The 142703-nt window shown below is 34.3% G+C and overlaps 7 protein-coding genes, 3 non-coding genes and 2 pseudogenes across 27 annotated transcripts; 9 read left to right on the top strand and 3 right to left on the bottom strand.

Annotated features, from left to right (window-relative positions):
• The first annotated feature begins 18041 nt into the window (after positions 1-18041).
• On the top strand, positions 18042-22433 carry LOC142606847 (uncharacterized). The gene is made up of 7 exons (XM_075778204.1): positions 18042-18440; positions 18576-18652; positions 18798-18932; positions 20622-20676; positions 20877-20964; positions 21768-21866; positions 21975-22433. Exons 1-7 carry the CDS (start codon positions 18109-18111, stop codon positions 22107-22109), a joined length of 921 nt encoding a protein of 306 aa, XP_075634319.1. The 5' UTR covers positions 18042-18108; the 3' UTR covers positions 22110-22433.
• Positions 22434-24732: 2299 nt separating this feature from the next.
• On the top strand, positions 24733-24821 carry LOC142608497 (small nucleolar RNA R12). Its single transcript, XR_012839526.1, has one exon. It is a non-coding gene; the product is annotated as a small nucleolar RNA R12 (small nucleolar RNA).
• Positions 24822-24950: 129 nt separating this feature from the next.
• Positions 24951-25034, top strand: LOC142608483 (small nucleolar RNA SNORD24). Its single transcript, XR_012839512.1, has one exon. It is a non-coding gene; the product is annotated as a small nucleolar RNA SNORD24 (small nucleolar RNA).
• A 510-nt stretch (positions 25035-25544) lies between these two features.
• On the top strand, positions 25545-25633 carry LOC142608498 (small nucleolar RNA R12). The gene has a single exon (XR_012839527.1). It is a non-coding gene; the product is annotated as a small nucleolar RNA R12 (small nucleolar RNA).
• Positions 25634-30063: 4430 nt separating this feature from the next.
• LOC142607353 (TATA-box-binding protein) lies at positions 30064-36681 on the top strand. The gene is made up of 10 exons (XM_075778804.1): positions 30064-30355; positions 31056-31164; positions 32133-32220; positions 32575-32646; positions 33127-33177; positions 33929-33973; positions 34106-34198; positions 34769-34870; positions 34969-35042; positions 36405-36681. Coding segments are annotated over exons 2-10 (603 nt in total). The 5' UTR covers positions 30064-30355; positions 31056-31087; the 3' UTR covers positions 36406-36681.
• Positions 36682-43917: 7236 nt separating this feature from the next.
• LOC142608367 (TMV resistance protein N-like) lies at positions 43918-83319 on the top strand. 14 transcript variants are annotated; one of them, XM_075780128.1, is made up of 7 exons: positions 43918-44819; positions 49975-51073; positions 51170-51478; positions 51564-52430; positions 52505-53184; positions 56926-57016; positions 57104-57150. In XM_075780128.1, exons 1-5 carry the CDS (start codon positions 44302-44304, stop codon positions 53174-53176), a joined length of 3465 nt encoding a protein of 1154 aa, XP_075636243.1. In that variant the 5' UTR covers positions 43918-44301; the 3' UTR covers positions 53177-53184; positions 56926-57016; positions 57104-57150. The 14 variants fall into 14 exon arrangements, 1 of the variants encoding a protein (XP_075636243.1); XR_012839470.1 differs by lacking the exons at positions 43918-44819; positions 49975-51073; positions 51170-51478; ... (2 more) ...; positions 56926-57016; positions 57104-57150 and adding exons at positions 78891-79213; positions 79437-79552; positions 79695-80030; ... (2 more) ...; positions 82154-82210; positions 82958-83319; XR_012839477.1 differs by lacking the exons at positions 43918-44819; positions 49975-51073; positions 51170-51478; ... (2 more) ...; positions 56926-57016; positions 57104-57150 and adding exons at positions 78892-79213; positions 79464-79507; positions 81336-81380; ... (2 more) ...; positions 82154-82210; positions 82958-83319.
• An 8035-nt stretch (positions 83320-91354) lies between these two features.
• On the bottom strand, positions 91355-92771 carry LOC142606444 (uncharacterized). The gene is made up of 4 exons (XM_075777793.1): positions 92732-92771; positions 92470-92649; positions 91989-92377; positions 91355-91906 (listed from the first exon to the last, which is right to left on the bottom strand). The coding sequence occupies exons 1-4, from the start codon at positions 92769-92771 to the stop codon at positions 91355-91357; spliced, it is 1161 nt and encodes a 386-aa protein (XP_075633908.1).
• Positions 92772-94699: 1928 nt separating this feature from the next.
• Positions 94700-96882, top strand: LOC142608242 (geraniol 8-hydroxylase-like). Its single transcript, XM_075779982.1, has 2 exons — positions 94700-95768; positions 95999-96882. Exons 1-2 carry the CDS (start codon positions 94878-94880, stop codon positions 96602-96604), a joined length of 1497 nt encoding a protein of 498 aa, XP_075636097.1. The 5' UTR covers positions 94700-94877; the 3' UTR covers positions 96605-96882.
• An 11881-nt stretch (positions 96883-108763) lies between these two features.
• On the top strand, positions 108764-111215 carry LOC142607871 (geraniol 8-hydroxylase-like; annotated as a pseudogene).
• A 7729-nt stretch (positions 111216-118944) lies between these two features.
• Positions 118945-121229, top strand: LOC142607107 (geraniol 8-hydroxylase-like; annotated as a pseudogene).
• Positions 121230-122762: 1533 nt separating this feature from the next.
• On the bottom strand, positions 122763-129036 carry LOC142607320 (2-oxoisovalerate dehydrogenase subunit beta 1, mitochondrial). The gene is made up of 13 exons (XM_075778765.1): positions 128642-129036; positions 127537-127648; positions 127122-127157; positions 126973-127032; positions 126840-126897; positions 126637-126734; positions 125528-125617; positions 125362-125430; positions 125173-125259; positions 124697-124792; positions 124539-124616; positions 123043-123129; positions 122763-122951 (listed from the first exon to the last, which is right to left on the bottom strand). Exons 1-13 carry the CDS (start codon positions 128812-128814, stop codon positions 122916-122918), a joined length of 1080 nt encoding a protein of 359 aa, XP_075634880.1. The 5' UTR covers positions 128815-129036; the 3' UTR covers positions 122763-122915.
• A 1712-nt stretch (positions 129037-130748) lies between these two features.
• LOC142607708 (YTH domain-containing protein ECT4-like) lies at positions 130749-135798 on the bottom strand. 5 transcript variants are annotated; one of them, XM_075779304.1, is made up of 10 exons: positions 135658-135798; positions 134901-134977; positions 134573-134699; positions 134288-134367; positions 133823-134117; positions 133572-133675; positions 132243-132818; positions 131942-132154; positions 131711-131857; positions 130749-131533 (listed from the first exon to the last, which is right to left on the bottom strand). In XM_075779304.1, exons 1-10 carry the CDS (start codon positions 135680-135682, stop codon positions 131291-131293), a joined length of 1887 nt encoding a protein of 628 aa, XP_075635419.1. In that variant the 5' UTR covers positions 135683-135798; the 3' UTR covers positions 130749-131290. The 5 variants fall into 5 exon arrangements, with proteins under 5 accessions (XP_075635419.1, XP_075635415.1, XP_075635416.1 ...); XM_075779300.1 differs by having other exon boundaries at positions 133572-134117; XM_075779301.1 differs by having other exon boundaries at positions 133572-134117; positions 134573-134693.
• Between the last annotated feature and the right edge of the window lie 6905 nt (positions 135799-142703).

Raw genomic sequence — 142703 nt, 5'->3', positions numbered from 1 at the left:
AAAATAGTTAGCTCTAGAAATACGTCTTGAATGTGACATGTTGTATTTTTTCGGGTGCCACAATTTGAGCCCTGCCTCGCTATCAATGGTAGGTTTTTGCATAACACAATTCTGGACCACTGGTGGGCATGTATGTGTCTTTTCACCCAAAGAGCGATGGGATAAGGATGCTACAGTGTAGTAGGTGCATGTACTTGGAGCGAAGGACGCCCCCCTATACTTAGGCTCCTGGGCAACCTGAATAATTAACAAAGTGATAATGACATTTTTCATTTCCTAAAGTTTGCGTATACCATTCAATTTGTCAAGAACAATAGTAATGGCACTAAAATATAAGTTTCCTCATGAATAATTTATGTATTAGTTTTGCTGACACATGATATTACAGCATACATTAGTAAATTATTTTTAAAAACTTTTTAGGAAAAAAAATGATTAACTTTTTTGACAACTTTTTCAATTTTTCATAAAAACTTCCTTAAAATAAATTATTAATATATTCTCTAAGAGTATACATTAACTAAACTATTTATGTATTAATAAAATAGTGTGGCTTGCCTCTAGTTGACTTGACACAATATTGATATACATGTCTAAAGATGATCATATATCGTTTTCATGTTTTGTTTAATGTATTAGAGTACCATGTTTTCATGTTTTGTTTAATGTAATAGAATACCATGGAAAAATATTTACTCTTTGTATAATTTTTTTTTTTATTGAGTTTCAACATATTACCTCCGTTTTCGATAATTGTGTTCTTTATCATTAGACCAAGATACTAATCAATTTTTGGTGTAAGTGAAAATTAAACCCATAAATCTTTTATTCAACTACTAGAAATTTACTTATTAAACTAGCTGGAACCCAAAATCTTTGTATAATTAATTATGAACAAATTATTCAGTTCTCCTAAAATACTATAAATGCGTAAACTCTCTCACCATGAATTTAAAAGCAAGATCTTGATTCATTGCTTGATCTAAAAATTGCTTCTAGCATTGGAACAATCGAACATAAATAATTCCATATAATATAATTATAATATTGGAAGAACTCTTGAGCGTCTCTTACGGAACAAAGCTTAAATATAAAATTCTTTTGGAAACGCATGCTTTACATTTGGTTTACTGTGTCTGTGATATTGTGGATTCTTTCTTCACTTGTCCCCTAATTAACTTACGATTCACGTTGCAGGCTCTGTTTTTTTCTTGACAGTTAAGATTGTTCTGGTATTCACTATTCACATTGAAATAGAAAATTGTCCCAAAAAGTGGGATATACCTTTGAGTTGGAGGAAATAAGAAATTATGACTAAGAAGTAAGAACCATGCGTGTCTCCGTACATATATAATAATAAACTAATTAAAGGCATATTATTGGTTAAAGTTGGACATATATATGGCATTTGATTCTCGTCTTTAACAAATGTATAATTAAAATGAAAATTTTGTACATAATAAACTTGCAAGTTGACGATTTAATTTCAAGATGTGCATATATCATATATTCTTTTATCTTCTACCGCAGCAAAGAAGCCACAGTTGGTGTCTAGCTGGGAGGTATTTTTTTAGATTGTGTTATGATGATCATGATGATGATAATAATAATAATAATTAATAGTTATAATAATATTAATAATTATTATTATTAGGGCTTGCTTCAAAGCCTCAACTCACTAACGAGAGATGATGGCCCAACAAATCCAAAACAATATATTTGTTAGAGAGTGGACTCTCAAGTATACGACTAGTGGATCAAGTATGGGCCTTAGTAGGTTAGTCTCGTGCTAAGAAGATAAGTAAACGCAATTTATGAAGAATAAAACTCCTCGGCCAAATCTGAGGAGGTGATGTTCTTATATTGACTCAAATTTATCTAAATACAAGATGTTCTTTTTTTTTTTTCTCTTCCAGATTGCCTCCCTTGTTTTCATGGAGTCCCTTCCTTTATATAGTCTTGTTCTTTTTAATCCCAGTCTTCCACTTATTGATCATATAGGCGATCCCTTAGATACTTGTTCCATCAGAAACCTCCTGGAAGCTTTTGTGAGTTGCTGTGACTAAGATATCACTGTTCAGGGGTCATCTTCACATAAATGCGGCTAGTTGGTTAAGTGCAGAACATTTAATGTGGTGATAGTAGCCTTCTTCTCAGATATTTCTTAGTTCACTATTGACTCATTTCTTTGAAACTTATCTTCTAAAGTATGGTTTCCTTGTGCACAGTATTTTTTGGGTGGCTGGGCTTTAGGCTTCCACTCTGTTGGCCAAGGAAGGGTGGCTTCTCAGACAACATCACCTGCTTGTTGTAACCAAACCTCTTCTTCGGCCCAATAATCTACTCACTTTTACTAATACTCCTTTGTCCTCGGGCTCTTTGACGTCCTCGGGTGTGGCCCACGGCCTAATATCTTTATCTGAGCTTTTTATCCCCACAATTATTATTATTATTATTACTGCTATATATATATATATATTTTTTTTTTTTTTTTGAGAAAAAATTACTACTATATGTAAGTTTCGGTTTATTTTCCTAAAATCTCTAATATAAGTATAAAGATATATAAGAAAATGTTTAGAAATGAAGTAATTAAGTTTAAGGTTTTTTATTTGTTTTAATCATAAAATTTCTAAAATATGTCGAAAAAGGTTAACAATAAAGGCGCCCTATCAATGCTCAAACCCACCAACCAAACATAAGGAACATATGCAAAAAAGGACAGCGAATTGAATTATGGGATTCTGATGATCATTACTTGGCTCAATTCTTTATGCTAGTAGCAACATCTTAGGCCAGCTTTCACACCCACCCACCCCCAAAAAAAAATTCAAATTTGACAAGTTGGGGGTGCTAAGCTAGCTAATTTAATTAAAATATTAAATTCTTAAACCCTTAACATAAACTATGGGCCCCCATTCCCAAATTCCTTCTCCTGTTGTCCTATATGTTTAATCACTTCCCTCAGACCAAAAGACTAAAAAATAATACACTTCTTATTCTTTTTTTAACATACAACAACTGCACTTTTATCCATTTTCAATAAAATAAGCACATATAGTTATATACCAATCCAAAGTCCAAACACATCTGTTAAGGACTTTCAATATTCACCCAAATCAAAGGTAAAAAAAAATTAAAAACAAAATGTGGTAGGTAGACAAGATCGGAAAACTAGACAAAATATGTCTTCATGCTCTCCAATGTGTCAAAAGTAGGCCAAGTTAGCTCAAATGTTTTTATCTCACTTTAAATATATATAAAAAATTATCTTATTAGGCTTGTTCCACTTGCTTGTGTCTATATATATATATATATATATATTTTTTTTTTCTTTTTAAATAACGGAATCTTATATTACTTTAGAAGCAAAAACAGAATAGATATATGACATATTACAGGTAGTAAAATATAGAATGGATCAGAAAAATTAGGGCAGAAGACTTTGATTCACTTCTCAATTTCAATTCAAATAAAAATCTTATGTCCCTATGTGTGTTCCATTCTATATTTCACTATTCACAATCTGTTGCACGTCATTTTTTCCCTAGCTCATAAAATAAATAAAATTTTAAAAGTGAGAAAACTATATACTTGATATATTGCAATTAGTGGAACATAAAATGAAACACTTTTAATAGGATAGTAGAATATTTGTAGTATCACTTGTATTACAATACACTTATCAATTTAAGCTAAAATCCTAAAACCAAAAAAAAAAAAAAATGCAAAACTTAGGTACAGTTTTTAGATCTTGTTTAGGTTTCCCTTTAAAAATTTTGCCGTGTGGATTTTTTCTCATGAAATAAAAATGTATTTTTTAATTAAGTAGCCACATATATGGCTGAATCTTAAGATATTGTACCTTAGTTTCATAAAAAAAATGTCAATTATTTGGCATGCACGCGAGCAAAACTAAATACTTAACTAATGTGATGCAAGGGCTTCTTCACCTTAAACATCAATGTGTCTCAATCACGCGGATTTGGATCCTTATAAGAAACTCATAAATCTGAAAAAAAAGAAAAGAAAAAAAAAAGAAGGTTGTTGTCTATGGTTTAAGTTTAACAATGAGTTCGGAGATTTCCCTAACTTTTTGAGCATCGTGCTATGTCTTTCTCTCTTGAAACCCTAGCTACGTACCTTGTGGCATTGGCCACTTTCTTTCTCAAAAGTTTCAACGCACCATGGGACGAAACTTCCATATTTTAATCTTCGAAATGTTAATTTCTTATCATCTATTACTCTTTTGCTTGACTACTTTGATTGAAGAATGTGCACATGGAGGAAGTGATCCAAGTTCTTAGTAGTTTAGCACTATTCACTACAACAAATTAGACTTTTTTCAAGGGTCAAAACCCCTAAAAAAAGTATTAAAAAACCTTGAAAGAAGTTATTTTAAGAGTCCAACCGACCCTTGATAACCTTTGAAACATATACCGTCGAAAAAGAAATTTTGAGAGCCTTCGTGCCCCTCAAAACAAGTGCTCTAATCTTATTTTGAGGGTCTAAAGACCCTTAAATAACCTTTTACCAAGGTTTAAAAGATTTATACTTACAACCCTTGATAAATAAGGTTATTTAAGGGGTCTCTTGACCCTCAAAATAAGATTTTATTTTATTTAAAAAAAAAAAAAACCACAATCATGCACTATATATATATATATATATATATATATATATATATATATATATATATATATATATATACATTCATGTTGAAACTACCATATTGAAAAAGCATAAATCATAGTAAAAGATAATAGAACAACGGGAAAAAAAGTTAGACATGGTAGCAAGTGGTGGTGAATTATCAGTTTAGCAAACACACAGGTCTAGAACTATCACTTATCAGTTTAGCAAAATAAAAAACAACACAAATCCCTCAATGATTGGAAAGTCCACTATGCAGCAACAATGGAGAACCACAAGAAATCATCACTGGGAACTGGGAACTGGGAACCTGAAAGGCAGATACAATATCATAAGTATGGCCTTGAAAATGAGACCCCTAAATTGTCCCTCATGCAAATTTTGTGGCATAATGCATGGTACAGCATATAAGTGCAGCAGGGAAGCCTTGATGATGCCAGGTCACTACATGCATATGCAAATCGATTCACAATCCTAAAGCATTTGGTAAAGTTGCTAAAAGCAGATATATTTGCGTACAACTCTATAAAGTAGGAAAACAATGAGAATTTAAAAAATACACCATGATTTTGAAACTCTTGTTCAACAAATTCCAGTTAAACAGGGACAACTTTATCAACATAGTCAGATAAAAAGTGGAGTAAAATCAGCCACATCTGCTTGTAGAAGATTATAAATGCATCTATGTCAATCTGAAAGTAAAAAGTCATCCCAAAAAACAAAATTGAAATGAAAAGCTATTCTCTTCAGCATTCTATCAACTACGTATGATTAGTTGAAAATACTCAGATATCTAATTAGCATCCTATAAGATTATTAAGAAAGCTTTAACGTGCAGGTAAAGCAGGAATCACATGTGACAAGGAGAACTCACGGTGCACAATTACTTTATCAGGGAGCTTCTTTACAAACTGCTCTCCCGCATATCTCCAATCTGAGGCACTGAAAACACCAAAAAAAAAAAAAGTTGTATTAGAGTATGTACAAGCAGAACTCTTTTGTGGAGCAACTATTATCTAACAGAACATAATGATCACTTATATGAAAATAAAATCTGAGATGGAAGATTGAGAAGGCCAGGAAAGACAAAAAGATCTCAGACTAAGGGCAGGTTAAGTACATTAATGTGTCAAAGATACTTATTAAACAAAGAAGACACAAAAGATGAGATATATGACACAATGACCTTGTAACAAGTAACTCGAGCAGTCACACATCTCTGTAAGATAAGATTGACTGCAAAATGGTCAGTCACACATCCCAAACAACACAAGGAAAGCTTCAAGCTTCAAGCTTCAAACTTCAAACTAATCAAAATCTTCTCTCGCCAAGTCTAGTGAGTAATACCGCACCATTTTATTTTAATTCATTTTTCACTGCCACATGTCTGTCTAATGCATTAATGAGACGTGTCAATTCTTTGGAATTTATCTTCCACAGAAATCATTAAATAAATCCACTAATTTAATGGTTTTTTTTTTTTTTCAAACAAAAATCTAATGGATTAATAAAAAAGGAAAATTCTCAAATTTGGCCTCTTTCTTTCTTTCTTTTTTTTTTTTTTTTTTTTTAATTATTAGATATCAAGTAATGGTACAAGAGATTCAGCAATATGAAAAAACAAAAATACTACAAGAACAGATATAAAACAGTAATGAACTATTAAGCCTACCCCCCCCCCCTCCCTCCCAATCAGCACTACCCAAACCTGGAGCCCAGCCCAGCCCAAATCCATAACTAACAATATCCATTTTATGATTCCACAATCCAAATTTATGATTTCAAGGAGCAGCAGAAATAATTTTGCAAAACAGAGAACTCTTCCTTCTTTTGGCTTGTTGGTTGCTTAGCATGCTAGCCAGAGAGATCATAACAACTACAAAAGTGAATGGCCAAGTTAATGAGTGGACTTTGGACCCAGCAGGCCTCTTGTTACGACGGCTTTTCGTCTGACTCACCAACAAATGTCAACTACTGAATAAAGGAAAGCAACAAATGTCAACTAATGTATAGTGGAAAGCTAGCCTGCCTATATGTATAAAAATGTCAACAAATGTCAACAAATGTCAATTTCTTTTTGTTTCTTCTTTGATCGAGCAGCACCTCCTATTTGTCTATAGTAAAACAAAGTAGCCCACTAACTGACGCTATTGGACCTTAATAGGATTAAGATTATCATAACCGAACCCCACCTGACAGAGCTAATGTGGCTTCCCATGAATCCCATATATCCTCCCCATCTCTGTCCCCTCTAAACATTTCTCTATGCATAACTATTGCTGTAACTTCTTTTGGCTTCCCCACACCAAACTCTTTGTTTATAGGTAAGATAAAGTTTCATTAGAAAAAAAGACTACTACATGGAAAAAGAACATGAGGTAGCCAAGAAAGTAGGTATCATAACTGCCACATGGTGTCAAAGTTTTTCATTGGTTCCAAAGCACTTTTGGTGTGAAATAAGTTATCATTGGTTCATTATAAGAACTGATTAGAATGAAAGAAACGAACTTGACTATTCCAATAAGCTATGCTGATCTGTACCATTTCATTAGAAATGCCATAGCCTTTTAGTTTGGACCAGATCTCACTATCAGATTTGAATTTATTGAATCAAATTCCATTAATAATTGGGTCTCAGTTTGGATGGAGAGATCCTACACAGATGCTTGCTTTTTTTTCTTATGCCCAATATATCATTTTAGCATTTTACAAATCCAATTCCACCAAAAGGGTATCGAAATGAAAAAAAAAAAATTACCTGAATTAGACACAGATTAAAAAACTCAGATTTGGCGTCCGATCGAGCTGAGAGTTGAGAAGAAGGTAACAATGGAAGACCTACAGAATTAGACAAATTGGAATCAAAAACAAAAAAAACAAAAACAAAACTAGAGCGCAAGAAACTAACAAATCAGCTCAGAAACAAAAACCCTAGTACAGATAAAAACCATAGTGGGAAGTCATCTGATTAGTTTACAAGTCTTTTTTCTTTGTCAAATGAGCTGTTTTGACTGCCAATTTCAAGAATAAGCATGAATTTCAAGTATTGCCCAATAGGACAAGAAGTGAGGGATCAGGAACCTCTCTATTTGATTTGAAATGGAGAGGATCCATTTCATGGTATAGATTTAATTTTTCATGCATCTAATGGTGTACATGCTGCCCATCATTCAAAATCAATTCCACCAAAAACGGAATGATAATTGGTTTTAAATGATATGGCACCACATTCACCAATAGATTATGAAAACGAAATCTTCACCTTAAAATGGACTATATCCATTTCAGAATAAAAATGGGAGGATCCTTTTCTAGGAGTGAGAATGTTAAACATGGCTCAACAAGACAAGAGTGCAGAAAGGTAAACAAGAGAACTAAGAAGGTAATACATGATACCTATAAAATAAAGAACAGGTAGACTTAATTTTATTTGACATGTAACAGGAATACAAATTTTCTTTAGAATAAAAACTTTACATTACACCAGAGACACCTTTGTCACTTGAAGTGAGTTCTCATGTGATTACCAATTGACAATTAAGTTAATGAGACAAGCTTGACAGAAAAATAAACATCAGCAGAGGCTAAATGAGCAGTATTCTACCTTACAAAGGTAATGCAGTAGTCGTCTTGTTGTTCCGGGCCTGTGTATCACTGAGTTTGAGGAGACTATCCAAACGAAATCCAATTGCAGAACCTAAATCAATAATGTCATAAAATTATTGCAAGAAGAAAGAAAGAGGTATTGGTACTTCAAAAAAATTTGTACCGCAAAGCTAAAGGCAAATTTTGATAGCTGGTGCATCTAGATAAAAGGTAATACACAGCATATAAGACAAATGTTAATGCACAAACACATACACATTAATTTAAAGCAGTTAGAAAGTCTTTAATAAAATAGATAATTCATTCCATATTTAAGCACCCAGTCATGAACTTGTTAGTTCAAGCACAAAGCAGTATATCTTGGAATGACCCAAATGGCATCCTTGAGCTTGCACTGATAAAAGCAGTATAGCAAGGTTCATCTCAGTATGCGTAGTTTGCCAAAAACACTGATAATTTAGCATAACTTCTTATTTCAAATATCAATTAAGCATGTGAAATAGCAAGGAATATGATATACTGCATTGCTAACCAAAAGCATGCTAAGAAATAATGCTAAAAATGCCAATTATACCAGGAAGTGAGAAAACTTATCTAAAGGCATTGACATGTTAATAATGATGAATTTCAGTGACAGACAGAATCAACATGACCCAGCCACAAGGGCTGAAGACTTCCTCAAATCTAAGATGCTTTTGAGAATTGCTGGCGCAGGTCAGTAGTGACCCCTAATATGAGGCTCAGGGGCAGTCAATTGTTTGTTTATGACCGCATGATTTATAACAACGTGAATAGTCATGCCATTGTTGCTTATTACTTTTTAGCCAACCTACTAGAAGATATTGATATTTTAAGCTCCTTTGATTTCACTATCTGTGGTAAGATTGGGAAAAGATTACTTACTGTTTATATTGAACTCACACTTGATTTCTTACACGTGGTGATCCCTATATACAGTTAGAAAAATTTTACATGCCAGACCTAGTGTGAGAGGGGTTTTTCAAGACTAATGTAGCCCAAACTATTAGACAATAAACAGAAAAAAGACAACCATAGGCCAAATGCTTATTCTTGAAATGAGCTGTTTTAAAGAGAGTAAAAAACCATAGTGGGAAGTCATCTGATTAGTTTACAAGTCTTTTTTCTTCTTGTCTTGGCTACTGCTGTATTTTGCCTATGAATAGTCAGAATGTTTAATTGGCTGACGAGCAGTTATTTTTGCATTGGTTTTCCACATTTGTGGTCTGGTATAGCCTTACCAATTAAGTGGATGTCAACTTGGCAGAAGTTTTATGTATGACAACTGACAATTATCATAGTGATAATTTTCTCCAGTTGGACTCCTACCACTCTAGACTCTGGCATTGAACATATGGGCAAAGTTGAAAAGGTAACTAGCTAATGTAGTACAAGAAAGGGATTTGAATTTTGAATCTAAGAATTTTTGTTTTTGTTTATGAAACAGAGAAACCCTGTGACCTAAAATTTACTTTCCCCACATTTATCTCAATTTTCTCTGTGTCCAAACAAGTTTTTACACAAGAAATCAAACCATACTTTGTAGAGAAAACATGAAAAACAATAAAATTATCATTTCCGTTTCCATTTTAATTTTCCCTAACTTTCTCACCAACCAAACACCAAAAAAGCCAAAACGTCTACCAAAATGTGTTTGCCAGAGAGTGAGAAACAGTTTCAATAAACAGAAATATACATTTTCCTTAAATTTTTCCAACAGTTTCTGACCTACCAAACACGAAATCACAAAGAACACATTCAAAACGAACAGAGAGAAAGAACTATACGCCATTATTTAAACAGATTACGCATTACACATCATCACACACAAAAATTTTTAGTGAGAAATGAAACCCTAGATCAATCGCATTACAAGTAAAACACGGATTGTTTGGAAATGAATTTCGAAAAGCAAAAGCGGCAGAGAGTGAGAAACAGTGCACAGTGTACAGTGAGTTTGCTGGAATATCATTACCTGATGGTGCTGCACAGCTTTCTATAGGGAAATCGATGATGAGCTCCGTTTTCTGAGAAATGTGAAACGAAATCATGGGGAAATTGATGAAAAAGTGTGGGTAAACCAAAAAAACAAAAAAATCAAAGACGAAATTAGGGTTTGTGATTCGTACCTAATCGGAGCTGAGAAACGGTGATCGTCGAGCAAAATCGATGGAGATGAACTCGGCAAAGAGATGAAGAGTCACAAAATGGAGATGAACTCGTACAAAATCGATGATCGTCGAGCTCTATGAGATCTCCATGATCGACGAGCTATGCTCTGAGAACTTAGCCATTGGAATATCTGCGATTTCTATGCTCTGAGAGCTAAGCTCTTTGTTTTGTTTATTTAATTTGTTTTAAATTTATATAATACGGGTATAGTTTTAAATTTAGTTGTGGGCTTTTTGCAAGGGTTGAAAATTTTGTTGTGGGCTTTTTTTAAGGGCTGAAAAATTTGTAATATTTTACCAAGGGTTGTTGGCTGAAAAAATTGGTGAGTTTTTTTTTTCCCATTTATTTCAAGGGTGCTTTAACTTATTTTGAGGGACCAAATAACATTTGAAATAAAGTTTAGTAATAAAGCTCTTTACATTTTTATTTATAGGTTGTATCGACAGATTTTAGTAAACCCTCGATAAAAAAGGGTTGAAATAACTACACTTTGTTGTAGTGATTTAACTAGTTTCTGTTTTTCTCTTCCATTTTCCATGTCGTGGTCCATTCTAACTTTGCTTTGTTTTTAACGTTGTTTTGTTTTTGATGTTTGTCTTTTAAGAAAAAGCGTCTGAGTTAGTATATACAAGTGGATAATCCTAAAAGATCGAAATAGTTCAGTTATTATTGATGAATATAAAAAGACCTACATGTGATAGTGATGCATGCGCGCGGTTATACGACTGGAATGTTTGGCTTTTTTTCTTTTTTGTCGTAGCTAGAAATTAAGTTCCAAGTTGGAGATTGAGATGGCAACAACTCTGACAATTAATATATAAATTTACAGTGTGGCTGTACATGTGGGACTACAATTATGTGGAGGTAATTTTACAGTACATAGTTAATTATTTGATTTTTTTTCTAAATAAAAAATGAGATTTTAAATGAGACCCATCAATTTCATATCACGTAACAATAAGGATAATATTATATATACCATGATAAATGTAATACCTTATTAATTATTTCATTATTATAGGTATAAACTGGGTAATTCTCTTGGAATTTATTATTTGGTAAAGATGGGTGCATGATTATAATGGTTAAGTGAATAAATTATCATTTTTTTATCAATTTAACTTATAATTGATCATGATAGAAGTTTGAATCAATCGTGTCTCTACCTTATATATATATATATATATATAACATTTCCTTAAAATTTTGGGGTGCATGCATGTCTGCATGACCCTAAGTCCCTAACTAGCTAGGCTCTGCCACTGTAGAGATGTATTACCAATCTACCGAATTAGTTGCAAATGTAAACAAGATAAAGAGACTTTTATAACAATTGTTTGATAACGCTATTTAAATTAAAAGATATATAATAGTGTCTAGCAAAAAAAAAAATGATATAGTGAAAACTCTATATATAGTATTAGTGGGCAAGCATGGTGATACGTGCCTAGATTTGTAACCGAAAAGATGGGGGGGGGGGGGGGGGGAATTGTTGTCCCTCGGTCCCACCCAGGTTTGAAAGAAATGTATATTATGAGATCCATGTGAATCATCAAAATTATTAATAAATAACGTTAATCACATGTTATTAATTCTTGATTTATTTTAATCGCATGCATGGGAAACTTATGAAAGTATTAGGTATGTATTGTAGCCAAATGATATATGGGTTACAGCTAGGAGTTTCGTTGGTTTGATAGAACTAATCAATCTCACCCCCTTTTTTTTTTATAATCAATCTCACCCCTGGGAAGAACTTGAATTTGAATTCAAGTACTTGTTTGAGAATAGCACAATTCTATTCCATATATATCGGCCGTTGTGTAGAATGGCACAATTCTATTCTACATATTACCCAAAAACAATATATCATGCAACTTTGTAAATGGTAAACAAATAAAAATAAAACATATATACGAAATAAAATCATAATATATTATGATATATTTTATAGATATATGTATGAGAGTGTGCATGCATGCGCATCTGTATTCGTTTTGAAATTTTGTGGACAAATAAAGGAATATATTATATATATGACTTGCAACAAGTAAGCTAGTGAAAGAAAGGAAAGAAAATACGTACATGTTCATTTGAAAGCAACTTATTGAGCTTTTTGTTGAAAAATATTTGTTAAAACTATATTAAAGTATATTTGTAACTTGAAAAAATAAGAAAACGCAAAAAAAAGTGAGGTTAAGTTGAAACTGATGCTAGGCACCCCTTACTAGTCTACTGCTAACTAATGATATGTGTGTGTGTGGGTTTTGGAATGATTAGGTATGTTGTATTGTTGTGGACGAAATACCCCATCTATTGAGGTACGCCACTCATAATATAAGTGCTTTTAAGGCACCTGAGGACCACAAGGGTACGATTCTTAAGCTCCTTCCAGGAAAATGCATGCATGCAATCTAACACAGTCTTCTCGATCGTGAAGAACATGGACCATCAATCATGGAGGCTAGGTAGGAGCAGGGAGTACTGTTTGTTTATGTAATATGTATTTATTTGTGAACTTGCTTATCGTGAGTAGTGACTGACAACTTGCATATCATTAGTGACTGACCGTGTTGACTGACAATTATTAGAGGTTACTTACTACCCTGAAGACCAAGAAAGCCTTCCATGCAACATCTAGGAAATTTCTTGACATAATCAACAATATATGAGCCATCACAAATCAAAATCAACATGTACATATAGCACGTGCACGGTAAGTCCATGAACATTGAAAATTTCACACACTCCCGTATAAAACTTGGCACCTCACATAGGCCCACTATGCAAACTGGAGAGAGAGAGAGAGAGAGAGAGAGAGAGAGATTCTACAAAATTTTTGGTGCCCGAAAGCTTATTGTTTATAGCATGGAAGTCTGGAAGGTGTTCCAATCTTACGAACTATTGAAGTTATTGTGTGTGACGATTGAATGATAAATAGAAGTATGAAAATAGAAATATATACAAGTGTACGTAATTCGGTTTGATTGCCTATATTTAATGTGTGAAAGCTCTTGACAACTTCATATTTCTATTAAGCTATTGTGTTACAACATATGAACTCAATGTACGGTTTATATACTAAACAATATTTGACTAACCCTAAACTATTCAATGACTAACCAAATGTTAAGTTGCTTATTCTACAAATACATAAACCTAAAATTGATTTGGACCATTGGGGTTATAATATGTCTAACACTAATAAAATCTCTCCATTTTTTTTAGATAGGTAGATAGTGGGGAGAGGTGGAGTTCGAACCACAAACATGGGACACAACAGATGAAACTATTATCACTCGGCTATTACTTAAACCCATAATAATTGTTGTTTTATAAAGATTTTGGAACAAATTTTTTCTATCTCAAGTAATGAAATTTTAAAAAATCGAGTATTTTAATAGAACCTAAACTAACTCACTTATACGTACAGCAACTATTAACCCTCATTACCCTAAATATAAAACATCATAATCAAATTCATGCACTTTTATCTAGCTTTTTGTTTGTTTTGAATAGTAAGGTAGATATTGATAAAAGTCGCAACTCGCAAGACATTTACATTAATGAGACAACATTACTACAGAATTAACTCAATGCTCACTACAAAAAACGGGGTCTAAAGCCGCGTTTCAAAAACGCGGCTATAGACCCCAAAAACGCGGCTATAGCCTATAGCCGCGTTTTCTAGAGCCGCGTTTGTAAACGCGGCCTAAGCAGCGCAGCAACAGCCCCTGTGGGTCTATAGCCGCGTTTTTACAACCGCGGCTAAAGATTGGACCTAAAGCCGCGTTGTTTAACCCCGGCTATAGTAACCTATAGCCGCGTTTTTTAAAAACGTGGCTATAGGTTTTTTTTTTTTTTTTTTTTTAAAAATTTCTAGGTGTTTTTTTTCTCCAAGAAATTCAAAATTCAAACCAAAAATAAAATTCAAAATTAAACGGAAACCCAGAAAATTCAAAATCAAATACAAACCCAAAAATTTCAAAATCAAACACAACATACTCACAATATAAACACACCCAAAAAATTCAAAATCAAACACAACATACTAACAATACAACCACAATTTGCTCCAAAATATAAGAACACAAACCCATGAATCTCCTCTCCTTCAACAAAGCCAACCCAAATCTAACACTAAAACCATTCAAGTACAAGCTCAGAAACACAAACCCATTTAAACATAAACACAATATCAGGGACACAATAGCACAAATTCAAAAATTTTAGCATTTTCTCCATTTTCTTACTAACTAAACATAAAATAACAAAAAAAAAAACTAGATCTATAGAAAAATCAGTGACTGAGATGAAGAAAAAAAGAAGAAGTAGCTGGAAACAAAGAAAAAAAAAACAAAAAAGAGTTGTGTTGGAGTGAAGAAGGAAAAAAAAATGTCGTGACTTGCAAAAGAAAGGAACAAAAAAAAAAAAAAAAAAAAAGATGTAGGAACTTCAAAGAAACAAAGAAAAAAAAAAAAAAAAGCTACGTTGGAAAAATGAAGGAAGAAAGAAAAAGGAAAAAAAAAAAAAAAAAGGAAGAAGAACCTGAAGAGTTAGTGAAGAAGGAAGAAAGAAAAGGAAAAAAAAAAACCTGAAGACTTAGTGAAGAAGGAAAAAAAAAAAAAAAAAAAAAAAAAAAAAAAAGGAAAGAGAGAACCTGAAGCTTAAGAGCGAAGAATGAAGAAAGAAACACAAAAAAAAAAAAAAGAAGAACTTATATTGAAAGTGGGGGTAGGTGAGGCTGTAAGTGGGAAAGGGGGCACGCGGGAAGTTTAATTTTTTTTTTTTTTTTGTGAGCCACGTTTCTGAAAACACAGCCAGAGGGGGACCTATAGCCGCGTTTTTGGAAAACGCGGCTATAGGCCCCCCTCTGCTGCGAACTACACGTCTTTATTTTAAGAAAATTTATTCGGCTGAGGGGGACCTATAGCCGCGTTTTTAAAAACGCGGCTATAGGTCCCCCTCTGGCTGCGTTTTCAAACGCAGCTCCAGGCCCCACTTTAAAAAAAAATTATTCGGCTGGAGCTGCGTTTGAAAACGCAGCTAGAGGGGGACCTATAGCCGCGTTTTCGAAAAACGCGGCTATAGATTATGTCTATAGCTGCGTTTCTTAAAAACGCGGCTATAGATCAGCTATGCCTTTTTTTTATAAACGCGGCCAAAAAACGCGGCTATAGCTCGCGTTTTTTGTAGTGGCTGTTTGTTTCATCAAAAAAAAAAAAAACCCCAATGCTGTTTGTTCAGGATTTACGATTTAGGTCGAAAAGTAACATCTAGAAGAAAAGCCCATGTGCGATGGTTTCTTATTTAATAAGCGTAAAACATACAGGGAGTAATATCAACACGGCCCTTCAATCAAACTTGGCCCAACCCAAGTTAAAATAATACGTATACAGCTTGAGCTTGCTTAACCCATTACAAGCAAAACCCTTCTAAAAGATATAATGCAAATGCAATTTGAATACTGATGGTACTGTACAAGGTAACCCAGGATTTGCAGGGGGAGGGAAGGGGAGTGGAGGGGGTGTCCTTGGGGATAGCCAAGGGAACTGGATTAATAGCTTTTTAATGCATATTGGTTTTGTCACAAATAATGCTGCAGAATTATAGGCAATTAGACATGGTTTATTAATTGCCTGGGAACTTGATTACAAATTTATAGACTTGTAAATTGATTCTGAAATTTTGATATGTTGGTTAACATCAAAAGGGATTATGGCTCCAAATATGGCTTCATTAATTTATAATTGCAGGGCCCTATTAAGCAGTGCATGGACTGTCCTACGTCACATCTTTCCTAAAGCTAATAGCATTGCAGATGGTCTGGCCATGAGAGGAGTAATGCAAAGAGGTAGCTTAGTGGAATATGTACAATGTCCTACTTTTGTAATTAATCCTTATATATGGGATCTTTTGGAAAAAAACACACTTAGTCTTAGAGAGTTTTCATTAATATCCTTGAACACTAGACTCTTTTCAAGGATGAATAATAGACCAATTTTTGAAACTACTACTTATTTAAATAAAATATCCCCTCCTTTTACCACACAAAAAAAAAAATGCAATTTAAAAAAAATGAATGCCTAAGTTCACAAATAAGACCTTGAAGTTATATTCTATATAAATTTATGTTATAGGAGGCAGTAAAATATAAATGTTTATTTCTTTTTATTTGGGAGGTGGTGGGGTTGGTTCTGACTTTTGATCAAATATTTGAGAGGAAAGAACCTCTTGGTTGGGCGTTCTCTGGGTAGATCTAAGCAGAATTGGAGCCCAAATTTGGGCTTAAAATTCTAAACAAACACACCCCGACCAAGCTGAAGACCTTAGCCCAATAACAAAGTTAGGGCCCAACCCTTTTCTTTTTAATATGGAATTCTGGATACTAAACAAGTAGAAAATTCATTGAAAAAAAAATTAAAAAAATGTAGAAACTTATAAAAAAATTATAACCGGAGGTAAACAAGAACCATGTAGCTCAATTGACACTGATATCCATGGTTCAAATTCCTCCTCCCATTATAACTATCATATTATCAATAAAAAAAATATATCATTTGGTCAGGGCCGACTCAATAGGTAATGCAATTGATGCGATAGTCTAAGGCCCCCAAATAAAAGAAGGCCCCAACTTGTAAAAAAAATTATATATATATAATATATTTATCCATTTATTTTAATTAAAAAAAATTTAAGTACTTTTATTGGTCAATTAAATGCATTAAAAAGGCCCAATTGTATCCTAAAATGAAGAAGATTAAAAAGGGAAAAAACAAAAATAGTCAAACTTCAGCTAACAATATTAAATTTAGGCTGGATATATAACACGTTTTCTGCACAGTTGTGCACTGCAAAGTAGCACAGTTGCACATTGCACACTGCACATGCTGCACAGCTCAGTGGCCCACAGTCATAGGACAACACATTTTCTTACTTTATCAATTATTATAAATTATCATATCAATTAATAATTTGATGTGTATCATATCAACTCATTTGTATTATAGTGACACTAATTTATTGAACCATATAATAAATTAATTTTTATTTGAAAAAGAAAAATTAAGTGGATTAGCTATATTAAAATTAAAATTAACAAAATCTTATTTAAGGTCTATTATGTCACAAGAAAGATTAAGTGGATTAGTTATATAATCAATTGAAAAAGAAATATTAGAGCAACTTAAAAACAAAAACTTAATTAGTAATTTTACATCTCAAAAAACAAGAAAAATAGGTTTTAAATAAAAAAAATTAATATATATATTTCATTTGATTAATATTTAAATATAAAAATGACCCCACCTAAAATTTTCGCCTAAAACTTTCGAAGTTGTTGAGCGGGCTAGCAAAGGTCATTAAGGTGATATTTCACCTTAGCATACACTTCTTGTAAGTGCTATTTAAAACAAAGTAGTAAAGTGTTTGTGTGTGTATATATATTTATATAAAATATTGTCTCAGCCGTAAAAATTACAAATTTAAAATAATAATAAAAATTACAACCTTGTTAAAAACTTGTTGGAACGACAACGTTTTGAATAAAATATCCCCTAAAGCTAAACCCCCTTAAAATCTCAAAGCAATAAAAGAAACACGAAAGAAGCATTATCCTCAAAACGCTCACAGTGAGTCTCACACTTAGCTCCAACAACAATGGAAGCAAGCTCCTTCATTTTCACCTATCCTTCTTCTTCTTCTCCTTCAATTTCAAAAACCCACTTCGAGTTCAGTTTCCCCTACCCTTCTTTCCCACTCTCTTCTCCTTTGCGAAGATACCCTTGTACCATTCACAAGAACACAGTCAAATTGTTGTGTACCCGAACCACTCTTCGCAATTCGGCTCTTACCATCGAAGAAGAACAAGCTCAAGCTCTAGAGAAATCCAAGGATGCTTCCTCCACCTCAACCTCTTACAGAGACATGTTGCCTAAGATTGACAAGAGTGGCAGGTTTTGCAGCCCAAGAGCCGCCAGAGAACTCGCTCTGTAAGATTCTTTTCTCATTTTGCTCTTTTTTTTATCATCTGTGTTTTCTTTCTTTTTTGTTTTTAAGGCTGACCCTTGTTTGTTTCTCGGGAAAGAAAGGAGGATGCTTGATGGTTTGATGTGGTTGAATGACAGGTCCATAGTTTATGCAGCCTGTTTAGAAGGTTCAGACCCAGTTCGGCTTTTCGAGAAGCGAATGAATGCACGACGAGGTATCATCTAATAAGACCAACTATTACTAAGCTTGCAATGTAAATTTTTTATTGTAGAGTTTGATTTTTGGACCAAGTGTATTGTGCTTTTGAGGGAAAAAGATGGGGGAAAATTGACTGGCTTTGTTTTATATACAATGTTCAGAACCTGGTTATGAATTTGATAAGGCCTCGTTATTGGAATACAATCACATGTGCTTCGGAGGGCCACCTGTTACGGTAGAGACAGTGGAAGAAGCAGACGAGCTTCTAAGCAATGATGAAAAGGAATCTGCAATTGGTAATCATGTCAAAGTTTCGTTTTGGTTTTTACCTTTTTAAGTTTTATGCAATTGCTAGAAAGAAGACTGCGTTTGAGAGCTAATTTAGTGAATTAGTAAGTTGCAAGTGTCATTCTCTAGTGCCATATAGCTTAGAATTTTTCAAAAAGCATGTAGTCGCTTTCAAATCATTAACGTTTAGAGGTTCTTTTCAGACTGCTATTTTAGAAATGTTCAAACCTCTTTATCTGTTTGGTTAATCTGCATCTATATTAAGCGATGGATGTGCTGGAATCAGTGTTGTCTCAATCAAGCAGTGCTTTCAAGTTCCAACTTCAAGGCAGATTAAATTGAAAGATTCAGGACAGTTGCTAGTAATTAGGATGTAGGATGCAATCTAGGCTTCTTTTATGTCTTTTGAATGTTTTCTGCCCTCCCCCCCTCACCCCTGGTTGTTCACTTTCTTTGTTTAATTTATAGCTATTTGTGTTTAGAATGTGTTTTCTGTCCGTTCTTGATTAAATAAATAGTTTTTAGAATGTTTTCTCTGCCCTCATCACCCCCAATTGTTCACTGTCTTTGTTTAATTTATAGCGATTTATGTGAAGAATGTGCTTCGTTATCGTTCTAGATTGAATAAATAATCTTTAGAATGTTTTCTCTGTTCCCTCCCCCCAACTCTTCACTATCTTTTTTAAATTTTAGCCATCTGCATTCAGGATGTGTTCAATTATCTTTGTAGATTGGCCGCCACCCAGGGTGCCTTAGTTGTTAGGGAGAGTGCCTAGACTAAATGTAAACCCAGAAGTCTTTGATTTGACTCCTAGCTGAGGCATGTAATGATTTACTTGATGCCTGCTCAGTGGGGGAGTGTAGGCGTCCAAGGTTTGCCCCTCAGGGGTGGTCCCACTTGCCCATACCTTGAGGGGGTTCCTTGATATAAATATATACACACACACACACACACACATCTTTGTATGTTGAAATAATAGTTTTTAGGATTCTTTCTCTTCCCCTCTCTCCAATTGTCTTTATCTTTATATAAATGTTAGCAATCTGTGTTCAGGATGTGTTTAGTTTTGTTTTCTAGATTGAAATTATAGTCTGTAGTTCCTCAGGACTTGCAAAGGTCATTTCTTAATTACCAAAAGTCAATCTCTTCAAGTTGGAAACAAGAGGTAACTATATACACACTTGTTTAGTTACCTACGTAGCCATGTCCCCAACATACTAAATATTTACATAAACATTACTGAGCACCTGTCCCCATGTTGCAAATCATTAAAATCAAAATTTAGATTATAGTTAGAACTAAGCTTAAACTTTGTTATTGTGGAGTGATGGTCTTCAGTCAATGTGAAATTGTGTTAGCTTGTTCGCTTGCTGTTATCAGACTAACTTCGTAGTGAATATGTCTTTTAAGTTACCAGGGCATGCACAGAAATTTTTTTATTTGTCAGGTCTCATGAAGTTTTATGTGCCCTCTATGTTGCTCTAGTTCCATGCTAGAATGACCTTTTCTGTTTATAGGAAAGATATGCTGCTTCAGTAGCTTTGTACTAGTTGAGAAAATGATAGCCTTGTATGTGCAATTATTATTAGCTCTCTGATTTAGTTGCAATTCTATTATATCCATTCATTTTTCAATTTCCCTTTTTCACTAACTTTTCAGTAGCATGAATTGTTTTGTTGTTTTATTTCTACCTCAGAAGCAGAAGTCCTTGCAGCTCCTCCAAAGTTGGTATACAGCAAATTGATTTTGCGGTAAACCCTCTGAGTTTATGGATTAGTTAATTATTACTTTATCTCTGTTGCTACATTTGTTACCTCCTGCAAGTGGAGCATGTCTTTATTTTTTTCTTTTTTTCTCCTTCATTTGTGCTAGTGCGTGCACATAGAGAGAGAGAGAGAGAGAGAGAGAGAGAGAGAGAGAGCGCTAACTATGTCTCCATGATTCATTGCAGATTTACTAGGAAAATTTTGGTTGCAGTCATGGAGAGATGGGACAGCCATGTGCTTGTCATTGACAAAGTTGCCCCTGCAAATTGGAAGGTTGAAGCAGTTATTGCATTTAAATATTAAATTCCTGGTTTCTTATTTTCTGCTAGCACAATTCTCATTGTTAACAATCGTTGGCACTTCTTGCTAGGTAGTATATATACTTAAATTTATTTGCAAAACATAGGCTGTAATGTATGCATTCATTTTCCAGTTCCTGTGCCCTGACCTTACCATGATAGATTTGTTTGCCTTTCTAGGATGCCACTCTCCATAATTAAGGTATGTGTGCTTATTTGGCATTTAGTGCAACCCTATGACTTGGACAGAGTAAAGATGTCTTCTTATTTTTTAAGCATTATTTTCTTAACTTAAATGATAATGTTCTTCTTCTTATTTTTAAAACACTATTATCTTTTTGATGTTTTTCCTGTTTTTGAAATTCTGAAATGGGCATATATACTGCATTGCTGATTTTATACTCTTCTTGGGAGGGCGTAGCCAAAAGAACTAGCAGCAAAATAGCTGAAGATATGGGTTTTTATAAATTTGAGTGTTTCTTTATGATGTGTCAAATCTAGCTGCACCCAAGAACTTATCTTCTATTTATTTTTTGTTCTATTCCATTTTCATTTGCAAATTCTTCTTTCCTGGAAATTTTGGCTATTTATGTAATGTTACCTTCCCATCTAGGTCTTATAATTTTTAACATCTCAAATTAGAGCATAGAGTCCCCCCTTCCCCCAATATATATATATGGCTGATCATCACAAAAGAGATTACATATTTGCCAATGTTTTAGTTTTTTCAAATTTACTAATGGAGATGTTTGCATCTTATTCGTTTATATACTGCAGAATGAGCCAGCAGGCAGAATCTTGGAGCTTTGCATTCTTCATTTGGCAATGTCTGAGATAACAGTGCTAGGGACACGGCACCAGATTGTCATTAACGAAGTAATGTCTTATTTTCCATTTCTTTTTAAGTTTGCTCATCTTTACTTTGCTGTCCGCCTTTACCATTTTACATTAATCTAATCATATACGGCATGGCTATTTTTGAAGGCTGTTGATCTTGCTAAACGGTTCTGTGATGGAGCAGCACCCCGTATCATCAATGGGTGTCTCAGGACTTTTGTGAAAGACCTTGAAGGAACTGGTGTAGCTCAAGCCTTAGATAAACAGAAAGTGACCCGTTAATGTCTGAATTTTAGTTATTTCAGTTACTGCTCCTTACTTTTGCATTGTTGAAACTTGAAACTCCCGTGACCATTAGCGGACCGAAGAATCTCATTCAGGATATGCTGATGCTGGGAAACCTCAAGGGAAAGTGATTTTTGTCTCTGTTCAGGTGGATTACTGCATTTTCAGGCTCAAAAGTTAAAATGGAAGTGATGGCTTAGTGGGCAATTTGTTAGTACCACTTTTGTATTTATAATTAAGAAAAAATTGAATATTATAATGTATATGATGATGTTGTAATTGAGATATTCAGATACTATAAAATGTTTTAAGTTTTGGCTATCTTCTGCTCATGTCACTCTTCCAAATTCTTGTAGTTGCTTGTTTCTGCATTAGTATTCCCCCTTCCCTCTTACCTCCTTTAGTATTGCTGGGTCTCTGTTATTAGTTAAGACACTTATTGAGGCTCTCTCAATTTGTGCAGTTTTGGATACTGCTATTGCTTTGTATTTCAATATTTTGTAACGCCTTTTTGTAATCTGTAATTTTATATAAATAAAACTGAGGGGCTTCTTCATTTTTTTTTTTTTTTTATCTTTTTGTTTTTAATTTTTTTTTTTTTAGTGCAGAAACATACTACTAAACGTGTGGAAATTTGTTTTAGAGAATTACTCTTGAAAAATACTGTTTTCACAACACCAGAATGCTATTTGAAACTGTCTGTTTGTTTTCAGTTTTAGAAAACAACTTCCAAAAACAATTTTAAAGATATTTTTAAAAAAAAACGTTTATCAACACGTGGGTATTTGTCATTTGAGGTTTTTTTTTGCAACTAAAACCCATTGTTTTAAATTTTTAATTAGGGGTGTGAATGAGTTGGTTGAGGTCATTTTTGAGATATCATAACAATTTTAAAAACCAACCCCACCTAATCATCATGAATCAAATTGGGTCTTCGGCCTGGAGTCGTTTTGTTAGGTTATACATTCAAATTGGGCTTTCACTACCCCCAAAAAAAAAAAAAAAAAAGGCTTTCATTGACCTATTTGAGCCCTTTCTCAAAGAAATAATTACAATTTATTGAAAATTATATTCTAATTTCATCAAAACTAAATTTCATCTCAAATAAATCAAGCTAGGTCTCAAAAAAAAAAAAAAACACTTTTAAAACTATCATAATAACATGGACTGGATTTGGTTGCTTTAGATTGAAGAGTTTATCAATTTAAAGTTTTAAACTCAATCCCAACTCAAATTTCATAGGATCCAAACCATCTCGTCTATCTACAAAAACCAATATTAGGCATTTGGAAGGTGGATCAAGTTTGATTTCCCCCCCCCCCTCCAAAAAAAAGTGAAAATGCACTTTTGGTCGCTACATTTTAGGCTGATTCTAGAGTTGCTACGTTTTAGGCTGCTTCTAGTTTTGGTCCCTACCTTTTAGACACACTTACCTTAGTCTTTGAAAACTAAAAATTATTTCCATTTTGGTCTCTACCATCAACCAATTAATAGAAAATTCATACATGGAAAACAAACGTGTCAAACCAATCCATTTAGATATTAATTAGCTAATCCTACATGTCCTAAATGAACCCCATGTGACCCTTAAGTGGCCCCCACATTAGCATCTCGCCACAAGGAGCCCCACATGACCCCCCACATGCTCCACTCATTAGTGTAATTCATTCTACTTCAATATTTTAGACACTTCCTTCTTTTTATATGCTAACAGGGAACACATGAACCACCTTGACCTATTAATAACAAATAGAAAGACACTAACAAACAGTCAAGCATTACAAATACGAAGTATATAAAAGTATAAGAAACAATAAAAAGGAGTGATCCCTAATGAATGAGTACAAACAGAAAGTTAGAGAGAGAGAGAGAGAGAGAGAGATATACATTTTAGAATAATGTCTTCTTCTTCAAATCACATTTTCAGACCCACCGGTCTTATACTTCAGCCCCCCAAAAAAAAGGTTGGGTTCTATAGCCCAATAGCAAGCAAGTCAGAAAAAAAAAAAAAAAAAAAAAAAAAAAAAAAAAAAGCCGAATAAGCCCGAAACATTAGGCCTACACTTCAGCCCAATATTACTTTTAGTCCACAACAACAACGCCGCTTCTCAACTCTCTAGGGTTTTCTAATACCTTCTCTCTCTCATATTCATCTATAAAAGCAGCTCACAGCTCTTTCATTCCTCACTTGTGCGGCGACCTCTTACGTTTTCATAAATCAAATCACAAAACTCCTTACTCCAAACTCTCAAATGACCTCAAAGGTTTCATTCTTGTTCTTCTGTATCTATTGATTTTGTGTGCTTTTGTTGATATGGGTCTAGTAGTGTTTGGTTACATGATGGTTGATTAGGCCTAATATTGCAATTCTGTGATCTGAAAACTTTATCATTGGGGTCATGGAATCTATCATTAGGCTATATTGAAGTTTTATGTTACTTGTATCTATTCCATACTTGTAATTCTGCCTTTAGCTCCGGGTTTCCTCTTCCTAGGATATTTTTCTCGGTGACAAGGCTGATACATTTTTTTCAAAAACTTTTCTATTATTTTGAAACATACCCATTAAGCTACTAGAATGATTTTGTGATTGTTATGTATTTTTTCTATGAATTAGAGATGTTGGATGATGAAAAGAATCATTCGGATTCCCAATGATATTTTCTTTGCCGAAATATGTGATATCCTAACCAGCTACTTCTGACAACATCTTATCATATTCTCTGTGATTTTTTTTTTCCTTCTATTATTTTAAAATCTGGGTTTTGTTTGGATTTTAAGATTTGCTTTTGTTTATTTATGTGTTTTTATTTCAAAGATTAGTGATAGGGTTATAGAGGCCGGTGATGTAAGGATTAATATTTGCTACTCTTGATGGGATTTCCCATTTGATGAATTTTATCCACCAAGATCTCTGAGGCCTCTTTTTCACTCTGATTTCAATTTCTTTGCTTCCTGGTTTGTTGTTCATTAGGCCTCTGAATGATGTTTTTAAGGTTGTATTTTCAGTCGTGTTTGATAGATTAGTCTGATTCTGTTAGGTTTGAATTGGTTTTTAATAATGGGCTTAAAGAATTTGTTTGCCTTCTGCTCTTTGGGTAGTTTCTACTTTGGTTGCAATCAAAGTTGTAATTTTACATTCAATCAAAATCAATATGAAATTTTCTTGTTTTCATTAGTGGTGGCCTATGATAGGAATCATTGATCGAATTTCTGACAATTTAGAATGATTTAAAGTAAATGATCTAATCATATTGAAAAGCTTGTTTAATAATAACATAATTGCTGAAACCCTCGGATGTTAAAATATTACCCATTAAGCTATATTTATAAAAAAGGCTGCTACATTTTTAAAAAGAAAAATTAATTTTCTCCCATTTAGCTATTTAATTGAATTGGTGATTGGTATATATTTTTTCTTTGAATTAGAGATGTTGGATGATGAAAAGAATCATTCGGATTCCCAATGATATTTTCTTTGCCGAAGTATGTGATATCCTAACCAGCTACTTCTGACAACATCCTAATGTTATTATTTTCTTCTTTCTGTGTTTTTTTTAAAATAAAAAAACTGGGTTTTGTCCGGATTTAAACAATTGCTTTTGTTTGCTTATTTTATTTAAAATTTAGATGATTTATAGGGTTATAGAGGCTGGTGATGTAAGGAATAATATTTGCTACAGGCCTCTGAATATTGTTTTTCAGGAATAATAGAACTTATATTGGAGAAGATTTGAGAACACCATAAATAATAGAACTTATATTGGAGAAGAACCTAAGCAGCTCTAAGGCATGGCAACTTCATATGAAACACTCGGATTAAAAACTAGCAGAGAAAGAAAGTTACAAACAAAAACTAGAAGAAACAAGCTCGTAGAGAAAGAAAATTACAAACAAAAACAAGTAAAAACTTAAACTTGTTAACTCAACTTATATTGTAGCATTACTCTTTCATTATTATGAGATATTTCTCTCTGAACATGTGGGACCTTACAATTGTTGTGAGAGGAACATCTTATAAGATGTTGTATCAATAAATAGATTTTAATTTACTAATGATAATGAAGAGTTTTAAAAGGTTTAATATACATGTGAGTCTAAAACCTACTTCAAACAAAATATACTTTCGATACAAGCATTTTTTTGGTTTTAGTTCGAGGCTACAATTGGCAATAGAAAGATTGAGTGTGTCTACTTACTAAACTATATTTAAGTGATATATACGCATGTATCTTTTGTTGGTTCTAGTCAAATTTTATCTCTTAAAAAATGTCAAGAAACTTGTAACCAACTTCTCCTGATTCTCAAAAAAAAAACTTCTCCTGATTCTCAAAAAATAATAGAAAATGAAATAACTTCTCTTAAGGGTTCAAAAATAGTACTACAGCCCTTTTCTTACTCATAAAAATTATAGGATTAACTATTTCAATATATATACATATATATATATATATATTTTTTTTTTGGTAAATAGTTTTTTTATTATAAAAAAAAAGCTAGGCTACAAGATTGTCAAATATTCAATATGATTCCACAAGAATTAGTTTCGTTTAAGTAACAGATTCTAGCCAATTGAAAGGATCCTCTGATCAATTCAGAGATCATTTCGATTCTATTAGTAATGAGGATTCGAAATATCACACATTGATCAATCAAAGTGAGATTTAACAACTAAAAGAAGGGGAGAGAAAGTAATCTTCTTGCTAATTAATTAATCAATTAAGGACAATGGATGAAATTTGGGGTTCCAGGCTTCAAGTCCACTCATTTGAGGTACGTTTGGCATGTTACAAACCAAAATGGAAGTAAATGAGTTATGCAAAAAAAAAAAAAAAAAAAAAACCACAGCTGTCCATACCTAACTCAAGGAAAGAATATAAGTTTTAGAAGCAATCGTTAAACTCGTCTTTTAATTTTTTTTACTTTTTTTATTTTAATTTTTTTAAAACTTAATAATTATAGTTAATTTAAAATTTTCTTAATCTTTTTACAATGGCTCCTATGTTTGGATGGAGAGAAATTGAGGAAGAGGAGAAGAGATTGGAGGAAAAGTTTGTAGGAACTAGGAATATAATGTGTTGTAATTAGTGCATAAGAAAAATTGTCTATTATAGATCCGTGTAAAACTAATATTACAAGTTGATGAAAATGTCATGATAAAAAATTGGTAAAAAATTTCTATTTATGATGACTATGCCCTCCTTTTATATGAGGGCATGCCCCTTGTGGATTTTGTACATAGAGTGCACCCTTTAGCCTTTTGGTAGATGTGTGCACTCAACTAATCAATCTGATGAATTTGAGCCAAGAAAACACGATACCTCGGGTTGGGTTGAGGTTTTTTTTTTTTTTTTAAATGAAACTTTTGGGTTAGCTTGGTTTTAGGCTCACAAAAAATTATATCCAAGTAACTTTAACCAAACCCATCTCAATAACTCGATTTGATTTTCCAAAAGTTGATGGTTGGATATATATATATATATATATATATATATATATATATATATATATATATATATATATATATATATATATGCTTGCGTTGACAAAATTTCCAATTCCAGTAACATAACCCAATCCATGCTATTAATTTAATAGGTAACAATTATATATTTTAACATTGTTAATTTAATGTTATAACAAAAACATTGTTAATTTAATTATTTTTGGATTTTAAGACTTAGTTTAGATTAACTAGTTTAAATTATTTTCATATTTTTTACTTAATTTGGGTGAAACTGTAATAAGTTTAAATAGTTGAATAAAAATCCAATTTTACAAGGTTTGGTTGGATGAAAAATACTCCAAACTTATCCCAACTTATGGAGAGACTTATTTACCGGGCCGGCCCTAGGCTTAGGCCATTTAGGCCATGGCCTAAGGCCCTCAAGAATGGGGGAGGTGATTTTTTTTTTTTTTGGTAATTGAGGAAAAAATAAAAAATGTGAGTTAGGTGTACTTTTTTTTTCCACTCTTGAGAAGCCCTAAAATATTAGAGTTATGCTAGTATATTACTCGGTTGCTTACATAGGTCCTAGAAATTGATGTGCGAGTAATTCAATACTCAATTAATTCTGTTGTTGAAATGCCACTTCATTGTCACATCAATTTGTAACTTTTTGTAGTCAAATTTGTAGTAAGTTTGTCATTTTCTTAACAATAAAATTAATAGAAATACAACCCAATCACCAATAAGTGAAAGAAAAATGCTGAAGCTAATACAAATTTTACGACAAAAAACTTACAAACTGATGTGACATGAATATAATCAGTGTCACTTAAACAATATAATAAATGAATGTTTGAATAACTTTTTTTTATTAGTGATATGTCAGTTTGTAAGAATTAATAATAAATTGAAATAATAAATATATAATAAAAAAACAAACTAAATATTATTTAAGTGAAATATAAAAAGGCCATTTTAAAATTTTCGCCTTAGGCCTCAAACTATCTTGAGCCGGCCCTGCTTATTTATATATTAATATGAGAGGAAAACATAAAACAACCAATTGAACTAAGTGCTCATTTGATAATTTATTTTTGAAATTGACTTTTTGAAAGGGACAAAGTCTTCATCTAATGCTTCAATGTATTGGATGAGACACGAAGTGAACACGTGATCGAGTTGTACTGAGAGTACTTGTTAGAGCACTAGCATTAGATATGTTAAATGCTAATTTTTTAATATTAAGCACATCAATCACCAAAAAACAAGCTGCGATAGAGGTCTCTAAATACCAAATTTTTTAAATATTTGTGACCATACCATTCTACTAGTAGAAGGGTACAAACCATAATGCTAAAACAAGTTACAATAAACGGTTGGTTGTTGCTTGTGTAGGGATGGCAATGGAGTGGGGTAGGGCCGAATGATGGAGTTTTCGTCCCCGCCCTGCATGAGAGGGAAAACTTTCTCACCTCATCCCCGCTTCTTGTGGCCCCGCAAAGCCCCATCCCACGTAAAACTCTAGTTTTTGTTAATTTTCCCTATAACTATTATAATTTTTTTAATGAAACCTATTTCATTAATAAAAATATATTTGAAATTACAACTAAATTTATCCCATTAAATCAAATCAATTTTTAGAAAATTGAATAATATATCCAAATGTTTAACAAGACAATCACAAAAAAATAAAAATCTCATAGTATAATACATAATAAAATAAAGGCAAAGAACCACATTAGGTATAATAAAATAAGTTAATATTAATATGTTTGCTTAAATAGTAGGATTTTATGATACGAGAAATTTGCAATTATAACCTTTAGCAACACGGGGCGGCTCTAAAATTTTACTCCATCCCTGCCCCACCACCTTTATGGGGCGGGAAAAACCCACACGAGACGAAGTAAGGAGAGGCGGGTTAAGCAGGGCGGGACAAAATTGTCATCCCTACCTAGAGTTTTATCTTGTATTTGTTAATAAAAGGGAGGTGTTCAAAAAAAAAAAGTTATTTTAATAAGTGGTGTGCTAAAGTAAGAAATGTGATATAGAGCGTATTGTAAATGTTATACTAAAATAAAAGGTAAATTGTAAATTACACTCCTAAAATTTATGGGTGTAATTTACAATTTACAATTTATCATAAAATAAATAAAGTAACGTTCTGGTGGCTAACATAGAATTATTTTTTTAAAAACAAACAAGCTTAAAAGAAAAAAACAAACAAGCTTAAAAGAAAAAAAAAAAACCAACTCGTAAGTGGGCCCATGTCATTGGGCCAAAAGAATTCAATCTAGAAGACTCACAAACTCTAGAAAGAACACCCCCCTAAAAAAACGTGTCAAACACCCATTGGAACTTCACCAACACACCCCAAAAAAACCAGTAACAATATCACCCCCACTCAAAATCCCAATAACACCCTCAACACAAGTTGACCACATCTCAATCCACGAGGACAATATCGAGACCTATAAATAAAACCCAAGAGTAGATCTCTCCAAGACCCCCCAACACATCCACAAAACGCAACCAGGGAAAGCTCTCTCTCATCTCTCTCTCTCACAAACACACACTCTCATCTCTCTCTCCTTATATCTTCCTCTCTTTTAAATCCCCAGAATTTCAAACTCTGTATATAAAAACAACTCTCCATTTAAACTCTTCCCGCTCCCTCCCAAATTTCCCAAGTTCCGTTAATTTCTTCTTCTTCTTCTTCTTTAGATCTGATTCTTCTGATTCTGATTTTTTCGATCATCAAACCCTAGCACAGACAACTTCAAATTGAGGAGAGGTCTGTGTTTCTTTTTATCAGATCCTGTCTAAACATGAACCAATCGAACTCCTTTTTTTTTTTTTTTCTTTGCTTTATTGTTTCTTCGCTCTTTTAGTCTTTAAAACCTTTAATTATTGTTTCTAATCTAAGGTTTTTTATTTGTAAATTTAACTGAATGAAAAACCCAGATGAACCCATGTTTTGGATTTTTGTTTTTTGGGTGAAATTTTTGTTGATCTTGGATACCCATGATGAAAAACCTAGCTGAACCCAAGTTTAGAGTACCCCCCACTACTTTTACTCTGTGTGTGTGTGTGTGTTTATTGGGTGCTTTACCTTCGCTTATTTTGATGGGATTAATGGTATAGAAAGAGAAGTTCTTTTGTTTTGTCTGAGCTGACAGAAATAAATCTTATAATTTTATGGATGATTGTTCAGTAATTTTATCGTGTGTATGTATTGGTTTCTTGAAAAGTTAGTGGATGTTGTTTCTGGGTTTGATTTAAAAATGGGTTCTTGGTGGTGAATGTTTTTGTGTAAATGTGTTGAATTCTGTTGGTTTGTAGATTTGGTTTCTGGGTTTGATTAAAAATGGGTTTTTGGTGGTGAATGATTTGTGTAAATGGGTGTTGAGTTTAGTTGGTTTTATGGAGTATGTTTCTGGGTTCGATTAGAGATGGGGTTTTGGTGGTGAATAATTATGTGTTGGTTCTAACAGAGTAAAAGAAGAATTTTTAAGAAAAGAAAGGAATGGCGGAACAGGGATTGGAAGGGAGCCAACCAGTTGATCTCAAGAAGCACCCTTCTGGGATTGTCCCTACCCTTCAGTGAGTTCCTTTTCTTTTTTGTCACAAATTCATTATGTACTATTCTGATATATATGCACCTGTTTGGTTGACTAAGCTTTATGTTAATCTCTAAAAGATAAGTATCCTGATATGGACGTGAGCCAATTGTTGTAAGACCAGGAAGAGGAAAATGCAGTGTATAATATGTTGTGAGGATCATAGGTTTTTATGATGCTGTAATGGCTAGTATGTGTTGGTACTTGGACATATGTCTGTCATTGCATTGTAATTGATATTTTTTTTTGTGTCTAACAATGGTAATGATGTGGGTTCTGATGTGGGTCACTTGCCGTACAATGTTAATGGCTGTATATTTGTTGTGATTGACATTTTGTATCCAGCAATATGAAATTACAGTTGTGCTCTGGCTACTGTGGGAATGAGTGTGAATGTGTTTAGATGTTTTGAATGTAAATGCTAGGGTTTGCCTAACTCTTAATTTGGTTCCTGCATTCACTATGATTATCTCTCCCTCCTGTCTCAAGAATGGATGTGTGATTAGAGCCTAACATTTTAACCCTTTTTTTTCTTTGATTTTGGTTGGTTTCTGAATAATTAGATACTTTATGATTCAAATAAGTTGAGCATGTACACACACACACACACAAAGACACAATTTCTTATACTTGGGTGGATTCTGGTTGCTTATTATTGATAGATTTTATTACTTTCTTACATTGATTTAATTATAAAATGAGCACTGAAGCCTTCAGTTATATATTGGTGGAAGAGTTGAATATTAGTTCTGCTTTCTGATGGATATGGATCTCTTGGTCAGATAGATTTGTGTCCCCATGATCTTCAGATTATATAAAATAAAAGATTAGTTTATTACTTTGGCTCTTCCTGTATGTGGCTCTGTTAATGAATGGGACATTGCAATAACTCACTTATGTTGTTTATTCCCAGAATTAGTAGCCTATAACATCTTAGTGTTGTCACTTCAGGAACATTGTGTCTACAGTAAATTTGGAATGCAAATTGGATCTTAAGTCCATTGCTCTTCAAGCTCGTAATGCAGAATACAATCCCAAGGTATGAGACGTTTGTGGGCATGGCTTTCTCTCTCTCCCTCTCTCTTTTTGGGGGGCGGGGGGCGTTATTAACCATAGTGCTGGGTGTTCCTTATCTATTTATCCTTTGTTGAATCCAGTTGATGATGGAATATATTTGCTTACTCTAAGAAAGCTTGGTTTAAGCCATTGATTTTCTAGGAATTCAATGACTCAGAAAAGCTATTTTCCTCCTTTCCCCCCCACCCCCTGTTTTCGTTTTTAATGGTTTTTGATTTGACAAAGATGGTTAAGCTTGTTTCTTGTTTCACTTAGAGTTGTGTTTTGGGTTTTATATCAATACCATTTAAATTTTACATTTGTTGTGTTCTTGCAGCGTTTTGCTGCCGTAATTATGAGGATAAGGGAACCAAAAACCACAGCCTTGATTTTTGCTTCTGGGAAGATGGTAAGTTTTGACAAAGCATTCGGTACCTTTCTAAGTGCAACAGTAGAAGTTCTCTTTATATGCTGTTTTATATGCCTTTAAAGTGCCATCTGGGTCTGTTTTTGTTGTTATCTCTCTCTCTCACAATCAAAAATCTCTATTCTTGAAGATTAACATGCATTGTTCGTTGATCTATGCTAGAGTGATAAGTGAAAAATGAGCCCATCTATGTGTCATTTACTTAGAAATTTGTGATAAGAGAAAAATTGTCTTTCAATTTGTGGATGGATGAGGCCAATAAGTGCTACCTGTTCCTCCTGTTGTTAAATGAATCCACTATTTTAGCTAATTTTTTTTTTTTTTTGGAATATTAAGTTGGTGCTTTCTATCTGAAAGCTTGCTATGTTGTTCTCTTTAAAATAGACATACATGATTTGGCATCTTTGCTGTTTTTTTTATTTCTAAGATTTTTTAATGATTATTTGAATACCAAATGTTTAGGTTTGCACTGGAGCTAAGAGTGAACAACAGTCGAAGTTGGCAGCACGGAAGGTAATGGATCAAAGTTACAATATAGTTTTGGTGGCCGATTTGGTTTGTATATACTGGAATGAAATATTTCAGTGTTGGTGCATTCTGGTGTACTGTTCTCGGATTATACTTTGTGTGCGTGTATATTCCCCGCATAACCTCATTCCAACATTAGGGCATACCAATTTTATCAAAATAACCTTGTCAGTATGAAAAGTTTTCAAAATGGAATAAGAATTGGTATCTGCACAAAACAGTAAAATTAGCTGAAGCAATTGGAATTGAAACGGGTCAACACCCCAAATCTTTGGCAAATGTTACCGTAGGGTTATGTGTACCAGTGTGGTAACCAGTACAATATATTCAGCTGAAATAGTACAGTATTCATAACTTTATAATGCATGCCTTTAAACCCTCAGGCAGCTGCATACTTCAGTTTTTAAACATAGGGCCATCTGGGAGATGCAGAGGAGTATCCAGAACCCTATAGCTTGTTGTTTGTAGTTTGGCTTTACTTCTCAGATATCTAGTCTCTTCAAACTAGCACTTAAATTCATGAAAATGTTGGCAGAGCTGAAAGGTGGAATTATACATGCCCATACGCTTTACAAGCAAACAGTTCCTTGTTTTACGAGAATGTGATTAAAAAAAGTTAATTGCATGCTCATCATGTTGTCACTAAAAGAGCTGCAAATTGTCTAGATCTTTAGGATTTAATACTGTTGTTTTAATATTGAATTTCCAAATCTGACATTGTATCTCTGCTTTTCAGTATGCTCGAATTATACAGAAGCTTGGTTTTCCAGCTAAATTCAAGGTAAAAATTAATTTCAGTGCAATCCTCTGTCATTTATGTATGTATATGTATTAAAACATGCTGACACATGCAGCTTTGGTATTTTACAAAGAATTACTATTTGTCTAATGTTGATACTTTTCACTGTTGTAGGATTTTAAGATTCAGAATATAGTTGGTTCATGTGATGTTAAATTCCCCATCAGGCTTGAAGGACTGGCATATTCCCATGGTGCCTTTTCTAGTGTAAGTGATGGCTGTGTGTCCACCTGTGTTAATTGTTCTTTCTGTTAAATATCAAGAGCCATTATTGGTATTTGTGTGTGATTTATCAGACTTTGGAATGTACTTACCAAAAAAATAGCCTGTGCAATGTTCTCCTTTTCCTTCCCTGATCATTGAAGTGGCCATGATTGGGGGATAGGTTGTCTTAAAAGGCCATTCTTGGAATTAAACACTTCCATGGAAACTACGACATGCATACCTGCATACACACAAGCTATGGAAAATGAAGTTATATGTAAATTGAGCCTTTCTGAAGTTAAAACTTGTTGCAAACATTATTGTCCGGACATCAAATAGCCAGTTGTAATACCAACTTGGCTGGAAACAGTAGAAAGCTTGTTTTGTAGTAATGATTCTATGAAATTGGTTGGTGTCTGCGACATTTGAAATTTATTTTAGAAGTATCCCATTTAAAAAAAAATACTCGCCAGTTTTGGTATCTTTTTGGTCTAGCAAAGTTTCAACCATGTTTTGGAACAATTTTAAAACTTTGAGAATTGAAATTGATTGTGTTCTCATTCTGGTGGTCAGTATGAGCCAGAGCTGTTCCCAGGGTTGATCTATCGCATGAAACAACCAAAGATTGTGCTGCTTATTTTTGTGTCAGGAAAAATCGTTCTTACAGGAGCTAAGGTGATATCACTAGACTCCTTTTTTTTGTTCTGCCCTCCCAGGTTTTATATGCTATTCTGGTTGGATCTGATCAGCATTGTTTCATTTCGAATCTTAAGGTGAGAGATGAGACCTATACAGCCTTTGAGAACATATACCCGGTGCTTACGGAGTTCAGGAAAAACCAGCAATGGTATGTTGCACAATTGTAATATTTTTGTTAAGATCCATGGTGCAGGGACCAGATTATTTATGCTAAATCCAACTCTTATTTACAGATTCCATGTTAAATCTTTCAGTAAGGGGTATTTATGTTCATAATACCCTTTAAAATCAGATTTATTAGGTTTTTGGGGAAAGGTTGGCTTCATAAGTTCTTGGGGAGCAGGTTTGAGTCCCTAATTTCATAACCCTTTTAAATCAGATTTGGTAGATTAAAATTTGGAAATTCTGACTGGTTGGGACTGTCATAGATTGTAGTAGTACAAGTATTTTTTTATTTCACATGAACTTCTAGACTATTAAATTGAGCACTGCAGATTTAAAGATAATTCTGGGTCCCATCATATTTTGAACTTGATTATTTCAAGGTGTTGAGGTTCCAATTAGAGTTTGTTTACTGTAAGGGTTGAAAGTAGTACACATATCACTAGGGTTGGTAAAAGAGTCAAGCGCACAGGTCTCTTGGCACCTAGGGCCCTAGGCACAAAGAGCAAGCGTGCACTTGATTGAAGTAAAGCGCACCGTTTTCAAATATAATATCTTATAACCTCTAATAGATATTCATGATATAGAATATAAATAAAATGAAAACTCAAGTTTTTATTTTATATTTTTATATTTTATATTTTACCTTTTAAGTAAGTGCAATTGTATAATGTTTGTAAGTTCAAATTTTACTTAGTTATTTCAATATCTTAAAATTTTAATATAGTAAGTTGAAAACAGTTATCAATGGACAATATGATCATACTTTAGTCATAGAAAGTTTAAACATAAAATTTTATATGATTCTCCTGTGCTTATAAAATACTTATACATGATAGTTATGATCAAATGATGTATATGGTTACATCAACATACATCTACAAGGCCAAGACCAAAAAGCATAAGAGAGAATAGTATATTAGCCTTGTTTGTATCATTTAGGGCGTGTCTAAGGCGCTCTTCTTGAAACGGTCTTTGCTTTGGCCAAGCAAAGCGCCTAGACTTTGGGGCTTCGAGCTTTAAGCTTCAAGACGCACTTGGTGTGCTTTTAACAAAACTGTATCACCTCTGGCCAGATAGGATTTGGGGGATTTGATGGGGAGATTGAGGATGTTAGGAGAGTCCTGTCCTTGGCTCCTCCCCCCTCTGTAGAGTACAATTGAGGATGTTGATTTTTTCTCAGGCCATGCTGACAATTTACCGAGTTTAATGCCCTTGATTTTACAGGGGCATCTTGTTGGCATTTTTTGGCTAGTGAGGAATGTTGTGGGAATGTTTTTTTTTTTGGAGGAATGTTTTACAGGTATACCAAGGTGAATTCAGATCATTTGTTTTGAATTTGATGCAGATTTTGTGGGAAGAGAAGCCAGATCTTGTTTGCAAAAGTTCGGAGATGGAATACCTGGCAATGTAGCTGCTGAGCCTGGATTGAACTGTAAATATAAAAGCAAATTGTGCATCGGTTCTCTGGTTTTTAAGTTAAAAAAGATGTGTTCAGTGTCTGCATTTGATTTTCTTGGCTCTGATGTAGTAGTGGGAGAAGAACCATATATTTTACAGAGTTGTTGACGAAAAAAAAACAGATGGGGAAAAAAGAGAATAAGAATTTTAAACTTTCTGTTGGACTTTTTGCTTTTGACTGTTTGGATAGAATGTAATTTTGTGAAACTTGAATCGACTCTATTGTGCTATGGTACTATCTGCTGGTGCATTTGGATGTTATAATTGTAGTGAGAAAAAGAAAAGAGCTTTTAAAAGGCTGTACATAAACAAATAAACGGAAAAATGTTAATCTATACGAACGTACTAGCACTGCAAACGTGGTACATTACTGAAGCGAATGTGATCACCAGCCCTTGATTGAATTAAGGTCTCAAGCAGATAATCGAGAGACAGTTTTATAGGTACGATAGAGTTTCAGCTGACATGAGATATATAATATATTAACTGTAGGTACTTGTGTGATTGAAAAAGAAAATAAAGACTCATTCAAAGTCAAAACTGGAAATGTACAGGGAATGAATATTGCAGGCACAGTCCTTTTGTCTTTTGCAAACCCTCATTGTTTGCAAGTAAGACAGTACAACCGTGTGAGTTGTGGCATATGGCATTTCAATTCAAACTGCATACCACTTGATCTCCTCTATTTGAGGAGAAATTATACTGTTCTTGCGGTGAATCACATCACTTGCCCCATATCGAGCTTTACTCTCACTATTTTAAGTTGGAAGGTTAAAAATTTGATGTCTCTAGCATTGAATCCAACGACAACACCCCGTTGAATTGGATTTGTAATGAATAAAATGCAGGAAGCGCAGCTTAACTCATATATATTATGGTTTTTTTGAAGGAAAATTTTAAAACACACTGTTAATTTAATCAAGGGGTTTTAAACTACAAGTATAATGTTTGGGGTGTTGTTTGGAAGATTGAAAAATTGTGGAGCTTCATCCTTTGTTGTATACTCTATTGGGTGTCTGCACACAAATTGGTCTTCCTTACCTCACTAGTATTGCCTAGTCTGTTTTCAGATTCAGTAGACTAGCTTGTGTCTGGAAAATGTGAACTTAAATTTCTACAGTTGCTATGGACTTAGTGACTCCAAAGGATGTATAATTTAATTTAATTCTTGTATTGAAAATTGAATCAAGTCTCTGTTAAGATGATCAAAGACCTTAACCCCACAAAAAGAAAAAAAAAAAGGTGATGGTAATGGTAGCCCTTCATGTTCCACTTGCCATAATTTCTGTATGCTTATATTGGGCAGTACCTGTTAGCGTTTCCATAACTACCTTCTTCCTCATCTAAAAAGGCAAAACAAAAAGAGAAAATGTCCTGTCTGGTGATGGCTTTAAGAAGTTATTTGGATCCAGAACTGCTACAGGTTTAAATTTCAATAGAAGCAAATTGTAATTGCTTTTCGCTGCAAAAAATTTAACTATCTGAAGATTGTACTGCTGTGCTTCTGTTATGTATCTGGTGTTAACAGAGGCTTATTCTGTTATTAGCTGTTTAGTGCCTTTTGGGGCCTTATGTAACACAGTTATCATTATTTTCTTTCCATCATTTAAAATACACACACACACATTAATGTATGCAATAATGTATTATGCCTTTACACATTTTCAAAACTTATTGTAACTTACTAATCATGATAGGTTCATCACTTTTTACTACCATGACTTTACATGTTTTTGAACTTAAATGTAACTTAAGAACTTATAATGAAAAAAATACATGTAATACAAACAGTTTCAATAGAGAAATCATTTATTTATAGTTTATACTCATCCGAAAAAAACTCATATGTCATCACTGTATTCATATTTGTAATTTTGTATGTTAATGTAGTATTCAAGGTCAGATTGAAGAATTTAGTTCCACGCATACTTAGAGAACCATATGTCATTTTCATAAACTTCAAGAGGTAAAGATAATAAACAGCTTTTTCAAAAAAAAGAAAAAGAAAAAAGAAAGATAATAAACAGGCACTTCGGTCCAATTTGGCCCATTTTGATCAATTTGGTTTAATTTCATTCAATTCGGTCCATTTTGGCCCACTTTAATCCATTTGCTTAACTTCGGTCCATCTTGGGTGACTATAAGTATAAACTAAAAATAAATAAAGCTATTATCTTTATCTCTTAAAGTTGAAGAAAATACTTCACTCTCATATTTTCTTCTGAAAAAAAGTGACTATGCTATCTCTCTCTCTAGATTTTTAATTCTTTCTTGCAACATTATTTTAGGTTGATGAATTTTTATGTTTTTTAATATCGTTACTTTGGGTTGATGTGTTTTGGTGTTGAATTATTGTGCCTTTTGAGTTTCCCACCACAAGTCCTCTCTCTTCCTCTTATAACTTTGGTTTGTTCTTTTTTTTGAGTTAATCATTCATTTGTTTGAAAGTGAGAATTTGAGTTTATACAAAATACAATCTATATGGCTATGTATTTAAATGTGCCTTTCAATCATTTGAGTAATATCAATTGTAATTATGTGATAAGTTTTGATTATCATTATAATTTCCTTCAGAGAATGAGAATTTTAAAACTAAAAATTTTAGTTCTACCAAAAGAAATTAAGAAAATATAATAACTTGAGGTGTGTGGGACAGAAGATTGCATATACCGAGGGTAGGACTATCCATGGGTTGGGTTTGTGCCTAACCCGAACTTGACCCAAAAACTTTGGGTAGGGAAAAAAGTAACCCGAAACCGACTTGGAAGACTTGTCAGATCGGCCAATTCGGGTCTTGTCGGGTATTGGGTTGTATTAGTTGGTTTTAGGTTTTGTTAACAAGGCTGATATTTGGCTGGATCCATCAAGATCTGGCATAGATTTCGTCAGATAACGACGAGATTTTGCTGAATCTTGAAGGATCTGGACTAGATCTCGTTGGATCTAGACGAATCTGAGAGAGAGAGAGAGAGAGGTTAGGGATGGTGTTATCGTGGAAGACCTTCGGTCAGTTCAGTTTTCGTTGGGTTTCGAAACCCAAAACTACCACTTGACCCGCACCTTTTGGACTTTGATGTCAGAGACCCATTGCCAATTGCGAGTTGCTCTGATTGGGTTGGTCTTGGTTCGAGCAACACTGGGTCGATTGGTTCTGGGAGTTATTGGTGGCTGTGGACAGCCTTAACCAAGGGAATTGTTAGATACTTAAAGAGGTTTGAATACTCTTATATATATATATATATATATATATATATATATATATATATATATAAGAAAATATAAATAATAACAAGAGTTAGAAGAATATGAACCACTTTACAAAATAATAATATCAATTAAAAATACCAAAAATGATAAAATTATATATTTGTAAAAAGAGATAGAAATTACTTTTATGAATTGTTTAATTTTTAGAGAAATGAATTATGTAGGATAAAATTTAGAGAATGAATAATATATTATGCCTTATTTCGAAATAATTGTATATTTTCACGAATCACACAAGTCTCTAACTACTTATCTCCATGATCATTGAGACCAACTCACATATTGGCACTGCATCTGCTCAATTGCCACACCAATGTCCTTTATAGTGGTCATGTGAAGAAAACCAACAAGTTGGTGATTTGAAACAGTTTCAAAGAAGGGGGAGAGAGGGACAACATATCATACATGACTCACAGTAAGAAGCAATCTGCCCATCTCAATAAATATTTAAGCCCTCCATTTTTTATATACTAGTTAATATCAATACTTTATAATTTCATTTGAAATTATTTTTATGTATATTTAAACATACATATTATATAATACTTATTTTGTTGTATAATATATATGTTTGCCCACAATATTGTTGAATGCTTTGAAACTTGATTTTTTTAATTCATATTTTATTTTTGAAAAGTTGCCGAATACTATAAGACTATTTTTTTTAAGTAATAAATAATATTTACTGTTACAAATAGACTATTAAAATCTACAATTAAGAATTAAATTATAAAATAATTTTATATCCTAAAATTACATAAATTTAAGCAACTTCCCAAACACTTCCTTAACCACTCATCCTTATTCACAACTAAATATGAAGATCCCAATCTCAAGCACCCAATTTATTATCTCAATGAGAAATTGCCTTTAGTTAGACTTCTGTATCCTTAAAAATTTTAGAAATATATAAAAAAAAAAACACCAAAAAAACTTTGAAATCATCATCAACTTTTATTTTTATCACTGTAGCTCATACCACACAAAATAGCAACAAAAAAAAAAAAAAACTACAAAAAAACCTATTAATTATGAGTTTTATAACAAAATAAAAAATAGCTAACTTCATCAATAATCAATTAGAAGGTTTATTTTTATTTTTCTTTATTTTTAAAAGAAAATATATTTACGACTTTTCCACACCAAAATCCCACTCATCCAAAGACTCAAAACCAATCACAACCTTTACAAAATTCACAACATCTGACATCAATATCAAACCTGTAAGCTTTCATCACTAAATAAAAAATGCAAGTCCGCTTTTTGGGTCATAGCCTACTCATATAGGTCAGGATAAAATGATACAACAATGTTGGAGTTATGTAGGTGTTGTTGAAAGGTTGAAGGTATATGACATTATTATTGGTTTGTGTGTATTTGAGATGAGATGTCATGAAAGGCTGTAGGCATGCATATATAAACGAGTAGAAGTGCAATGGGGTAAAAGGGTAAATGAAAATGCAAAGAGTTTTTTTGTGTAAGAGAAAAAAAATCTTGAAACATTGAACTAAAGGAAACAAATAATAATCTTGAAACATTGGATTAATGAAAACAGAGTAGTCTGGAAACATTGAAAAAAAGGAAATAAAAAGTCCCTATTTTAAAATTTATTTCTAATATGGCTTACGAGTATTTACTTCTTCTTTTTAAAGGGAGCACCACATAACAAAACATCATACTCTCCCGCATGAAATATCCGCTTGATATATATGAAGATATATATATATATATATATATATATTTTTTTTTTTTTTTTTCAAATCCTCTTAAGATATTTTGGTTTATAAATAGTGTCCTCATATAGCAAATAATTAACAAGGCTATTGTTATTGGGTGCTGGTCAACAACCATTAAGATTGAATTTTTAGTTAATAAAGTATTGTTGTTTTTTTTTTTTTTTAGAATACTAAGTATGGTTGCTTTAAGCATGACAAAACAACAATTGATAAAATTTTTGATGTTTAAATAAGAGATTTGAGTTTAATTTTCTTGCCTATGCCAAAAATTAATTTGTGTTTTGGTCTGATGATAAAGAACTATTATCAGAAGCGAATGCCATAAATTGAAACCCTCTTAAAAAAAAAGTGTGATAGACTCATGGAGCATTAAAAATCACTCATTTTACAACAGGACCTAAATACCCTTTTTTTTTAGTTATTTCCTTTTTTTCTTTTTCTCTTTTTTCCTTTACTAACATTTCCAACTTGTTTATGGACTTTACTTTTCCAGATGCACAAAACAACCACCCAAATGCCCCAAATTTCAAAACCAACCCAAATTGTCAAGCTTTTTCACATCCCAAATTCAACCCAGTCACCAAAACAACCCACAACCACAAAAACAGAGGAAGAAAAATTAGAAAAAAGTAAAGAGGGAAAGGGGATGCCAACAGGTACAAGTAGTGGCGGTGGCCCTGATGAGCACCACTACCAAATAGTATTTATCGTTTAGCTATAAGGGTAGGGCCAGTTGCTAGCTTACGTATAGGCACATGCGAAGACTTCCATACGATGCTTGCTGATGCATTTGGCTCCGGACAAAAACTAATGAGAAATATTATATACACTATTTTTTCAACATTTGTTTTTTAATTTGTAACATTATAGGACTAATCCACTAATTAAAAAAAAAAATAACTACCATGCACAAAACAATGTATTTACAATATTCTTCTTTTATTTCTACAGACTTTGCCTTCTTCTTTCTACAACTTTCCTTTTTATTTCTCCAGACTTTGCTTTCTTCTTTCTACAACTTTCGAAAGTTGTACTCAAATATTTCTCTAATAGAATAAAACATATTTTACATTAAAAGAAATTATATTTACATTGTCCTTGCAATTTCAATTTACATCATAGACACACAGAAAAAGCAAATGTTATATGAAAATGTATACAAAACTTACCACTTTTCTGTCTCTACAATGTAAACATATGAAGTCCTAAAAAAAGGTAGAATATGCTGAACTTGTAAAAACTTATCAACTCAACTGTCACAAAAAATGTTATGAACTTTTATGTGTATGTAGCATTAGTTTTTATTTTATTTTTTATTTTTGTGCTACATTCACTGTGTTAAGTTTTTACTAGTTCTTATTTGAACCCACTATTGAAATGACTTTTTTTCCTATCAATAACAGTTAGTAACAATCTGACACTTAGGATTTATTGTGAAAGTATTGTGAAAATATTTTAGAAGAATCATTTATTTTTGATTTGATAAAAAATTACTCATTATTTTATTTATTGAATAATATTTAGTCTTAGGGTCCGTTTGGATACAATTTATTTTGTTAAAAACTGAAAATACTGTAGCAAAATAATTTTTAAATATACAAATAGTATCATAAGACCTATTTTTAATATATTTTATTCTAAATAAAATGGTGGCGGGTCTCATGAATAGTAGGTACATTTGTTTCCTAAAAGCTGAACACGTGTATCAAAAAAGAAAAGAAAAAGAGGACGCAAAACGCACAGGAAAATAATTCCTATCCAAACATATACTTCATGCTATCAAAATGAAATAAGTCATAATCCCATTGGTTAAAATTTGGAAGACTTTTGACCGCCTCATTTGCCTAGAGCCGGCCCCAGACACTTGTTCCCATTAACAACCAATATATTATGTTTAATTTAAGTAGTTGTTGGAAGATACCTGTAGCTCTATTGTAAAATTTTTTTACAATTGGCACAATTTGGAAGTCGGGCTGGAACATCTTTTAAGACTGTGATGGTAAAATATATTTACATATGCAATATACAAGCTGGGCTGTGGATGCTTTTAGCCTCTTGTTTAAATTTCAGCAATGATACAACATTTTTCCACACGGGATTTTCTTCCAATGAGATTGTTGTTTGTATTTTAAAAAGGTATTGCTGCTTCCTACTCTGTTTCTCACTTCATTCATTGTCACGATGTTTCCTTATAGTGAAAGAGTGGACACCCACTTCAACTTTATTTACACACACTCTGCTATTGACTGGAAGATGGTCACTGACTGAGGCCACTTGCAAATATATATATATATATATATATATATATATATATATATATATATATATATATTTTGGCTGAACAGGCCGCGTGCAAATTGATTATGTAGAAAAAATAATTACCCTCTATCTCACTTTCTCTCCTTCGGTTGATTTTTTTTGTCTCTTTCCCTCTCTCTCTCTTCCTCTCTGCACACTGAATTTTCTTCCTCTCTCTTCCTATCAACCAAGATCTACTCCTTCACAGACGACCCAAGTCAACTGCAGAGAGAGAGCTCCGATCTGTGAGCTTCTATCTCAAGGAGAAAATTTGCTCTGATCTGTAAGTCTTGGTATCAATATCCTTCATGCACGTGATTGCAAGCAGACGATGCATAAATACAACAGTGCTCTGTGCTCAGTCTGTCAATAACAAACAGTCAAACACTCCATCCAGGTCCAGTGCTCTGCTTTCTTCTTCCCTAACCTTTCGTGCGTCAATTCTTTAAAACTAGTTGAATAGTTTTTTTTAATAGCAATTCTATGGGCACAGAAAACGCCTCCTCCTCCTCCTCCTCCTCATGTTTTCCTTCTTCTTCTTCTATTGTGCCTGGACGGAGGTATGAATATGGCGTCTTTCTCAGTTTTAGAGGCTCCGACACGCGCAAAAAATTTACAAGCCATCTATACGAAGCGTTGAAACGGAATGGCATAACCACATTTAGGGACGACGAAAGTCTCGAGAGAGGAGAATTCATCTCCCCAGAGCTCATGAGAGCAATTGAAGAATCGAGATTTGCTGTCGTTATTTTCTCTAAAAACTATGCTTCGTCGAGTTGGTGCTTGACTGAACTAGCAAAGATCGTCGAATGCATGGATAAGAAGAAGCTGACAGTTCTGCCTGTTTTCCACGGTGTGGATCCTAGTGATGCGCGCAAACTTAAAGGAACTTTTGCAGAAGCTTTTGCAAAACATCTCAGCGATAACATTAAGAACGTGCATACTTGGAGAGATGCTGTGACAAAAGTCGCTGGTATTTCTGGATGGGATTTACAGGATGAGTAAGATTTTTTTTTTTTTTTTGTATATCATTTTTTTCAGATATTATTTATAGTTGAAAATATCATTTTTATCTCTTTATTTTGGGTTTATTGTTAATTTAGTCCATATATTTTGAGAGCAGACAATTTAGATTTTGTTCAACTTGCACTCAATTTGATACCTAATGCCAAATCAAAGCTTTTCTTACATTTTTTTTTTCCCACTTTCTTGGCAACCAAACATCAAGACACAAATCAAATTTACTAATCTCTAACTCTGAAAAATACATATATCAACTCGGCAACTAAAAAAAACTCAGATTTGGACTTGACTATAACTTAAAAATAATAGGGATCAAATTGACTTTGAGTTGAAAAAAAAAAAGAATCAATTTGATTGCTATCAAAATGTTGGGACCAAATTGACAATGACCCCAAATATAGGGACCAAAATATAATTTATTTTGCCTATTTTTAACTACCATAAAAATTGAGAGATACATTATTAAGAAATACTATTGTGCTTCATTAAAAAAAAGTTTATGTGAAGTTGAAAAATCTCATGATTTTTTTATCATTATTTATAAACCTCATGAAATATAGTGTTTCTATTTTATGAAACTTGATCAGTTTGAGAAAATTTCCCATGTCTTTAATTTTTTGAGGTTGGAAATTTTGAATTACACGTGACAAGTTTAAATTTAAATTTTCTCGATTAGTAGGGGCATTGAAAATTATGGAACATAAGATTGAAAAAAAAGTGATTTGAGAAATATTTTTTGAGACACACAAAAGAGTAGATGATAAATTTCAACTATGTATATCCTCTTGAGAATTTAAAAAAAAAAAAAAAAATCTTGGCCAGAGTATGAAAAAAGTAGAATTATGGAAAAAATAGCATTTCTATTGTTAAGTGAGAACAATGATCTTATTTGAAGTTGGTATTCTTATTGTATGATGGAGATACAATAATACACAATTTCATTTGATATTATCTTTTTTGCCAAGGTACTCAAGTAGACACTTAAATTTGTGCCTGAAAAAAATTGATAATGTGTAGACATTCATATTATACAATTGTGGTATAATTATAATGATGCCAAGTTTTACAAAAGTACCGAGTCCCTTATTCTTGTGAAATTATGAACATTTTTTTTGTTCCTAAAAGTGGTTCCTAGTAATTAGAGACTATAGGTGTGTTCACGAAACTGCTCAAACCACACGACTAGACCCAAAACGAATAAAACTGTCCATCAAATGGAATAATTGCACCACACTACAAGTGGAAATTAACTGCATTGCACTAGACTATGCAATGCAACGTGCGTTTTATGATATATAATAAAACTGCACACAAGTGCATTGCATCGCACTGTACCTATATATATTTATTTATTTTATGTTTTATATATATATATATATATATATATATATATACATTAAAAGTTTAATATTAGTGGCCAACCTAGTGTTAGTGCATTCATATTTACGTTAAAAACGATTTCATTTTGATTAAATACAAAATTAAAAGTTTAAAACTTCATTAATTTCTCCTTCTCACACTCTCACCCTTCTCTCCCGATACCCTCTCACTCTTAGTAGGCATGACTAGTGTATATGGTACACTATTATGGATCTTATGGTTGTTGTTTGTTAAGCATTTTTGTGTTACAGGTTATATTTGTTTGACATGTATAATTGTTTGTGGTACTTTTTGTTTATTGTCAATTTGTCTTCTTTTTTTTTTTTTTTGTATTACTTTTATTGTCACACAATTTTTATATTTTTTTGACACTTATTGTCATATTGTCATGGTTATTAATCATAAACTAATAATTAACCATGATATCTTGAAAAATATACTAGCCTAAAACCGGCCAAACTGCACATTGTACATTGCACCGCACTGCACTTGTGACTGCAAAATTGAGGTGCGATGCAAACCGTGCGTTGATGGTTTTTGCCAAATTGCACAGCAAAATGCTGTGCTAAAAATGACCTAAAACTGCACCGAACACCCTTACTACTAACTAGATGCTAATAGATTTACATCTCTTGCCATATGTGTATGAATTGAGAAATGATGAAAAAATAATAAGTTTGCAAACAATCATCCTCAAAGGGCAACAGTGATTTAAAAAAAGTTGAGCATAAAAATAAAGTTGTTGGTACAAAAATTATCATTTTTTTGCAGTTGATAATACCATTATAATCTAGACCTTTTGTGTCAAGTTGTGTATGAGAATCTCTAGCTATAGCCATATGTCTAGATGAACATTAAGGAGGAAAAGAAGAATAAACTGCCTATAAGGACACCTTACATAGGATTGGAGATCCCAAGAACTAAGTTCGAAGGGAAAAACGAATCATAGAATAGTTTGAATAATATGCACTTAATTTAGTTTCAAGTACAAGTACTCTTTGTCACTCCTAATGGTGTAAGTGTTGTATCTTGTAACGCAATAAAGGACGAGTTTTTTCAATTAAAATGAAAAAACTCTTAATGTGATCTATAGCTCTTATGAATGAGATCTTAGAGTTACAAGAGTATCCTTGATAGATCTACTTAAGTGAGCACGGAAATGATGCTACTTCTTATGAGGATAGGGCCAATTCTCTAAGTTTCTGATGAAAGCTAGGATCAAGCACAAGGTTGTAATGTGTGGGCTTAGAAGCTCGTGGTAGAGTATTGAAATATTATGTGTGTGATGAAATGTCTTAATATCACTATTGACTTTGGAATAACATTGTTGGAGCACTAAGTGAGGTTTCAAATCTGACACTATCTTTATGCATATTATTCTATCTTGACCTAGAAAATTTGTATATGTATTTTACATATATTCTTATAAAAATAAGTGGGGGACTGTTGGAATATTTTTATAAAAACTATTATATAATCTGAATTAAATGGCCAACTAAGGGAAAAAAAAATAAGATCAGCTTTTTATTAATGGGCTTTTCGTTTTCTTTCCTATTCTTAAATTGAAATACAAATCATTCTCAAAAAAAAAAAAAAAATGAAATACAAATAGTAATCATATTCTTTTTTATATCAATTATGAGTTGAACGTTGGCATTAGTGACTTTAAAATCTTTACTTATCAAACATATTCTTGCCCAACTTTTTATGCTCTGTTTGGATTGAGGGGGAGTAAAGGGGAAGGAGGGGGAATGATTTAATTTACCGTGTTTGGACGTTTGTTTTACTACTGATTAATAGTTAATACTGATTATATCTTAGAATTCATATCCACAAATAACAAGTTCTAATGCTCTATACATGAATAACGTTACTAATATTTATATGAGGGCTTTTTACTGTTTTGATTTGTGAGGATAGTCAGAGGCAGAGCAATTTAAAAGAGGAAAAACGGGAAGTCATTTATAAACTCATTATAAAGGATTTTAAATGGAATAGATTCATTAGAATATTATAAGAGGATCTCATGCCCGGCCATAGGTGTTGAGAAGAGAGAAAAATATCAGTTTTTGTTATTGATTTTTCACGCAACATCAAATTGTTAAATTAATACTTGCTCAGTCAATGTTCTCTTCTTTTGAAATAATATTATTGTTGAGGGTTTCTTATCCTATAAGTGGCGTAAGTTTGTAAGGATACCTAGTAATTTAATTGTATCATGAGGCGGCACACATAATTGCCAGTCTACTAGACGGTGTGTATTGTTGCAAAAGAACGACCGTGTCTGTGTCTCAACTCCACAACCTTTTTTTTTTTTTTTTTGAGAATCCAGTCAAATACCTTTTATTAAAGCAGGCTAGGTAAATCTGCCTGAAGAATTTCAACAAGTTCTGGTGGTACAGTCTCTATCCAAACAGTCATTAGTGGTAGAAACTTTGCTTTACGAGCTAGAAAGTGAGCCAACTGATTACACTGTCGGCGTACAAAGGATACTCTAAAAGTTGAAAAGTAAGAGCTAAGAAATAAAATATCTTTTATTAGGCAACTCCACAACCTAAAATTCATGAAATTGACGATATTTTATTTTTCTTATTATAAGATATTATGATGTACACCAAATAAGTAATATCTTTTTTATTTGTTCTCTAATTAGTGAAATATCATTGTCTAAATAATTATTCTATAAATTATGAGATGTACTTTATGTGTGGGGCAAAAGGATCCTGGTGGGAATGTGGGCCTTTTGGGCCTTGTTAAGGAAGGCCGACCTGACCCTGGGGTTAGAGATTGTTGGTGCTATGGGTCGGCCTATACGCCGAGGATCCGAGGATCCAGCCGAGGATGGTTTTCCCCTCGGACTGACATCAAAGAACCTGAGACTTCATGGTAAAGGTTAGGGAATGACACGGTCAAGACCAATGGTTAAAGGGAGAGAACCCTTGAATGTCCTAGAAGCGCCGATGTTGGAAGAATATCAAAGGTAAAGGCTGCTACCTCCACATTAAAGACCCTGCACCTACCACCCTGGCCGCATTAATGAGGAAGTGACACTTAAACAGTGGAAGGGAAACTTCTAGTTACTGTTCAAAGGCACTAAGAAAAGAAATATCTAGGCTAAGGGAGGAATTGGGGGCAACACGTGGATAAAGTATTAAAAAGAGGAGTATTTAAGGAGGGACCTAGAACAGAAACGGGACGGAACTTTTTGTAACCTAAAAAGAACAAGGAAAAAGAGAGAGATATAATATAAGAACAGCTCTCGGCTTACGTCCGAGGAGGCCTATTTACATTACTCCTTTTTGTTTCCAAGTACTTGCAATCTTTAGTTTGTCATTTCATCCTCATACACTTCTAACCTGGGTTTCAAGCCCACACTCTACAAATTCATATTGTTTAAGGCTCATTGGGCCTGAGCCCATAACTGTTCTTGGGTCCAGGTGCAATTGTGCACTTACACTTTATATATTAATTTACGTTCTTAGTAACAACACTTTCTTTACTTGGCCACATGACAACTTTCTTTGTCCCCTGTAGAATTGGACTTTGGTTTTATTGTAGGAGTATTATTTTGAGAGAAGAATTGGACTTTGGTTGAAGAACATTGCATGTGTAGTTTGTGCCATGTATATATAATAGACTTTTAGAGTTCCCCTTTTGTTAATTAACAAAGCTAAGATTGTACTTTTGCTGAATGTTTTGTCCCTAAACTAGCTCTGCCTCATCAAAACTATTGTTCTGCTCTATTCTTTACAGGAGTGAATCAACGGTTATCAAAAAAATCATTCAAAGGATATCTCCTGAATTAGATCATGAGTTCTCAATTGATTTCGAGTGCCTTGTTGGAATGGACTCCCGTGTGAAGAAAATGTTGGATTTATGCACGTGTGAAGGGTTGGATTGTGTCCACTTTGTTGGGATTTGTGGGATGGGTGGAATTGGCAAAACAACTCTTGCCCGAGAAATTTATGATAGAATTTATAGTGGCTTTGAAGCTTGTAGCTTTCTTGAAAATGTTAGAGAAGTTACCAAAAGTAAAGGTTTAGTTTCTTTGCAAAAAAAACTTCTTTCTAAGATCTTCATAGGAGCTGAAATAAATATACATGATATGCATGAAGGAATTAATGTCATAGGCAATAGACTATGCAATAAAAAGGTTCTTATTGTTCTTGATGATGTGAACGAAGAAGAACAACTACTAGCATTAGCAGGCAATGGTGGTTGGTTTGGTCCAGGGAGTATAATCATTTTAACGAGTAGAGATAGACATTTGTTGAGAAGGCATGGAGTGAAACATATATATGAAGCTAAGGAGCTGAATATAGATGAAGCTTTGGAGCTTTTTAGTTGGAAGGCTTTTAGGAAACCTCATCTTGAAAAAAATTATGGGGATTTGTCTATGAAATTTGTGAGATATGCTAATGGCCTTCCTTTAGCTCTTAAGGTTTTAGGTTCTTCATTGTTTGGTAGACCACCTGATGCATGGAGAAGTGCTCGAGATAAACTAGAAGCAAAACCTAATAGAGGCATTATGGAAATACTTCAAATAAGTTTAGTTGGGCTAGATGATACACAGAGAGAATTGTTTTTAGATATTGCATGTTTCTTTAAAGGAGGGCACATATCTTGCGTAAGAGATACTTTACAAAGTTTAGGTCACTATTTTGACTACGATATTCATATTCTTATGGACAAATCTCTCATAACCATTGAAACAAATGGAACTTTGTGGATGCATGATTTGCTACAAGAAATGGGTCAAGACAAGGTTCGTTGTGAATCTCTTAAAGAGCCTGGTGGACGTAGTAGGTTATGGTGTTATAAGGATGTCCTGCATGTATTGAAAAATGACACTGTAAGTTTACAAGTCTAAACTTGAATTTAGAGAACTCTATATATTCTTTCAAATGCTTTTAATAATTTTTCTAATTTTATTGTTCTTGGTTAATAGGGAACAAAGCTTGTTGAAGGTATAGTCTTAAGGATGCCTGTGCATAAAAATGAATGCTTGAGTGCTGAAGCCTTCTTAAAGATGAAAAATTTGAGGTTTCTTAAAATTGGTTACGTGGAACCTCAAATAGGCCATAACAGAGGTCATGTCCAACTTCCACAAGGCCTCAATTATCTCTCTAATGAGTTACGCATAATAGATTGGAATGGATATCCTTCAAAATCCATGCCAACCAATTTCCAACCAATTAAACTAGTTGAATTGAGACTGCATTGCAGTGGCATCAAAAAATTATGGAAAGAAATTATGGTAAGATTTTCACTTATGCTAATTTGTATTTGCTTCCTTTTTATTAAGGCTTGAGTTTGTCTAATTATTTGTTGGTTTATAACAGATTTTAAATGAGTTAAAACTCATTGACTTGAGTGACTCTCAAAAGTTAATTGAGATCCCAAACCTTAGTAAAGCCCCAAATCTTGAGAAATTAATTCTTCAATGTTGTACAAGACTATGCAAGATTCATGCATCTGTTGGAGATCTCAAAAAGCTTATTCAATTGGATCTGAATGGTTGCAAAAACCTTTCAAGCCTTCCTATTGCAATTTGTAATTTGATGTCTCTAAAAACTCTCAATTTATCTGGTTGCTTAAGACTTGTGAATTTGCCAGAGAACCTTGGAAATGTTAAAGGCCTAGAGGAGCTAGATGTGAGTGGAACTGCTATAAGAAGGCTATCTTCGTCCATCATTCACTTAAAAAATCTCAAAAAACTATCTGTTGGTGGATGTGATTCTCTATTATCTAAACCATCCAATATGCTCCTCAAATTTCCTTTATTGCAAAGGAGTCTAGATCCCATGGGCATGCTAATGCGTACTTTATCAAGCTTATCCTCTTTGACAAATCTAAATCTAAGTTATTGCAATCTTCGAACAATCCCTGATGCTATTGGTTGCTATTTGCCGTCTTTAACTTATTTAAATCTAGGGGGAAATAATTTCGTTTGCCTTCCTAAAAGTATCATTCGATTATCTAATTTGAACACCCTTATTTTGAGTGGTTGCAAGGATCTACAATTACTACCAGAGCTTCCATTAAATCTTATTTATTTTGAGGCAGAAAGTTGTACCTCGCTAGAAATATTACCCTTAAGACCAGAAGATGTTTTTTGTCCCTATCTCTTTCTTATTAATTGCGTCAAATTGATTGACAATCAAGGTTTTGATGACATGTTCTCAACAATGTTGGCACGTTACATTCAGGTACCTCTCTCTCTCTCTTGCTCTCTCTCTCTCTCTCTCATGAAGTTCTAACCATCATGATTTGTGTGTTTCAGAGACCTGATTTAGATTACCAAAATTTTCTTATACCTGGAAGTGAAATTCCCAAATGGTTTAGCCATCAAAGCGAGAGGGATTCAATGAAATTGCATGGGTCTTCAGATTTTATGGGAATTGCTGTTTGTGTTGTTTTTGTAATTCGCCCCCATCTTTCACTTTGCCAACCTCCTTCGGAATTTTATAGACCTACACATTGGATTGATCTAATCTGTTATGTCAATGGATCTAAAATTTTAGATGACTTTGGCGTTAGTCTTTCCGAACAATTTGGTAAGATTGATTCATATCACCTTTGGATAAAATATTTTCCTTTCAAAAGGAAAAGGGACAAGGAATTGAGTCAGATTGATATTAGAATAAGCACAATGGGTCCAGGCTTGGAGGTGGCAAAATGTGGAGCCCATTTGGTATACGAGAAAGACATTGATGATCTTAAACAAAACATACCTGGGTCTAGCAGCTGCAGCATCACTCCTTTTGAGGATAATTTAGACGATTCAGCAAAAGATACCAAAATTAAGCAAAATTGTGATGATTTTGATGGAGATGGGGCAGGACCTAGTGGAGAAGGTACCTCTAATGAAGTAGATGACGCACAGCCAAAGCGGATTGGGAGTTTATGCACACAAGGACAGGGTGACTCTAATTGTGAGGGAAAGGAATCCTAGTGACAATGGTAAGATTGATGACTCTACAAGGTTGATAAGCCTTCTATCTTTGATCTTTTGTAAGTCACCATATTTCTCTCTCTTACGGATTGTGTTTGTTTGTAGCTGTATTTTTAATAATTTATTTATTTTTTTTTTAAATTCATTGGCTTTTGCTTGCATATGTTTTTCTTTTTAGTCAATGACGAGGGTCATATGAGTTTAAGTAATTAGGTTCGGATAATCTATGCCCATAATCATCTATTTTAAGAAATATTTTATGGGAAATTAAAAAAGCTAATTATATTTTTCATTTTTCCATAAAAAGTTTCCGAAAGTGATTTACTAATGTTTTCCCTAAGAAGTTTCCTAATGTAAGACATATGCTTGGTAAAACCCTAAGTAATTTGTGATTCCTATTTCTGCTAGTTGCCTTATATTGGGTACGAGGAAGTTTTGGGTTTTGTTGGAAAGAAAAAACTGTGTCACGCTCACATTGCTTGCTGACGGGAAACGAGGAAAGCATGTATTGCTGATTGTATGGTAGTCATTTTTGTTCAATTGTGTTGGAGGGTAAATTCGGCACTCTTGTTGCTCCTTTATCTATTTATTTATATTATTTACTACAAACTTTCCTTTCCAACTCTGATAAGTGATAACATATTATACTATACTGATTTTTCAAACATCTATTGTGAACCTATCTGCTCTGTTCCCCCTGTTCTGTTGGTTGTGGCCATTCTATTAGGAACCTTCTCACTGTAGCATCGTTGATGGATATCTGTTTATCCATATTGTCTAGAGGATAGCACTACTTTCCTGTACAAGTGACATTCCGTGAACATGATTAGCTAAGCTTTGTAATTGTCACGACTCAAATCTGTGTAACATGAATTTAGATACATGACTAACATATTAATTTTACATAACTTAATAAACATAATTAATTTCAAATTTAAATAAAACTCCAAATAAATAATGCTCTTAATAAACCTCTTTCAAAATCTAAAATCCACAATTTAGAATTAATCTCCAAAAACTGTAAAACCAAAAGCCAAATAAAAATAACTAAAAAAAATCCTTTAAGACTTCAAGCATTATTGATGTCGCCTAAAAACTCCCATGCTCTACCTTGCACCTTACGAAGTGATCCAAAGTTCTATTTTCTAACTAAACTTTAATCTAAAAATTGTAATTGATGGGGTGAGCCACAAATCTATTAAGCAATTATACACAATACACAATAAAATAGAGTCAAGAGAGCACAAGTATTTTGATTTCACAAACTCATTCAATGATATCAAATATAATTTTTCCAAAACATATAATGAACCACTTGATACATATGTAATCAAATCTTAAAATCATTCGAAAACACATGTAAATAATTTATCAGAGCACAGTGTCACATATACACACATATCACATATTCTCACATACAATCCTGTGAGCGGATACCAACATCTAACCCTTGTTGGTGAGGGATCAACACTTATTCTCACATACAAACCTTGTGAGTGGGCTTACACATATATTTGATCAATTCTAAACACACTTATTTTGAGTCACATATCACAAAAGTAAAGTTTATACAAAATAGAATAATTTTCTTAATATTAACAATTTTCCATATATAGAGGCATATCGAATATCACAATATTGAATTGAAACATAAATCAAAGGATGCTTGACTCTATTAAGGAATAAATAGGAACTGCGGGGTTTATATAAGTATTTTACAATTCTTGAGTAAATTTGAAAATTTAATTTGCTAAAGAAAACATTTTAAATACCATTTGGAAAATAGGAATATGACTTTAAAATCACTTGGATTTAAACAAGTTTAAAGAACAAGAATTTTTTTTTAAAGAAAACTTACATTAAAACTCAATTCTTTTTAGAAAATAGTTCAGTTTAGAAATCATCTTTTAAATGAGATTCAGACGTTCAAAACATGATTTAAAATTCGAAGTTTCTCTTTAAAACATTATTTAAAAGTCGAAGTTTCTCTTTCAATGATGTAAAAAATTGCTTTTGATAAACTTTAGAAAACTTATGCTTAAAAATGTGAGCTTTGAAAACCTTTAGAGTCGAGGAAACTATTGACAAAACTTTGTGCATATTATGCATAATTACTTACTGCACTTGAATCACTTTGAAAGTCTAGCCGAAACACCCTCCAAATCGTCTCAAAATACTCTTAAATAGGACCTATAATCAACCATGGAAATTACTTAATATCCTCTACAAAATATAAAGCTTATTGAATTATCCAAATTGACTCACTAAGATTATACTTTGCTGAACTAAATAATAACACTGATGTAAAACATCTCTACCCAAAAATATGTTTCCTTGAATTTATCAAAACTTAGAGGTAGTAGTCAAAACTTAGGATTTAATATATGTCGTAAATGAAAAAGTAAAACCTTAAACATGAATTAGGCTCTATAACCATGACTTTGTTATAAAATATACGCACAGTGGGCAACCTAGGACTTAAGTTAATATATAGAACCCCAAAGAAAACGTAAAAGCCACCTAATATATTTAACCACAATGAAAACGTAAAAGCCACCTAATATATATACCCACAATTCCATGACTCTGTTCAAGAATACACACAGTGGGCAGTGGCAGTGGGCAATCTAGGATTTAATATATATATCTCCCAATGAAAACGTAAAAGCCAAAGAATTAAGATTTAAAACATGATTTTTGTTCTAGAACACACAGTGGGCAACTAATGTAATAGTGTAAACAACAATTCTTGGAAAATATTGCTTTTGAAAAATCAAAACATCACTAACATTCCCAAGATAAAATTTTAACCCTTTATTTCTTTGTTACAAATGGAAAATCATACTTGGAACTATTCAATTGTGTTTGCCTCTTCAATTGTGTTTGTTCTAATCTCCAAGGGAAAAATACACCTCTTAGCATTCTTAGTAATCAAACTCTTTCTATGAAAACTCTGATTTATCTCTCGCTCTACCTTGTAATTAATACATCTGAGATGTGAGCTTAGTGGGATAGTGGGCTGCAGTTACTAAGAAAAAGTACTTATGACCCATCAATTATATATAAAAGAAAAAAAATGTAATAACCTCAAATAAAGATATGCGGGGTATTACATCAATCCTCTAAGATCATCTTCAGCCATTGATGTACAGATGGAATTGAGTCTGCTCTGATATTCAAGGGTGAAGCAAACCACAATGCCCTTGCAAATGGACATTTGATAAATAAATGGTCCAATATTTCTTCTCCTTCTTCACACATTACACATCCTGAATTGACAGTAATTTTTCTTCTAACAAGTTCAGTCCTAATGGGGGAGCCCATTGTGTAAAAGTCACCATCTTTCTCGCCCTACAAAATCTTGTTTGTTTGTAGCTGTATATTTATATTTTCTTCGTAAATTCATTGGCAATATGCTTGCATTTCTCTATTTTTAATCAGTGGCAAGGGCCATTTTATTGGACTTTGTTGGTGAGGACAAATTGTCGCACTGCTAGTGCTAGCAGACAAGAAGATAGGTGCAACTGATTGTGTGCTCATCATTTTTGTTCAATTATGAAATGGTAAAATCCACACTCTTTTTAGTCTCCCTTTATAGTATTTATTACAATTTTCCATAGGTGAATGCAATAGATGCTTGCAATCCCAGTGTTGTTGTAAAATCAAATGGAAAGAAGAAAATTGCAAAAATCTGCACTCTTGTTGCTCTCGATGAGCATTATTAATTATTTTCTGTAAAATATTTGTAGTTGAGGGATTTTCTGCTATCAATTAAGGATTCATCTTTGTCGAGGATTCGATTGCTAGAAATTGGCCAAGCTTGACAGTGCAGAATTGTGGGTTAGTCTTGTAAGTTCAAACATGCTGATATGTAGACTTTACCTTGTGGGTTATTCTCAGATTATTATTATTATTATTTTGAATCAGGGCAGTCACATTGAGGTTTCAGTTGTAAGCTACTTCCCTCTTTTGATGGTGCTGAAGTGTGGGAAAGGTTTCTTACTCCCTAAAGAGCTAGAAGAGTTTGGGCAAACAATCATTTAAGTGCTCTACTGAGCCTTCTCAAAATATGTATTTCATCCATCAATCAGTCGCAAGTGATACTCCAATTCATAAGCAAAAGAGTGAACCTGGTTGCTCCTATGAGGCATATCCTGGAAGGTTGAGAAGACTTCTTTATCCGGAGATCATTAGAAATAACATCTATTTTAAGGACCGATACCCTGATAATCAACTCCATCAAAATGATTGTCTGGTAATAAATGTGTGTATTTCCTATGAAAGTATTATCAGTCTCTCTCTCATTGGATTACATGCTTCTGTTTTACAGGACTTTGATTATTATATAATTCTTGTCAAATTCTAGAGTGGTTCAACCATTTTAGTGGTGAGCCACCTCAAAACTGTAGGAATTATACTTAAAAGTAATAATTCAAGAGACAAATATAATACATCTATCAATTAACAATTAACAATTATATCATATGCCAGGCAGAGACTGATGGACCAAAAGCTATTGGACAAAAGGCTTCCTCAGAGTGGAGAGTTGAACCCATTTGGGTTAAGCTCATCCATCAAATTTGGTTCTAATCCAGCTGACATGTCCAAAATAGGAATGGAGTTTAAGGGATTTTGTGCTGGGAGCTCCAAGGAAGCAATCTCAGCGCCGATGGAGAAACCGATCTTGGCTAATGCTGAAGATCGAAGAGAAGGCACTTGCTTTGAAGGATCAAAGATGGCCTTAGACCTGGCACCGGATATGGAAAGAGCCGAAGGAATGGGTCAGATGGTCCATTGCCAAGGGATTGAAAGGAAGCCATTGGAGGAAATTTCAAACTACTCTTCATGGGAGGAATGTCACTTGGGTTCAGCTATGGAGAAGGAGGTCCAGAGAATAACCAAGCTTGAGCTTAAGAGGATTGATCCTTCACTTCGGTCAAAGCGAACATGGCTTGAAGAAGAGGATTATCCTCTGGCAGAAGACGGGTCTCATTCAGAGACAGATATGCAAGTTGAACAGGGAGGTGAGCTTCTCAATCCTTCCAATTAATTTGCTGTTTAAATTCCCATTCTTTGTGTTAATTATGAATATGTTAATTTGGAATTGTCGGGGTGCTCTAAGCCCAAATTTTTGTAATAATATTAAAGATATGGTTCGTGTTCATATCCCTGCTATCTTGATCATTATGGAAACCAAAGTGTGTGGTGATAGAGCTAGAAGGATTGTTGATAGGCTCCCTATGGATGGGGTGATTATTGCTAACTCGATTGGCCTCTCGGGTGGCCTGTGGTTACTTTGGGACTCTAGTCAGGTGGAGGTGGTTGAACTATCTTTAACTGAACAAGAGATTCATGCAACAGTATCCTCCTCAAGCAAGCCTCTCTAGCTTTTATCAACGATTTATGGCAGCCCTAGATTTGCGGAGCGATGTCTCCTTTGGGAAAACCTCAATTTTGTAGCTGAATTACACTCCTTGCATTGGGTTATTGCAGGAGATTTTAATGAAGTTCCAATGGGGGATGAAAAGTTTGGTGGGAAACCAGTTAACTTAGGCAAAGCTCTGCGGTTCCAAGAATGCCTGGATAACTGCAATATGATTGATATTGGCTTTTCTGGGCCTAGATACACCTGGTCAAATCGTAGGCCACTGTCTCGGCTAATCCAAGAGAGAATAGATAGGGTTTTTGTCAACTCCGAGTGGAATTCTCTTTATCCTGAAGCAGTAGTTTTCCATCTAGAAATGACTGAATCGGACCATTGCCCTGTCAAGTTGCGTATGGATAATAATCGGACTGTCCAATTCCCGAAGCCTTTTAGATTTCAACCCATGTGGCTTTACCACCCTTCTTTCCTGGGAGTGGTAAGAGATGCTTGGTCCAGCCAACCTACTCTAATGCAAGCTCTTTCTTCTTTTACTGCAAAGGCCAATGCTTGGACTAAGACTGAATTTGGGAACTTGTTTCATAGGAAAAGGAGAATTTTGGCACTGCTTAAAGGAATCCAGGAAAACCTATCCTTTCGGCCTAATGAATTCTTGGTGGATTTAGAAAGGAAGTTGCAGATAGAGTATGTAGAAGTGACAAAGTTAGAGGAGGAGTTTTGGGCAATGAAGGCTAGAATCCTTTGGCTTGTTGAGGGTGATCGTAACTCTGCCTTTTACCATACATCAGAGCTGGTTCGAAGAAGAAGAAATCGTATTTATGTATGAAGGATAGAGTAGGGAATTGGTTGCATGGAGATAGAGAGGTTGCAGAATTCATTAGGAAGGGATTTATGGAGCTATTTACTTCAGACCTTTGTTCAGCCTCACTAGCCGAATGGAATCCTCCATTTTGGCACTCTTATTTAAATGAGGAAGAAGCGACTTCTATTGACATAGTTGTTACTGATGAGGAAATCACAGCTGGTATATGGGGGCTAAAACTTTTCAAAGCTCTTGGTCCGGATGGTCTCCACAAGGGGTTTTTTCAATGGTTTTGGTTGGTTGTTGGGGAGTCTGTGAAAAAGGAGGTAAAATCTATTTTTACTACTGGAAAAATTCTGGAATACCTAAACAAGACCCTCATTACGCTTATTCCTAAGTGCAAGAGTCCAGAAACCTTGAACAACTATCGCCCAATCAGCTTGTGTATCACGATGTATAAGGTGGTGACGAAGATTATTGTTGGCTGCATCTGTCTAAGCTTATCTCTCCCTATCAATCAGCCTTTGTTCCAAGGAGGAAGGGTTTGGACAATGCAATCATCATTCAAGAAATTATTCACTCTATGGCCAAAAAGAAAAGAAGGGGGGGGGGGCGGTAATGGCAATTAAATTGGACCTGGAGAAGGCTTATGAGTGATTAGAATGGAGTTTTATTAGAGACACACTTAAGCTTTTTTGAGTGCCCACCAAATTGATATCTCTAATCATGAGTTGCATATCCTCATCCTTCATTTCTATTTTGTTCAATGGGGGTGCATTAGAGCCTTTCAATCCTTCTCGAGGAATTCGTCAAGGAGACCCTTTTTCTCGTATCTTTTTATTCTTTTCATGGAGGTATTGGGAGCACTTATTGAAAATAAATGTCATGAGAAGCTTTGGAATCCAGTTAAGTCTTCCCAAGGAGGACCTGCCTTTTCACACTTATTTTTTGCGGACGACCTTATGCTTTTTGCCAAAGCAGACCGGAAAAATTGCATTGTAATAAGAGATGTTCTTGACTCCTTTTGTGCATTATCGGGGTAGAAAATTAGTGATGAGAAGTCTCGAGTCTATTTTTCACCTAATGTGGATCAGAACAAGAGGGAAGAACTCTGTGAGGTTCTGGGTTTCCAATCTACTCCATTCCTTGGGAAGTATTTGGGTCTTCCCATCAAACATAAGGGAATTTCTCAAGATTTCGGGTTTATTATTGATCGTATTCAGAGCAAATTGGTTGGTTGGAAGGCTAATTATTATCCTTTGTGGGCAGAGTTGTATTCACTCAAGCGTTGACATCCACTACTCCTAACTACATGATGCAATTTGTGGCTCTCCCTTCTAAAATCCTTAAAGGTGTGGACAGATTGAACAGGAACTTTATGTGGGGCTCATCGGATAGGAAGAGAAAGATTCACCTTATTAGATGGGAAAAAATCACGAGGGACAAAGAGGCAGGCGGACTAGGTATTCAAGCAGCCAAACCAAAGAACACAACCTTGTTGGCTAAGTTGAATTGGAGGTTCAAAACCGAAAAATCGGCATTATGGGTTCGTGTGCTATCTCATAAATACCGAGGGTAGAGGATTAGACCTATTAACCTTCTCAAAACCACCTCCTGCTCATCCACCTGGGCTAGCATTAAGAAAGGTGAAGATAGTGTCAGTAAAGGTGCTAAGTGGGTTGTTTGGAAAGATAGTGGCCTATCATTATGGTTTGACAAATGGCTGAATAAGGGCATCCTTAGAAGCTGCATCTCTAGCCCGCTTAATAGAGGAGAAGATGAGGTTAGATTGAGAGATATTTCTAGCTTCCTCGGCTGGAATTGGGAGGGGATCTCCTTCTCCTTTCCCAAAGAGATCCTTATGGAAATAAAAGCCACTCTGATTCCCTATTCCATGCTAAGAGAAGATAGACTGTCTTGGAGCTCCTCTCCTAGTGGAGAATTCCATCTTAAAGATGCATATCGTATAGCTAATGTAAAGGAAAGCAAGTCAGCAATTTAGCCTTTTAGTGGAGCGTGGGTATGGAAAATTCCAAGCCTTCCAAGAATTAAGTGTTTCCTTTGGCAATGTTGTCATTAAAGCATTCCTATGCGTGCTCTCCTTGCTGAAAGAGGTATGAATGTCTCCCCGATCTGCATGTGTAATGCAGCCCCTGAAACAATTAGCCATAGTCTTAGGGATTGCCCCAAGGCACAAAGTTTCTAGAATTCCTTCTCTCCCCCTGTTTCTGCTTCTATCTTTTATGGCACCCAAATTTTGGATTGGTTGAGACTAAACTATAGGTCGATGCAACGATGTGATGTTGTTGATCTGGATTGGGCTATTTTGTTTCTCATAGCGGTCTGGGTGCTTTGGTTGCACTGGAATAGCACTATCTTTGGAACGACAACCATACAAAAAGACTTAAAGGCTGAAGCACTAGCCAAAGCTGCTGAGATGGCTTACTTGGGCATCATTGAAAAACACAAGCAGACAAAAGCAAAGATCCAAGTAAGGTGGCTGCCTCCATCTCTTAATTGGGTTAAGGTGAATTCTGATGGTTTGTCCATGGGCAATCCTGGCCTGGTTGGAGGGGGTGGTTCGTAATTAGGAAGGAGAGTGGGTGAAAGGCTATGTGAGATCAATAGGTTGTGCCACTAGTGTTGCAGCGGAGTTGTGGGCTTTAAGAAATGGAATTCGACTATGTATCTCCCTTAAACTTCCAGCGGTTGTGTTTGAGCTTGATGCAAAGTTGGTAATTGATCTTTTGAAGAAGGATATGGAAAAATTCAATGGCATTGATGTGCTGGTTGTTGATTGCAGAGTAGGGCTTAAGGAGATTCCTATGGTGCAAATCCAACATTGCTACAGGGAGGCAAATAAGTGCGTTGATGCACTAGCTCACAGGGGAGCACTCATGGACCAAGACTTTACTATTTTTTTGAATCCCCCACTTGATGTTGTTTTTTTGCTAAGTTTAGATATTCCTAGAACTTTGTTTGATCGGTTTGTTGCCTCTAGTTTAGAGGCTCATTAGTTGTTTAATGCATTATCCTATTAACCAAAAAAAAAAATCATATAATGTGCATATGTAATAAAAATCAACAATAAAATGTGAGAAATTTACATACCAAATTATATTATTCAAGGACTTCATAGGCAATTAGGATGTTCTTCCCAGCTGGTCAGGATTAATAAAAGCCTTCTTCCTCTTCTCACATCCCTTGCAAGTGTGACCTTGAAAATATTTATAATATTTAGAAAGGACATGACCAGCCATAAAATCCTTTCTATTGTAATAACAATTCATGTAACAAATATGTTACATTCATTAATAAACAACTTCATTAATTAGATTCACTAATGAATAAGTTCATTAACGTGTCATTACTTTTGTAACTCCATATTAACACATGGATTCATCTATCGTTCATATCCAGAATCACTATAATGACAGCACCTCTTATAGGAGGCCAAGTTACTGGCAATGACACGATAGATTTATTAAGGACAACACTCAACGTGCATGAATCTCATTATGGAAGGACTTCCAAGATTATTATGCACTAATCATTGTAAGACTAGCCCTTGTTGTTTTTCATAGTCTGAGTAATTTTAACTTGCACCTCCTTTCCAACATGGTCCAACAATGTGCCTATCAGAATAGGCTACATCATGATGGATATGACCAAGTCAAGGACTATAATGAAATGATTCATAATCTTAGTCTACAATATCATGTAGACATATTTCAATATTCTAATATTTTATATCATAAAAATATTACAAAATTTCACAAGAAATTTTGAATAATTAGTTATTTTTTATCCTATTCTGGTGCTTTTTGGGGCTATCCTAGCTGGACTACTCATTTATTTTTGTACAAGCTCTCTCTCTCTCTCTCTCTCTCTCATTATTATTTTTATACTCATATGAACCTTATGCCAAGTTTTCTAAAGAGTAAATGCCTAGCCAAAAAAACTGGTAGCATAGTAATTGTAACCATAAAAACTTATGGGCTCTTTCACACTAGCTCTCTTAATTTATTCCAATTCTCATTAAGTAATGAAAAATAGTGCCTACACCCACACGGTCGGTGGCCTAATGGAAAACGACACCTTTCATAAATATTGCATGGGTTTGAGCATGCCCATTAGCCCTTTGTAGGTGTCTTATCCATTTGCATCTTGGGGCGAAACTCATTTTTTTTCTTTACCAAAAAAGAAAAAAGAAAAAGTTCCCTGCTACTAGTAGGACTAGGTGTAATTTATGTACATGACCAAGATAAGGTGAAGCATATTATAAGGGTGCATTAAAAGAAACAAGGTGTCAGTAGGCTCTCTCTGTTTTGAGAACCATGTGCTTGGCATAACGCTTGCCGCTACCTATTATAAGTCCTAACGTGCGCCGGGTAAGTGTTACTTAAACCAAAGCACAGAGGGAATTTTAATTGTTTTTACTTATTTATCAATGACGCCCATGAGCTAAATGCCATATTGCCTTTTTGACATTGTTGCATTGGTTGGCCACAATGCCAAAACTTTTACACACATTGATTTAGGCTTTTAGCTAAAAGCTTGAGCCTCTTAACGCTCCGGCACTACTGGATACACTGGAATGGAATCCGCTAACTTGCGCACATGCAATTACGGAAAACGACGCAGACATCTGGGGAAAAGTTGCATAGTTTTTGGTGTATTATTATTATAGCCACTTCTTGTTCATGGGACCTTCGTCACACTTTCCTCACGTGCTTCACTCATAATTAATTTTTGCCCAGGCTACCTTCTTCTTCTTCTTCTTCTTCTATTTCTTTTTTTTTTTTTTTCTAAAAAAAAAATTACTAATATTAACTAATGTTACATAATTCTCAGCCTAAGATAGTAAAAAAAAAAAGTAGAAATAAAAAAAAAAAAAAAATGTTAACAAATAAAGATATTAGATTACGAAATATTTTATAAAAAAATTAATTTTTTTGTTAATTTTTTTATATTTTTCATAAAAGTGATATTAAAACTTAATTAAAAAAAATAACTGATGCTTTAAAGACATTTAATAGTAACACATTTTAGAAAAATTTTTATGATAAAAGAAAAAAATGTTATAACAATTTTATTCTATTTTTTATATAAATAGTATTAAATTTTTTTTACAATAATTCATTAACAAATGTCTTAAGGACAACTATTAATTAGACCCTGAACACTTTCTTAAAATAGTCACAAGAGCACCCATTAACTAGCTAGACCCAATGAAAATTAGCTTTGTAGAGTTTGTAGTAATAAATTTTTAGTACCATTACCATTGAAGTTTTTTTAAGTTAGGGAGAGGTAGTTGGAAGTTCTTGCAGAAGGGAAAGAAAAAGGTACGACCTCACTTTCTATGCCATAAATCTAAGTGCGTTTCAATGACCATGAAGACTGATTTGGTTCATCAAAAAAATGAAGACTGTGATTTGTCAGCATCAAAAAAAATAAAAAAAATAAAGCTGATCATTTAATAAAATCATAACCAATGGGCTGTGGTTGGTCAATTTGTTTAAGTGCAAGGTAGTGGTTAGACTTAGAGTTAGATGATTTGGTTTTCCATGTTAATCAAATTTCCATAAGAAGCTTAACCAACTTTCATATATTATGTTTTTACTTTTTCGACTAGAATTATGTTACGATTTAATGAAGTTAACCTAACTGTACTAGTTTTACACACCGCTGAACTACCATAGAACTAAAATCTTTTCACCAGTTATTATAAGTACACTAACATTGAGAGAGAGAGAGTTTATGATATAGGACATGGTAGTTAATTAGATTCTTAAATATAATAAAGACATGATCCAATGGTAAGTGATTCGCAAAAATTAATGGTAGTATATGACTGAGTTATGAAATTGATTTATTTAAATTGTTGAGTAATTCTAAGATTACAAATTATTTCATAATTTTTTTCTACAATTTTGACATTGCAGATTGTAAGTGGTTAATCATTATTTACACATAGAACCATTATTTTTATTTTCATCAATTGCACTACCACATCACAGTTGTAGTAAGAAGCTGTGAAATTTTTTGTAGTTGTAGACTTTTTGAGAATTGTCTCATCATGAAATCGACTATTAAAACCAAAAATGTTGGAGTAAAAATGTCACATGGTCGGCCTAGATGCTTCAACTTAAAGTTGGTTGCACATTTATTGTTGAAGTGCAATTAAAAAAGTCCTTTTTTTTTCTTTCTTTCTTTAAATCAATTATGAGGTTTTTATTTTTTATTTTATATATATGTGGACGAAAATAGTTATGACTTATGTCATTCAACTAAATATAAAAATAGTAGAGACGTTTACACAATTTAAATATTTTTTTTCCCTAGAAAGGCCATGGGCACCACCTTAAGTGGGTTAACTATAACATCGATCTTATTGGGTTCTTACTTCTTTCTCTTACGTATCATTAGGCACATTTTGGGAACCAACTTCGTGCAATTGAGGATTCATGTTGACCTCAACTAAGTCTTTTACTATTAGGTCACACACCCTAAGTTGTAATACAATATAAATATGTTAGTTGTAAATTGTAATTAAAGATCATAAAACAGACTCATCTACTACAAATTAAGAACCATGTTTTGAATGATTATATATATATATATATATATATATATATATATATATATAACATTTCTTATTTGTATTAAGTCATTCAAACAGCATTTGTAATGATCCGAGTCAATCCTATGTAACCTTATAGCTTTTCAATCCGGTGATAGCTGTTACAATTAATAAGATGACCTTACAAAAAAAGGTGATTCTAAGAGTATATAGTTTTTTTTATGGAGTTCACATCCTAGAAAAATTCATTATCTCAATTTTGTATCTGGTTATGAATAGTCTACCAAATACACTTGGTGAAAGATCACTCAAAATTAAACAAGTGATTTTTTTCTCTCCAGTTAATTATTTCTACAAAAAAGAAAGAAGCCAAATTAAGTAACTATCTTAACTAGCTAGTATGCTTTCCCCTGTTGTTATCCTATTTTTATTGCAAGCCAGCGCATGAAGGTATGTGATATATTTTGTTAACCATACCAGCTTCCAGCAAAAAATAAGAATGCAATCTTGTTTAAATTGCTTCCCAAGATGCAGTGCAAGGATATTTGCTGTCTTTGATGGTTGCCAACCAATTTTGATCAATACTCTAAACAACTTAATAAGGCTTAGGGTCCGTTAGTTTGGGTGAAAAATAAGGAGGACAGAAAATAAATGAAGGAAAATAGAGTGAAAAATATTGTTTTCCATTGTTCGTCTGGGGAACAAAAATAGGAAAGAGAGAAAACTGGAGAGAAATTTTTCTCTCCAGGCCCACATTTTTGTTTTTCCTTCCATATCGGAAGGAAAATTTGGAGAGAAAAATGTTATAATAGCACTTTTACAAAAATATCCTTTTTCCATCTTTTTTTTTTTCAACGTTCTCTTCTCTCTCTTTTTTTTTTTTTTTTTCATCGTGACTTGAAGAAATGTTCTCGTTTTTTTTTTTTTTAACTTTACTTGAACTTCAACGTTTTTTTTTTCAACGTTGCCTGAACTTCAACGTTCTTTATTTTATTTTATTTTAACTTTACCTTAACTTCAACATTTTTTTTTGTCAATGTGACCTAATCTAATTTTTACATTATAATAATAAAAATAAAAATTTATATATATAATGTGATAAATTTTATATTATGTAATGAATACAAATAAATCTATTTCTTACATATTATATAACAAGGGTATAATAGTCAATTTATATAAATTACATATTCCATCCTTCCATTTTTCTATCCAATCGAACAAAAGAATTTTCCACCCTCCCACTTTTCCATCCCTCCAACCGAACACACAAGAGGGAAAACTAAATATTTTCCATCCTCCCACTTTTTCACTCCTCCAACCGAACGAACCCTTAGAATGGAGAGACATCATCAAGTCCTTAAATCTAGTTGTGAGCAAAACCAATTGCCATATTGAAATATATATATATATATATATATATATATATAACTTTATTATTAGTTTAGAGAATAATTTTAGAGATTTAATTAATGGGGGCAAAACCAATTGTTAGAGATATATTAGACATATTAGTCCAATGTAATAGGCCCAAGCCCATTATTGCTTGTACTAATGGTCTAGGGTTTAGTTGCCTATATATACTCATGTTTTATTGTAACCCAGGTTATTGTACTACATTCTAATACAATAAAAATATAGCCCTTAAGAGATTCCTTTGTGGATATAGGCCAAAAAGGCTGAACCACGTAACCCTCGTGTTCTCAGTGTTCCTATTCTATGCTTCCCCTTCTGCATCCACTCTAGCATATACAATATGGTATAACACATTGCATTGCTAATAATATATTTAACATGGTATTAAAGCCAAACTTTGTTCTCGGCGTCAAACAAACATCTCTAGCAAGTAAAGAAGATTATCATGTGCACACCACCATCTGAAGTCACACATGCTTGCTTGCTAGATCTAGACTCCACGGCATCTCGCAGCCACCATGGCTCTATGTTGTGTCAAAATCCAACAACCAAGCAAGCTGTGACTTAACTTATCAGATCTGCGCAAATCCAAGCTCACCTGATGAAACCAACACCATAGACGTGCTCCACGACCTCCCGCGACCAAAACCTAGAAATCTAGTCACCCAAAGCCTTGACACGCGCCTCCATGTGCCGCAGTTGTCTCCGAAAATCTCCCACGCGCCGCCATAGATTCTTGACTTCCAGATCGTCTTTTGGGCACACGCGCTGACCTATTGACCTTTTCGTCCGTCGATCTATGAAGCACGAAAATCTGGTCCTTATTCGAGCAGGCACGCGCTCTCACACCCCACCTGGATTCTCGCCATCGGAAACACGCACTTGTAACAGAAACAAGCGCCGGAGGACTACTTGCACGCTCCATCCATGCGCCAAAGAATCACTGCTGACGTCATCACTCTACGTCAGCAGCCACGCAAGCACGTCCACGTCAGCCCTAACCACATCATAGGATGATGTCAGCTTCTCTGCAACCCGATCTGTGGACCAACTCGGAAACCCGGAACAGACCCAGACCATGTTTTGTTGACTTTGGCTGATCGTTGACTTTGACCTTTTTGGGTTTGACTTTTACGTTGACTATTGACCAAAAGTCAAAATTTCTGAAATGGCCTATCTTTTTCAATTTTTCGCGTAGATTCCAATTTTGGACTCCGTTTCTTCATTTGAAACTCTGAAATTTGTCAATTGGCATATTCTTCATTGTGGTTTCTTCAAAGGCATTCTTCAAGGCATTTCCAAAGGATCTTCTCATGCTTATCCAATCTCAAGCCTTCATTGAGCTTTCGCCTTGAGTTTGAGGGAGGGTGTTAGAGATATATTAAACATATTAACCCAATGTAATAGGTCCATGCCCATTCATGCTTGTACTAGTGGTTTAGGGCTCCAAAGGCATTCTTCAAGGCATCTCCAAGGGATCTTCTCATGCTTATCCAACCTCAAGCCTTCATTGAGCTTTAGTCTTGAGTTTGAGGGAGGGTATTAGAGATATATTAGACATATTAGCCCAATGCAATTGGCCCAAGCCCACTCCTACTTGTACTAGAGGTTTAGGGTTTAGCCGCCTATGTATATTCATGTTAGGGTTCATTGTAACACAAGTTATTGTACTACACTCTTATACAATAAAGATGTAGCCCTTAAGGGATTCCTCCGTGGATGTAGGTCGACAAAGCTGAACCACATAACCCTCGTGTTCTCGGTGTTCCTATTCTATGCTTCCCTTTTCGCATCCACTTTAGCATATACAACATGGTATAACACATTGCATTGCTAATAATATATTTAACACCAATTACCATAATCTATAAGGGAATAAGTTCAGAGATTTAATTATTAGTTTTTGAATATTACATTAACCAAAAAAATAATAAGAAAATGTAATAATTCTTACTAAGAATGATACCATATTGATATTAAAAAAGAAGAAGAAAGGTAAGATAATCCCTAAAATTAATATAGTTTTTTTTTAAACTATTAGAAATACTTACACAATATATATGTTGCAACTTGGCAACTCGAACCCACTTCCTAGTTCCACCTACTCCCCTAAGCACTTATGGCTTGGATCGGAGGTACCTAAAAGAGGAAGACATTCATTGCCCGATTTACCAAATCCCATTGCAACAGCTAGATAACAGTAACTTACCAAACGGTGTCGTTTCCTTTATAAATAAACGGCATCGTTTGGATAAGTGAAGACCATGCTCTTTATGACTCAAGACGTCACTGTTTCTCATTTACTGACACGACGACGTTTTGATTTAATGCTTCAGGCTTGGTCTTCTTTCTTCCGTAGCTCTGCTTCAGTGTTCTGCAGTAGAAGTCATTGTGATCTTTTCTTCTAGATATTTTCTGTAACAAAACAGATATTTATTCCGTGAGATTAGGATAGTTTGTTATAGTTAAATATCACGTGTTCAATTATAGGAGCTATATAAATAGAGTTGCATGTAATTTTTCATTTGAGCATCTTGAATACAATTTCTAGAATTCTCCATTACAGTTTTTTTCTCTCAACTTCCGTTTCTTTCTTTCAAGCTTTTCATCTTCCTTTCATGGTATCAGAGCCACTTTCCATGGCTTCCACAGCTTCCACCACTGCTTCCACATCTAGCACTAGCTCTCCTTCCACAACTCACACTCCATCATTGCAATCTCCACTACTACTCCTCTCTAACATGTCAAACTTGATGTCAATCAAGTTAGACTACACAAATTTTATACCATGGAGGCATCAACTTGTCACCATTGTTGAAGCTTATTCACTGTTTGATCATATTGATGGCACTGTGCCACAGCCATGTCAATTTCTTCTTGATACTCAAGGTTCTTCCACTGTGAATGTGAATCCTAAGTACTCAGCTTGGAAAATCAAAGATAAGGCCTTACTTTCTTTGATCAATTCCACACTGACTCCACACGACCACACCCAAAATGACTAAAACTGCTCATTAAATGGAATAATTGCACCGCACTGCAAGTGGAAATTAACTGCATTGCACCAGACTATGCGGTGCGATGTGCGTTTTATGATAATAAACTGCACACAACTACAATGCACTGCACCGTACCCATATATATATATATATATATATATATATATATATATATATATATATATTACGTTAAACATATATTAAAATTTTAATATTATATGAATTAAGTGGCCAACCCAGCGTTAGCGCATTCATGTTTCACATTAAAAATGACTTCGTTTTGGTTAAATACAAAATCAAAAGTTCAAAATCTCATTCATTTCTCCTTCTTACACTCTCATCATTCTCTCCCGATACCCTCTCACTCACAATAGGCATGACTAATGTGTATGGTACACTATTATGGACCTTATGGTTGTTGTCTGTTAAGCATTTTTGTGTTACATGTTATATTTGTTTAACATGTATAATTGTGTGTGGAACTTTTTGTTTACTGTCAATTTGTCTTGGATTTTTTTTTTGTGCTGTATATATTTGTATTACTTTTTTTGTTACTCAAGTTTTATGTTTCTTTGACACTTATTGTCATATTGTTGTGGTTATTAATAGTAAACTAATAATTAACCTTGACATCTTGAAAAATATACTATCCTAAAATCAGTCAAACTGCACTGCACATGTAATTACAAAATTGAGGTGCGGTGCAAACCGTATAGTGATGGTTTTTGTCAAACTGCACTACAAAGTGTTGTGCTAAAAATGACCAAAAATTGCACCGAACACCCCTATACTACCTAGATGCTAATAGATTTACGCCTCTTGCCATATGTATATGAGTTGAGAAATGATGAAAAAATAATAAGAAGTTCGCAAACAGTTATACACAAAGGGCAAGATTGATTTAAAAAAAGTTGAGCATAAAAAAAAAAGCTAGTGGTACAAATTTTTTTTTTTTTTTTTTTTGCAATTGTTAATACCATTATAATCTAGACCTTTTGTGTCAAGTGTGTATGAGAAGAAAAACTCTCTAGTTAAAGCCATTTGTCTAAAAACATCAAGGAGAAAAAGAAGAATAAACTGCCTATGAGGACACCTTACATAGGATTGGAGATCCCAAGAACTAAGTTCAAAGGGAAAAACAAATCATAGAATAGTTTGAATAATATGCACTTAATTTAGTTTTAAGTACAAGTACCCTTTGTCACTCCTTATGGTGTAAGTGTTGTATCTCGTAACATAATAAAGGATGAGTTTTTCTATTAAAATGAAAAAAAAAAAAAAAAACTGTTAATGTGGTCTATAGCTCTTATGAATGTGATCTTAGAGTTACAGGAGTATCCTTGATAGATTTACTTAAGTGAGCATGGAAATGAGGCTACTTCTTATGAAGTATGGCTAATTCTCTAAGTTTCTAATGAAAGCTGGGATCAAGCACAAGGCTGTAATGTGCAGGCTTAGAAGCTCGTGGCAAAGTACTAAAATATTATGTGCATGATGAAATGTCTTAATATTACTATTGGCTTTAAAATAACATTGTTGAAGCACTAAGTGAGGTTTCAAGAGTTTGACACTCATTATGCATATTATTCTATCTTGAGTCTTGACCTAGAAAATTTGCATATATATTTTACATACATTTTTGTAAAAGTAAGTGGAGGACTTTTGGAATATTTTTATAAAAATTATTATATGATCCGAATTAAATGGCCATTTAAGAGGAAAAAAGATCAGCTTTTTATTGATGGACTTTACGTTTTCTTTCCTATTCTTAAATTGAAATATAAATAGCAATTAACTAATTATAATCTTTTTTATATCAATTATGAGTTTTTTTTTTTTTTTTGAGGAACTGGTATCAATTATGAGTTGAACGTTGGCATTAGTGACTTTAAAATCTTTCCTTATCAAACATATTCTTGCCCAACGTTTTATGCTCTGTTTGGATTGGGGGAGAGTAGAGGGGAAGGAGGGGGAATGGTTTAATTTACCATGTTTGGATGTTTGTTTTATAACTGATTAATAGTTAATACTGGTTATATCTTAGAATTCGTTTCCACAAATAACAAGTTCTAATGTTCTATACATGAATAACGTTACTAATATTTATATGACTTTTTACTGTTGTGATTTGTGAGGATAGTCAGAGGCAGAGTGTATGCAGTTTTGGTGTTGGCGTGTGAATGTATTCTCTTATCTCATCTCCCTTCCCTTATAAATATGTGTGTGTGTGTGTGTGTGTGTGTGTGTTTCTCAAAAAAAAAAAAAAAAAAAGTCAGAGGCAGAGCAATCGAAAAGAGGAAAAACGGGAAGTCATTTATAAACTCATTTTAAAGAATTTTAAATGGAATAGATTCATTACAATATTATAACAGGATCCCATGCCCGGCCATAGGTGTTGAGAAGAGAGAGAAATATCAGTTTTTGTTACTAATTTTTCACGCAACATCAAATTGTTAAAATTCTTGCTCAGTCAATATTCTCTTCTTTAGAAATAATATTATTGTTGAGTGCTTCTTAAGTGGTGTAAGTTTGTAAGGATAATTAGTAATTTAATTGTATCATGGGGCGATACGCATAATTGCTAGTCTACTAGATGGTGTGTATTGTCTCAAGAGAACAACCTAGTCCGCATCTCAACTCCACCACCTCAAACTCATGAAATTGACAATATTTTATTTTTCTTGTTATAAGATATTATGATGCACACCAACTAGGTAATATCTTTTTTTATTTCTTCTCTAATTAGTGAAATATCACTGTCTAAATAATTATTCTATAAATCATGAGATGTAATTCCTATATTAATTTATGTTCTTAGTATTTATCCACCAAAAAAAAAAAAAAATTATGTTCTTAGTAACAACACTTTCTTCACTTGGCCACATGACAACTCTCTTTGTCCCCTGCAGAATTGGACTTTGGTTTTATTTTAGGAGTATTATTTTGAGAGACGAATTGGACTTTGGTTGAAGAACATTGCATGCGTAGTTTGTGCCATGTATATATTATATTATACATTTTAGAGTTCCCCTTCTGCTAATTAACAAAGCTAAGATTGTACTTTTGCTGAATGTTGTTCACTAAACTAGCTCTGCCTCATCAAAACTATTGTCCTGCCGTATTCTTTGCAGGAGTGAAGCAACCGTTATCCAAAAAATCATTCAAAGGATATCTCTAGAATTCGATCATAAATTCTCAATTGTTTTCGAGCACCTTGTTGGAATGGACTCCCGTGTGAAGGAATTATTGGATTTATGCACGCGTGAAGGGTTGGATTGTGTCCACTTTGTTGGGATTTGTGGGATGGGTGGAATTGGCAAAACAACTCTTGCTCGAGAAATTTATGGTAGAATTTATAGTGACTTTGAAGCTTGGTGCTTTCTTGAAAATGTTAAAGAAGATGCCAAAAGTAAAGGTTTAGTTTCTTTGCAAAAAATACTTCTTTCTAAGATCTTCATAGGAATTGAAATAATTATACATGATTTTTATGAAGGAATTAATGTCATAGGCACTAGACTACGCAATAAAAAAGTTCTTATTGTTCTTGATGATGTGAACAAAGAAAAACAACTAGAAGCATTAGCAGGGAATGGTGGTTGGTTTGGTCCAAGGAGTATAATCATTGTAACAAGTAGAGATAGACATCCGTTGAGAAGGCATGGAGTGGGACATATATATGAAGCTAAGGGGCTGAATGAAGATGAAGCTTTGAAGCTTTTTTGTTGGAAGGCTTTCAAGAAACCTCATCTTGAAGAAAATTATGTGGATTTGTCTATGGATTTTGTAAGATATGCTAACGGCCTTCCTTTAGCTCTGGAAGTTTTAGGTTCTTCATTGTTTGGTAGAAAACTTGATGCATGGAGAAGTGCTCGAGATAAACTAGAAGCAAAACCTAATAGAGGCATTATGGAAATACTTCAAATAAGTTTAGTTGGGCTAGAGGATACACAGAGAGAATTGTTTTTAGATATTGCATGTTTCTTTAAAGGAGAGAGTGTATATTGTGTAAGAGATACTTTAGAAAGTTTAGGTCACTATCCTGACTACGATATTTATGCTCTTATGGACAAACCTCTCATAACCATTGCATTAAATGGAACTTTGTCGATGCATGATTTGCTACAAGAAATGGGTCAAGACATTGTTCATTGTGAATCCCCTAAAGAGCCTGGTAAACGTAGTAGGTTATGGTGTTACGAGGATGTCTTGCATGTATTGAAAAATAATACTGTAAGTTGACAAGTCTAAACTTAAATTTTGAGAAGTATATATATTATTTCAAATTCTATCAAGATTTTTCCTAATTTTATTGTTCTTGGTTTCTAGGGAACAGAGTTTGTTGAAGGTTTTGTCCTAAAGATGCCTATGGATAAAAATGAACGCTTAAGTGTTGAAGTCTTCTCAAAGATGAAAAATTTGAGATTTCTTAAAATTGGTTGTAAGGAACCTCTACAAGGCTTTAATAGAGGTCATGTCCAACTTCCAAAAGGCCTAAGTTATCTTTCTAATGAGTTACGCGTAATAGATTGGCATGGATGTCCTTTAATATCCATGCCAACCAATTTCCAACCAATTAAACTTGTTGAGTTGAGAATGCATTGCAGTGGCATCAAAAAATTATGGAAAGGAATTATGGTAAGATTTTCACTTATGCTAATTTGTTTTTCCTTCGTTTTCATTAAGGCTTGAGTTTGTCTAATTATATATTGGTTTAAAACAGATTTTAAACGAGTTAAAACTCATTGACCTAAGTGACTCTCAAAAATTAATTGAGATCCCAGACCTTAGTGGAGCCTCAAATATTGAGAAATTAATTCTTCAAAATTGTACAAGACTATATAAGATTCATGCATCTGTTGGAGATCTCAAAAAGCTTATTCAATTGGATCTGAACGGTTGCAAAAACCTTTCAAGTCTTCCTAATACAATTTGTAATTTGATGTCTCTAAACACTCTCAATTTATGTGACTGCTCAAGACTTGTGAAATTGCCAGAGAACCTTAGAAATCTTGAAGGCCTAAAGGAGCTAAATGTGAGTGGAACTGCTATAGGGCTATCTTTGTCCTTCACTCCCTTAAAAAATCTCAAAAACCTATCTATTGGTGGATGTGCTTTTCCATTGTCTGAACCATCCAAAAAGTTCCTTAGTTTTCCTTTATTGCGAAGGAGACCAGATCCCATGGGCATGTTAACGCGTACTTTATCAAGCTTATCCTCTTTGACAGATCTTAATCTAAGTTATTGCAATCTTTAGACAGTCCCTGATGCTATTGGCTGCTGTTTGTCATCTTTAAATCATTTAAATGTAAGGGGAAATAAATTCGATTGCCTTCCTAAAAATATCATTCGATTATCAAATCTGGAGACTCTTTTTTTGAATGATTGCAAGGATCTACGATTACTGCCAGAGCTTCCATCAAATCTTTGGTATTTTGAGGCAGAAGGTTGTACCTCGCTGGAAACATTACCTTTTAGACTAGAAGATGTTTTTAGTCCCCCCCATCTCTATGTTATTAACAGCGTCAAATTGATCGAGAATCAAAGTTTCAGTGACATGTTCTCAACAATGCTGGTACGTTACATTCAGGTATCTCTCTCTCTCTCTCTCTTGTGAAGTTCTAAACATCTAGATTTGTGTGTTTTAGAGTCCTTATGATTTAAGTTACCAAAATTTTATCATGCCCGGAAGTGAAATTCTGAAATGGTTTAGCCATCAAAGTGAGGGGACTTCACTGAATCTACAAGGGCCTTCAGATTTTACGGGAATCATTGTGTGTGTTGTTTTTGTAATCCACCCCCATCTTTCAATTCCCGTACCTCCTTCGGAATTTTATAAAGTTACACAATGTATTCTTCTTTTCTGTTATGTCGATGGAACTCAAAGTTCAGAATACTTAAGGGTTGGTCTTTCTAAACAATTTGGTAAGATTGATTCATGTCACCTTTGGATAAAATATTTTCCTTTCAAAAGGAAAATGGGCAAGGAATTGAGTCAAATCGATGCTAATCGATTGAGTCAGATTGATCTTGAAATAAGACAATCGGGTCCAGGCTTGGTGGTGATGAAATAGGGAGCCCGTTTGGTATACGAGCAAGACATTGAAGATCTCAAAAGAAAGATACTTGGGTCCAGCATCACTCCTTATGAGGATAATTTAGACGATTCAGCAAAAGATACCAAAATTAAGCGAAGTCGTGATGACTTTGAAGGAGATGGGGCAGGACCTAGTGGAGAAGGTACCTCTAATGAAGTAGATGAGCCACAACCAAAGTGGATACATACAACACCCTAATCTAATTGAAAATTGGAATGGGAATTTATGCACACAAGGACATAGCGACTCTAATTGTGAGGAAGAGGAATCCCAGTGACAATGGTAGCATTGATGACTCTACAAGGTTCTATCTTTGATTTTTTGTAAGTCCTCATATTTCTCTCTCTTACTGATCTTGTTTGTTTGTAGTTGTATTTTTAATTATTTATTATTATTTAAAAATTCATTGGCTTTTGCTTGCATATCTTTTTCTTTTTAACCTATGACAAGGCCATATGAGTTTAAGTAATTGGGTTCGGTTAATGTACGCCCCTTATTTATTTAGTAATTCATTTTAGGAAATTTTTTTATAGAAATGAAAAAGTCAGTCACTTTTTCCATTTTTAATAAAAAGTGTCTTAAAATGTTTTAGGCGTAACTGCACTTTTAGTCCCTACATTTTGAGTTTTTCCATTTTAGTCCCTACATTTTGAGTTTTTTCATTTTAGTCCCTACATTTTAATTTTACCACTTTTAGTCCCTAATTCAATTAACGTGTTCCATTTTGGTTCTTTCCGTCAGTCAACCGACGGAAATTGTTGAGGTGGCAGCCGGAGGAATTAAAATTTTATAAAAAATGCCACCTCACCCTGACACGTCAGCATATAAATTTAAAAAATTAATTTATTAATTTTAACTAAATAATAAAAATAAAAACAGAATTAAAAACTAAAATCACATTAATTAACATTGTTCTTCAGATTGTTCAACTTGTTCTTGGTATTCTTCTCACATCAAACCCAGCAACCCAAAACTCAAACCCATCACAAGAACACAAACCCAACAACCCCAGAACTCAAACCCAGATCACTAGGACATAAATGAAAACAAGAAGAAAAAACCCAAATTCAACCCCTTAGAGATCATCAAACCCAGCATCATCAAACTCAACAACATCAAATCTACCACGAATTAAGATCATCGAATTCTTCATGTTCTTTCCCAAATTCTAACACAATCAACACCAAATTCTCAACAAATCAAACCCATAAACCTAGTTAATAAACCAACCTAGATTAAACCCAGATCAAGAAACCAATCACAACAAATCCAGAGCAACACAACAAACCCAAACCAACACAATCAAACCCAGATGGAGGCCGAGACAAAATAAAACGAAGACCGAGACAAAACTCGATTATGAACGGATAGAGGCCGAGACAAACGAAGACCGAGATGGAGGCTGAGACCCACGCCGAAATGGAGGCTGAGACCAGGACGAAGACCGAGATGGAGGCCAAGACCCACGTCGAGATGGAGGCCGAGACCAGGACGGAGGCTGAGATCTAGTTACATTCTCTCTAAACCACTGCCGGCTCCCTTCCTCTAGATCTGCTCCAAATCGCCGGCCCTATCTACTCCAAACAGCTGGCCCCCTTCCTCTAGATCTGCTCCGAACCTCATCTCATCTCATATCATCCTCATCTCATTCTCTCCCTCTCTCTCTCTCTCAAAACTCTTTTTTTTTTTTTTTTTGGTAGAGCTCTCATCAGATCATGATTTTAGAGAGAGTTACCTTAAAGACTTTTTTGAAAGGTTTTTTTTTTTTTTTTTTTTTTTTTTTTTTTTTTCTTTTCTTGAAAGGGAAAAAGTAAATACACTTAAAGTCAAAATGATCTAATGATAAATTTTTGTTTGGGTTGGTTGAGATTATAGAACACAGTTTGAGTTTGAGATGATTTTTTAAATTTTATGAATTTTAGTTTTTAATTCTGATTTTATTTTTATTATTTAGTTAAAATTAATAAATTAATTTTTTAAATTTATATGTTGACGTGTCAGGGTGACGTGATATTTTTTATAATATTTTAATTCCTCCGACGGCCACCTCAGCAATTTTCGTCGGTTGACTAACGAAAAGGACCAACATAGAACGCGTTAATTGGATTAGGGACTAAAAGTGGTAAAATTAAAATGTATGGACCAAAATGAAAAAATTCTAAAATGTAGGGACTAAAAGCGCATTTACGCCAATGTTTTACTAAAGTATGCCTTAAGAAGTTTTTAAAAATGGTTTATTAATGTGTAACATATGCTTAGTAAAACCCTAAGTAATTTGTGATTCCTCTTTCTGCTAGTTGCCTTATATTTGGGTACGAGGAAGTTTCTGGACTTCGTTGGAATGGAGAAACTGTGTCATACTCACATTGCTTGCCGACGGGAAAGCATGTACATCTATTGTATGGTAGTCATTTTTGTTCAATTGTGTTGGAGGGTAAATTCGGCACTCTCGTTTTTACTACAATTTTATTCTGATTTTTCAAACATCTATTGTGAACCTATCTGCTCTGTTCCTCCTGTTCTGTTGGTTGTGGCCATTCTATTAGGAATCTTCTCACTGTAGCATGATGGATATCTGTTTATCCATATTGTCCAGAGGGCAGCACTACTTTCCTGTACGTACAAGCGACATTCCATGAACATGATCAGCTTTATAATCCTCTAAGATCACCTTCAGCCATTGATGTACACATGGAATTGAGTCCGCTCTGATATTCGAGGGTGAAGCAAACCACAATGCCCTTGCAAATGGATATTTGGTAAATAAGTGGCCCAATGTTTCTTCTCCTCCTTCACACATTACACATCCAGAATTGACAGTAATTTTTCTTTTAACAAGTTCAGTCCTAATGGGGGAGCCCATTGTTGTGTAAAAGTCACCATCTTTCTCACTCTAAAGAATATTGTTTATTTGTAGCTTTATATTTATATTTTCTTCTTAAATTCATTGACATATGCTTGCATTTCTCTCCTTTTAATCAGTGACAAGGACCATTTTATTGGACTTAGTTGGTGAGGACAAATTGTCGCACTGCTAGCAGACACGAAGATAGGTGCAGCTGATTGTGTGCTCATCATTTTTGTTCAATTATGGGAGGGTAAAATCCACACTCATTTTAGTCTCTCCTTATAGTGTTTATTACAATTTTCCATGGGAGAATGCAATAGATGCTTGCAATCCCAGTGTCTACCTTGTGGGTAATTCTCAGATTATTATTATTTTTTGTTTTTTGGAATCAGTGCAGTCGCATTGATGTTTCAGTTGTATGCTACTTCCCACTTTTGATGGTGCTGAAGTGTGGGAGAGGTTTCTTATTCCCTCAAGAGCTTGAAGTGTTTGGGCAAACAATCATTGAGTGCTCTACTGATGAGCCTTCTCACAATATGGATTTCATCCATCAATCAGTAGCAAGTGATACTCCAAATGATAAGCAAAAGAGTGAAGCCGGTTGCTCCTATGAGGACCCATATCCTGGAAGGTTGAGAAGACTTCTTTATCCGGAGCAGATCATTAGAAATAACATCTATTTTGAGGACCAACACCCTCATAATCAACTCCACCAAAATGATTTAATGGTAATAAATGTGTGTATTTCCTATTAGAATACTATCAATCTCTCTCTCTCTCTCTCTCTCTCTCTCTCTCTCTCATTGGATTACATGCTTCTGTTTTACAGGACTTTGATTATTATATAATTCTCGTCAAATTCTAGAGTGATTTAACCATTTTAGTGGTGAGCCACCTCAAAACCTTGCCTTAAGAAACTTGCACCATCATGTACTACTCTGTAACCATACCTGTTTTAAACTGTAAAGAATATCATCAGCATGTCACCAATCCCGCTACAAAATACTTTTTTCCATCCCCCATAGATCTTATTAACTGTCTTGTTCGCTCTCTAAGCTTAAGGAGTTTCCTTTATCCCCAAATTTTTTTTTTTGAGAAATTTTAGTCATCCAAAAGGATCTTTCTCTTTGCAGATTTTCTTTTATCCAAGCCACCAAAATTGAGCCAGCTTGAGCAAAAACATTTCATTTATATCTCATGAATGTTGACTTGTTACAGCCCTCAACTTTCTTGAGCCCCACACATATTGAATTCCAAGCTACTTAGGACATGAGTTATCACTTCCAGTCCATAGCAATTTTCAAAATCGCTGCTGAATCATCTTAATGACTTTCTTAGGTAGTATGAAAATGTTAGATCAGTATACCTGTATGCTCTAAAGCACTTAAGGATAGAAATCTCAGCATCCAGCAAAGGAATATTTCTTAGTTCTCCAGGAATTGGTTCTTGCATCTCTGACTTTGTTTTCATTGTTTAATTTCATATATATGTCATTTTATTTAACAAGATGTAGTAATTCTGGCTTAGTCAATATGCATTTGGGTTTAGGTCAATCTAAACATGATATTTGTAATTAGATGTATGTCCATATTTAGACCCACATTTGTCTATTAACTTGTGTTATTTATTTTGGTTTTCCAAGGGGGGGGATTGAAGACATAGCTGTCATTGGTGTTACTAGTAATGATTATCATTGGATTGATTGGACGCAAGAAAGGCTTTGTCATTGATTTAAGAACTTCTATATCTGTAGTTTGTATACTTCTAATTTGTTGGATTGGACCTAGATAAGTGATATCACCACCTGATAATATTACAAAATTCAGTCCTAATGGGGGAGCCCCATTGTGTAAAAGTCACCATCTTTCTCACTCTAAAGAATATTGTTTATTTGTAGCTGTATATTTATATTTTCTTCTTAAATTCATTCGCATATGCTTGCATTTCTCTCTTTTTAATCAGTGACAAGGGCCATTTTATTGGACTTTGTTGGTGAGGACAAATTGTTGCACTGCTAGCAGACAAGAAGATAGGTGCAACTGATTGTGTGCTCATCATTTTTGTTCAATTATGGGAGGGTAAAATCCACACTCATTTTAGTCTCTCCATATAGTGTTTATTACAATTTTCCATGGGAGAATGCAATAGATGCTTGCAATCCCAGTGTCGTTGTAAAATCAAATGGAAAGAAGAAATTGCAAAAATCTGCACTCTTGTTGCTCTCGATGAGTATTACTAATTTCTTTCTGTAAAATATTTGTAGTTGAGGGATTATCTGCTATCAATTGAGGATTCATCTTTATTGAGGATTCGATTGCTAGAAATTGCCCAAGCTTGACAGTGCAGAATTGTGGGTTAGTCTTGTTAGTTCTAGCATGCTGATATGTAGAGTTTTCCTTGCGGGTTATTCTCAGATTTTTTTTTTTTTTGAATCAGTGCAGTCACATTGAGGTTCCAGTTGTATGCAACCTCCCACTTTTTTTGATGGTGCTGAATTGTGGGAAAGGTTTCTTATTCCCACAAGAGCTAGAAGAGTTTGGGCAAAGAATCATTAAGTGCTCTACTGAGCCTTCTCACAATATGGATTTCATCCATCAATCAGTAGCAAGTGATACTCCAAATGATAAGCAAAAGAGTGAAGCCGGTTGCTCCTATGGGGACCCATATCCTGGAAGGTTGAGAAGACTTTTTTATCCAGAGCAGATCATTAGAAATAACATCTGTTTTGAGGACCAACACCCTGATAATCAAGTCCACCAAAATGATTTACTGGTAATAAATGTGTGTATTTCCTATGAAAGTACTATCAATCTCTGTCTCTCACATTGGATTACATGCTTCTATTTTACAGGACTTTGATTTGCATATAATTCTTGTCAAATTCTGGAGTGGTTCAACAATTTTAGTGGTGAGCCACCTCAAAACTTTTCCTTAAGACACTTGCACCATCGTGTACTACTCTGTAACCAGACCTGGTGTAAAAAATATCATCAGCATGCCATCAATCCAGCTACAAAATAATTTTTTTCATCCCCCATAGATCTTATTAACTGTTTTGTTCACTCTCTAAGCTTAATTAGTTTCCTTTATCCCCCTTTTTTTTTTTTTGAGAAATTTTAGTTATCCAAAAGGATCTTCCTCTTAGCAGATTTTCTTTTATCCAAGCCACCAAAATTTAGCCAGCTTGAGCAAAAACATTTCATTTATATATCATGATTGTTGACTTGTTACAGTCCTCAACTCTCTTGAGCCCCACGCATATTGAATTCCAAGCTACTTAGGACATGAGTTGTCACTTACAGTCTATAGGAATTTTCAAAATCGCTGCTCAATCATCTTAATGACTTTCTTAGGTAGTATGAAGATGTTAGATAAGCATACCTGTATGCTCTAAAGTCTAAAGCACTTAGGATAGCAATTGCAGTCTCCAGCAAACGAATGTTTCTTAGTTCTCCACGAATTTTTTTATTGCATCTCAGACCTTGTTGTCAATGTTTGGTTTCATATATATGTCACTTTATTTAACAAGATGTAGTAATTCTGGCTTAGTCAATATGCATTTGGGTTTAGATCAATCTAAACATGATCTTTGTAATTAGATCTAAGTCCATTTTTAGACCTACTTTTGTCTATTAACTTGTGCTATTTCTTTTAGTTTTCCCAGAGGGGGGATTGAAGACGTAACAGTTATTGGTGTTACTAGCATGGACTGTCATTGGATCAATTGGACGCAAGAAAGGCTTTGTCATTAATTTAAGAACTTCTATATGTGTAGTTTGTATACTTTTAATTTGTTGGAATGGACCTAGATAAGTGATATCACCACCTGATTGTAATACAAAATGTCCTTCATTCGACGACAAAAGAATTTATTAGTTGAGCTAAGTCATTTTGTCGTCTTTGTTTTAACCTTTATAAGCTTCAAAGCATCGATGAGATGTGTTGTATATGTGTTTAGTAGGGAAATATTTAAAACTGTCTTTGTGACACTAATGTTAAAAGGACTATTAGAGTAAACTAGCCTCTGAGCACGCGCGTAAGACTCTTTTATTTGAGCACGCGCGTAAGACTCTTTTATTTTTTAGGTAAGGGAGTAATATAGATAAAAGAAAAAAGGAAGAGAGAGAGAGAGAGAGAGAGAGAGAGAGAGAGAGAGAGAACGAACGTGAGGTGAGCATATCTTTCTGGATAAGGATGTATAGTTTTTTTTTTTTTTTTCAACAAACCGCATGGGACATAATTAAAGAAGTTACTTGAGTTCAAATAGAATATTATCATTATTTGGATTTTGAACAAACCGAAAGGAAACCTGAGGGTGTTTAAAAATTAAAAAAAGAAAAGAAAAAGAAAAAGAAAACGTGGGATTGTGGGTTAGATTTTTAACTTTTGTTATGGATGTGTAGTAAGTGGCTAACTTTTAGGACTAAAAAACTAAATTTTTGGATTAAACAAAAATTGAGAAATGTTATTAAATTTTTTTTTATAAAAAGAACAACAATACCAAAAGAAACACTACACATCCATAACAAAAATTAAAAATAGTTTAAATTTCAAATATATCAACAACATCAACATCCTTTAAAACTGAGAAAAAGGTACGAAACATTTTTTATGAAGTAGTAAATTAATACTTATGGAAAAATTTAAATTGAATTTGACATAGAATTATACAAATGATAAATATAGTTTCTATTATAAAAGAAATTTTTTTACAACAATTTCTTAGATAACAACCACTTTATGTGAGGTTTAATACATATAATAATTCTTGTAAAGTCTTTCACCCGAACTTATCTAATATTCCATTCCAATGACTCCCCAATGCAATCCAAAAAATTTGTGCGTACGTGAACCTGAGAGAGATAAAAGAATTAGTATTAAACCAAGTATTTAAAAAACAATTTAATCAACAAACCAAAGTTAGAATTTAACTCTATCATGGACTCTTTAAAATCTAATCACGGACTCTTTAAAATCTAATCACCACATCATCAACTATTTAAATGAATAACTAAATAAAAAAAATAAAATTTAACGCCAAAAACATATACAATGATGATAAAAAAAATTAAAAAAAAAATTCTTAAAAAGAAAAAAAATACGTAGAAGGAAAAAAAAAGTGAGGAAATAGAAGATAAAGATTTAACTCTATCATGGACTTTTTAAAATCTAATCAAATTCAAAATTCAAAATTACATTTAAAAAAAAGAAAAAAAAAAGAGTTAACGTGATACATGCATAAAATTAAAAAAAAAAAAAAAAGAACTCAAAGAAATTCATTCATAAACCAAAGAAAAGAAAACAAACAGGAACTTGTAAAAGATAGAACCTAAAAATTTGTTGGTTGAACGCTTCTTTTGTAGCATAAGGCACCCTGTTTTTGGATTACAATACCTACAACATAAAATGACAATTCATTAAGAAGTACAGTGGTAGAGTATATGAAGGAACCATTCATTTCAAAATTACATTTTAAAAAGAAAAAAAAAAAGTTAACGTGATACATATAAAAAAAATAAAATAAAAAAAAAGTAAAGCTCAAAGAAAGTTAACATAAACCAAAGAAAAGCAAACAAAGAGGAACTTGCAAAATATAGAACCTGGAAATTCGTTGGAGCCTTTGACAATAAAGTCTTTAATCTGAAGAAAAAGAAAGGAGGATGTAAAGCTAAACTAAATGTTTTCAATCTGAAGAAGAATGAGAGATAGAAAGTGAGATAGAAACTGCAAAGCGTACGTGAATTTGTGGATTTTAAAGTGTAGGAGTTTTAATTTACATATTTACCCTCGTTAGTTGAAAACTTGTAAGTGGATATGATGAAGGTACTTTAGGCATCCAAAATGTAGAATCCAAACAGGAAAAGCCCCTTAAATAGTAGTATAGATATTTTGCGTGGATTAATTAGTGTTTAACATAAATGGGTTCAAGTCAAATGAGCCAACTTGCTTTGACACAATTAATAAATAGGTCAATTTAATGTTAATCTACTTAACACACAATCAATTTGAAATGATTTAGTTTCTCAAAAAAAAAAAAAAAAAAAACTTGAAATGATTTAATTCATTTTTCGTGTTAAAATGGGCTATTGTACTTTGTCACAAATTGATTTAATCCATAGAAACAAACCTCATCATTATCCAACATATATTTAAAAAATTTTAAATGAGCAATTAAGTGTGAGTTTGGATTGCATTAAAAATTGTCTGCGTTTGGCATTTAGAGTTTTCAATTGTAGGACTCATAGCTACAATGGGTCCCACAGCAACTATGCATACGGCAGATTAGGCAATTTTTTGGGTTCCACATGACACTATTTATATTTAGAAATTATTTAGCTACAGTATTTTCAGCAATAAATTTTCAGTTTTCAGCAATAAACAGTATCCAAATAGACACTAAGTAATGAAAAGAAAATTAATAGGGTTATATTGAAATTTTCTTCTATAAAAACCTAAAGTCCCTTACTTTTTTTTTTTTTTACCAGAAATAAATTAAAAATATCATTCAAATTGCTAACCACAGTGAAAATGTGAGTGCATGAATCTGGATCGACAGCTGGTATTCAAGTTGGCAAATGGCAATGCGTGTGTACTTATTACAGCGACAGTTGCAAATTGCAATGCATGTTGGTGTTGTAGACAGTTTTTGTTTTGCGCACACAACACAGTGGGGTCCATTTGGGATTATGATCTTGGTGGGACCGGGTCTTTTAGAGGATATTATATGTTATTATTAAGAGTTTTTCCTTTTAGAGACATTTTGGTCTTTGAGATATTTGTTTGGAGAGCACGTGGCAAAGGCGTGTGTGGGTCCTGACGAAAGGATTGAAATTGAAAGTCGGAAAATATGAAAAAGACACTGTACTTTCAGTCTTCTTTTTTAACAAAAAATTATACAATATAAATACTAATATATCTTGAAATATTTATTCCAAATAGATATTTATGTCTTAGATTAATAATATAAGTATTCTTTTAAGTATTAATAATTTTTAAATTTTATTATTATTATTTTATATTAATGAATAAAAATATTATCACAATTTGAATTTTGATCTTCTCTTTTTTTGTTGTTGATTATTTTAGTGATTTGATTTTTTTTTTAATATTGGATTTAAACATTAAATATATTGTGTACATTTAGTATGTATGCATCGTGCTAATAAGGGCAAAGCAAGTACAATTCCTTAAGTGCAGTATATTAAATTTTTTAATTAAATTAAAAAACATAGTGTATCGGCCAATGAAATATAAATAATATTGTCTTTTTCAAAGGACAATTATATTCGACGATGCTATGTGTTTCAATTTGATGGGAGAAATTAAGGCATGTTGCTCTAAAGAATGACACCTAAGTTTTACCTTTATTCAAAAATAAATATGGTAGTGACACCTAAGTTTTACATTGCCACTTTTTTTTTTTTTCTTTTCCTTCTATTTCAGCTCCACGATTTTTTTTGAAATGATACGTCTACAACATTTTCACAATATTTTTACAACAAATCATAAATGGCAAGTTGTTACTTATTGTTATTATTGGGGCAAAAAAGTTATCTTAGTGTTAGGTTCAAATTTGAACCAATAACAACTAACCACCTGTAATTTGTTGTGAAAAATGTTGTGGACGTAGCATTTTTTTTCCCCTCCATTTTTGGCAACTTGGTTGCCACAATTCTTTTTTTTTTTTTTTTTTTCTCCCATTTTCGGCAATGCCATTGCCACAATTGGTTTTCCATTTTAGCATTTTGGGCACTTCACGGGCAGGCAGGGCAGGACAAAAATTTCGGTAATCTCATTACCGAAATTCAATTTTCTCTCTCCCTTGACACATTCTACTTTTTCTTGCAATTTCGGCAATACTGTTGCCGAAATTCAGTCTCTCTCTTCATTTTGCCAAATAACTTTGAACAATACCTATAACAATAATAAACTTTATTTTTGATGATGCCGAAAATATCACCAGTGAGTTGCAAGCGCTCCTCACACGAAAGCAACACCTGCAAAAAGAAAACGAAGAACCTAGAAGAGAGCACCGGTGTGGTGTCGGCCGAATACCCTCCGAAGGTCAAGTTAGAATCTTGTTCCTTTAACCCTAGAGTGCTAGAGTTAAGAATATTATGCGTACCTTCATACCTAGGGTTTCTGAGGTATTTATATTGAGTAGAATTACCTTTCTTTAAGGATACAACTTCCTTCTCAAGTTCCTTTCCATATAGGAGTCTTCCCAAACGTGTGTCGCAAGAGGTCTAAGCGTATACGTTTGCGTGGGGATAAAGCAAAGGCTTATCTGAAATATATCAAACGACATGCCACGTGGCATCCATAATTAATTTATACAAGACGGACATTCAGCAACACCCAACCGTCATAGCTGGGTCAATGATAGTGTCGATCCGTCCTCAACGTCTCCGTCTATTTACCATTTTTATCCCCTTCAGTTGCCCCCTTCAGTCCTTGGATCCGTCCTTACAACCTGACGGATCAAGAGAAGACATCATTTGTAACGAGTCAAGGGCTCTTTTGCTACAAGGTGATGCCATTCGGGCTTAAGAATGCAGGCGCCACGTACCAACGATTAATGAACAAGATGTTCGAGCACCAGATTGGCCGGAACGTCCAAGTCTACGTAGATGACATGTTGGTAAAAAGCGTAAAGGCGTCGGATCATCTGAGGGACCTCCAGGAGACTTTCGACACTCTTCGAACGTACAAAATGAAGCTGAACCCAAGCAAATGCGCATTCGGAGTAACTGCTGGAAAGTTCTTAGGGTTCATGGTGTCCCAGCGGGGCATTGAGGTCAACCCCGAGAAAGTGAAAGCAATTATGGATCTATCTCCTCCAAGGACGGTGAAAGAAGTGCAAAGCCTGACGGGAAGGATAGCAGCCTTAAATAGGTTCGTATCAAGAGCAACCGACAAGTGTCTCCCTTTCTTTAGAACGCTAAGGAAATCTTTTGAGTGGACGGACGAATGCCAAAGGGCATTTGAAGAGTTGAAGGCATATCTGTCTGCCCCGCCATTACTTAGCCCGTCTACGCCGGGGGAGGAATTATTCCTATATCTTGCTGTCTCATCGGCAGCGGTAAGTGCGGCTCTCATTAGAGAAGAAAGGAAGGTACAGAAGCCCGTCTACTTTGTAAGCCGGGCGCTACGAGGCGCAGAGGAAAGGTACCCACGGATGGAGAAACTCGCTTTCGCGCTTGTAACTGCGGCCCGAAAACTGAAACCGTATTTTCAAGCACACGCAATAATAGTCCTGACGGATCAACCTCTGCGGAGAGCAATGAACAATCCTGAAGCCGCTGGACGGATGGCCTTGTGGGCAATCGAGCTGAGCGAGTACGATATCCAATACCGGCCACGAACAGCTGTGAAAGGACAAATATTGGCGGACTTTATTGCGGAGTTCACTACACATGAGGAGCAGGGGGCAGCAAAGGAGCCCACATGGAGAATTCACACAGACGGATCCTCCAATAAGCATGCGGGAGGAGTCGGAGTTGTACTCCATACCCCAGAAGGAGATAAGATTGAATGTATGATCCGTCTGGAGTTCCCTACTACGAATAATGAAGCGGAGTATGAGGCCCTGATGGCGGGATTGGAGCTTGCAATAGCGGCTGGGGCCAGGAAGGCAGTGGTATACTCCGATTCCCAAATCGTAGCTAGCCAGGTTAATGGGAGTTACGATTGCAGGAATGAACGAATGAGAAAGTACCTCGGAGAAGTGAAGGGTCGAACAAATGACCTCCAATTCACAATAACTCAAATCCCGAGAGAAGAGAACCAAGAAGCGGATCGACTTGCAAAGGCTGCTTCGGCCGAACCTATGGTTATCCCAGAACAGGTATTATCCTTTGTCCAATATTCGTCGTTGCTAGATAACGTTCAGGTGCAGGAGTTAACCACTGAAGACGATTGGACGATTCCAATTGTGACATACCTCAAGGACGGGAAGCTTCCAGACGGGAAGGAAGAAGCTAGGAAACTGAAGGTTAGAGCTGCCCGATTCATACTAATCAAAGGCACCCTCTACAAAAGAGGATTCTCCCGACCGTATCTAAGATGCCTAGGCCATGACGAAGCAGATTATGTAATGAGGGAAGTTCATGAAGGGATTTGTGGAAACCACTCAGGATCGAGGTCTCTGGTACACAAGCTACTCAGAGCTGGGTATTATTGGCCGACAATGCAGAAGGATGCCCATATTTACGTGAGAGCCTGCGATAAATGTCAACGGTTCGGAAATCTTATTAGGCAGCCAACAGAGGAACTCACACCCATGACGGCCCCATGGCCGTTCGCACAATGGGGATTAGACATCATGGGCCCATTTCCAATGGCAGCAAGACAACTGAAGTTCTTGGTAGTAGGAATCGACTACTTCACCAAGTGGGTGGAAGCAGAAGCTCTTGCTACTATCACGGAGAAAAATATTCGCAACTTTGTATGGAGAAATATTATCTGCCGATATGGGATTCCGAGAGTACTCGTGTCGGACAACGGGAAGCAATTCGACAACGATGCGTTCCGAGACTTTTGTTCTCAGCTAGGAATCAAGAATCACTACTCGTCGCCCGCTCATCCACAGGCTAACGGACAAGTTGAAGTCACGAACCGGTCCTTATTAAAGATCATCAAGACCCGGCTCGAGGGGGCAAAGGGCATATGGCCGGACGAGTTATCAAGTGTCTTATGGGCGTACAGAACGACGGCAAGAACGCCAACGGGAGAAACACCGTTTCGATTGGCGTTTGGTGCTGAAGCCCTCATACCGGCAGAAGTAGGTTTGACGAGCTACCGCGTGGAAAGCTATGACGAGAATGAGAATGCTGAATCATTACGTCTAGAGCTTGACCTTGTTGACGAAGTCAGGGCAACGGCGGCTCAAAGACTGGCACGGTACCAGGACATGATGGCAAAACACTACAACTCTAAGGTTCGGCACCGGGACTTCAAAGTTGGAGATCTAGTGTTACGAAAAGTGCTTGGCGCTACGAAAGATGCATCCCTGGGAAAGCTGGGTCCCAACTGGGAAGGCCCGTACCGAATCATTTCATGGCACAGGAAGGGAACGTACTACTTGGAGACATTAGACGGAAGGAAGTTAAGCCATCCCTGGAACACGGAGCACCTGAAGAAGTACTACCAATAAGTGCAGCAGTCACAATACCAACTGCCTTACTTTCCAGTTTAATTTTAGATAGTTATGGCCTTTACTTTTTAGAGCTCAGTTTTTTTCTTTTTCATAAACAATTTGGTTTATTGAACTTATGAGAGGAATTTTTTTTTAAAAAAAAAAAAAAAAAAAAAAAAAATGCATGCTGATGAAAATCTACAAGTCTAGGAATGAACGGTCTACAAGTCCACATAGTGGACGGATCACCCAAAGGGTGAAAAACCTACAAGTCCACATAGTGGACGGATCACCCAAAGGGTGAAGAACCTACAAGTCCACATAGTGGACGGATCACCCAAAGGGTGAAGAACCTACAAAGTCCACATAGTGGACGGATCACCCAAAGGGTGAAAAACCTACAAGTCCACATAGTGGACGGATCACCCAAGGGGTGAAAAACCTACAAGTCCACATAGTGGACGGATCACCCGAAGGGTGAAGAACCTACAAGTCCACATAGTGGACGGATCACCCAAGGGGTGAAGAACCTACAAGTCCACATAGTGGACGGATCACCCAAAGGGTGAAGAACCTACAAGTCCACATAGTGGACGGATCACCCAAAGGGTGAAGAACCTACAAGTCCACATAGTGGACGGATCACCCAAGGGGTGAAGAACCTACAAGTCCATATAGTGGACGGATCACCCATATTACAACTCCATAAAATAAGGCAGACCACAAAAAGATTAGAAAATCTAGTTCATAAAGTGGACGGTTAGTTAAAATGGACGGGTTATCTGGATATACGACAGATAATAAGCAAGCAACATGCCATTTAAGGTTTGATAAGTCAAGTTTAAAAATTACAAATGACGGTTCAAACAAAAAGTTCACTAAACGGTAATAAATTTTTACAAAAGGAAAAGTGTTCTATTCGTTCTTCGGAGATGAGTTCCCGTCCAATGGACCGTCGTCTTGCTGAGCAGGAGGTTGAACTTCACCTTCATCGGCTGGAGCAGTGACGGCCAACACTTCATCTGTACTCTCTGACTGGACGGATTGCGCGATTGTTTGCCCTTGAGCATCAATGTTGATGTGAGATAAGTCCAACTCAGGGTACGACGACTTAACCTGACGGATAGCGTCGTCGAACCCGTCTGCAAAGGAGTTTCCGAGCTCCGTTATAAGATTCTCAGAATCACGGTATTCTTGGACGGCTATCTCCTTGGCATTGTCAAGCTTCGACATCGTCTCCGTCAGCTGCTTATCTTTATTATTCAAAAGTTCACGTAGATGCCCATTCTCTTTCTCCACTTCGCCTCTAACTTGCTCCGAGCACTTGAGCTTTCTGTCCATATTAATCTTATAGGTCTTCAGCTCATGTAACTCCTCCTCCATCGTCTTGTTTTTCTGTCTCAGACGGTCCATGGATGTCTCGTGGTTAAGGCAACGGCCAAAAAGCCCCTTCATCATCACCATAGCCTGGAAACAAAAGAAGAACGATGTCAAGATAATGACGGGCGTAAAGTAACTTAGCAACAATAGTAGACGGATCCAAAATTACCTGAGCAAGGGTGAAGAGTCCTGTTTCACCCATCGCTTCCGTCGAGTGGTTTCCAAGGTCTGCGTAGTCGTCAGCAGTCAGCATGGACGACATCTTCTCGAGAGCATAGCTCGAGTCTTCTCGGAAGAGGACGGGTGGTTTCTCCCCTGAAGGTGTTGGACCCTTCATTAAACCTTTGCCTTTCCCGTGTTTGACGGGAGTTTTCTCAGCTTGTAAGGCCACGACGGGTTCAACGGTAGTCCTTTGTTTCTTCGGAGGACGGTCCGCCTTCTCATGTTGGATTCGTTTTGACGGTACCGTATGGGTCGTCCCCTTTGCTTGACCCCCGTCCTGTTTTTTCTTTGCTGCTTGCTGTTTAATAAGGGCTCTCCTCCTGGCGGCGTCCATTTCTGCAAATCAAAGACGGATGAGAGAGGAAAGGTAAAGTAAAGCAAAAGAAAAAAAAAAAAATGAAAGACGGGTATAGTTTTGACGAACTTACGTTTTCGAACTCTGTTATCGTATTGACGGGCAGCGGATGATGGTTCGGGTCCGTCACAATACCAATTCAGAGTATCAAGCGTGACGAGTTGAGCCCAAGTTCTTTCCTGCAGTTTTGTCTTGTTAAAAATTCTCTCCAAAAAACTCCACTGCTCCAAGTCAACCTGAGGACGGTCCCGAGCTGCAATAAAGGACGGTTAGACTTAGAAAATAAATTAAATTGACTTTAAAGATTGGACGGAAGCAAAAAGGGGTACACATACCCGACGGAGGCATTATGCCCCATGTTGTGTCGACGGGCATGTTAGATACATCTCCTGGACGGCACATCCATTCGTCCCCTTCTAAAAAGAAGTAACGACTCTTCCAGTCTCTATTCGAGTCCGAGTGTCACCGACGAGCCTCGATAAGGGACTTCTAGCTACAAAGCTATACATCCCCTTGGACTTGACGATCTCTGTTGGACGGTAACAATGGAAAAATTCTTCCACCGTCAACCTTCGGGCACCTTCAGACATCGCCCCATACAAAACCTCAACCCCAATGAACACTCTCCAGGCATTTGGGGAGATTTGGGTGACGGACAGTCCAAGGTATTGAAGAAGTCGACGGTGAAGAGAACTCAAGGGAAATCTGAGCCCCGCCTTTAAAGCTTGCTCGTAGATCCCAACACCGTCTACCCCCTTGTAGTAGCATTTCTCGGACTTGTTGGGAAGACGTAGACGGATGTTGTCTGGTATTTGGTACTTTGTCCTAAGTGTGTTGAGTTGAGATTCAGTCATGGACGATCTAAAATCGTTTACCGTCCAGAGAGGCAGCATGACGAACTCCCTAAGGCCATCTGGGCCAATTACTGATTGGACGGGAGGATCCACACCGTCCAAGCTACTACTGGACGATTCTGAACTCTCCGTCTCTAGACCACCATCAAGGGAAGAAGAGGTACTTGACGGATCCCTCTCTTCACTTGAAGTATCAGGATCTTTTGGATATGACGGAAACTTTTCATCGTAGCCCGCCCCCTCGCGGACAAACGACTGGTTACTTGACGCACTAGACATTACCTACATTTATGACGGTATAACCTAAGACACCGACGGTTCTAAAGAAAGTGCATATACTTAAAACAATGAAATTCAAAGAAAGACGGAGAAAGGTTTGGAATACATACCGGATTTGCTGAACGACAGGAAGGCACTGTAGTTGTGACGGTTGCGCTCTGCTCACAAGTTTTTGACAAGAAGAAGAAATGAAGGGAGGAATATCTGGCCTTTTATAGAGCAAAGGGCACGGAATACGAAGCGACGCCTCAGATTTGGGAAATAGCCAATCCACGAGGGCCACGTGCTCTTCGTCAGAAATACAGGCCACGTGTCATCCGTCGTGGTATACTAAGCCCGTTCCCATCTGATACATTGTATACAGTCATTCCATGGATCCGTCAGGTTGTAAGGACGGATCCAAGGACTGAAGGGGGCAACTGAAGGGGATAAAAATGGTAAATAGACGGAGACGTTGAGGACGGATCGACACTATCATTGACCCAGCTATGACGGTTGGGTGTTCTTTGAATGTCCGTCTTGTATAAATTAATTATGGATGCCACGTGGCATGTCGTTTGATATATTTCAGATAAGCCTTTGCTTTATCCCCACGCAAACGTATACGCTTAGACCTCTTGCGACACACGTTTGGGAAGACTCCTATATGGAAAGGAACTTGAGAAGGAAGTTGTATCCTTAAAGAAAGGTAATTCTACTCAATATAAATACCTCAGAAACCCTAGGTATGAAGGTACGCATAATATTCTTAACTCTAGCACTCTAGGGTTAAAGGAACAAGATTCTAACTTGACCTTCGGAGGGTATTCGGCCGACACCACACCGGTGCTCTCTTCTAGGTTCTTCGTTTTCTTTTTGCAGGTGTTGCTTTCGTGTGAGGAGCGCTTGCAACTCACTGGTGATATTTTCGGCATCATCAATTTTTTACCATTTTTAGCCAAAAGACTCATATATTTAGTATATTTCACAAGTCTGTTCGAATTGTAAAGTGTTAAAAGTAGTCACTCTCAAAGTAATAAGAGAGCAAAGAAAGAGTTTCGAAGGATGGACTTTTCAATCAAACGCATGCGTAACTATGTACGTGTGTATTTACATTTGTGATTGATTTTCATTTATTGCAACTTGGCTGTTGGCACTATATATAGTTCGGCCCCTCTAAGATATAATATTGGCACCACCGACTTTGGTGCTGTTACAGAGCAAGTGGGTGTGTTGCAAGTTGCAAGTTGCAACTTGCAAGTTGCAACTTGAAGTTCTGTGCTATATCTTGTATAGAAAGGAAGAATGGGAGTCAATTTTTGTTACTGCATTCTTCTTCCTCCTTTAGGATCAGACTTCACAGAGAAAGATGGATTTCTTGAGCTCTATAATATTTATTTCCCTCATTTGGATCACTGTTCAAGTCTTCCATATAATTTCAAGAAGCAAAGCAATTCCCAAAATGCTTCCACCAGGTCCAAAACCTTTTCCAGTAATTGGAAACCTCTTAGACCTTGGTGAGAAACCTCACAAATCCCTATCTAACCTTGCCAAGGTTCATGGCCCTATAATGAAACTGAAACTAGGCCAAGTAACCACAATAGTCATTTCTTCAGCAACCATGGCCAAAGAAGTCCTTCAAACACATGACCAACTCTTGTCCAACAGATGGGTGCCAGATGCTTTTCATGCCTGCAGACACCATGAGTTTAGCTTGCCATTGATACCCGTCTCAACCCGATGGAGAAGCCTTCGTAGAATATGCATAGAACAATTATTCTCCAACAAGATGCTAGATACAAACCAAGCTATCCGCAACAAGAAAGTGCAAGAACTCCTTGTTGATACTCAACAAAGCAGCCTAACAAGTGAGGCAGTAGATATTGGCAGAGCAGCTTTCAAGACTACGGCTAACATGTTATCAAACACAATCTATTCGATGGATATGGTGGAGTCCAAATCTGACCAAGCTAAAGAGTTGAAGGAGCTGGTGTGGAATATCATGAAAGATGCAGGGAAACCAAACTTGGCAGACTATTTTCCTGTGCTTAAGAAGATTGACCCTCAAGGCTTACGGCGAAGTGTAGCTATGAAATTTGGAAGGTTGTTAGACCTCTTTGACCACATCATTACCCAAAGGCTGAAGTTGAGAGAAGTGTCTAGTTCTAACACGAACAATGATATGTTAGATACCCTTCTCAACATCAGTGAAGAAAAAAGTGAGGAGATGGACAAAACTAAGATAGAGCGTCTATTGCTAGTTAGTATTTTTACTCTAATCTTTGTCTTGGATTTTTTTTGTTTCAGATTAAGATATTGGGGTAAGTGGTAGTTTGATTAAATGGTATCAGAGTAAGTAAAAATCCCACAAGTTGGTCCCCACTAAAACGTTGGGATAACTGGATAAGTATTAGTTTATTTCTTTCATAATTAGTCCTATTGTTTATGATCTACAAAAAGAAACTCTAACTTAATGTCGTTATGAATTAGGACCTATTTGGTGCTGGCACGGAAACAACATCAGCCACAGTGGAATGGGCAATGGCAGAGCTACTCCACAATCCAGAGGCATTGTCAAGAGCCAAAGCAGAGCTGGAGCAAGTCATTGGCAAAGGCAACCAAGTTAAGGAATCAGATATCCCTCAGTTACCTTACTTACAAGCAATAGTCAAAGAAACATTGAGGTTGCACCCACCAGTTCCTTTCTTACTCCCCAGGAGAGCTGGAGCAGATGTAGAAATCAATGGCTACATTATCCCAAAAGGTGCACAAGTGCTAGTGAATGTATGGGCTATAGGCCGAGACCCAAGCTCTTGGGACAATGCAAAATCGTTTATGCCAGAGAGGTTCTTGGGGTTGGAAATTGATGTCAAAGGAAGGAACTTCGAGCTTCTACCATTTGGTGGTGGAAGAAGAACATGCCCTGGTTTGCTATTGGCTGCGAGAATGTTACACTTGATGTTGGGTTCACTTATCCAGGACTTTGATTGGAGACTTGAGGATGGGGTTAAACCTGAGGATTTGAACATGGAAGATAAGTTTGGCATAACCTTACAGAAAGCTCATCCTCTAAGAGCTGTCCCTACTCCAGTTTAAATACAGTTAAAAAATTTCTTTGGTTGCAGCTGAAAACTGGCCCCTATTATCCAATTCAGGTTGTGACATCAGTGGAGGAAAAGTGTTGTAGGCTTGTAGCTTAAATTAGTAAATTACTACTGGCCCCTCTAATTTCCAATGTTTATTTCTAGGGGTGACTATATTTTTTTTTTGAGGAAAATTCTAGGGGTGACTATGATTTGCTGTCTTTGTTATCTTTGTAATTTCATAATTTTGTTGGATCCAAATAATATACATACATAGCTTGTCAATGGTAACCCATAATAATAGTTGGTACTTGTAACATAACAATAAATCTAGGGTTTAATGTGAAAATAATTTTCCAATAATAATTTATCAACTTAATAAATTGTGACAATAACCTAAATACATTTCCATACGGTCCATTAAATATGATCCAATTTTATTGTGACAATGGCACTCATAGCCTAAGCTCCACAAATGTCACCTCCATAATCTTCTTCTTGTTCTCTTTTAACGGGTCAAACCATAATGAAAAGTAGTAAAGTAAATAAATAAATATTTTTAACTAACTCATGTGTGACTTCTCAAAAAAAAAATTATTAGAATAAAAATTCAACCTTAACTGTAGCCTTTGTGGCACGCACTCGTTAACAAGATTCATATTTAAATACACAAACTTACTTAATATCTTTTTATTGGAGGTGAATTTTAACAAGTTCATCATTGGATTACATCTTCTTCTTATATCCTCCATGCTTGCAAAATTTCAAAAAAATTAAATATCAATAGCTATGTCATCAATAAATTTTTTAAATTGCAAATTTTTGTAATTTAAAATTATGCACAAAATATAAGCTTATAGATGATATAGTAAATAATATCCAATTGACACAAAATTTAAAATGTGTATTAAGAGCATAAAGAACATGCAATTTAACGGTTAGATTTTCAAAATATGTTGTAATATTTATTTTATTGAGTGAGTTTGTAACCTTAAGCTACAATCAATTTTGTAACTAAACTTTGTCCTATTTAAATTGAGTAATGTTATAAATGCAATAATCTTCATAATAGTTGAGTTGACAAGGTTTTTTTTTTTTTTTTTTTCATTTTCATTTGGCTCATCACTAATATCACCTTTTGTTTTATCAGTAATAAATGATAAATGATAAATGTTGCATCAACACTATTTTTAAAACAAATCCTAGGTGATAAACTATTACTGATAGACAAAAAAGTAATTTCAGTGTGGGCGTGATAGGCCCAGGAGTACATATTTATGTATCTATTGGGCCAGAAGTCCAATTCGAGGATATTAAGTAGTCCGAGAACGGGAAAATATCTTCTTAAGAATCTGTATTGGTAAGTAAAGGGGTGAAGTCTAATCAGGATTGTCTAAGAGGGTGGTCCGAGGAGGAATACTTCCTTGGCTGAGCAAAGCTAAGGTTGGGAGGTGTGGTCTGCTACCCAGAAGCAACTTTTCAGGAGATCAAGTAGGTAAGGATATACATGGTAAGAGTACAGGATAAGGAAAGGTTGTGAAATATTTAAAGGGAAAGTTACTACCACCGCATTGAATGCTCTGCAGCTAACTCTCTAGCCGCATTAATGAGGAGGTGATGCATGTGCATCAGTGTGCAGCCTTACAGCTACTTTCAAAAGTTTTAGGAAGGTGCTGATAGGACAAGTATCCATACTAACAATCTGATCCATACGTGGATGATAGAGAGATGGGAAAAGGATGGTATAAAAGGCAGAGGAAACCTTTAGAAAGAAAGGGGAAGAAAAAAGAAAGGGAAACACAATAGACCAAAGAACAATATTTGCAATTTATCATTAAGTGAGATATATAGAAGAATTGACATCGTCGGATTAAGTCCGAGGATCATTTTCCTTACATAAGTTTGTATCATCTTTACTTTTTGGTCATCTTGGCCCATGACAATTGATGGACAAACTCTTTAGAACTTAGATTCCAAACCCACTCTCTACAAATTCATTATATTGTGCTTTTTGGGCCTATCCCTTTCCTGTTTTGGGCTTAGGTGCAAAACGTGTCCTTACAGGCAAAAAAATAATTTTAGTAATATACTTAAATTATAAATAACTAGTCGTAAATCCACGCGTTGCGCGTGATAATTTTTAAGATAATATATTATTTTAGTCTCTAGACTTTATAAAGAGTTTTTTTTTTTACCTAGTTTTATCATTTTTTTTTATAAGCTAAATAGTTTTATCATATTTTCATAATCTTGTCTATAACATTTTTTACCATAAAGATGATACATTTTTAAATAGTTTTATATTACATTGTTGGAATCCTTAAAAGATGATACATAATATTTTTGAGAAGAATAAAAAAGATGCAGAGACGATGCTAACACATAATATAAAATTATTAAGTTTGCGTGATTTAAATTTGTGGCAAAAAAATATTAACGTATCTATGATAAAATTTTTTATTTAAATGATATATAGTAGTTCATAATTTTTTTAGACTTGATTCAAAAAGTGCATTCTCAATAGCCTTTTAAGTCTACAATCGCTCAATTTATGAGCCCAGACACATATAAAGGGTGCTATCTAAATTATAAATTATATGACCATTTATCACACAAATATATTGATTCCCCCAATGTATGGTAAAGGAAGGTAGGTCTGTGTCTAGCCATTTTCTTGATTTGTCCTGCATAATTTAGTAGTATGGAGGATGTGACTGGATATAAATGTTGAATAAAATAAGATGAGAGGAAAAAAGAGTAAAAATAAAATATATAGTAATAAACATCAAATTATTCAAGTCATTCTATGTAATATAATAACATTATATTATTATATACTATACGTACAATGTAGTAGGATAATATTTAATCAAAGAGAATATAAAAGATAAAAACTTAAAAACACAAAATTAAATTGCATTAACCCAAAGTATAATTCTAATTAACACAAAAATTCATCAACCTAAAGAATTGATGCAATAAAAAAATCAAACAAAAAATGAAAAACAAATTGAGAGAGAGAGAGAGAGAGAGAGAGAGAGAGAGAGAGAGAGAGAGTAACATTTTTTGTGTGATAAAACTATGCTTAGAATAAAAAAGAAAATGTCAAATTTATAGTAAGATGTTGAGAATATGAAAAGTCAAAATAAAAGAAGATCAAAAGGTAAAAAAATAATGATATTAAGGTAGAAAGTAGTGAGGAGATGAAGAGGTAAAATGGAGGGAGAGTTTTAGAAAATTAATAAAAAAAATAATGGTTAAAAGATATTTTAATTTTTAAATAATGGAGTTTTTAAGTCACCTTAAATGAGAAAACGTTTAAAAAATATATATAAGAAAAATTGGAAAAAAATGATGATGTAGCTGCTGATATGGCTCAACGTGAGCATAGCAACATTAAATGCTACGCTTCAGCTTTTAGTAATATATAGATATAGATAATATTCTGTCATCTAAAGTTTGTTTTGAAAATATTATGAACATTTCTCGTAACAAATGGCTAAGTAGTTGTTTTTTAATATATATTTTTAATCTATAAAGTTATTTATATCTATATATACTATAAAATTGAAGCCTCTAACCTATGTTTGACTCTTTTTTTTTTTTTTTTTTTACTTCCTCGGAGCTTGTTATGTAGGATTTGAAGCTCTCACATTTTTTCCATGTCAGCACTATTTAAAAAAACACACAAAAAAAAAACTATTTCTCACTATTTCTCTACCTGATACTTCTTCTAAAAACTAAAACTATAACCCGATAGTAAATAATAATAAAAATCTCTTCTACAGATTTCCTTCTCCTTCCCCAAAAAACCCGATCAACTCTTTCTCGTCCTTTCATCCCCATCTCACACTATATCACAAGCCCAATACAAATCAAAACCAAACAAAACAGTATACACGAGCACAAACCTAAACCAAAACCAAAACCAAAATAATCCCATCTCCCACTGGAACCAAATGATTTGTAAGGAGAAAAAAATAGAGAAGAAGAAGTAGAGGAAGAAGAAAGCACAAATCTAAGTTGAACAAACAAAGAACTCAACTCTCACAGCAGGTAGCCTTCATCATTCCGGAAGTCACCTAAAGGTCTTGAACGAAACCCCTTCTTCTTCTTTGTTTCGTCCTCAATCCTCACCTCCACATGACTAATTTCTCTATTGCTTTTTCTTTTTCTTTTTTTTGCTTGAGCAAATTACAACTTGCCCACATGTAGTTTGACTGAAATTTAAGTTGCCTACCTGTGATTTGAAATTTGACACTTTACTCACTTGAAGTTAGCTCAGTTAGAGTTCCGTAACCCACTTCTGTTAAAAATAAGGATAAATATATAATTTTGCTCCACTTTCTAAAACAAAAAACACATTCAAAAGCAAGACAAAATAAGATTAAAATTAAAAAAAAAAAATGAGGGTTTTGTGAAAATTAAGAATCATCATAATCTCTTCTCCTCCACATCCCATTCATCAAAGCTCCAGCCAAAAGAACTTTTTTCATTTTTTTTTCAAGTTTACTTCTATTAGACCTCTAATCAAGCAGGTTAATATAATTTCCACTTAATTAACTGGTCCGCTTTTAGCCTATTTGATTGAAATAATGAATCACAGTCGAAATTTTTTTTACTCTAGTAGTAATTGTAGTGAATATTCTGTTCAAAATTTATTCCAAGTTTGAAAGGGAGAAGATTTAAACGTTCTTTGATTTAATATACGATCCTTGGAGTGTGTGCAAGTTGGTAATAAGAGCACTAGTATCACCGCCAATTTTTTGGAAATGGTTTATGGGTTTGTTCCGTTGATCCTTTCAGAGATCTATCTAAGACCTGGATGTGTCTAGAAATTACTTAAGTTACTACATATTGAGTAATATCCCTAGAGATGAATCTTTCTACAAGCACTATACGTTCACTGCCAAGCCTTCTACGCCAAATTAAAAACAAACAAATAAATGCACCCAAAACTCACTGAACAAAGGGGAGATAAAGTCTATGTGAGTTAAGAGAGAGACCAATACCACATGAGAAAACATTACCACACTGGGTTTACGCCAGCCTCGGACCTAATGTTTTCTCTTGGTTGATATGTTGTTCTTTTTTTTTTTTTTTATTCTTTCTTTCTTTTGTACTGACTTTTAGTTTTAAGAGCCCAAGCATGTGACTAGCATTGGAAATGACAAAAGAGAGTGGAAAATTGAAGGGTGGGAATTGAAAATGTTTTTGAGTCCCTCTACTCCACCACATGATATGTATGTCATGTTTCTCTCTCTCTCTCTCTCTCTCTCTCTCTCTCTCTCTCTCGGGGTCACCGTGTACTTCATTTTCTTTTCTTTTCTTTTCATTATTTTTAGGTTCATATTATAATTACAATATCCTAGAAAATGTAGTTGTCATTATTATTATTATTATTGGATAGAGATTTGGGTTTGGTATAATATTCTAGAAAATGTAGTTGCTATTATTGGGTTTGGTATTGATATCTTAGTTGAAACATCTTAAAAAATTATATGCATGTTTGGGTTTGGTATAATATTCTAGAAAATGTAGTTGCTATTATTGGGTTTGGTATTGATATTTTAGTTGAAACATCTTTAAAAATTATATGAATGTTTGGGTTTGGTATAATATTCTAGAAAATGTAGTTGTTATTATTGGGTTTGGTATTGATATATTAGTTGAAACATCTTTAAAAATTATATGAATGTTGACTAATAGTATATAAAGAAATCCTAATCTGTTGTTATTATTATTATTATTGGATAGAGATTAATCCTTAAATATTACATCTGCACCCTCAAAAATTCAATTGGTCCAAGTGGTAAAAATAAAAAATCAAAAGAATGAAGGACGTTTTGAAATATAACATTTTTTTTTTATAAAAATTATTACCTATGCATTGTGGTGTTTCATGTGAATTAAACATCTTTAGTTGTTTCATGCCAAGAGCCTTGTAGTTTAACTAGTTATTATAAGGACCGTTCTTTATTGTGGATTCTAATTAATTTTATTGGTGTCTTAATTTAATGATAAAGAGTAATTATCATTTTAATATATTGAATGAAATTTTATCATACCTATGCACACAAAAAAAAGGCATGTCCTTCATTGTGATGTATTGAATTACAACAATTAATGGATTTCTATAGAAACTTCTTATTTTAAAAAAATTAAAAAAAGGTTGGCGCCTTCTTGTGTTTCCAAAAACAACTTCGATACAGGAAAGAATGCAAAGTCCCATGGTCCATGGTATATCAATTAAGAAAAAGATTGTTGCTTAAAATTATTCTTGATTAGTGTATAGATTTATTATTTATGGGTTGAATAATTGTTATCTATACTATTATTTAACGAGTTTCTCTTATTTGGACCGAATTTTTTTTTTTCCAAAATACCACTACATTTGGACAAAATTGGAGGACAATCAAGTAAAATTATATTTCTAACTTTTAAACAACCTACTACAAAATAACTTCACATTTACTAAACCACAACTAAAATTCAAATTTACTACAATCACTCCTATTAAAATACAGCAACCAACTATCCTCTTCTTCTTCTTTTTTTCTTTTTTTTTTTTAAAAAAAAAATCTCTTTTGCAAGATCTCTTTTTTTCCCTCTCCTACACGTTAAGTTAGTTTTTTTTTTTTAAACCTTACTTCTTTTTATGGGGAAAAAACCCTTATTCTTATCCTTTTTTTATAATTATTATCCTTATCCCATCATTAAAAAAAAAAAAAACTTTTTTGCAAGATCTTTTATTTTTCCCTCTCCTTCACGTTATATTCGTTTTTAAAAAAACTCTTACTTTTCTTTTTCCCTTATCCTTATCATTAAAAAAAAAAAATTCATCAGGAAATTAAAACTCTCCATGTGCAAAACCAAAACCACCCTCCCTACTTACACAATTTCCTTGCAATTGATGTGTAAGTAGGGAGGGTGGTTTTGGTTTTGCACGTGGAGAGTTTTCCTGATGGAGTTTTTTTTTTTTTTGGATAAGGATAAGGGGAAAAAAAAGTAAGAGTTTAAAAAAAAAAAAAAACCATTTAACGTGAAGGAGAGGGAAAATAAAAGATTTTTTTTTTTTTAATGATGGGATAAGGATAATAATTATTAATAAAAAAAAAAATGGGATAAGAATAAGGGATTTTTTCCCATAAAAATAAGGTTTTTGAAAAAAAAAACCAACTTAACGTGTAGGAGAGGGAAAAAAAGAGGAGATCTTGCAAAAGAGATTTTTTTTTTTCAAAAGAAAAAAAAAAAGAAGAAGAAGAGGATAGTTGGTTGCCATATTTTAATAGGAGTGTTTGGAGCAAATTTGAATTTTAGTAGCAGTTTAGTGGATGTGAAGTTATTTTGTAGTGGGTTGTTTAAAAGTTAGAAATATAATTTTACTTGATTGTCTTTCAATTTTGTCCAGGTGTAGGGGTATTTTGGGAAAAAAAAATCTGATCCAAACAGGAAAAAACCCTTAAATAATAGTACTAGCCTCTGAGTATGCGCTCATGTACGTGCTGAGAGGCTAGTACTATTATTTATATAAAGGTTAATAATTTAAATCCATTATAATTTGGGATTACTACATTTTTCAATCACATGGGTGATAATGGGGAGATTTAAATTTATTGGGCAAAAGTTTGAAGTTGTTTGTGTGACTAAAATTCGGGTGTATGGCTCGGTTTTTTTTTTTTTTCATAACGGCAGATGTGTTTTTTTTTTTTTTTTTTATCAATACTACAGATGTGTTTTTATAAAGAGACGTGTTTTTGTTTTAATTTTTTTTTTTTTTATAAATGAATAAAGTAATTTGAAAATCTTTAAGAAAATAGTTTTATTTTGTAGGTGTTGATACCCATTTTCACGACACATTTTCTACAAGCCCGATTCAACCAAGCCCCGACTTCCTTGTAGGCTTAATTCATGTATTATATTATATTTTATTCTTTTAAACATGGCCCAAGCCCGTGCGACTTATTGGGAAAAATTGAGGAAGTGTGGTTTGAAGGGTATGGGTCGGTTCCTTTTGGACCTTTTGCAAGAGCCCAGTCCATGCATGCTACCAAGTAGGCAAGGAACGCTGGTAGCACCTCAGGCTCATAGAGGAGGTCTTGTATCCAAAATTTTCACCCCAAAACAGCTTTTATACTCTAGGTGACTATGACCCAAAGTTTCTGCCCAAACCTTTTTTTTCCTTTAAACATAGTTGGATCCCATTGGCCAACTCCATGCTAGCCCTCACTTAGGTGAGCCTCCCAATGGTCTGAAATTTCTGACCAAAGGCAACCAATTAAAGAAAACCCACTTTATTTCCAAAATCATGCTAAAAGTATACAAAACTCCTCTCTAAACAAAAGTTACCCAAGCCAAAACACCAAAATAGTATCATAGGGGATAAAAGCCTCTTCTACCACTCAAAAATCAGTCAAGAGCAACACCCCAAACTCTATATAAAACTCTCTCTTTAGCTCATAAACAGGCTAACCACGTTCTACCTAGAGAGCTAAAACTTCAGAGCAAAAACTCATTCATCCAGTCAACAATCTCATAATTCTGAATCTTAGGGGTGGAAATATGGGTACAGTGAAACCTTCCCTCTCCTCCTCGCAACCTCTCTCAACTTCCTCTTCTCGGTGACTGCGGGTCGAAGTTTCAGACCTGTTGAACCACGTTTTCCCCATAGAGTTGAAACTTTAGAGCAAAAACCCACTGAGCCAGGAAAGGTTCTCACGATTCTAAACCTTAGGGGTGGAAATATGGGTACAGGGAAACCTTCCCTCTCTTCCTCACAACCTCCCTCATTTTCCTCTTCTCGGTGACTATGGGTCGAAATTTCAGACCTCTTATGTTTTTATACTTTTTCTACACTTTTGTTTTTAGTATTTTGATTTTCTCTTGTAAAAGCACCATTAGCATTTTATTCATTATACATTTGGAATTTCGGGTTTGATTCTCCATAATAAACACTTCTAAAGAACCCAATGGGAGATTTTGGCTGTTTTCATATTTTTGGCCTTTGTCGCAAAAAGTCCCCGACCGTAGGCAACTTTTTAGTGGAAGTTAAAGATATATCTACTTATATATATGTAAGTGCACAGTTGCACCTGGCTCCAAGAACAGTTATGGGCTCAGGCCCAATGAGCCTTAAACAATATGAATTTGTAGAGTGTGGGCTTGAAACCCAGGTTAGAAGCGTGTGAGGATTAAATGACAAACTAAAGATTGCAAATACTTGGAAACAACAAGGAGTATAGTAAATTAGCTTCCTCGGACATAAGCCGAGAATTGTTCTTATATTATCTCTCTCTTTGTTTCTTTTCTTTTTAGGTTACAAAAAGTCCGTCCCCCTTTTCTGTCTTAGATTGCTCTTTAAATACTACTCTTTTGAATACTTTGTACACGTGTTGCCTCACCTCCCCCTTAGCCTAGATATTTCTTTTCTCAGTGCCTTTGAATAATAACCAGAAGTTTCTCTTCCACTGTTCAGGTGTCACTTCCCCATAAATGCGGCCAGGGTGGTAGGTGCAGGGTCTTTAATGTGGAGGTGACAGCCTTTATCTTTGACATTTCTTCAACACCGGTGCTTCTGGGGCATTCTAGGGTTTACCCCTTTTAACCATTGGCCTTAACCGTGTCATCCCCTAATCTTTACTACGAAATCCCGAGTTCTTCGGTGTCCATCCGAGGGTAAGTTCACCCTCGACTGGATCCTCGGATCCTCGGCGTATGGGCCGACCCATAGTACTAACAAATTCTAAACCTAGGAGCAGGTCGGCCTTCCTTAACATGGCCCAAAAGGCCCACATTCTCATCAGGATCTTTTTGCCCCCCACAATATATATATAATTATATATCTATTTAGTTTAGTTTTTATAATAAATATTTAGTTTTTTATTTAGATTTGTTTTTGGATAACTGTGGAGTGTTTAGCTTTTTTTTCTATTTTGATTCTATAAAAAAAAAAAGAGCTTATTTTTCTATTTTAAAAAAAATAAACGTATAGTTGCTTTGAAGAAGTGCGTTAATGGAATAGTGTTCCTATTTTGTAGGCAATGTTTTAGTGCAAGTTAGATATGTATTTTTACCGGACTATCCTTTAATTTTGTCTCTACTTAAACCTAGTGGTATAGGGGTATTTTGGAAAAAAAAAAATCTTGCAAAAAAGATTTTTTTTTTTAATGATGGGATAAGGATAATAATTATTAAAAAAAAAAAGGGATAAGAATAAGGGTTTTTTTCCCATAAAAATAAGGTTTTTAAAAAAAACCAACTTAACGTGTAGTAGAGGGAAAAAAAGAGGAGATCTTGCAAAAGAGATTTTTTTTTTCAAAAGAAAAAAAAAAAAAGAAGAAGAAGAGGATAGTTGGTTGCCGTATATTAATAGGAGTGTTTGGAGCAAATTTGAATTTTAGTAGTCGTTTAGTGGATGTGAAGTTATTTTGTAGTGGGTTGTTTAAAAGTTAGAAATATAATTTTACTTGATTGTCTTCTAATTTTGTCTAGGTGTAGGGGTATTTTGGATAAAAAAAAATCTCGTCCAAACAGGAGAAGCCACTTAAATAATAGTATAGATATTCAAGCGTGGTATTTTTTTTCTCAAATGAATTCCAACTTCTCATCATACCCACTTACAAGTTTTCAATTAACGGGGATAATTATGTAAATTAAAACTCCCATACTTTAAGACCCACAAACTCCTCTTCTTTTTTCTTCTTCTACTTTCAAATTTGGTTTCTAAACCATTTAAACAAACTTTGTCAAAGGCTCCAATAGCTTTTCAGCTTCTATCTTTTACAAGTTTTTGTTTTTTTACTTTTGTTTTGTTTATCATTGACTTTCTTTTAATTCTTACCTGCCATGGCTACAAAGTATTCAAGGGTGTTTGACGGTTGCTTATTACCCATTTGTGCTTGAACTGGCTACTTTGCTTGAGAAAGTATATTGATAGGGGCACTTTCTATTTATTTAGGCGTAGAATCAAACATAAACTTTTTTTTTATAGAAATTATATATATATATATATATATATATATATATATATATATATATTTTAAGGGGATTACCCTACTTGGTAGTATATTGGTATTGATGAAAATATGGTGCTTGATTATCATATTTGTGGGCACTTTTGTTCGTGGTGTTTCAACTTACTTCTTAAAATGGAACGAGTGGTTCTTGGTATTGGGACATAGTTTGTTGGGATGTGTTTTTAATTTAACTTTGTTTTCTTTAAAAGTGATTTTATTTTATTTTTTGATGAGTATTATGTGTGGTGAAATAATTTTTTCATCACACTCCTTTTTTTTTTTTTGTGATTGGAAAATATAGTAATTTCAAATAATAATAAATGTTCTAAATTAACACTAACCCAAAAAATAGAAGAGCCTCTGAGCACGCGCGTGAACGCATGCTCAGAGGCTAGTATACATTAGGCATTTAGGGTATTTTATAATTTTGTTAGTCTAATAAGTGAAAGTAGTCATTTTTCGAAGCAAAAATTTAAATATTTAAGAAATTAAAATAATATCAACAAAGCAAAAATTATTCATAAACATGAATAAAACTAAAAATATATTAGAAATATATTATATACAATAAATTATACAATTTAAATTCAATTTTTATAATATAAAGATTATAAGTCTTCAATTACTCAAAAACATGAATTAAAGTATCTAATCAAAACTTGTGTTGTTAAAAAATCCAAAAGAACAATTAAATCTAGAGTATCAGTAACGTTTAAAGATACTATCTAATCAATTTCATTAGTCATTTCCTATCTCTCACAAAGTAAGAAACTTTGCACTATTACTTTTTCAATCAAACACTGCATAACTACGTATATGTGTGTACATGCATTTGTGATTTGAGTTTCATATAATTGCAACATGGTACTATAGCTCGGCCCCTCAATGAAAAATCTTGGCTCTGTTGTGGGAAAGGGCCACTAGACTAATTGTGAAAACATTATAGCTATAGAAAGATCTTTAAAAATAAGTAATAGAATCGAAGAAAACCTAAAAGAAAAATAGACAACCACATACATAGAAAGATCTTTAAAAATAAATAATAGAATCAAAGAAAACCCAAAAGAAAAATAGACAACTACATACATAAAGGGAACACCAAGTATTTATGTGGTTCAGTCTTATGTCTACAACAATGTACAAGGACTCTCACAAAACCCAAACCCCGGTACACCCGGATAGGTCTAATTGCCTAATAACAAATACTTGTGCAATTTCTGATTTCTCATTCCTAATTGCCGCAGCTCTCTCTCATAGAAAACAAAGACCAAACCAAATATATAAATAAGGGACAGCCTAACTGCAGATCAAGTCGAAGATTGAGAAGGAATCTTTTGTCAAGAGTTGACCGCCAAAACCAAGAAGTAAAGAGCTTTGATGAGCATATGTAAAAACTGCCTAAATTCAAGGCAGTTGCTAACAGGCTCCACCCGACTCTGGTGACGTTAGAGCAAGCGGGTGCGTTGCAACTTTAAGCTCTCTTATGCTTGTTGTATATAAAGGAAGAAAGGGAGTCTTTTTTTGTTAGTGCTTTGTTCTTTCCTCCTTGAGTTTAGAGTTCACATAGAAAGATGGATTTCTTGAGCTGTATAATATGTCTTTGCCTCACCTGGATCATAATCCAAGCCTTCCACATTATTTTAAGAAGCAAAGCAATTCCCAAAAAGCTTCCACCAGGTCCAAAACCTTTTCCAGTAATTGGAAACCTCTTAGACCTTGGTGACAAACCCCACATGTCCCTAGCTAACCTTGCCATGGTTCATGGCCCTATAATGAGACTACAACTAGGCCAAGTAACCACAATAGTCATTTCTTCAGCAGCCCTGGCCAAAGAAGTCCTCCAAACACATGACCAATTCTTGTCCAAAAGATGGGTGCCAGATGCTTTTCATGCCTGCAGTCACCATGAGTTTAGCTTGCCATTGATACCCGTCTCAACACGGTGGAGAAACCTTCGTAGAATATGCACTGTTCTCCAACAAGATACTAGATGTCAATCAAGATATCCGCCACAAGAAAGTGCAGGATCTCCTTGCTGATAGTCGACAAAGCAGCCAGAACAGTGAGGCAGTAGACATTGGCAGAGCAGCTTTCAAGACTACAATTAATATGTTATCAAACACAATCTATTCGACGAATATGGTGGACTCCAATTCTAACCAAGCTAAAGAGTTGAAGGAGCTGGTATCAAATGTCATGAAAGATGCAGGGAAACCAAACTTGGCAGATTATTTTCCTGTGCTTAAGAAGATTGACCCCCAAGGCCTAAGGCATAGTGTGGCAGTGAACTTTGGAAGGATGTTAGACCTCTTTGACAACATCATTAGCCAAAGACTGCATTTGAGAAAAATGAGTGGTTCTAACATGAACAATGATATGTTAGATACCCTTCTCAACATCAGTGACGAAAACAGTGAGGAGATGGACAAAACTAAGATAGAACGTCTATTCCTGGTCAGTATTATTACTCTCCCTTCATTTTGGATTTCTTTGATTAAGATTTTAGGGTAAGTGGTAGTTTAATTACATGGTATTAGAGTAGGTAAAAATCCCACAGGTTAGCCCTAATTTGGCCTTCGATCTGGACCACTTGAACTCTTGGGATAACTTGTAGTTTACGTTTATCACTTTGATTATTAGTACTTTGTTTAGTTTACTTTTGATGAATGATGGATATGGTTTGTGATCTACAAAAATAAGTTCTAATTAAGTTGTTATGCACTAGGACCTATTTGCTGCTGGTACTGAAACAACTTCAAACACACTGGAATGGGCAATGGCGGAGCTACTACAAAATCCAGAGGCATTGTCAAGAGCCAAAGCAGAGCTGGAGCAAGTCATTGGCAAAGGCAACCCAGTTCAGGAATCAGATATTCTTCAGTTACCTTACTTACAAGCAATAGTCAAAGAAACATTGAGGTTGCACCCACCACTTCCTTTCTTACTCCCCAGGAAAGCTAGAGCAGATGTAGAAATCAATGGCTACATTATCCCAAAAGATGCACAAGTGCTAGTAAATGCATGGACTATAGGCCGAGACCCGAGCTTCTGGGACAATGCAAAATCATTTATGCCAGAGAGGTTCTTGGAATTGGAAATTGATGTTAAAGGCAGGAATTTTGAGTTTATACCATTTGGTGGTGGAAGAAGAATATGTCCTGGTTTGCTATTGGCTATACGAATGTTGCACTTGATGTTGGGTTCACTTATTCAAGCCTTTGATTGGAAACTTGAAGATGGGGTTAAACCTGAGGATTTGAACATGGAAGATAAGTTTGGCATCACCTTACAGAGAGCTCATCCTCTAAGAGCTGTCCCTATTCCAGTTTAAAAACGGTTGAAGAATTTACTTTGGTTGCAGCTGAAAATACTGGCCCCTATTATCCAATTCTGGTTGTGAAATCAATTGGAGAAATGTACTTGGGGTGACCATGTAATATGTTTTTGCTGTTTTTGTTGTTGTACTTTCATAATTTTGTTGGAGCCAAATAATATACATGGCTTGTCAATGGTAACTCAAAACGTGATCGGTAATATAACAGGGGTTTTACTAAGGGTATATGTTAGTAAACCAGTTTATGAAACTTTTTATTGAAAAATGAAAAAGTGGCTAATTTTTTTGACAATAAATCTCGTGATACAAAATTTTAAATACTGGAAAAATGCAAAACTAAAGTTTCAACTTCCAATCACATGTCATTGAATGTGATCCAATTGTGTCGTGACAAGCACCAAGAATGTCACTTCCATAACCTTTTTTTATTCTTGGTCACTCTCACATTCAGAATAAAGCAGGTTCTAAAAAAATAACTACTCTAGAAAGGAAAATACTTAGGTACTCTCAGAGTATAGAGAAATTGTGCTCCTTCCTCTCACATCTATAGTAGACCATATTTAATGAGTGGACCACACCATAAATGTGATAGGAAAAAACAACATTTATCATGCTTTAGGAGTACTTAAAAATTACTCACTCTAGAGGAGACAAACAGAAAAAAGAGGTCCCTCAAGTGGAAGGAACAAGTTTGTACTCTAGCCCTAAAGGAGGAACTGGGGACCCATATCAGCAGAAACTGATAGAGTCCTTTCTTTGAGGTGGTTGCAAACATTGAAGTACTCCATTAATCACCCTCTTGATTATTCCAAAGCTGAAAGGTACATGCTTAATGGCAACCCAAAGTCACTGTATCAGACAATTTATTGGCATGGACAATTATTGTGAAGTTTGACTCTATTGAAAGGTTAGACAGTATTGATTTGCACCCAAGAGAAAAAGAAAAAAGCTGAGGAAATAGCTTTATCACATTGATTTTACTCACTACAATAGTATCCATGTGATGGGTATTATTGATCCAGGAGGCCATATACATCATTGAAAGACTTATTTTGAATTTTGTAATTTTCTAAATTTTCTAAAATAGAATTTTAATTCCTTGATTTTAGGTGTTCTAATGATTTTTCTGGTTTAGATAAGATAATAATGAGCTGCTTGTGTTTGGGCAGCAAAATGAGCTGCTTGCATATATGTTCATTTCATTTATATCAGGTTAAAAGAATTCTGGGTATGAAACCCTTTAATTGCCAGTCCTTTTTTTTCACATTTAGAAGAGACTGAAAATGGACAGTGGACTTCAAATTTCTTCTTGATGTGTTTACTTTCGTTACATAGCCCAGATGTGAGGATTATTTGTACATGCAAATGACAACAATGGTGATAATGACCATGATGCATCTTTAAAATAAAGCAGGGCAGTCCGATGTGCACCTAGTAATTTACAGTTGATTTGATCGCGTCCAATATCTGCATGCAGGCAGGGACCATGTTAACAAGAAAAAATTTATATCCAGACAAGAGTGTTGTGCAGGAAAAAGATCTAAACAGCATACCTTGTTCTTTGTAGGCATATAGAATGGTTCAAAAACAAGAGGGAAGGGGGTGTCCAGACCACAAACTCTGGCTACAGGGGCTTCTAACTGCAAAAGCATGAACTTTTTAGTCACTAATTCATTCAAGTTCAAGTATATCAGCTCACATCCAGGCTGATCCAGTTTGCCTTACCAATTATAAAGCAAGCACATGTTTATATTTTGAGTTTTTCATAGAAGCAGTTCTTCAAGTAGCATTTCCACTTCTCAAGACATGTTATGATACTGCATATAACTTATTGTGACATGCTTCAACTCATGACAGACAGAAGAGATCTAAAAGGAGAAGTGAGCAAAGAAACAATAAAGAATAAAATAAATAAAAATAGAATTCAAAGATGTAATTTGTTAGTCAACCCTGTAACGTAAATCCATATCAAGGCAACCTTACCTCCGGTACTCCACATCGTTGACAAATTCATCTTCTATATGACTGATAATGGATTTTTTCTTGTTATGCCTTCTTGGGAAATTCTGTTACTATATATCTAACCAAGACAACTTTAGATTTACAAATTTTTTGCAGCTTACAAGCATCATCTAATGCAAATTGCAGTTGATGGGTACTGCTGTCAAACTCAATAATTCGAAGTTTCGAACCTACCTCACACTTCAAAAGTGAAAGATTGCCATAGCATGTAAACTCTTGCTAATTAGCCTACACGTAATTAGGACTCATTTAGCATGACCTATTAAAGAGAAAATATCATTTAGTAAATCATCATCTAATATGGTAGTGATACCAATGAATATATCTCAAAAAGAGCTTTTGCATAAATAAAACCTGTGCATGAATAAAAAGTAAAACTAGAAGTGCAACGTTTTTTTTAGTATGTTATTTAATGGAAAGCAAAAGGTATAGAAATTCATTCTTGCACGTCCTTTGCCACAACTAGCATATGTGTGAAGTTATTATTAGATTAATTTTCTTAGGATTTTGCTAATGTGTAAGGGCACACAATAATTAATTATTTTTTGAAATATTTTTCTCGGGAATTGAAAAAGTATTGTTAGCTTTTTCAATTTTTAAGAAAATGTTTCTAAAAATGAATAGCTTAATGTGTGCCTTTAGGGCACACATTAACCGGACTCATTTTCATAGGTACCAATTGTGGCCTCATGATAGTTTTAAAAATCGGACCGGATTGGTCAGTTCAACTGGTTCAACCGGGAACTAGACAGTAATCTAGTCCGATTATACTTAAAAACCGAAAAGGTAAGAAAAATCAAATTTAATTGGTAACCGTTAATTCAACCAGAAAAATTGGAAACCGAAATGATTAAATCGATTTTGCAAAATTGATGAAGGGTTGTGTTAACGGGCACCGTAAGGTGCCAATTAACAACATACTTTTTGACTAACTTTTTCGACTTTAAGCAATTTTTCAGTTTTTGGCAATTTTTTTACTTTTTTTTGACAATTTTTTTCTTTTTTTTAAGTAAAAACAAAAAAAAAAAAAAAAAAAAAAAAAAAAAAAAAAAAACCTTTAACAAACATCAGTACTTATTAACATTTCCAATTGAGGAAAGAGGGAGGTTGGTAAGGTCGATTTCAAGCTTAGAGCAACCACATCAGCTCGTCTAAAAATTTCGTCTATTTTACACAAAAAACCTCCTTTTAAAATTTTACACATTCATTCCTACAAATAACCCACATCAGTTCATCTATTCCACTACATCTATTAATTAAATAATAATTTCCTCACTTTTTTTTATTATTTCTCCCCTAACTACCTGTACGCGCGCCACTCTTTCATTTATGATTAATTTCTCTCTCTCTCTCTCTCCTCTTCATTTCTCTTTCGCTTTCTCTCTCTCTCTCTACCCATTTCTGTGTTTGCTCTCTCTCTCTATACCCACACTCTCTGAATCAACTCTCCTTCTCCCTGAAAAACTCTCCCTCCGAAACAACTCTCCCTCTCCGTTTTTCATAGCTCCAAGCTCCCTTTCCCCTGAAAAACTCCATAGCTCCGAGCTCCCTCTCCCCTGAAAAACTCCATAGCTCCGACCTCCGATCCGCACCGTTCCACAACCTTCAAGCTCCGATCCGTCCGTTCCACAACCTCCAAGCTCCGATCCACTCCGTTCCACAACCTCCCAGCTCCGATCCGCACCGTTCCACAACCTTCAAGCTCCGATCCGTCCGTTCCACAACCTCCAAGCTCCGATCCGCTCCGTTCCACAACCTCCACGCTCCAAGCCAAGCTCCGAGCTCCGATCCGCTCCGTTCCACAAACCTCTAAGCTCCGATCCGCTTCGATCCGAGCTTCGAGCTCCGATCCAAGCACCGATCTTGTTTGTGTATCTCTGTTTTTTTTTTTTTTTGAGCAAGTGTATCTCTGTGTTGTGTTGATTTTTCTGTGTGAATGGGTTTGTGTGTGAGTGTGTTTGTGTGTATCTGAGGAAAAAGAAGAAGATGAGCAGTTAACTGTTTTTTAGCACAGAGAAGAGAGAAAAAAAACGAGCGAACGGAAATTAATAAAATAATCTATAAACGAGCTACAGTAACCGTGTAAATATACACGGTTACTGTAGCTCGGGTTGGGTTTGTACAATTTTGCATGTTTTTAAACCTATTGATGTGTGCTCAAAATGTGTAAAATTAGTAATTTTTTGTGTTTTAGATGATTTTAACTGGACTAATGTGGTTGCTCTTAGGAGTTGGCTTTACGTGTCTGTCTCTGTCTGTGTATGAATGTGTTAAAGAGAAAGTAAAAAATAGAAAGAAAGAAATGGAAGTGTACTAAAGTGCACGGCCACTTAAATGCACTTCCACCTTCCCAAAATTACCTTTTTGTCTCCAAAATTGCCTCTCTCAGCCATTCTCCTATTTTTATTTTTATTTTTTTTATTAAAGAAGGGTATACGTGTGTGGCTGGGAGTGAGATGGTGGGAAAGTGGCTTGGTCGTAATAATTGGTATGTCACTATGTCAGTGAGTTGTCTAGTCACTTGATTTTAGGGGTTTTTTTTTTTTTAATTTTTTTAATAGATAAATAGTTAAAGTTAGACTATCATTTCTCTTATAAAAATAATGGTAACAACACAATTTTGAATAATGTTTTGGTAATTTTTAGGTTTTTTTTTTTTTTTGACAGTTTTTCAGTTTTTTGTAATTTTTTTTTATCTTTTTGAGCAATTTTTATGATAATTTGTTTTCCTCTTTTTGAGTAAAAAACAAAAAAGGAAACATTAACAAGCACATTTCCTTAAAAATAAATATATAAAGGGTCCGGTTAATGTGTGTCCTAAGAGCACACATTAAGCCATCTATTTTTGAAAATATTTTCTCGAAAATTGAAAAAGCTGTCAATACTTTCAATTCTCGAGAAAATATTTTTAAAAAATGATTAATTATTTTGTGCGGGTACACATTAACAAAATCCATATATGAAACCTCAATAGTAAATTATTCTTTTTTTGTCAATAATTAGTAATTACTGACTAGAAAAAAAAGGTAGTATGAAAAAAAAAATTTCTATATTTTATATTTTCTTAAAATAAGTTATTAAAATTCAAAATTCATATAAAAATTATGAGTTGGGTTCAAGTTACATCTAGTGTAACTTGTTATAGAATTTTTATTTTGAAAATCCTATCGTTGAATTACATGTTTTATATGTTCTTAACATCCATGCTAATTTTCATGTCAATTAGATATTATTTACTATTTAATCCATAAACTCATCTTTTATGCATTATTTTAAACTACAAAAACTTGAATTTAAACAATTGATTGATGACATAACTATTAATTTTTAATCATCTTGAAATTTTGTAAGCATAGAGAATATATAAAAATCATGTAATCTAACGGTGGATTTGTCGAAATTTGCATATAATTAAAAAATATTGAGTGGTATAACATTGCTTAAAGTTACACTAGGTGTAACTTGAACTCAACTCAAAAATTATTTAAATATTTAAATTATATTAATTATGACATTATCAGTTCGACCATCGATCTGACTCCGGTTCGACCATAAAACTGGTAATCAGTCTCTTTTTCGGTTCTTTATCAAAAAGATTACCAAAAAAGATATAAAAAAAATTATCAAAAGGCTGTCAAAAGCTACCCTAAAATTTGAAAAACTGACACAATATGTGTTATTAATGGGCACCTTATAGTGCCCGTTAACACAACCCATTGACCCCTACAAATAACATATATTCTCAAGCCCAACAATCTAATTGGCTCAAAGAAAGGTTTAAGGAAAAAAAAAATTCAGTCGGCTTGTGATCATTCTTTTTTTTTTTTTTTAATACAAGATAGAATTTCTACTCTATCCTAATATAAGTGTATATGTGTGTGAAGCTCCTTCCTGGAGACTTGAACCCCGGCCTTTACCCCACACCCCACAAGCACTTATACTTGTAGAGTGACCATCACACCAAAGATGTGCGGTGGTGTGATCATTCTTTAAAAGTGGACATGTTAACGTATAACATTTTTTTTAGTACATAAACCTCAAATATTATATCCTTGACAGCAAAAATAAATCCAAGGTTTCCATTTGTAGTTGTTCAATGGCAAAATTAATAAATTATCTCTTTCCTCGTGGGGTGGGTTCTAAAAATTATTATTAAAAAAAAATAATAATAAAAAAAAAAAAAAAAAAAAAACTCTTTCCTCAACTTTGAAAACGTATCTTCTCTCTTCAGTTGTTGTAAATTCAATTGATCGTACAAACTTAGATGTATAAAATTGTAGAAACTATCATTTAGTTGTTGGAATAATTAATAATAAAAATTTGTCTAAAGAGTTGTATGTTTTGTTGTGCGTGTCCGAAATGCATAGTTTTTCTTATCTTGAGTTGTCACATTTTTATCTTCTTCAATTTATTGCAGGACTCTTTTCCTCTCCTTTAATTTCCCTAGTATTTTGTTGATCTTCGGAGAAGGAAAGAATGTAGAATCCCATGACCCAAGGTATATGAATAGAGAAGAGATCAATTTTTTTTGAAAGATTGATTGAGATGATACCCTTATAAAGTGATCCTTGATCATTGTTATTATTGTGTTGAATATTTGTTATATATGCTAGCTATATAGTGTATTTCACGAGTCAATTAGTGAAGATATCCTTTAGTGGCCATATAATTGACATATCTATTTTCTTCATTATTATATGATTCTTTTCATTTCTTTATTCTTTTTTCACATTATTTTATCGAACTTCGGTGCAGATAAGAATACAGAGTCCCATGGATATAATTGATCACATAAAGTTGAAGAAGATATCCCATCAAAAAAAAAAAGTTGAAGAAGATATCCTTCAGTGGTGGAAATTAGTTTTCTATTAAGTAGTAGTAGGTTTTGATTATTAAAAAATAAAAGTAGTTAGAGGATTTGTTGCAGGTGTTTAAAACGTTGAAAGTTTTTCTCATAGAAAAATGCTAACGAATGCCCTAAGGGTATTAGTTAATAATCCATTTAAAGAAAGTTTTTATGGGAAAATGAAATAAAGCAATTAATATTTTGACAGTTTTTTTCATTTTTCATAAAAGTAGTATTAAAATTTTCCTAAAATAAATTATTAACTAATGTCCTAAGGGCATTCGTAGCATAACTCATATGTTGAGTTGTCTTTTTTTTTTTTTTCTTCATTATTATATGATTCTTTTCCTGTCTTTATTCTTTTTTTACAGTATTTTGTTGAACTTCGATGCAGAAAAGAATACAGAGTCCCATGGTCCAAGGCATATCAATTAAGAAGAAGATTGAGTTTTTTAAAAAGATTGTTTCTCAAAATTATTCTTGATTAGTGTATTGATTTATTACTTATGGGTTGAATAATTGCTATATTCAGTAGGCATCAGGGTATTTTATAAGGTTGTTAGTCTGGTGAGTGAAAGTAGTCATCTCTCGAAGTAAAAATTTAAATATATAAGAAATTAAAATGATATCAAGAAAGCAAAAAATATCTCATAAACATGAATAAAACTAAAAATATATATTAGATACAATAAATTGCTCAATTTAAATTCATTTTTTTATATATAAAGTTTATAAGTCTTCAATTACTCAATTACATGAATTACAGTATATAATCAAAACTTATGTTAAAATATCCAGAAGAACAATTAAATCTAGAGTTTCAGTAATGTTTAAAGATACTATCTAATCAATTTCATTAGTCATTTCATTTCTCTCACAAAGTAAGAAACTTTGCACTATTACTTTTACTATCAAACACTGCATAACTATGTATATGTGTGTATATGCATTTGTGATCAAGTTTCATTTAATTGCAACATGGTACTATGGTTCGGGCCCTCAAAGAAAATCTTGGTTCTATTGTGGGAAACGGCCTCTAGATGGATTGCAAAAACATTATAACTATAGAAAAATCTTTAAAAATAAATAATAGGAATGAAGAAAACCCAAAAGAAAAATAGACAATCACATACAAAAAGAGAGCACCGTGCATTTATGTGGTTCAGCCTTAGGTCTACAACAATGTATAAGTACTCTCACAAAACCCAAACCCCAATACAGTCAAATAGGTTTGATTGCCTAATAACAAATACTAGAGCAATTTCTGATTTCTAAATTCAAGACACTTGCTAACCGGCTCCACCCGTGACTTTGGTGAAGTTAGAGAAAGTAGGTGTGTTGCAACTTGAAGTTCTCTTATGCTTGTATATAAAGGAAGAAAGGGAATCTTGTTTTGTTAGTGCTTTGTTCTTTCCTCCTTGAGTTTAGAGTTCACATAGAAAGATGGATTTCTTGAGCTGTATAATATGTCTTTGCCTCACCTGGATCATAATCCAAGCCTTACACATTATTTTAAGAAGCAAAGCAATTCCCAAAAAGCTTCCACCAGGTCCAAAACCTTTTCCAGTAATTGGAAACCTCTTGGACCTTGGTGACAAACCCCACATGTCCCTAGCTAACCTTGCCAAGGTTCATGGTCCTATAATGAGACTAAAACTAGGCCAAGTAACCACAATAGTCATTTCTTCAGCAGCCATGGCCAAAGAAGTCCTCCAAACGCATGACCAACTCTTGTCCAACAGATGGATCGCAGATGCTTTCCATGGCTGCAGATATGATGAGTTTAGCTTGCCATTGATACCCGTCTCAACACGGTGGAGAAAACTTCGTAGAATATGCATGGAACAACTATTCTCCAACAAGATACTAGATGTCAATCAAGATATCCGCCACAAGAAAGTGCAGGATCTCCTTGCTGATAATTGACAAAGGAGCCTAACCAGTGAGGCAGTAGACATTGGCAGAGCAGCTTTCAAGACTTCAATTAATATGTTATCAAACACAATCTATTCAATGGATATGGTGGACTCCAATTCTGACCAAGCTAAAGAGTTGAAGGAGCTGGTGTGGAATGTCATGAAAGATGCAGGGAAACCAAACTTGGCAGATTATTTTCCTGTGCTTAAGAAGATTGACCCCCAAGGCTTAAGGCATAGTGTGGCAGTGAACTTTAGAAGGTTGTTAGACCTCTTTGACAACATCATTAGCCAAAGACAGCATTTGAGAAAAATAAGTGGTTCTAACATGAACAATGATGTCTTAGATACCCTTCTCAACATCAGTGACAAAAACCGTGAGGAGATGGACAAAACTAAGATAGAACGTCTATTCCTGGTCAGTATTATTACTCTCTTCAGCTTGGATTTTTTTTTTTTTTTTATTAAGATTTTAGGGTAAGTGGTAGTTTAATTACATGGTATTAGAGTAGGTAAAAATCCTACAAGTTCGCCGTAATTTGGCCTTCTGGACCACTTGAACTCTTGGGATAACTAGTAGTTCACGTTTATCACTTTGATTATTAGTCCTCTGTTTAGTTTACTTTTGATGAATGATGGATATGGTTTGTGATCTACAAAAATAAGTTCTAATTTAGTTGTTATGCACTAGGACCTATTTCTTGCAGGCACTGAAACAACTTCAAGCACACTGGAATGGGCAATGGCGGAGCTACTACACAATCCAGAGGCATTGTCAAGTGCCAAAGCAGAGCTGGAGCAAGTCATTGGCAAAGGCAACCCAGTTCAGGAATCAGATATTCTTCAGTTACCTTACTTACAAGCAATAGTTAAAGAAACATTGAGGTTGCACCCACCACTTCCTTTCTTACTCCCCAGGAAAGCTAGAGCAGATGTAGAAATCAATGGCTACATTATCCCAAAGGATGCACAAGTGCTAGTTAATGCATGGTCTATAGGCCGAGACCCGAGCTTCTGGGACAATGCAAAATCATTTATGCCAGAGAGGTTCTTGGAATTGGAAATTGATGTTAAAGGAAGGAACTTTGAGCTTATACCATTTGGTGGTGGAAGAAGAATATGTCCTGGTCTGCTATTGGCTATTCGAATGTTGCCCTTGATGTTGGGTTCACTTATCCAAGCCTTTGATTGGAAACATGAAGATGGGGTTAAACCTGAGGATTTGAACATGGAAGATAAGTTTGGCATCACCTTACAGAAAGCTCATCCTCTAAGAGCTGTCCCTATTCCAGTTTAAAAACGGTTGAAGAATTTACTTTGGTTGCAGCTGAAAATATTGGCCCCTATTATCCAATTCTGGTTGTGAAATCAATTGGAGAAATATACCTGGGGTGACTATGTAATATGTTTTTGCTGTTTTTGTTGTTGTACTTTCATAATTTTGTTGAAGCCAAATAATATATGGCTTGTCAATGATAACTCAAATTGTGACTGGTAATATAACAAGGGTATTAATAACATATGCCCTAAAATGACTAACTTTTAGGAAACATTAGTAAACCATTTTAGAAAATAAAAAGGTGACCAACTTTTTTTACAATAAATCTAATGATGCAAAATTTTTAAATATTGAAAACATGCAAAACTAAAGTTCCATCTTCCAATCACATGTCATTGAATGTGATCCAGTTGTGTTGTGACAAGCACTATGAATGTCACCTCCATAGCCCTTTTTTTTCTTGGTCTCACCTCCAAAAGAAAACAAGAGGCACTAAAAAAATTACTACTCTAGACAATCTAGAGGAGAAGCCAAAATGGTTATTTACCCTTAATTTGAAAATTATGTAGTAAAATACTCCTGTTTTAAAATTATTTAGCAAAATGCCCCTATTTGTGGAACTCGATTTTAACAAAATCAACTTACATGTAGAACTCAACATTAGAAATATTGAGTTCTATGCATATTTTGCTACTTAAATTTTTTTTTTAAAAAATTCAGTAGAACTAAACATTGTTAATGTTGAGTTTTACTTAAAAATATATATAGAACTTGATTTGAAGGTTATCCAGTTTTACACAAAACTCGATTTTGTTAAAATCGAATTTTAAAATAAGAGTATTTTGTTAAATAATTTCAAAACAAGAACATTTTGTTACATAATTTTCAAATTAAAGGTAAATATTCATTTTTTCCGTAAGAGACAATCAGAAAAAAAGAGCTCTCTTAAGAGGGATTGAGAATGCAATTGCTGTACAATCCCCCTCCCTCCCACAATATTTTTTTTTTACTTTCTTTACTTTCACTTTTTTACTCTTTTTAATGATTTTTATCCGGTAGTTGAAATTTAAAGTTATTTTTTACAATTTTCAATCTCAATCTCAATCATTCATAATACCTCTCAAGAAGAAGGAACAAGTTTGTACTTTAGCGTTAAAGGAGAAATTGGGGATCCAAATAGCAGAAACTGATTAAAGTCCTTTCTTCGAGGTGGTCGCAATCATTGAACCATTCCATTTATAACCCTCTTGATTTTTTCACGGCTGAAGGTACATGTTTAATGGCAACCAAAAGTCACCGTATCAGACAATTTATTGGCATGGACAATTATTGTAAAGTTTCTCTGTTGAAAGGTTCGGCAGTATTGAGCTGCACCCAAAATAAAAAGAAAAAAGCTGAGGAATAAGTTTTGTCACATTGATTTTACACACTACAATAGTATCTATGTGATGGGTATTATTGATGCAGGAGGCCATATAAGTCATTGAAAGATTTATTTTGAATTTTGTAATTTTCAAAATTTTCTAAAACAGAATTTTAATTCCTTGATTTTAGGTGTTCTAAAGATTTTCTGGTTTAGATAAGATAATTAAACCAGCCCTCACTTTGTGGTATCAAGTTATCATCAACATATTTGGGTAGCAAAATGAGTTGCTTGTATGTTCATTCATTTATATCAGCTAAAGAGGATGGGTATGAAAGCCTTTAATTGCCAGCCTTCTTCTTTTTCTTTTTCTTTTTTCTTTTTCACATTTAGAAGAGATTGAAAATGGACGGTGCACTTCAAATTTCTTCTTGATGTGTTTATTGTCATTAGATAGCCCAGATGGAGGATTATTTGTACACGTAAATGACAACAATGGTAATGCCCATAATGCATCTTTAGAATAAATCAGGACAGTCCGATGTGCACCTAGTAATTTACAGTTGATTTGATCGCGTCCAATATCTGCATGCAGGCAGGGATCATGTTAACAAGAATGAATTTATATCCAGACAAGACAAGAGTGTTGTACAAGAAAAAGATCTAAATAGCATACCTTGTTCTTTGTAGGCATATAGAATGGTTCGAAAACAAGAGGGAAGGGGGTGTCCAGACCACAAACTCTGGCTACAGGGGCTTCTAACTGCAAAAGCAAGAACTTTTTAGTGACTAATTCTTTCAAGGTCAAGGATATCAGCTCGCATCCAGGCTGATCCAGTTTGCCTTACCAATTATAAACCAAGCACATGATTATATTTTGGGCTTTTCATAGAATCAGACAGTAGATGTTCTTCAAATAGCATTTCCACTTCTCAAGACATGTTATGATACTCCATGTAACTTAATGTGGCATGCAATAACTCAAGACAAACAGAAGAGAGCTAACAGGAGAAGTGAGCAAAGAAAAAATAAATTTAAATAAATAAAAAGAGAATTCAAAGATGTAATTTGTAAGTCAACCCCGTTAGGTAAATCCATATCAAGGCAACCTCACTCCCGGTACTCCACATCGTTGAGGATTTCATCTTCTATACGACTGATAACAGATATTTTCTTGTTATGCCTTCTTTGAAAATTCTGTTATTATATATAATCAAGACAACTTTAGATTTACAAATTTTTTGCAGCTTACAAGCATCACCTAATGCAAATGCAGTTGATGGTTATTGCTGTCAAACTCAATAATTTGAAACTACCTCATACTTTAAAAGAGAGATTTCCATGGCATGTAAAGACCTGTTAACTAACCTACAGGTGTGATTTGGACTCATTTAGCATCAACCAATAAAGAGAAAGTATCATTATTTAACCATAGAAGCACAGACAGTATCAGCCCAAAATGCAACCCGACTTTTCTATTAATCATGGAAAACACCACCATTCTATAGTGCCACAGGGAGGATACTATTCATCCATTGGAGTGGAACCTGGAAGAAATTTTGGTCCAGAAAGTCATCTCTAAGGGCACAGTCTAAGTAACAAAGTCAGAGAGGGTGTGGGGGCATTGATGTTTATAATAACTAGAGAGTGGGAGTGGCTCCCAAGAGACATATTCATGGTTTTATTGCAAGTAGACAGGTACCATAATCTGTTAAGTGTGACATTTCTTCTTCTTTTTTTTAATGTTGATAGGGTTGGCTTAGTTCTTAGGTATGTTTTTTCTGCCATCTAACTAGTGATATGGCTCTTAGACCATCAAATTAAATGAATGTATGTCTCGAATCAGCTTGGCTTGGCTAAATTCAGCTTCCATTAATCTAAGTCAAAGATCAAATAAAATTTGGATTTCTTTTTAAATATCTTTTAGCTACTGACTATACTAGTTTGTGTGCCTCTTGTTTGGGAACTAGCCAATTATTAGGAGCCTTACCTGCTCTAAGTAAAGAACATCCCAAGTTTTACCAGAATTTGCAATTTTTTTAAAAGTTGCTAACGTGGATAAAACATCAAAAGGAAAAATCAGAAAGTAAAATAAAATAGAATAGTGTTGTGCTCAAGTGAAGTATCTAAATATTATCAAGTGATTAGAAATATACAAAGGTTGGCACTTACCCTTAGGAAACAACGTTCAACAATAGAAGCAGAGAGTTCGGCACCAAAGCCTCCTGTAACTGGAGCTTCATGACTAATCTACACACAGGAAATTTACAGATACCTAAAATTTCACCAACTTCATCTCATAAGCATTTGAATAGAGAAATTATGCTTACCAAAACTCTTCCAGTCTTTCTGACAGATGCTTCTACTGTTTCCTTATCCCAAGGAATTAGAGTCTTCAGGTCAATCAGTTCACAAGAAATTCCTTCCTGCATAGTCAACACAGTTTGAATAGAGTTTTAAAAAGTGAGGATCAGAATTGAAGTCCTTAAAATTACATGACTTGATCCTTTGTGTTATAAATACCAAGTAAAAACTTACATATTTGCAATTCTAAATTTATTCAAATCAGGGAATAGCTGAAACTTGAGAATTTTTCTCAACTAGACAACATGATTTCTGGAAAAAGTTCATCTCAAGTGATGGGAAAGCAATGCCCTTTGTGAAAAAATCAATTGTCATTTGTTAGTATTTACCATAATTGAAAATTTTTACTATTAGTAAGCTTTGTATTTCTAATGTCTAATGAAAAAATTTTTAGCTTCTGGAAACTTTAAAGAACAGTTTTCCAGCACTGAGAATAACATACCTTTTCAGCATCAAGACAGGCCTGTTCCATTACAGATAACTGAGCTCCCCACCCAACAAGTGTAATGTCACTACCTTCTCGAATCACCTGAATATTTTCAATTTTCTTCAATATTAGAGTTCCTAATACATTACAAGTCAGTATCATCTTTTGAATTCTTCAGCTATGATGAAAACTGAAGAAGCGTACCTCTGCCTCTGATAGAGGCAACATATAATCATGCTCGGGAACCTCTTCTACTGCCAAACGGTAAAGCCACTGCACCACAAGACATTTTTCCAATTCCAATTTCAACCTGAAAGTCCTCATTTGATAAATCATGACCAACCAATTCAATTAAGTAAACTTGCAATACCTTTGGTTCAAAAAAAACAACAGGATTTGGATCACGGATGCAGGATAGCAACAACCCTTTTGCTTGCTGTGGACTTCGAGGGATGATCACCTATACAAGAACTTACTTTGAGAGATTTGATAATAATGCATCAATGCTGTACTAGATAACACTGTTTAAGAAGTCATTTCCCTTGCAACAAAGTTTAGGAAGCATCAAAAAATGCAATATTTCCAGTTTCCTCTTTCAACCTAATGGCACTCAGCCATCCCAAAAATTGGTTAATCAATTTAGGTTCATGTATTTTTTATGCAGAAAGATCCCTTTTCAATGAAAAATATCAAGCTCTCATGATGAAGGTAGCTGCTAAACATAAAAGATCTATGCGCAGATGAAAACATGAGTGTCGTGTTTCAAAGTAGCCACTAGGTTTCAGGCACAACTAGCAAAAACCCATGCTGATGGACCTGCTATGTGTGAAATCTAGAAATTATATATTAGACACACACATACACATGTTTGAGTGTTTGTTTGCATACAGTAATCATAGGTACTAGAACACTTAAAAACAATATTCTGTTCAAGTTCCTTAAAAAATCAGAAGGCTCTTGTAAATTCGCTTAGCTATAATTATCCAAGTGAGTTGTTGAACATCAGCAGACACAGGCACGTCCTCAAATGTCAGATTACCCAAGAAGAATCCTGAAAGTCATATATAATAGGAATGTTCCCACCAATGTCATAATTGTCTGATGTGATGGTGGTGTAAGTAGATGATTTTTCATTTGACATGTGACATTTGACAAGACAAAAGTACAGTCATAAACTTCCAAAAGAAAAGAACCTTATTAAAAGTGTTGGTACTGTTGTTATGGTTCACATACCCTTTATGGATGTTCAAGAATTATAAATTGCTTTCAAGGAGACCATACTCATTGCTGGGGGAGACTTTACAGTTTACACATTGATTTCAACTAATTGTGAACTCATATATTGGAAGCATTCTTCAAAATACTCACATATCACAGTTACAAAATGGAGAATTCCTCATTTTAGAGAATGGATAATAACAAAAATAGAAAAGAAGTCCCAGAAAGAAGACTAGATGTCTAAGAAGAATGAAAACATACTTTAATACCAGGAACATGACAGAAGAAAGCTTCAGGGGACTGTGAGTGATAATGTCCACCATGGCCCACAGCTCCATAAGGGGTTCTTATTGTTAAACCTAGGGAGACATGTCAAACCTCAGCATGTGAAATAAAAAGGGGGGATAAAAGATCCAGAAGCATTTAAAAAAAAAATTAAATGGAAATTAACTGTAAGAAGTTACCTCCACAATTAAATTGATTCCCACTACGGTATCTGAACTTCGCAGCTTCATTAACAATCTACAAGAAATATTCTGTCACTCAACAGTCAACTGTGAAGCAACTATAGAACATAGCATTGGGGAGGATGCATGCCTGATCAAAGGCAGGAAAAATATAATCTGCAAATTGGATTTCCGCTATGGCCCGATTGCCCTATCATGACATCAGATGAGACAGAAAGTTACAGCTATAGGGTTTTAGTTTTAATCTAACCAATAAATACGCTAAATTTTCAAACTCACCATTGCTGCTAGACCGATGCCAAACCCAACAATTCCCTGTTTACAAGGCCATGTAAGTATGAAACCTATCAAATGCTCCTTAATCAAATAAAACTAAATACAGAAAAAAGAAAGAGGAAGCTGATAGTAAAAGTAGATTAACAAAGATCCTTTGTGTATCACACACTCGCAAAATGTGGTGCACAGCTTTCTGTTATACTCAGACTTTGTTGGAGCCTTTAAGCTACAAGCCCAAAACCTTCAATCCCTTTTTCTAAATGGGTCTTCCTAGAGCACCTCATCTTATCATTTCCTTCAATTTACAGAGGATTTATTTATGCCAAAAATAATTACTCTAACTCGCATAATGTTTTAGGGTGTGTATATACAAGGACAAACATAATGTAGCAAAAGACTGTAATGTGAAACAAAATACCTGTTCACAAAGAGGGGTATTAAAAACCCTACTTTTACCAAATCGATCAGCTAATCCTGTCGTGCAACGGAATACCCCACCAAAGCCTACATCTTCCCCAAATACATAAGCTCTGAAAGGAAAGGCAAATCGTGAGCTGAAACAGGCTATAAAGACATAAACACAATGAGGTAACTTATATTTGTCAAAAGTAGCTCATACAAGTCAACACAATCATTAACCAGATGTGATTGGAAATATAGACATCTTTGCATAAAGATTCAGTTATATATGAGCTCTAATGTGTGACTTCAGGCATAACCTCAGGAATGAAACAGAATCTCCCATGTGCTTTGGAGCTCAGGAATCAAATGCAGTTCATTCTGGAAGGAGAATTGAGCTGTGAATCAATGGAAGTAAACAGAAATTTGAAACAAAGGGAGACCATTTACCATTTAAGCCTGGTATTCAAGAAAAAGGTTTATGATTGAGACTAACGCTTTGTTGTAGTAATTGTTTCTTTTTATTTTGTTTTGTTTCTAGCAGTTATAACTTATAAGATGTTTTGTAGGCCAAATCCTAACCATCTGTATCTATCATCTTCTCCTAGTTGACATGTATCTTCAATAAACGGAAAAAGTTTTAGAGATATCTAAGAGACAAAATTAATCAATGTGAACATTCTGGTGTTGGAGGGGTCCCAATATCTTTTTTTTTTATTGTTTCAGAATTCTAACATCATAAGCTACATAAATCACTCAAAGCAAGTTCTCAATTATCAGTTAATAAACCCATGGATGATAAAAAAAGACACCAAAGTTGGGAACTTGAAAGTATTTCCTTTTCCATATATAATTCATTTTCAATAATGTACAGGAGAAAGAAAAGGCCAATCACCATAAAATCTATATAAATTTAGTACCAAAATAATCCAATCTTTATCCTTACCAGGCAAATAAAGAAATGGAATTCAGCAATCTATGACTATCAGAACCTACAGTTCAATCCAAACAAGCCCATTCCAGCAAAACCAACAAAGACCCATTTAGACCCAGCCTCTAAATAAGAATCAGAAACCAAAACCCAATAATTAAAATAAAAAAAATAAAAAATAAAAAAAAATCACCTAGGATCGGTTTCCAAGGCTATGTGAAGAGCTTGGTTGATGGCAGAGTAAAGGTTCATGGATTTCCCATTTTGCTGGACAACAACCTTGTCATCACAAGTGGAAAACTCCCTCCTAGGAACCCAACAACCCAATCTTCCAAACCTTAATCTCCTCAAAGAACTGGCTGCCATGTCAAAATAAGGATAAGAGCAGAGCTACTCTCTCAAGTCTCAACTTATAATATATAAATGTGTTTTTTATGGGACTCTACGTAATCTTATTCTGTTTGAAGAGAATCACGTTCGTTGTTATAAATTTCTCATTTTGAAACCAGGATACACAGATAAGGAGGAGCATACAGCCAGAGCTGTTCAGTTCAGAATTATATTGTTGTTTTGTTTATTTGTTTGTATAATGAATTAGTTACTTGGTTTGGTTCTTAGCCAAAGACCAAAAGTCAGACAAAATTTATTTATGATAAGATATACTTAGGCGGGACTGAGGTCCACCTCAGCCTAACATGTCATTGTTATCACAAATTGTGCCCATCATCAATACAAAGAGGAAGGTGGCTTTTTTTTCTTTCTTTTTTTCTTTTTTTTTTTTGCAGCAATGTTATGCACAAAATTTATTTTCACAAGCTGCTCAAATGGCAAATTGTGATGGGTGTGGTGTGGGTGCAACATTATTTTCACATACGTGTAGAATTATGAATACCAATTTTTTAAAATCGTACTCCAATTTTAACTTACTATCTTAATAGTTGTAAAAAAAAAAAAAAAAAAGTACAATATTTTGTATCTTGAAATGGATAATTGGCAAATTATTGTGGATAATAAAATGGATGAAGCTTTTGGGGTTTGAAGGAAATAAAGAAGGTGAGGAATCTGGATCTCAAAGGTTCAGATGAACATTGAATTTCTCATTTTCTTTTTTTGAGGTAAATCCCAAAGTTCAACATTTAGATTCTGTTTTTAATTTTTTGAGTAATGTTCCTACATATTTCCATTTCCATTCCCATTCATTATACAAGGGGGATCATTTTGCATAATAAAAGAGTTTTTTTATTATTATTTTAAAAAAATGACTTGTGACACAAAAAGTGCTATAATTTTTTTCACAACTATTAAGATGACGTGTGAAAATTATGTTGCATTACTCATAGCTTAACACCTCAATAAATTAGGAAAAATACAAAAACCACCCATATATAAGGTTTGGGCAAATATTAAGCATTACCAAAATTTTTCAAAAACATTCGATTTATTGTCTAAGCACAAACAACACTAAGCAACGTTTGTAATTTGTGTTCAGGTGAGTTAAGTGTTGCTCCTTACATCATGACCTCCAACATCTTCAACCAGCAAGAAACATCAAATATGTTTAAAGTTGGTCTCAATAGAGAGTTAGAATTGACTCTCATAAAAGAAGTTGGACTCCTTTTCATATGTTCAGCAGGTAAACAAATCTCTACATTGAGACAATTATATGCACAAATGTGGGTGGTAAATGGTGGATGTATGGTGTTAAGAGCCGTTTGTGCTTAAAGAGCAATTAAGATATTTTTGAAAGTATATGTTGTGCCTGACATTAACCTAAACCTCATAAGTAGTTTCTCTATTTTACCCAATAAATTATGAAAAAGATTAAGTCCCTAATGCTGCTTTACAAACATATCATTCTCCTTTAATTCCAAGACAAAAAGAGTGTCTAAAACAAGAGGGTTTTCCTTTGGACTATGGCCACCAAGGCAATCGTAGACAAAGGTGCACATCAATTAGCTAAAAAATCAACCTGGCAAAATGATGCAACGTTTGGACATGAGTCAAGCCAGAATAAATTGTTCCAAACAAAAACTGACATCAATGAACACATTCCTGTTTCAAGTGTATCAAGAGCATTGTGGAGTGAATCAGTAACTTGTGTAGAAGACACCCGGAACTGAAGAATAAATTTCCTCTGCTGGCAAACAAACCAAAATAGCAAACTAAAACTGATGATTACAGTAATGATAATTATACTCACTCCTTAATCCCAAATAAATTGAGTATGCTTTATGGATCCTTTTCCAACAAATAATAATGACAACTATATAAGAGAAAAACAACAATAATAAGAGTAGATATTAGATAAAGCTTTTTACTTGATAAAATTACACTATTTTCCCACCTTATTTCAAGCTCTTACAAATATGAAGCTTTTTAAACTTGACAAAATTATACTATTTTCCCACCTTATTTAAAGCTCTCTTGCGAATATAAAAGCATCGTTGAAGCATACCTAGATTTACAAGATATAAAATAGCCCAAAAAGAGGATATAAGAGGTAAGGGCAAAATAGGGGGATATAAAACAGTGAAACAGAAACCCCAAACACAAAATCCTAGGGTATCAAAACCTGTTAGGAGCTAACCTTGAAAAAACAGCCTAAAAGTAATGTGGGCTTGACACTAGGATTACAATTTCTAAAGATGACTTTCAACTACTCAATGAATGATTGACTATTGACGCAAAGCAAAACATATGTAATAGGCACTAGTTGGCCAGGAAGATGGAAAATTGGCCTGTAGTTTTTTCTGTGTATAATTGGAAGCAGCAAAACTTCTCAGAGAACTCCTTGTAAAAGACTTCACATGAGCAAATGGACTAACATTCTGTATTGCAGTGTCTAGCAACCATTTGCAACCTCATTTCCTGCAATTCTATTCTCTGATACAACTGGTTTAACATCCTTTGGGGCATCTCCCGATTTTTCAATTGAAATGTTCTCTGAAAGTTGCAGGTCCTCGTCAGTCTGTGCATTAGGGATAGGTTTCTCGATTAAATCTAAGGTAACTTCCAATTGAATCTGTGTTTTCAGCTCCCCATTTGCATCTTCTCTTTCCTGATCAGCGGGCTTTCCTTCCCATTCCTGCACTCATAAGATCAGAAGTAGGCAAAAATGTAAGCTCATATGATAAACAACATTGAATCTTGTCTTTAACGAGTCATTATTATCACAAAAAGAAAACATTATGAATGAGTCACAAGAATAAAATATTGGAACACAGACTACAAAACATTAACAAATACGTGGGGAGAGTCTTGCCTTTATCAGGAACTTCTTTTGCTTAGTCTTCATCTCTTGAATTTTCTTCTGGCGGTCCTCATAAAACCCAAAATCATCCAAAATGCTTGATTTGCTGGGATGCTCCTTGAATATTGCAATCATTTTAAGCCCTTGTTCAAGCTTGACCTACACAAACCCATTAGTTTTCTGTTTAGACATGCAAACCAAAGAAGATTAAAAGGCAAAGACAAGAATTAGAAGTAAAATTACCTCTTGTGTGTCCCTACTGTTAGTGACAGGTTTGTTGTCATTGTTCTCAAGGGCAATGTGCTTCAACAAACTGTTGGGAATATCCTTTACAATATGCCACTTAACAGGGAAGCAGCCTTTCCATTTGTCTTGTTGCCAGTACTCCACATTCTTGTCAAAATCAACTGGCCCCACCATCTCCGCAAGGCCAACAAATTGCCCACTAGTGTTGACCTAAATAAGAACTCAGAAACATTGTTGAAAACCAATTTACACCATGAAATAATGAAAAGCCATTATGTATAGATAATTAGATGCTTACCGAGAAGAGAAGGAATACAGGGCAACCAGCCTCCTGGTATGCTGCCTGAAGCTTCTTGTTGCCATTTGGGGTGCTGGCCCAAACATTATACTTAATGCTCTTATGGACATCATCCTCACTATATGACTTAATAATGAAGAACTTAGCATCGGTACAGTCTCCAGGGAAATCTTCTCTGTTGAACTGTTCTTGGTCTGGCATCTCGCTCATCTTATCCTTTTCCTCACCATTAGTTTCAATTGAAGACAAGTTCTGGCCCTCTGCTAAGACAGTGGGCACAGATTCATTTTGGTTCTTGAAACCTTTGCCGCCTCTAGGCCCCTTCTTCAACTCATTCAAACAGTCCACATCATTAGCATAGCCAACATACCCATTGACTCGTCCCCTCTGTTTATACTTAGGGTCAACTGCTAGATATCCACGCCGGTATGTTTGCGGATCATAACTATTGTATCCAAAGCCCGTCCCATATCTACCTATGTTTCCATAATGACCATAAAACTTGTATGGATAATTATTATTCATAAACCCATAAGCTGCACCGATGCCGGACATGAGCATTGGATCATGGAAACCCTGCAGCAACAAATAAGAAATTCCTTATAGGACCTCCAGTAAAACTTTAAAATCAGGTCATGACATAGGCTCTGAAAACCAAACTAAATTGATCACAAGTAGGATAGGCAGACAGTTTGGTCAGGGTCAACTTAGTTAAACTAATTCCTACTTGGTTCCCAAACAAAACTTTTTTGGTTGGTAAGTTTATAGACAGAACTCACCCTGTATCAGGGTTTACAGTTGTATAGCCAGAATAGTCTATTAAGGATCCACAGTCAACCACAAAGTTTTGGGACTAAGGCTTTGTTGTAAGTAAGTTACACCCAAATCCCATGAGTCTTGAACCCACGAACTTACCCTCCGTCCCAATTGTGGGAAAAGGACATGCCATTTAATCTAGAGCTTATTAGCCCCAACAGAACTTTCATGGGTTGAACCAGACAAATTATTCTAGCACTTCTTTTTAATTGATGATTTAGGTCTTGAACTCATGAACTCACCCTCCACCTTACTCTTTCTAGGGGAGGAGGAGTTCCATCAAAGCTATAGACCATTGGTCAAATTATTCTAGTCATATAATATTACAATATCAGATAGGTTCATGCAATCATTCAAAATCTACACAGAAAACTTAGTGAATGCTGCAGATTACATTTCTAACCATTCTATTTGCAGATGCTGTCTGAATTTCATGAGATCAAAACCAGCATCACTGTGCAGAAATTAAGTCCAAAGTCCAAACTGAAGATGGCAATGTGGAATCTTTCTTACCATGAAGTGAGAATTCGATTGGAAATTCTGGTTCTTTGAAGACAAAAGGTTGTTGACATTTGACATTGACTTTTTGGAACCAGTCACAGGCCTGGGCTTCTCATCTGAAAATACAGGGCCATCAAACCTTGGGACAGGATACCTCACCGCATCAAAAGCAGATCTTGGATCCTGATAACCATAGGCATATATACTCCCTGGCAGGAAAGAATTTTCAAATGTTGGTTTTGAGAAAGCTGAGCCATTTTTACCTTTTAGACCCCCACAACTTGAAACATTAGAAGTTTCCACAGTTAAAGGCTTCTGGTCAGCAGCCATAGAGGTGGTAACATCCTCTTGGTAAGGAGCAACAGGACTAGGGGTGTGTGGCCTGCTGGTTGTAGTCAGCGACTGGAAATAGTGAGGATACCGGTAGTGCTGAGGCCCATATAGCTGATCACCATTTCCCATAGTTGAAAAAGGGGGCCCCGCTACTGAATATGGATCATAGGTTGCATAGCCATAACCATAGGGATGCATAAAAGACCAATTTTCCCCGTATACTCCCTAAAAATAGACACCATAGACAAGGCAACTATTAGAATATAAGAAACTTTCTCGGTGAAGGCTACAATTAAAACACATGAAAGAGTACTAGGAATTCTAAGATGAAAAGTATAACCAACTGCAGCGCCCACTTTTGAGCATATTTATGCACAAATTAAACACAAACTTACAGAAGCCATTTTCATGCCATCTGGATTTACACACGTTGAGTAAGTATTAGAATACCCCTCAGTGCCAGTCCCGTCATACCCTACAAAATATATACAAGAACATTAATACAATACAACATACCCTTCAATACACAAACTTCATCCAAAATATAGACAATATACTACACCAATGATTTATGCTGTTAACATTTTGATATAGTTTGGACCTCTGTCCATTGAAGCAAGCAATTACATCAAATATAACACAATGCATTCTCATATGGTGAATGTCATATGTTAACTTACCTCCAGAATAATGGGCAGTAGGTGAATAAACATTAGGGAAATTGCGCGTGGTTGGATCCATAAGATCTGGTGACAATGGGGTTGCAGACCGCTGATATGGCCGGAACTCCTTGGTAAAAGGCTGCATCTAAAATACATCAACCTTAATGCCAAAAATATATACCCCTAAAAATTTACACACCAAGCTATTCTCAAAAACAGGTTTTCACTATAAAAATTCCCTCGGGAGCATTACAACTGTTACATTCTATGATTCTAATCAACACAGAATGATTACAGAGAGACAACCTTCTAATTGATAATTGGTGAAGTCTAAAGTGTAATTTACCTTCTTAGCAGGCTCAGGAACTTCAGATGCCTTTGTCTGGGAATCTAATGACAAATCCTGCTGCAAGTCTGCAGCTTCTAAAGAAAAAAAAAAACAAATAAAGGAAATACAAGAAGTCAATAACTCTGTACCTTCATGACCTTATTCTCTTAACTTATCCAAGAAACACAGAGAATTTGAGAACTCAATAACACATGTTATTGTCATCATGCATTTAACACTTCATCTTTCTATAACTCAAACACAACTAACAACACAAAACCTTAACCCTTCAATCCAGGATAAAGCACCAAACTTTTTGTAATAAAACCAAGCCCAAAACACAAAATTGATTAACCAAAACAAGATTTTTTTTTTTTTTTAAATGTCCATCCAAACAGTTTTGAGTAATTAGCTCAATCAAAAATTTCAGAGATCACCAAAACCATCTACAATATTATCTCAAAAACCACAACCAAATAACATAACACAATATTTCACATCTCTGAAACTATAACAAGACTACAAAAACTAGCCTACAAAACAATAAAATCTAATAAAGCAAAAGCTGTAAGAGTCATAAACAACACTGAAAAACCCAAAACACAATAAATTCCAGAAACACATCATACAGAAAGGAAACATACAAGAAGCTAAAAAAACCCAGTTTGGATCCATAGGCAGGCATAGAAGAAGAGATCAGAAACTAAGGTACAATAGCAAAGAAAACCCAGAAACCAAAGTATACCCAGATGAGCATATTGAGTAAAGATACGACCTTCAAGAGGAGCAACGGTGGCCATGACCAAAGAGAGAGAGTTTTGAAGCTTTTAGAGAACAACAGGGCTCGTAGCCGCCTAAAGGGTTTTGGGTTTTTGGAATGACACACTTACTTTGAGTCACAGGGTTTTTATTGGTGTGTACTGCCAAAATAAATGAAAGTTTTATTTTACTATGCTACGCAATCATTTATGGATTTTTTTTCCTTTTGCCAAAATCTATAAAAGTTTTATTTTTTTCCTTATATTATTTATATATTATATATATCTAATAATTTTGGCAGAAAAAAAAAATCCGTAAATGATTGCGTAGCATAATAAAATAAAACTTTCATTTATTTTGTGTATATATATATAATATAATATAATATATTAGTCTTTAACTATACTACTACCACACCCACAGGTTAATGAGCCTACCACCCAAGTATTTTGTGATATTTACTTCTCAAAAACCTTTAAAAAAAATAAAGTATTTTGTGATGGTGCCAAAATTATTCTAGTTCTTGGAAATTGGGAACTTTATTTCTAGATTTTTTTTTTTTTAATATCTTAATTGATAAGCTACAAACCTATGTGAAGGTCTTGCGACTTTGATTAAGAAAAAGTAACAATGCTTCATAAAACAATTATTTTACAATATGTGAGTTTCACACGGTTATGAATGAATGGCTTTAAAAAATGACTATATAATGTAATTTTCCATAAGATAGAAGGGCTAATGACCATACTCTTTTATCTCACTATTATTGAAAAAGACAATGTCATTTGAGTTGGAATTTAAAACTCATTGATGTCCATTTTTAAAACTATACAGCAGGACTTAAAATACTTAAAAGATAATAAGTAAACAAATAAGGGCTTGTTTGATAATGGTATTCTAATAATGTTGTTTAAGTATTGTAGAAATACATGTGAATGAAAAAATATTTTAAAAATAAATCTTATATTATTTAAATAACAAAAATTGTTATTTAAATAACACAATCAAACAAGCTCTAAAGATCACATATTCTCATATATGCTAAAGACAATAGTTGAATTTTTATTTTGTTTCCTCATACCAAAGAATGTATTTTTTAAAATATTTTATTTTGCTTGCTTAGGCGGTCGATTACGAAATAACATCTTTTTCTTTTTGTCAAATTATGAGTTTACTTGCAAATTTATTTTTTGTTTCCCCCCCCCCCCCCCCCCCTTAATTGATTAGTTACAAACCTATCTAACACATCTCGCACTTAGGACTAAGGGGAAATATCGAGACTCCATGAAGTCATCCTCTCAATCTCATAACAGATAAGACCTACACATCTGTGAATGAGTGATTTTATGGAACAAATTCATAAGGTAATTTTCTTTATGATTAGAGTGCCTTATTCTTTATCTCATTATATTTTAAGAAGACAACATCATTTGAGTTGGAATTTGAAACTCATTGCCATCTATTTTTTAAATTATATGGCATAACTTAAGATACAAAAAAAAAAAAAAAGTTAAACAAATAAATATCGCCATATATGTGTGATAATTATAGAGTATGTATATATACTCTATATACTTGAGAAAATAGTTGAATTTTGATTTATTTTACTTGGCCAAAAATAGGGTTCTAATTTCTTTTTTCTTAATTTATTAGTTACAAACTTATCTTATAGGTGAATAGGTTCTTGCGTCTAGGACTCGGAAGCCTCGAGGCTCCATAAAGGTATCATCTCATGGTATATGGGATCTACACCCACATGTGAAGGGGTGGCTTTATGAAACAACTTCATAAGGTTATTTTGCTAGGGTTAGAGGACCATATTCTTTATCTCATTATTATTGAAAAAGTTAGCATCATTTGAGTTGGAATTTAACATCTACTTTTAAAATTATATGGCAAGAAATAATTACAATATATTAATAATCTTGCAACTTAGTGATGAAACTATTCAAGGGCCGAGGGGTCCATCCCCCCCCCCCCCAAAAAAAACCTTTGAAAATATATATATATATATATATATATATATATATATATATGTATGTATGTATATTAATGAAATTTATATACTTAGCCCCCCTTTCCCAAAAAATTTAAAGAAAATTTTTTTGACAAATCATAAATCCGGTCTAAGCAAAAACAATAACAACAACAAATCGATTACAAATCCTAGCAAAAAAAAAATCACAAAAACCCAATAACCTTTACCCAATTTTTCCCTCTCACTTGAAAGCTCCATGCCCCTCTCAAATGACTCCACCCTCATAGCTATAGAGACAACTCCTATGCCACATATTGATCGCTCTATCTACACATTAGTTGAACCTTAAAATATTAAAACGTGTCAATTAACTTACAAAACTCTTAATTATAAAATCCTATTATTGATTTTAAAAAAATACAAATACAAATAATAATTAATAAATTAATGTTGATAATGCAACGTTGTCAACCTCTAGTAATGATATTTGAATTTTTTAAAATTTTTGAACAAAGAACTTTGGCCCCTCCTAAGTTGGAATCCTTGTTCCGCCCCTATCACAACTCAAGTCATTTCTCCCTTAGATCCCAAGCATTTTGTGCATGAAATGTGCCAATTTAGTACCCTATATACTATATATGATTTATAGAGTATATATACTAGTACATACTTGAGAAAATAGTTGAATCTTTATTTGTTTTACTCAGCCAAAAAAAAAGAAGGTTTTATGTTATTTTATTTTTACTTGCTTGCTTAGCCGATCGTTTATAAAAGGCAAATTATGAAATCACTTGCAAGTCTATTTCTAGATTTTTTTTTTTTCCTTAATTGATAAGCGACAAATCTGTTTAATAGGTCATGCCTAGGATAGTAGGATTAAGAGGAAGTATTGAGACTCCATGAAACCATCCTCTCATAGCTTAAGGGTATCACAAATATGTGAGGGGATGACTTTATGGAATGGCTTCATAAAGTAATTTTCCCTAGAACCAGATGAATTTACTCTTCTTCTCGTTATCATTGAAAAAGACTACGTCATTTGAGTTGGAATTTGTAATTCATTGATATCTATTTTTGAAATTATATGGCAAGATTTATATACTTAAGAAAATAGTTGAATTAATCTACTACAAGTTTATGTGTTATTGTAAACGAGCTCTACCTAAGAAAATGATCACGAAAGATTTTTTGAATTTATGATCATGAAGGATAATATACTCTTAAGTAACATTGCTTGGACCTAGAGATGCAGATGATCTTTCTGCATATTACTACTACTTCTTAAAGGACATATGCCACTACAATATCCAACTATTTATCTCATTTATTTAGTAAAATAAAAAATTTGATTGGTATTAAAAATTGATAAATGAAGCATTATCTAGCAATGAGATAAATAATTCGACAAATGGGTTAACAACTATGTGTGGGGTAATCAAGTAGAAGCATGAAGTGGGTAAATTGAACAAAACCAATAGTGACATTCAAAATCATTCGACTAGTTTTTGTTTTACACAAAAAAAAATTGAGAAGGTCAAGGCAATTATTGACCCCCCTCATCGTAGATAATGAAACTGCAAGAGTCAATAAAAAGTAATGTTATATAAGTATTTAAAGGGTATGAAATGAGGGGTTTGGGATTCTCAAAAACAAAAACAAAAAAAAAGTTCGGATTTTAGTTTTTAGTTTAATGATTTTAATAAAGTACGAGAGAACAAGGGTTTTTTAATTATAAAATTAATGGGGATTTGAGTTTTGTTAATACGTAGATTTGGAATGATTAAATGTAAAATATTATATCAATTCCATATCATTTCAAATCTTTTTATTAGAGCAAACCCCCCCCCCCCCCCCCCCAAAAAAAAACTCAATCATCCTGGGTTGAGAAGTTCATATCAAATTATTATACTAATTTTTTTTCAAATTTCTTGATGTTAAATTTTCAAATCCAAATGTAACCTTACATGATCCATATTGCTTATCTTATTGTCGTGAAAATCTCCTGATATTGAATATGGAACAAGTTTGTGTTCTAAATCTTGATGTTCACATAAATAGAAGATATTTTAAATGATTCTCAATCAATGCCTTATCCTTTAGCAGCATTTAATTCACAAGTGTAGTCAAGTTTTTGGGAAGCAAGAAAGAGTGGAAAACAAGATACAAAAAAATATATACCTTAAAGTTTTTATTTATTTATTTATTATGAATTGATAATTACAATAATGGTGGAAAGGGATTCGAACCTTAATTCTTCTCATAAAGAAACAAGCAACACCACTAAGTTACAAGACTCTGGTTAGACCTCAAGCTTTAATATAACACAAAATTGACAGAAACCTTTGTCCTTTGGTGGAAGGTATGTGGAAAAAAAATAGAGTAGATGATTAAATTGGAAGAAACAGCTTCACCACCTGTGTGGGGCAAAAGGATCCTGGTGGGAATGTGGGCCTTTTGGGCCTTGTTAGAGAAGGCCGACCTGACCCTGGGGTTAGAGATTGTTGGTGCTATGGGTCGGCCTATACGCCGAGGATCCTAGGATCCAGCCGAGGATGGTTTTCCCCTCGGACTGACATCAAAGAACCTGAGACTTCATGGTAAAGATTAGGGAATGATACGGTCAAGACCAACGGTTAAAGGGAGAGAACCCTTGAATGTCCTAGAAGCGCCGATGTTGGAAGAATATCAAAGGTAAAGGCTGCTACCTCCACATTAAAGACCCTGCACCTACCACCCTGGCCGCATTAATGAGGAAGTGACACTTAAACAGTGGAAGGGAAACTTCTAGTTACTGTTCAAAGGCACTAAGAAAAGAAATATCTAGGCTAAGGGAGGAATTGGGGGGCAACACGTGGATAAAGTATTAAAAAGATGAGTATTTAAGGAGGGACCGGGAACAGAAACAAGACGGAACTTTTTGTAACCTAAAAAGAAGAAGGAAAAAGAGAGAGATATAATATAAGAACAGCTTTCGGCTTACGTCCGAGGAGGTCTATTTACATTACTCCTTTTTGTCTCTAAGTACTTGGAATCTTTAGTTTGTCATTTCATCCCCATACACTTCTAACCTGGGTTTCAAGCCCACACTCTACAAATTCTTATTGTTTAAGGCTCATTGGGTCTGAGCCCATAACTATTCTTGGGTCCAGGTGCAATTGTGCACTTACACCACCCTAAATAAGTTGATGTCAGAATGCATAGCAGTTAAGGAGCTCTAAGAGCAAGAACCATTACTAAGAAACTATGGAGCTTTTAGCACCAAATAAATAAAAAATAAAGAAAGAAACTATGAAGCTTTGCTAATGCAAAAAAATGCAATAATAGATTCTATCTAGTATTTTGATGTAGAATGGTGCAAATGACCTTTCATTGCGTAGATAATAGGTATCAAGGGAGTCAATCTCGTACCAGAGGTTATACCGGTTTGGTCAGCGGAACGATATATTTCGATACCAGTTAATACCGGTGTACCGTTTCGGATTTACCACTATTTTATATATTTAATATACACACACACACACACAAAAAAAAAATTTAATTAATTCTCTGCTTACCCTAAAACATTACTTCAATTTAGAATAAATTATTCATAGTTTTAAACTTTAGCATCAACTAAAAAAACACAATATAAAAAAAGAAAGTTACTTGTTGCATACAAAGAAAAAAAAATATAAATAATTATATTAACACAACTACACAAGTACCACATCATCAAGTGTCAAAACTTGATGGTGCACAGTAAATGCACATGTCCCATCTGATGCCATCTGAGGCCTTGAAGAAAAATAAAAAGTATGCTCAACGTTGAGGTGCATGTCCCAACACGTTCAACCTTTGGACTGAAAAATAAAAAGTTGTCTCATTTTAAAATAAAATGAGATTCTGTCTTTCAAGGATGTAGAGAAAATAGGAAGTTTGCTCGCTGAAATGAAAACAAGAAGAGAAAGGATTGTCCACCTGAAAGGAGGAAGAAGAAGTGAGGGATGATCTAGCAAGCTGAAATTTGGACTACCATGGTCATCCATCAATCTGAAGATAAAGATATGTAAGTACCAAAAATACTCAGGAAAAAAAAAAAAAAAAACTCATTCATCTTGTATCGGCCCGGAACAAGTTTACCGGCGAAACACACCAAAATTCGCCGAAACTGCCGAAATGAGCTGAAATACTCCGGTATTTTAGGCGGTACGAAACAGTAGTATTTTTGTACCATTTGACCTGCCGGAACAGTAAGTTCCGGCCGTACCGGCCGGTACGGTACGTAATTGTCTTTCCTGATAGGTATAGGACAGTGCTAGGTGGACTTCAAACTTCAAATAACTCAACTAAAAAAGTAAATTCTCATCAAATTGACCTGGATGGTGGCTGAATCTTCCACCCACTTCTATGGCTTCCAAATTTTTATGATTATTTCTTGGTCATGTAATTCAATTTAACAAATTAAATATATAAGCTCAAACTTTAAAAAAAAAAATTATACATAAGTCAAATAAATTAAATAAGCTCATACAAACTTTTGCAACACTATCTTTTAAAAAACAATTGCTATATTGCTATTTTGGTTTTATCGCTTTTTTTTTTAACCCTTCATTGTTTAGCCATAAGTTTATAGAATAATAATTTTATTGAGAAACTTTAACTAAGTGTTACATAGATTGAATAAAAGTCGGTGCTTTAAAAATCTGCAAATAATATTTTTTTTATTTATAAAATCTGTAAATAATAAATTAATTATGATAATTTCCTCACATAATCATAGATAATTCAGTGCTAATTGTAATTCATTAGAATTTGAATTCTATATTAGAAGTTATTATAAAATACTAGACTCATCACACTCATTTTGCAGGTACAATAATGCTATTTTTTTGGTTTTTGATTTTTGGTTTGAGAGGTGCTACGTCCACAACATTTTTACAACATTTTTACAACAAATCATAGGTGGGTAGTTGTTATTGGTTCAAATTTGAACCTAACACTAAGATTACTTTTTTGCCCCAACAATAACAACCAGTAACATCCTGCCACTTAGGATTTGTTGTAAAAATGTTGTAAAAATGTTGTGGACATATCATTTCTCTTTT

The sequence above is a fragment of the Castanea sativa genome, chromosome 8 (assembly GCF_040712315.1).
Source record: "Castanea sativa cultivar Marrone di Chiusa Pesio chromosome 8, ASM4071231v1".
Taxonomy (NCBI): Eukaryota; Viridiplantae; Streptophyta; class Magnoliopsida; order Fagales; family Fagaceae; genus Castanea; species Castanea sativa.
This window is presented reverse-complemented; position numbering and strand designations above follow the sequence as displayed.

Bases quoted from the DNA above. Each gene is read 5' to 3' on its own strand.
- LOC142606847 (XM_075778204.1), top strand. From the start codon at position 18,109: ATGGAAGCAAGCTCCTTCATTTTCACCTATCCTTCTTCTTCTTCTCCT. The intron at 18,653-18,797 runs GTATCATCTAAT...TACAATGTTCAG, and splicing joins GCGAATGAATGCACGACGAG to AACCTGGTTATGAATTTGAT. The intron at 20,677-20,876 runs GTAAACCCTCTG...GATTCATTGCAG, and splicing joins TACAGCAAATTGATTTTGCG to ATTTACTAGGAAAATTTTGG.
- LOC142607353 (XM_075778804.1), top strand. From the start codon at position 31,088: ATGGCGGAACAGGGATTGGAAGGGAGCCAACCAGTTGATCTCAAGAAG. The intron at 32,221-32,574 runs GTATGAGACGTT...GTGTTCTTGCAG, and splicing joins ATGCAGAATACAATCCCAAG to CGTTTTGCTGCCGTAATTAT. The intron at 33,178-33,928 runs GTAATGGATCAA...TCTGCTTTTCAG, and splicing joins CGAAGTTGGCAGCACGGAAG to TATGCTCGAATTATACAGAA.
- LOC142608367 (XM_075780128.1), top strand. From the start codon at position 44,302: ATGGGCACAGAAAACGCCTCCTCCTCCTCCTCCTCCTCATGTTTTCCT. The intron at 51,074-51,169 runs GTAAGTTTACAA...CTTGGTTAATAG, and splicing joins ATGTATTGAAAAATGACACT to GGAACAAAGCTTGTTGAAGG. The intron at 51,479-51,563 runs GTAAGATTTTCA...GGTTTATAACAG, and splicing joins AATTATGGAAAGAAATTATG to ATTTTAAATGAGTTAAAACT.
- LOC142606444 (XM_075777793.1), bottom strand. From the start codon at position 92,771: ATGCCCGTCGACACAACATGGGGCATAATGCCTCCGTCGG. The intron at 92,650-92,731 runs GTATGTGTACCC...CCTTTATTGCAG, and splicing joins GGGCATAATGCCTCCGTCGG to CTCGGGACCGTCCTCAGGTT. The intron at 92,378-92,469 runs GTAAGTTCGTCA...TTTGATTTGCAG, and splicing joins CGATAACAGAGTTCGAAAAC to AAATGGACGCCGCCAGGAGG.
- LOC142608242 (XM_075779982.1), top strand. From the start codon at position 94,878: ATGGATTTCTTGAGCTCTATAATATTTATTTCCCTCATTTGGATCACT. The intron at 95,769-95,998 runs GTTAGTATTTTT...GTTATGAATTAG, and splicing joins AGATAGAGCGTCTATTGCTA to GACCTATTTGGTGCTGGCAC.
- LOC142607320 (XM_075778765.1), bottom strand. From the start codon at position 128,814: ATGGCAGCCAGTTCTTTGAGGAGATTAAGGTTTGGAAGATTGGGTTGT. The intron at 127,649-128,641 runs GTGATTTTTTTT...CTTTCCTTTCAG, and splicing joins GCCTTGGAAACCGATCCTAG to AGCTTATGTATTTGGGGAAG. The intron at 125,618-126,636 runs GTATGTTTTCAT...GTTCTTGTATAG, and splicing joins GTCATGTTCCTGGTATTAAA to GTGATCATCCCTCGAAGTCC.
- LOC142607708 (XM_075779300.1), bottom strand. From the start codon at position 135,682: ATGGCCACCGTTGCTCCTCTTGAAG. The intron at 134,118-134,287 runs GTAAGTTTGTGT...GTCTATTTTTAG, and splicing joins ATGGCATGAAAATGGCTTCT to GGAGTATACGGGGAAAATTG. The intron at 131,534-131,710 runs GCAAGACTCTCC...TTATGAGTGCAG, and splicing joins AAAAGAAGTTCCTGATAAAG to GAATGGGAAGGAAAGCCCGC.